At 46.7% G+C, this 140,611-nt stretch overlaps 1 protein-coding gene across 2 annotated transcripts; it reads left to right on the top strand.

The window, feature by feature from the left end:
• Positions 1–41,837: 41,837 nt before the first annotated feature.
• On the top strand, positions 41,838–112,427 carry LOC144767025 (uncharacterized). 2 transcript variants are annotated; one of them, XM_078650731.1, is made up of 3 exons: positions 41,838–43,177; positions 82,622–83,421; positions 108,324–112,427. In XM_078650731.1, the coding sequence occupies exons 1-3, from the start codon at positions 41,851–41,853 to the stop codon at positions 109,047–109,049; spliced, it is 2,853 nt and encodes a 950-aa protein (XP_078506857.1). In that variant the 5' UTR covers positions 41,838–41,850; the 3' UTR covers positions 109,050–112,427. The 2 variants fall into 2 exon arrangements, with proteins under 2 accessions (XP_078506857.1, XP_078506817.1); XM_078650691.1 differs by lacking the exon at positions 82,622–83,421 and having other exon boundaries at positions 108,028–112,427.
• The last annotated feature ends 28,184 nt before the right edge of the window (positions 112,428–140,611 follow it).

Below are 140,611 nucleotides of genomic sequence, written 5' to 3'. Positions count from 1 at the left end.
TTATCTTTGTCTAGGGAGGGTGGGTTTAGTAAAGCCGCTTTTAACGACTCCTCAATCTGAGGATGTTGAAGAGTCTTATTGTTTGTTGGTCCAAAGTGAGGGCTGTTGAATACTAGATTACTCTATATATGCGGCTGGCATGCACGCCATTTGCCTCTAAAAACGAGACAAACATGGGGGAGATACTAAAATCTGAGTAGCTGAAAGACTTTAGATCTTATGCAGAATATGAGAATTATTGAGTATACTACCTGACTTCTGGTCCCAGCGGTGGCGGCCAGGTGTGCCTGGGAGCAGACAGGCTTGTCTTTGGCAAAATGCTTGCAACACACACACCAAATGTTTGCAACAAACACGCACACAAAAAAAATTGCTCTTTAAAAAGTCCATTAAATTCTGTACTCACAGATGTGACACAAACTCCAGCTCTCACTTGTACAGTCACACACCTCATGTATAAATGGATTAATGTAACAAACCAGATATCTCATAACCACATCTTCAATGCTGCACAATTACACAGGCATTGTGCTCTCCTGCGCGCACACACACGTGAAACACAATTCATCCCCAGGCACAAAGACCTACACACTGGAAATAAGTAATCAGACGGATCAGTCACTTACACGCTCATATATAATGTATCCACCCAAGACGACCAATCACAAACAAGCACATACACAATGTCTCACACACACAAATCACTTCCATACATTTTGAAGTGAAAGGTTAGGCTTCGTCCAAGCCATTCACGGGCATCAACTACTCCAAGAGACCTACACACAGGGTGGGCACAGATCTGCACAATCACATGTAACACCTCAAATAATCATGGCTCACTCTTCACACAAAGTTCTTACAGTCTCTTCAACAGAGCTGTGACATCCCAGAGTCTCTGAGGCAACACTGCATGTGGAATGCTGTTGAGGGAGTTGGAAGGTGTCAGTATCTGAGGAGGAAGCAGATATGTGGGTGGAGCATTCTGTAAGAAATAAACTTCTCCTTTCTATCACCGTCATGGACACGCGATAATTCATATATTAGCGACACGCGGAAATATGGAAAAATGTACAAGGCTTCAATATCGCATTGTGAGAGTACTGAGGATCTGTGAATTTTAGGTTAAAAAACCCTTGAATCAGGTGATAACACAGAGAAACGTCACTTCTTCAAACACTCCACACATTGCATGTGTGCTGCACTTTACAGCACAAACACAACCTGCCCTGCACTTCAGAGCACAAACACAACCTGCCCCACACTCTACAGCACAAACACAACCTGCCCTGCACTTCACAGCACAAACACAACCTGCTCTGCACTTTACAGCACAAACACAACCTGCCCTGCACTTTACAGCACAAACACAACCTGCCCTGAACTTTACAACACAAACACAACCTGTGCAGCACTTTACAGCACAAACACAACCTGTGCAGCACTTTACAGCACAAACACAAACTCTGGAGTGTTTAAGAATTACTCTATGTATAGGATTTTATACTTGAATGGTGTGCTTCCAGTACGAATCCTATGCTAGACAGCACACGCACCTCTGGCCTATGGTGTAAAGGTTTTGTGTGGCACGAGGTAGACTGTGTACTAGTGCAGGGGTAGTGAGCAGCAGCGTGCTGTATTTCATAAATCTGGCTCAGCACGGCTCTCTCCCCCTCGCACATCACAGCGTTGCACCTAACTGCTGAACTATGTTGTACTAAAAAATAATAAATCTGCTCCGTAGTGTGCATGCATTGTCTGCACAACCTCAACCCTCACATTCTCTTTTCCACACGTAGTGTGCCCAGAGTTAACCCTCACATTCTCCTGTGCATGCTTGGTCTGCCCAGCCTCAACCCTCACATTCTCTTGCGCATGCTTGGTTTGCCAAGCCTTAACCCCCACATTCTCTTGTGCATGCTTGGTCTGCTCAGCCTCAACCCTCAAATTCTCTTGTGCATGCTTGGTCTGCCCAGTCTCAACCCTCACATTCTCTTGTGCATGCTTGGTCTGCCCAGTCTCAACCCTCACATTCTCTTGTGCATGCTTGGTCTGCCCAGTCTCAACCCTCACATTCTCTTGTGCACGCTTGGTCTGCCCAGATTTAACCCTCACATTCTCTTGCGCATGCTTGATCTGCCCATCCTCAACCCTCACATTCTCTTGTGCATGCTTGGTCTGCCCATCCTCAACCCTCACATTCTCTTGTGCATGCTTGGTCTGCCCATCCGCAACCCTCAAATTCTCTTGTGCATGCTTGGTCTGCCCAGCCTCAACCCTCACATTCTCTTGTGCTTGCTTGGTCTGCCCATCCTCAACCCTCACATTCTCTTGTGCATGCTTGGTCTGCCCATCCTCAACCCTCACATTCTCTAGTGCATGCTTGGTCTGCCCATCCGCAACCCTCAAATTCTCTTGTGCATTCTTGGTCTGCCCATCCTCAACCTTCACATTCTCTTGTACATGCTTGTTGTGCCCAGTCTCAACCCTCAAATTCTCTTGTGCATGCTTGGTGTGCCGAGTCTCAACCCTCACATTCAACTGTGTATGCTTGGCCTACCCAGCCTCTACTCAGAGTTGAGTTCTGTGTGATTACAAGATAAACCACGTGATCTGTAATTCTACATGCCTGGCCATGAGCACTAATGATTGAATGTGTTTAATACCAAGCGTGTAGAATTACAGATGACGTAGTTTATCTTATAATCACAGTGAGCTTTCGCCAGCACTTATTTGGTTGGAAATGACAAGGTGCCGCACATGATGATGCGGAATTAATGCTTTTCGCAACGGCACGTAAAAAACGGAAGATTTTTAATTGTTTAATTTACATACTGCATGATGATTTTAATGCAATGTCTCACGATGTATCTCCCAACATTGACTAAACAAGTCTGTTTTCCCAACTCCGAGGACGTTCAAACACCTTGAATCTGTTGTCACTGTCTATTACGTAGAGGTGTGTCACATGATATTGTATAAACACTGTGATTTGCACTCGTACTCGTGAACAAGGAGGTTGCCTCCGAAATGCGCCGAGTGAATTGGCTTAAAATAAAAACACGCTGAAAATGAATACTTGTGGCCCTGGCACCGTTTGTGGAAAACCGGTGAAATGATTGTTGTTGAGATTTGGGGTACCCGACCCCACCAAGGCCCGCCACTGAAAGCGGCTCGGGTTTCTGCGCGAACATTTAGCTGTAGGTTTACACATATATAGAAGTTGAGATGGACAAGGCAGGGGAAGAGAAATAAAGAGAAAGTTATTCGATTTTCACAAATGCGATAGCGAAAATCCTCAGAGCAGTGCTTTGATTTTTCGTTGCTGCAGCAGGAATGCCAATGGTGAAAGGGGATTTATTTGTAATTACAAATATTCAGCAACTAAAGCTACACTTTCAAGTGCTCTATGTATGTCTTTTTTTTGTAATATTATGCACTAGTCCACTAAACTTAGAACACATAACGCATAACAGGATTTCCTGCAATGGGAGTAACAAGCTGACTGGACAGCCACATAAAACCGTTTAGCATGAAGAAATCTAGACTCAAACGCAAAAAGAATATTTATCAATGTCTGTTCAAGCTTCTTTGATTGTACTGGGCTGGTGGACTATAGCCAGCTTGGGCTTTTAGATGCTTTTGCCGGCCCCAGTTTCTGAAGGTTTTACAAGATTAAATATTTTTGGGACATCACATGGACTTCAATGACCCTAAAAGCGGTAATAAATTCAAATGTGTTCCAAATAGGGAGCCCCAAATATGTGTTGCCCGGACCCCACAAATCATTAAGTATATCAATGAACTAGAAGTCAGCTTCATATGCTAGTTATGAATAAAACAACCACCTTACTTTAGGGGATCAAGTGCGGATATCAAAGGGTTCAATGTACAGAAATGTGGACAAAGGTGCTTAATAAAGACGTGTACTCTGAGAGAAGAAACTAATAATGTTCTGTAAAAATATGCTTTTGTTTCCTCCTAGCATACCTCTTAATCCATTGCAGAGACAACCTCCCACTGAATACAAACATCAAAAAACAAGGTCTGAGCAGGTATTCGTGAAAATGACTAACAACTCCAAACGGACCCAATCTGGACGAATGTATGATGTTACAACGCATATATTTACAACGCATGCACTTACAACGCAGTTTTTACATCACAACATCAACTACAACACATTCCATTACATCGCATGACACTACATCGCATTTAAAAAACTACCTTTACAGCGCATTACATTACATCGCATACTACCTTTACAACGCATACCATTACAATGCATACCATCACATTGCATTTAAGGTAAGTATTGGATAGTATGGGGATACAAATTACTAATCTAACTACAGGGGGTGCATCAGTGGGGTAAGTGTTGGATAGTGTAGGGGTAAAAAATACTATTCGAACTCCAGGGGGTGCAATAGTAGGGTAAGTGTTGGATAGTGTATGGGTAAAAATTACTATTCTAACTCCAATGGTATGCGTTGTATTGGTATGTGTTGTAATGCCTGCGTTGTAGTGTCACGCCTTGTAAAGGATGTTGCGATGTAATGCCTGCTTTGTAAGTGTATAAAGGAGTTAAGACCACACACTGAGGCCACACTAAATCTTTGATGTATTATAACAAGGTGACAAAGTGACCCCCTTGCACAGTACACCTCAAGTCCTGAATTTCAGCAAGGATACATAGCATTCTGGGACATGTAGCTTGAATCTAGACACTGTTAATATGGGTGTTTAAATTTCATAATGCAATGTTCTTTGAAGAGCCATGGCTAAATGAAGGGATTCATATATAACAGTGGGCCATGTAGTCTCACAAGTATTAAACATTAAACATACACCTGCCGGCTGCATCCCCTGAGGATAGTGTGAGAACTGTACATCTGCAGGCTGCATCCCCTGATGATGGTGTGAGGTCAGTACACCTGCCCCCTGCGCCCCCCCGATGATGGTGTGAGGTCAGTACACCTCAGGCTGCACCCCCTGATGATGGTGTGAGGCCAGTACACCTCAGGCTGCACCCCCTGATGATGGTGTGAGGCCAGTACACCTCAGGCTGCACCCCCTGATGATGGTGTGAGGCCAGTACACCTCAGGCTGCACCCCCTGATGATGGTGTGAGGTCAGTACACCTGCCCCCAGCACCCCTTGATGATGGTGTGAGGTCAGTACACCTGCCCCCCTCCCCTGATGATGGTGTGAGGCCAGTACACCTGCCCCCTGCACCCGCTGATGATGATGTGAGGCCAGTACACCTGCCCCCTGCACCCCTAGATGATGGTGTGAGGTCAGTACACCTGCCCCCTGCACCCGCTGATGATGATGTGAGGCCAGTACACCTGCCCCCTGCACCCGCTGATGATGATGTGAGGCCAGTACACCTGCCCCCCTCCCCTGATAATGGTGTGAGGTCAGTACACCTGCCCCCCTCCCCTGATAATGGTGTGAGGTCAGTACACCTGCCCCCCTCCCCTGATGATGGTGTGAGGCCAGTACACCTGCCCCCTGCACCCCTAGATGATGGTGTGAGGTCAGTACACCTGCCCCCTGCACCCGCTGATGATGATGTGAGGCCAGTACACCTGCCCCCTGCACCCCTAGATGATGGTGTGAGGTCAGTACACCTGCCCCCTACACTCTCTGATGGTGGTGTGAGGCCAGTACACCTGCCCCCTGCACCCCTAGATGATGGTGTGAGGTCAGTACACCTGCCCCCCAATGATGGTGTGAGGTCAGTACACCTTCCCCCTGCATCCCCTGATGATGGCGTGAGGTTAGTGCCCCCCAGGATGCACCCCCTCATGATGGTGTGAGGTCAGTACACCGGCCCCTTGCACCCCTGATGATGGTGTGAGGTCAGTGCACCTGCCACCTGCACCTCCTGATGATGGTGTGAGGTCAGTGCACCTCAGGCTGTATTCACACCTCTTGGTTGTGAGAGGTCTCACTTACCCCTGATGAAACTGATGGTAATTGCAGCCAGGGCTCCCCCTTCCACCGGACAGACAGACAGACAGACGGACCCTCAGGGCTCCTCTCCTCTGCAGGAGTCTGGGCTCACTGCTGCTGCTGACTCTGCCGCCACTGACCCGGAAGCAGACGGGTGTGAGAAGGCGGGGACGGGGGTAATGTTATCCTGTGAGGAGGCTTCACTCGGCCCCCACTGCTCGTGCTGACGCCGCCCTCAGTGACCCGGAAACTGTTCACCACACAGGCCTGAGGAGAGCTCCATCGGCTCCGTTGCTTCTGCCGACTCTGCCCCGGGTGACCCGGAAGAGAAACTGTTCATTAGTTTCCAACAGTGAAGATGAAGTGAAGAGACCCCTGAGAGAGGGTGAGACTGAGGAGGAGGAGGAGGAGGAGGAGGAGGAGGAGGAGGAGGAGGAGGAGGAGGAGGAGGAGGAGGAGGAGGAGGAGGAGGAGGAGGAGGAGGAGGAGGAGGAGGAGGAGGAGGAGGAGGAGGAGGAGGAGGAGGAGGAGGAGGAGGAGGAGGAGGAGGGGAGGAGGAGACTGAGAGGGGGCAGAGGAGTGAGGGTGAGTCTGAGGGGGGAGAGGGGAGGTGAGTCCAGGGGTGTAGAGGGGAGGTGAGTCCAGGGGTGTAGAGGGGAGGTGAGTCCAGAGGGGAGGTGAGTCCAGGGGGGAGAGGGAGGTGAGTCCAGGGGTGTAGAGGGGAGGTGAGTCCAAGGGTGTAGAGGGGAGGTGAGTCCAGGGGTGTAGAGGGGAGGTGAGTCCAAGGGTGTAGAGGGGAGGTGAGTCCAGGGGTGTAGAGGGGAGGTGAGTCCAGGGGTGTAGAGGGGAGGTGAGACCACGGGTGTAGAGGGGAGGTGAGTCCAGGGGGGAGAGGGGAGGGGAGTCCAGGGGGAGAGAAGGTGAGTCTAGGGGTGTAAAGGGGAGGTGATTCCAGGGGGAGAGGGGAGATGAGTCCAGGGGTGTAGAGGGGAGGTGAGTCCAGGGGGGAGAGGGAGGTGAGTCCAGGGGTGTAGAGGGGAGGTGAGTCCAAGGGTGTAGAGGGGAGGTGAGTCCAGGGGTGTAGAGGGGAGGTGAGTCCAAGGGTGTAGAGGGGAGGTGAGTCCAGGGGTGTAGAGGGGAGGTGAGTCCAGGGGTGTAGAGGGGAGGTGAGACCACGGGTGTAGAGGGGAGGTGAGTCCAGGGGGGAGAGGGGAGGGGAGTCCAGGGGGAGAGAAGGTGAGTCTAGGGGTGTAAAGGGGAGGTGATTCCAGGGGGAGAGGGGAGATGAGTCCAGGGGTGTAGAGGGGAGGTGAGTCCAGGGGGAGAGGGGAGGTGAGTCCAGGGGTGTAGAGGGGAGGTGAGTCCAGGGGTGTAGAGGGGAGGTGAGTCCAGGGGTGTAGAGGGGAGGTGAGTCCAGGGGGGAGAGGGGAGGTGAGTCCAGGTGGAGAGGAGGTGAGTCCAGGGGGGGAAGAGGGAAGGTGAGTCCATTGGTGTAGAGGGGAGGTGAGTCCAGGGGAGGTGAGTCCAGGGGTGTAGAGAGGAGGTGAGTCCAGGGGGAGAGAAGGTGAGTCTAGGGGTGTAGAGGGAAGGTGAGCCCAGGGGGGGGGGGGGGAAGAGGGGAAGTGAGTCCAGGGTGTAGAGAGGAGGTGAGTCCAGGGGGTGTAGAGGGGAGGTGAGACCAGGGTTGTAGAGGGGAGGTGAGTCCAGGGGTGTAAAGAGGAGGTGAGTCCTGGGGTGTAGAGGGGAGGTTAGTCCAGGGGGTGTAGAGGGGAGGAGAGTCATGGGGTGTTGAGGGGAGGTGAGTCCAGGGGTGTAGAGAGGAGGTGAGTCCAGGGGTGTAGAGGGGAGATGAGTCCAGGGGGAGAGAAGGTGAGTCTAGGGGTGTAGAGGGGAGGTCAGTCCAGGGGGGAAGAGGGGAGGTAAGTCCAGGGGTGTAGAGGGGAGGTGAGTCCAGAGGTGGAGAGGGGAGGTGAATCCAGGGGGTTTAGAGGGGAGCTGAGTCCAGGGGGTCTAGAGGCGAGCTGAGTCCAGGTGGTGTAGAGGGGAGGTGAGTCCAGGGGTGTAGAGGGGAGGTGAGTCCAGGGGTGTAGAGAGGAGGTGAATCCAGGGGGTGTAGAGGGGAGGTGAGACCAGGGGTGTAGAGGGGGGGTGAGACCAGGGGTGTAGAGGGGAGGTGAGTCCAGGGGTGTAGAGGGGAGGTTAGTCCAGGGGGGGAAGAGGGGAAGTGAGTCCAGGGGTGTAGAGAGGAGGTGAGTCCAGGGGGTGTAGAGGGGAGGTGAGACCAGGGTTGTAGAGGGGAGATGAGTCCAGGGGTGTAAAGAGGAGGTGAGTCCTGGGGTGTAGAGGGGAGGTTAGTCCAGGGGGTGTAGAGTGGAGGAGAGTCATGGGGTGTTGAGGGGAGGTGAGTCCAGGGGTGTAGAGAGGAGGTGAGTCCAGGGGTGTAGAGGGGAGGTGAGTCCAGGGGGAGAGAAGGTGAGTCTAGGGGTGTAGAGGGGAGGTCAGTCCAGGGGGTGTAGAGGGGAGGTGAGTCCAGGGGTGTAGAGGGGAGGTGAGTCCAGGGGTGTAGAGGGGGGGTGAATCCAGGGGGTGTAGAGGGGAGGTGAGACCAGGGGTGTAGAGGGGAGGTGAGGCCAGGGGTGTAGAGGGGAGTTGAGTCCAGGGGTGTAGAGGGGAGGTTAGTCCAAGGGGGGAAGAGGGGAAGTGAGTCCAGGGGTGTAGAGAGGAGGTGAGTCCAGGGGGTGTAGAGGGGAGGTGAGACCAGGGTTGTAGAGGGGAGGTGAGTCCAGGGGTGTAAAGAGGAGGTGAGTCCTGGGGTGTAGAGGGGAGGTTAGTCCAGGGGGTGTAGAGGGGAGGAGAGTCATGGGGTGTTGAGGGGAGGTGAGTCCAGGGGTGTTGAGGGGAGGAGAGTCATGGGGTGTAGAGGGGAGGTGAGACCAGGGGTGTAGAGGGGAGGTGAGACCAGGGGTGTAGAGGGGAGGTGAATCCAGGGGTGTAGAGAGGAGGTGAGTCCAGGGGTGTAGAGGGAAGGTGAGTCCAGGGGGTGTAGAAGGGAGGTGAGTCCTGGGGTGTAGAGAGGAGGTGAGTCCAGGGGTGTAGAGGGGAGGTGAGTCCAGGGGGAGAGAAGGTGCGTCTTGGGGTGTAGAGAGGAGGTGAGTACAGGGGTGTAAAGAGGAGGTGAGTCCAGGGGTGTAGAGGGAAGGTGAGTCTAGGGGTGTAGAGGGGAGGGGAGTCCAGGGGTGTAGAGGGGAGGTGTGTCCAGGAGGGAGAGGGGAGGTGAGTCCAGGGGGGGAGGGGAGGTGAGTCCAGGGGTGTAGATGGGAGGTTAGTCCAGGGGGGTGAAGGGAGGTGAGTCCAGGGGTGTAAAGAGGAGGTGAGTCCAGGGGTGTAGAGGGGAAGTGAGTCCAGGGATGTAGAGGGGAGGTGATTCCAGGGGTGTAGAGAGGAGGGGGGTGTAGAGAGGAGGTGAGTCCAGGGGTGTAGAGGAGAGGTGAGTCCAGGGGTGTAGAGAGGAGGTGAGTCCAGTGTGGGAGGGGAGGTGAGTCCACGGGTGTAGAGGGGAGGTGAGTCCAGGGGTGTAGAGGGGAGGTGAGTCCAGGGGTGTAGAGGGGAGGTGAGTCCAGGGGTGTAAAGAGGAGGTGAGTCCAGGGGGGGAGAGGGGAGGTGAGTCCACCGGTGTAGAGGGGAGGTGAGTCCAGGGGTGTAAAGAGGAGGTGAGTCCGGGGGGGGTAGAGGGGAGGTGAGTCCACGGGTGTAGAGGGGAGGTGAGTCCAGGGGTGTAGAGGGGAGGTGAGTCCAGGGGGGGGAAGGGAGGTGAGTCCAGGGGTGTAAAGAGGAGGTGAGTCCAGGGGTGTAGAGGGGAGGTGAGTCCGGGGTGTAGAAGGGAAGTGAGTCCAAGGGTGTAGAGGGGAGGTGAGTCCAGGGGTGTAGAGAGGAGGTGAAGCCAGTGGGGGAGGGGAGGTGAGTCCACAGGTGTAATGGGGAGGTGAGTCCAGGGGGGACGGGAGGTGAGTCCAGGGGTGTAGAGGGGAGGTGAGTCCAGGGGTGTAAAGAGGAGGTGAATCCAGGGGTGTAAAGAGGAGGTGAATCCAGGGGTGCAGAGGGGAGGTGAATCCAGGGGTGTAGAGGGGAGGTGAGTCCAGGGGTGTAGAGGGGAAGTGAGTCCAGGGGTGTAGAGGGGAAGTGAGTCCAGGGGTGTAGAGGGGAGGTGAGTCCAGGGGGAGAGGAGAGGTGAGTCCAAGGGTGTAGAGAGGAGGTAAGTCCAGAGGGGAGGGGAGGTGAGTCCAGGGGGGGAGAGGAGAAGTGAGTCCAGTGGTGTAGAGAGGAGGTGAGTCCAGGGGGGAGAGGGGAGGTGAGTCCAGGGGGGAGAGGGGAAGTGAGCCCAGGGGTGTAGAGAAGAGGTGAGCCCAGGGTTATAGAGGGGAAGTGAGCCCAGGGGTGTAGAGAAGAGGTGAGACCAGGGTTGTAGAGGGGAGGTGAGACCAGGGTTGTAGAGGGGAGGTGAGTCCAGGGGTGTATAGAGGAGGTGAGTCCAGGGGTGTAGAGGGGAGGTGTGACCAGGAGTGTAGAGGGGAGGTGAGTCCAGGGGTGTAGAGAGGAGGTCAATTCAGGGGTGTAGAGGGGAAGTGAGTCCAGGGGTGTAGAGGAGAGGTGAGTCTCGGAGTTTAGAGAGGAGGTAAGTCCAGTGGGGGAGGGGAGGTGAGTCCATGGTGTAGAGGGGAGGTGAGTCCAGGGGGGAGGGGCAGTGAGTCCAGGGGTGTAGAGGGGAGGTGAGTCCAGGGGTGTAGAGAGGCGGCGTGTCCATGGATGTAGAGGGGAGGTGAGTCCAGAGATGTAGAGAGGTGGTGAGTCCAGTAGCTTAGAGAGGAGGTGAGTCCAGGGGTGTAGAGAGGAGGTTAGTCTAGGGGTGTAGAGAGGAGGTGAGTCCAGGGGTGTAGAAAGGAGGTGAGTCCAGGGGTGTAGAGAGGAGGTGAGTCCAGGGGTCTAGAGAGGAGGTGAGTCCAGGGGTGTAGATGGGAGGTTAGTCCAGGGGGGTGAAGGGAGGTGAGTACAGGGGTGTAAAGAGGAGGTGAGTCCTAGGGTGTAGAGGGGAAGTGAATCCAGGGATGTAGAGGGGAGGTGATTCCAGGGGTGTAGAGAGGGGGGGGTGTAGAGGGGAGGTGAGTCCAGGGGTGTAGAGGAGAGGTGAGTCCAGGGGTGTAGAGAGGAGGTGAGTCCAGTGGGGGAGGGGAGGTGAGTCCACGGGTGTAGAGGGGAGGTGAGTCCAGGGGGGAGGGGAGGTGAGTCCAGGGGGGAGGGGAGGTCAGTCCAGGGGTGTAGAGGGGAGGTGAGTCCAGGGGTGTAGAGGGGAGGTGAGTACAGGGGTGTAAAGAGGAGGTGAGTCCAGGGGGGGAGAGGGGAGGTGAGTCCACTGGTGTAGAGGGGAGGTGAGTCCAGGGGTGTAAAGAGGAGGTGATTCCAGGGGGGTAGAGGGGAGGTGAGTCCACGGGTGTAGAGGGGAGGTGAGTCCAGGGGTGTAGAGGGGAGGTGAGTCCAGGGGGGGAAGGGAGGTGAGTCCAGGGGTGTAAAGAGGAGGTGAGTCCAGGGGTGTAGGGGGGAGGTGAGTCCAGGGGTGTAGAGGGGAAGTGAGTCCAAGGGTGTAGAGGGGAGGTGAGTCCAGGGGTGTAGAGAGGAGGTGAATCCAGTGGGGGAGGGGAGGGGAGGTGAGTCCATGGGTGTAATGGGGAGGTGAGTCCAGGGGGGACGGGAGGTGAGTCCAGTGGTGTAGAGGGGAGGTGAGTCCAGGGGTGTAAAGAGGAGGTGAATCCAGGGGTGCAGAGGGGATGTGAATCCAGGGGTGTAGAGGGGAGGTGAGTCCAGGGGTGTAGAGGGGAAGTGAGTCCAGGGGTGTAGAGGGGAAGTGAGTCCAGGGGTGTAGAGGGGAAGTGAGTCCAGGCGTGTAGAGGGGAGGTGAGTCCAGGGGGAGAGGAGAGGTGAGTCCAGGGGTGTAGAGAGGAGGGAAGTCCAGGGGGGAGGGGAGGTGAGTCCAGGGGGGGAGAGGAGAAGTGAGTCCAGTGGTGTAGAGAGGAGGTGAGTCCAGGGGGGAGAGCGGAGGTGAGTCCAGGGGGGAGAGGGGAAGTGAGTCCAGGGGGGAGAGGGGAAGTGAGCCCAGGGGTGTAGAGAAGAGGTGAGCCCAGGGTTATAGAGGGGAAGTGAGCCCAGGGGTGTAGAGAACAGGTGAGACCAGGGTTGTAGAGGGGAGGTGAGACCAGGGTTGTAGAGGGGAGGTGATTCCAGGGGTGTATAGAGGAGGTGAGTCCAGGGGTGTAGAGGGGAGGTGTGACCAGGAGTGTAGAGGGGAGGTGAGTCCAGGGGTGTAGAGAGGAGGTCAATTCAGGGGTGTAGAGGGGAAGTGAGTACAGGGGTGTAGAGGAGAGGTGAGACCCGGAGTGTAGAGAGGAGGTAAGTCCAGTGGGGGAGGGGAGGTGAGTCCATGGTGTAGAGGGGAGGTGAGTCCAGGGGGGAGGGGCAGTGAGTCCAGGGGTGTAGAGGGGAGGTGAGTCCAGGGGTGTAGAGAGGAGGTGAGTCCAGGGATGTAGAGGGGAGGTGAGTCCAGAGATGTAGAAAGGAGGTGAGTCCAGGGGTGTAGAGAGGAGGTGAGTCCAGGGGTCTAGAGAGGAGGTGAGTCCAGGGGTCTAGAGGGGAGGTGAGTCCAGGGGTCTAGAGAGGAGATGAGTCCAGGGTGTAGAGAGGTGGTGAGTCCAGGGGTCTAGAGGGGAGGTGAGTCCAGGGGTGTAGAGAGGAGGTGAGTCCATGGATGTAGAGGGGAGGTGAGTCCAGAGATGTAGAGAGGTGGTGAGTCCAGTAGCTTAGAGAGGAGGTGAGTCCAGGGGTGTAGAGAGGAGGTTAGTCTAGGGGTGTAGAGAGGAGGTGAGTCCAGGGGTGTAGAAAGGAGGTGAGTCCAGGGGTGTAGAGAGGAGGTGAGTCCAGGGGTCTAGAGAGGAGGTGAGTCCAGGGGTCTAGAGGGGAGGTGAGTCCAGGGGTCTAGAGGGGAGGTGAGTCCAGGGGTGTAGAGAGGAGGTGAGTCCAGGGTGTAGAGAGGTGGTGAGTCCAGGGGTCTAGAGGGGAGGTGAGTCCAAGGGTCTAGAGGGGAGGTGATGAACAATAAAAGCATTATAATGCTCCACTCACCATGGGAGAAGACTCTCCGGGCGAAAGGAGCATTATATTTTTTACAAAAAGAAAATCTAGTTTCTGGATTTTCTTTTTGCAAACAAAAAACAATTACTCCATGCTACAGGGCTGCGTCATACACATTGTCAGGAACCGCCGTCATATTTTGATAAATGCTTGGCAGTCATTTATAAATTAGGTGGACGGCTCTCCACCATGGGTATGAAGTAATATATTCTGTTCCATTGGCAAAACTGCAGGCCATCCTCCAAGTAATACATCAAGCCCATAATATTATATTCCATAATAGTGTATGGTTTGAATTTGTTCATTTGAAGTCCCTCTCTATTATTTGAATGTTGTGTTTTGGGTTGGACGTTACCTTGTTTGATGTACTGAGCAGAAGCGCAGGAAAGGCCTCGTTAGGAAGTGGCCAGGTCTTATAGGCATTGCGCCATTAACAGGTTGGATCTGTGATTCATCTGGAGTTGCTGTCTTTAGTGACAACAGTTTCACTTCCATGACCTCCTGGAGGGTTCTGCTCTATAGTGTAAATCCGGATCATTACAATTCTGTTTGATCACTGTGACGTTTTGTTCTTCTGGAAGTGAAGTTCCAAGTTGTTGATCTTTTGGTCGATTGAGCAAAGGGAGAGGAATAGTTTTGGTGCCTCTGATTGATAAAGGGACATGTATGCTTTGATTAGTCACTGAATTGATGGTAAATGTAGTTTTTTGTGTTTGACTTTTCTTAATGGCGGCTGCGAATATTGCAGCAAAGTTTGAGGAGCATAATCCTCACCTTAGTATAGTTAATAGAATTGATAGTTCTTGACACGAAACTTGCTAAACCTTTTATCCTTCTAAATCTTCTGTTACATTGTACACTCCAGTGCACAGGAACAGTATCCAGCTCACAGAAAACCCTTTAAATGTCCAATTATGGCATACACTCAAGTGCACAGGAACAGTTGCAACTCACAGAAAGTCCTTTAAATGTTCAATTGTGGCATACACTCCAGTGTGCGTGAACAGCTTCCTGTTTAAGATGCATGTATGATGCCCCTCCATCTCTAGGATTCTCTGAGGCCACATATCATGTGTTGCTATGTACTGCAGGACAGGAATTAGTTTATAACATTCTTCAGCCAGACAACCGTCATCGCAAATGTACTATCAAAAGATCCCATTCTTCTCTGTTTTAAAAAAACATATTTTATTGATTTTTATGCTGAACAATCCAGCGTGACAGCGAATCATATGTAACAAAATACATATAGGAGTTTCCTACTGTAATCAGAGGGCGATCATTTCAACGTACTAATATACTGTAAAGCGGTGTTACCTCCGTAGAAGATGCAGTGACTGTGTTGTAACTCATAGTAGCAGTGCTGGTTTCACTGGTATATTCATTCGTTCTACATCATCTTAACATACCCCAGCCTTCCTGTAAATTACAACATAAACATTCCCACCCCCTCCCTTCCCTAGACTCCCTCCTGTCCTCCCATGAGCCGATAAATAATTGGTTTAGTCCCTGTTTGTATGTATATTTCCAATTATTGGTTTACAGCTGTGCGTGTATCTGATTTGTTAATGTCTGGGGGGATCAGCTTTTGGTTTTCTAGCTTTTGTATTGGTGGGTGAGTATCTAAACTACAGCGTCTGAATGTAATGAAGCTTCAGAGGATATAAAGAGTTCAAGCACTGCGTCCCATTCTAGTGAAATAGGGGTCTTTCACAATCCCCTGGTTTCCTCCCTCCTTATTGCCATGCTTTCGGCCCTTCCCCATCTGACTCCTTCTCAATGCAAGGTCAGCATTGCATGGCGCAATGCGGATTTCCCCCTCATAGTAATTGAGGGTTTTTCCAATATTAGGCATAAGTTTTCAAATCGGGTTGCCCTGTTTGTTTCTTGCGTTTACGGCGCAGTCCTAGTATACAGTATTCTGCGGTGTGTGTCCCTATTATGTTCGTAACAGTTCCTTAGACCTTCATCACATTTGCCCAGAAGGGGACCAATTGAGGACAAGCCCATAACATATGTAGCAGATCAGCAGTCTGTGCAAAGCATTGTGACAGTGATCTCCCACCTCCGGGTACATCTTTTTTTAATCGGTGCAGTGTAAGGTAGGCCCTATGAAACACCATGTGTTGAATACGTTTTAATTTGGCATTGCAGGCTACTTTTTTGGAGTATTCGAATATGATGTCCCATTCTTTGTCAATTGTTTCTTTACCTATTTCAGTGCTCCACTTTTCTCTGAGTGCCTCCCGTGAAACTGCTGTGTGGGAGTGAATTCCCTTGTACAGCCATAGGGTTAAATGCCTTCCATTGCCCATAAGGTGTAATGTATGTATTAAATTGTGTGTGGGGGCTCTCTCCTACCTGGTGCCCAGTTCCGTCTAATGTACCTACTGATGCTCGCACGTAGAATGTAAACTGAATTTGGTACCACTTGCTTTCTAACAAAGTTCGCCTGGTATAATAAAACACTGTCAGCGAACAGCATCCCAACAGTGTTCACACCTTCTCATGTCCATCTGGAGATGCTTCTAGTTTTTATTACTCTTGTTTGTGTGGGGATCCCTAACCATGGAACATTAGGGGCGTAGGGGAGTAACCTCTTAGTGTCTCGGATTGGTTTTGTTTCAATACCTGAGGGCTGTTTTCAGCAAAGGGAGAGGCGCTATTGGGGTCCTTCTTCCAGGCAGTAACAGAGTATGGAGGGTCCTCTGGTCTGGTGTCTGTTGCGTCATCCCTGTCTCATGGAGGTTATGACCTGCAGTCCGGTATGATAGCCATTGAAGTTGACTCGCGTAGCAGTGTGCCTCAAAGTCCGGGACCCCCAAGCCTCCCTGGTCAGTACTTTTCAAGAGCCCCACTCTCCTGCAGCCCCCACCCCATATTAATTCTGAAAGCAGCGTGTTCAAAGTTTTGAAGATGGTTTTTGGTACTACTACCATGGGCAGATTTGTGAAATAACATAGCAGTCTACGTATCATAACCATTTTTGAAATGGCAGCTCTCCCCGCCACAGAAAGTGGTAATGAGGTCCAGAATGCGATCTGATTTTAAGTGCCTTGGTTGCACGTAATAGGTTACCGTCCAGTAGTTCCTGAGTTCCCCTATATATTTGTATGCCGAGGTATTTGAAAGTAGTAGGCTCAACTGGGAATGCCCAAGGGCAAAGCGGGTTGGCTCTACCCGTGCTGTGTCATTGAAATAGTAGGCATACGATTTGGACTCATTCATGGAAAGGCCTGAAAGACTTTGGAAGGGAACAAATATACTTGGGATTGGCTCGAGATCACCCTGTAGGTTGTGTAAATAAAGTATAATGTCATCTGCATATGATGAGAGAATATGGGTGGTGTTTCCGATCTTAATACCCTTTTCTGTTGAAACAGAACGTAGTTTGATGGCTAATAGTTCTAGTGCTATATACGAACAAAATCGGAGACAGTGGGCATCACTAATGCGTGCCATGGGCTACCGGGTAGGACTGTGAAATGTGGGCACCCATGCCGCCCCATGCAGTAGGTGCCGTTTATAATAAGTTAACCCATCTCACAAACTCCAGCGGGATAACACATTTTGAAAGCCTCCTGTACGGCCGGTTCCTTTGAGGTCTCAGTGATTGCTGTCTGCTCCAGTCTACTTTCTGTTTCTTTTAGCTCTCTATTAATCGTTTATCGGGCTCCCAATATTGTGCTGATAGCTACACCTCTAATAACTGTCTCAAATGCCTTCCCATTCTACTTGTCGTGATTCTGTAGTATCTGCTTTTTCGGATAAATAATTCGAAATATCTGTGGCTAGGGTGTTGCAATATACAGTGTTCTAGTGTTTGGGGCTGCAGTCTCCATGTTGGGATTGGAGTAGGAATTTCCCCCCAGGAAAATGTTATATCTAGGGGGTTGTGGTCCAATAGAGTTTTCCCGAAGTATGCTGTTTGGGCAATTTATGCAACCAGGGGCAAAGAGCAAAATATCCTATCTATTTGTGTATGTAACATATGTGGGGAGAGTAAAATGAATACTCCCAGCCGCTCTGATTTTTAGGGCGCCAAGCATCAGTTAGTGCCCATCCCTTTGCCGTTCTATGCAGAGAGGCTGCTTGTTTCTTGGCGCCTGTTCCCTGCAATGGAGGGTGAGAGCGATCGAGGTCTATATCATGGACTGCATTGTAATCCCCTCCCAGAAGCCAGGGGGATTCTACCCAATCAGCTAGGCTATTGTTACGTGTACCTAAGAATGTATCCTGCTCTGTATTTGGGGCGCATATGCTGCCAATCACTATATGCATATTGTCTAGTGTACCGTGGATCAATACATATCTACCGTTCACATCCACTCTTTGGTTTAATGCAACAAAGGGAGTGCCATTTCTGATCCATACAGCAGCTCCCCTTGCAAAGGCAGAGTATGTTGTATGGTATATTTGACCCCTCCATTTTCTCTGTAGCTTGGTGGCCTCTAAGTTAGTGAGGTGTGTCTCCTGCATTAAAACAATATGTGACTTCCACCTATTCAATTGGGCATATATTCTGTGACGCTTAATCAATCAATCAATCAATCATGGCATTTATAAAGCACACTACATACCTGTGGGGATCTCAAGGTGCGGGGGGAGGGGCACTGCTACTGTTCGAAGAGCCAGGTCTTGAGGAGTCTCCTGAAAGATAGGAGGTCTTTGGTCTGCCGCAGGCGGGTGGGGAGGGTGTTCCATGTCTTGGCAGCAAGGTGGGAGAATGATCTGCTGCCGGTGGTCACTCTTCAGATGCAGGGGATGGTGGCGAGGGCGCGGTCTGCGGAGTGGAGCTGGCGGGTTGGGGTGTAGAGGCTGAGTCAGCTGTTGAGGTACGCTGGTCCGGTGCTGTGGAGTGCCTTGTGTGCATGGGTGAGGAGTCTCAAGGTTATCCTTTTGCTGATGGGGAGCCAGTGCAGGTCTCTCAGGTGGGGTGTGATGTGGCTGGGATGTTGAGGATCAGGCGTGCGGAGTCATTCTGGATGCTTTGGAGCCGTTTCAGGAGTTTGGCCGGGGCTCCTGCGTAGTGTGTTGCCGTAGTACAGTCTACTGCTGACGAGGGCCTGGATGAACGTCCTTCTAGTTTCGGTGGGGATCCACTTGAAGATCCTGTGGAGCATGCGGAGGGTGTTGAAGCTGGAGGAGGAGACGGCGTTGACCTGTTTAGTCATGGAGAGGGTGGAGTCGAGGATGACCCCTAGGTTGCATGCGTGGTTGGTGGGTGTGGGGGTTGCTCCTAGTGCAGTCTGCCACCCGGAGTCGAGAGGGTGGATCCGAGGATGAGGACCTCCATCTTGTCTGAGTTCAGCTTCAGTCGGCTGTTTCTCATCCAGTCGGCGACGGCCTTCATTCCTTCATGGAGGTTGGTTTTGGCGGTCTGGGGGTCTTGGGTGAGGGAGAGGATCAGCTGGGAGTCGTCGGCATAGGAGATGATGTTGAGGTCGTGCCGTCGTGCGACGTGGGCGAGTGGTGCCATGTAGACGTTAAACAGTGTTGGGCTGAGGGATGAGCCTTGGGGTACGCCACAGATGATCTCGGTGGCTTCAGAGCGGAAGGGGGGGAGGCGGACGCTTTGTGTTCTGCCGGAGAGGAAGGAGGTGGTCCAGTCCAGGGCCTTCTCTTGGATTCCGGCATCGTGGAAGCGTGTTTGTAGTGTGTGGTGGCTTATGCACAGATCCCTTTCATCTAACATTCCAGGTTGTTATTGTGTACTTTCCTAACATAGCCATACGTTTGTGTATGTTTTTGTCTTATGACTTGTCATTCGTTGACAGCTTGTATACACGGTGGATTTACCTAGGAGTGAGTCAACTGTATGAGTACCCTTAACATTACCGATGAACTATGGTAGACCAAACTACAAAACAAGTGTGACTATAATTCAACTAGAACTTTGGTGCAGTCATAATGGGGGAGATGGGTTCCATAGTCTGCCATGTTTCTATGGGCGGAGTTCTCTCAGCTGCCATACAGCTGGCCGGGCGCAGGCCTTTTGTAATGTTGTGAATATATTGCAAGGCCAAGAGGGCATATAGCTCAGCGTCTTGTCTACCTTAGGGTATTTTTCTTAGGCCTGATTGACCTCAAGGCAAGGTATTCATCCAAGGTAATCGTTTACTAATTGTGGGGTGATGGATGGGAAAAGAGCCATACTGTTCTCAGAGTCTGAATGCAGGTTAGTATCTTCAGATGATTCGATTGACTCAGCCAGGGAGAGAGTATCTTGGACGTCAAGTGCTGCTATTAGTGCTGATTTTAGGCTTTCTATTACTTGTTCTGGAGATTGGCTTGGCTATTGTCTGTATGAAATGAAATGGTTTTCTGCGGCCTGATCTTTCTTAACGTGATTTATGTGACTTTTTTGATTTCTGTTTGGGGGACTGTGCCAACCTCTGCAATGTGTCGGGAGCCAATGTGACCTACGTCCATTCCACAGCCTCCTCTGGGTTTTCAAAGAAATAAGAATTCTGTTCGTATATCACTTTTAGTCAGGTCGGGAAAAGGAGGGCATATTTGAGATTGTGAGCTCTGAGCGTCTTTTTGACCTCCTTGAAGGAGGCTCTTTGGTGCTGAACTGCCAAAGTAAAGTCTGGATATAGCGAGATTTGTTTGTTCTCAAATTGAATTGAGGCCTTCTCCCTGGCAGCTCTAAGTAAAGTGTCCCGATTTTTATAATTAAGTATTCACACAATTATTGGCCTGGGTGGTGCCCCGGCTATCGGTGGTCTCTTGGTGATTCTGTGTGCCCTTTCCACGCTGAAGGATTCGTTTAGTCGCTCCAGGCAATTGTGTTTTGTAGCCACTGTTCCACGAATTGCATTGGGTTTATTCCTTTGCTTCGTTCTGGAAGCCCCACTATTCTCACATTATTCTCCCGTGAACGACCTTTGGCGTCGTTCACCCTATCTTGCAGGCTGGACACCTGGCACCGCAGTTGTTCTATCTGTTCTGCGCGGGCTTTGTGTTGTGGTACCATTTCAGTGAGGACTATGAATTGGAACTGAACCTTCTTGCACTCAGGATTATTTGTTCAAGTGAGACGGTACTGAAAGTGGTTAGGTGCTGCCTGAGTACCTCCTTCTGAGCCTTGGAGGGTGAAATGATACTTATGATAGCGTCATCCCAGTCATAGTTCTAATCACATCATTTAAATCTGTACACTAATAGTAGAGTGAAAGTGCCATAAAGGATATACGAGCATTTACCAGCATTTATATATAAAAAAATAAAGTTGGTAATATGAAACGACCTGTACACTTGTGGTCAATGTTGTGGTTTAACACATGCATGTCTAGTACACAGCATAAACAAAAATGAATGGACGAAAACAGGCACATACCTTCCAAACTGTCGGAAGTTTTTTTCAAAGAATATGTTTTAAGTAGATTCAATGCGTATGAGCGTTAACCTGAAATGAATGAGAACGTTTTCAATGTAGTGCATGTTGGTTGCGTGTAATCTGGAAAAGACATTGGTTATGGCGGGCGTTCGTACCTGAAAAATTTAAAGCGCCTCCATCAGGCTTGAAACGTGGACGGAGTCAATAGCGGTTCACAGACCGTTTTCTGAAAAAAGAAGAACCCGACAGGTTCAGTGTCTACTTTGAATGACGTTCGAATAAAAATTAGACGACTGCACCGGTGAAATGGTAGCATCTTGGAGATTAAGACACTCACCTAATTTCTGGAATTTCGGCGGGCGGTTAACTGGTCCTGCCATACGTTCGAAGTGACGTTTGGCAGTGTTTTCACTGGCGTCGGATGTATAACACTCCCGACCCGGAAGTAATGCGCCTGATGCCTAATGCCATAAAAAACGGACGGTGTGTAGTTTCTCTAGGGAGAATGGTGAGATTAGTCGCAAATTCAGTATGAAATGTGAAACGAGGTGTAAAAAAACGCACTGCTTTTTAAGTTGTTGTGATATATGTACCCAGACCTGGTAACATAATGAATCATGATTGACATTCCGTCATTTTTCTAGAGCAACACGTGTTGTGTGCGGATTGATTATTAGTACTTGACATGTAACGACCCAGACATAGATTTGCCTGCTAACACTTTCATGTACACGTTTTTTACACCGCGTTTCACATTTCATACTGAATTTGCGACTAATCGCACCATTCTCCCTAGAGAAACTACACACCGTCCGGTTTTTATGTCGTTAGGCATCACGCGCATTACTTCCGGGTCGGGAGTGTTATACATCAGACGCCAGTGAAAACACTGCCAAACATGCATGTGTTAAACCACAACATTGACCACAAGTGTACAGGTCGTTTCATATTACCAACTTTATTTTTTTATATATAAATGCTGGTAAATGCTCGTATATCCTTTATGGCACTTTCACTCTACTATTAGTGTACAGATTTAAATGATGTGATTAGAACTATGAAACCATCAGAATTAACATGTACAAGAGAACGAATAGATGACAGTTGTGTTTCATTTTTCCTTAACAGAGAAGCAATTCTCCTGATGAAGGGCATTACTGCCCGAAATGCATTGGGCCAAATATAATTTTGATTTATGAATTACGTGAAAAAATAAGGATCACAACTTGAGAAACTGAATGTTTCAATAAAACTTTATTCTGAAAGCATTAAGTGTACAAAGGAAATTTTTCTATACAGTGTGCATCTGGGGACGTCATCCCCGACTGGGATGACGCTATCATAAGTACCATTTCAGTGAGGAACATTTTATTGTTTTTCACAGTCGTAGCTGTTTTGTCATGATCGGCCATTGGGAGCGTGAAGCCTGTTAGTTGACTCATTTGTTGCTCAATCACCTTCCTTATTTTATTTGAAAGGTTTTATATAGCGCTGGCTTGACCCGGAGGTATCAGAGTGCTTTACATGAGTATCAGATCATAGTTGCAGGTTACATCATTGCAAAGGTTACACAGTTATTAGAGCATAGCTATATAGTTTCATGTTAGGTCGAGACAAACAATAAGGACATATGCGTAAGGGAAAAAGCAGGCAAGGGGAAAGATTCAGGGGAGAGGGGTTAGGAGCAGGGGAAGTAGACAGCAAATGTTGGAGGGAAAGAGGAGGTGGAGGGTGAGAGACACAGCATGAAAGTAGAGGGGAAGGGTGATGGGGCACAAACCGGTAGACGAGTAATAGTTACGTCCAAAGTCCAGTAAGCTGTGATCCCAGGGGAAGTGGTATCATTCCCCCAACTCCGTTGTGAGAGGCTCCCTTAACACAGTGGACTATCTCAGAGGGGTCTCTGAGACTCCAAGGCCTATCTACTGGATCTTTCCCCGAAAAGGGGAGAGGGAGTGCTTTGGCAAGGGGCGCCATACCATACCTCAACTGTGAGTGGCTCCCTTGGCTCTCTGGACTCTCTCAGAGGGGTCACTGAGACTCCAGAGTATAAGTAATCGGATCTTTCTCCAACAAGGGGAGAAGGAGTGCTTAGTTAAAGGGCACAAGGAACGGGGGCTAGGCGGCGTAGCAGGCATGGGGAGAGATTAAGTGGAAAGGGGATAAGAGATGGGGAAGTAGACAAAGAATGAAAGAGGGAAAGCGGTAGGATAATATCTAGTTTATCTTCAGGGTCTTCGGTGGCTGTTGGCGGAAGGCAGTCTGGAGCAGGTACTTGGACTGCGCCGTCTTGCTCGTTATGTTCTGCTCCCCCGATGAGAGTGGGTCTGGTTGTTTCCCCCTGTACGGCCCATCTTTGGTTATGCAAGGGCTTAATTGAAAAGTGATTATCTTTTAGGTCAGTGTCACCTTCTTTCACATGTAATTCTCAGCGTCTTTGCACCTTGCAAGCAGTGTGATGTAACTTGCCGGATAGTCCCCAGAAAAAAGCAACAAGGTCTCTATAGGGTGGTGGAGCCTTACTCACGAGTCACCACTACTTTTGGAGTGCGCTGGTGCCAATTCTGTGGTGTATGCCCAAGGGGTTCCTTTTATTTGTACCCGTATTTTATTGGGCAGATGCAATTCTAGGTATGGGCTCCCAGCGCAATACACAGCCTTACAGACGCACTGCACTCACTGCTTATCGGGGGTCTGATGAGGGGCAGGTGATGAGTGGCACTCCTTTCTTGTTCAGGGCCCACTGGTAGTCAGACTCCAGGGCTAGCCCAGGCCTCTAGGGATCGGGTCTGCATTCTTGTTCAAGTTCGGTCTGCCCACCTGGTACCTGAGCGGAGAGGGCCAGAGCCCGGGGTGCACTCCACTCTCACAGTTCTCTTATTTGCTTCTACTGTAAAGGGGCTCCAATAGATTTGGGCCAACGTTAGATCGCGGCACAGCCAGGACCCGGTGAGGCCGCTGCACCCGTTGTTGATCGAGGCCCCTTTTGTTTTTCGATCACTTGATAATGACCAGGTGGAGACCATGCCACATAGGCCTGTTTACATCGAGACTGGATCACCTGTTCCTTGGTTTTTAAGCTGCAGACCGGACCCTTTAGCAGAGGCAACTGATGTGTTCTGTCAAGACTGGAGGCAGGCGCTCAATTATGCAGACTTCTCAGAGAAATCAGACTTTCACTACCTCCCTTAACCTAGATATTCACAATTGTAGGACATGAATGTGGCTCTGCACTTCTTGTAATCTTGGCAGGACAAACAATTTCTTTCCAGAAAGGAATTGGTGAGTAAAATAGCTAGTTTGTCATGTCTTACATTAGGTACATGGGTCTCTGATGTCAGAGCCCTGGATATTTCTTTCAGAGTGTGCACACTGGAAGTGCTTACCTTCACAGTGTCAATAAATTCCAAATTGCACACTAGGATAGTTTAATATCTGGCATTGCCAGGCAATCCTAAATTGTGTGTAACTTGTGCATAGTAAGTTGTTTACGAGGTTATGAGACCATAACACTGGAGGTGAGACTCCCTGGGACAAAACAGCTGCTCACTGCAATCAAGAAACCATTTAAGCCAGTCCCCCAGCAACAAATGCACAATGGTTTTGGTGGATTATGGCCAAGGATGGAATCGGTGTCTCCATATTTTGGTTGCACTCGGTGAGGGGTTCGATGTCATCAAAGGCCTATACCTTGGGTAACCCTCTTGAGGATAGTTTGAGGGCGGCAGCCTGTTCCTTGGACTCCACCTTAAAGGAATTCTGCTTCAAACCAGTGATGGTGGTGGCACCACTGGTGGTTAATAAGTGTTAAACTTGCATAATCAGAGTCTACGGTACTAACAAGGAATGTAATTATTGCTCGCAGCATGTAACTGACGTGCAGGACTGCCCGGTTGCAGGAAGCTGTGCTGTTTTAACTTGTGTGTGTGTGTGTGTGTGTGTGTGTGCGTGACCTTGAGCGCTTATTAAATCTTTGGCATCAGAGTCTGTGCTTGACCTTTTTTTTTCTCGCTGCCATAATCTGTCTTTTAAAAACGTACGCAAATTGCACAAATTACTCGCTGGTTACTCTTTATCTGCACTCACCGTATCTGGGACTTAAAATCCACCAATACCCCCCGGTCCACCACCAGCCATTAGCGGGCTGTGTGTGTGGAGTGAGTTGAGTGTGGCGGATACCCACTTCTGGTGTGCAGCACTCCTCCACCATTTTGGGTAAGGAGACAGTCTAGTTGCTCAAAACTCGGCACCAGCCCAGTAAAAAGGGGCCGATGGCGCAGAAGCACACAGCAGGTGCCCCAAAGGCATGCCAAAGGCAAGGCTGTCTGCGCACGTCCGTGCCAGCTCGATGCCAGACATGCTGCCTCCCCCACTAGAGATAGGCTCTTCTACGCTCAGAATGACCTCCTAAAAATCAGGAACTCGTGAGCAATTGTAGACAGTCCTATGGGGATGCCATTGAGGGCCCGTTCTGCTGTATACAGTGCGGCTTCAGTACTGTACTAGCCCCGTTCTGGCGCTGCTACCTTCCCTATCCCAGTAAGCATCCTAGCATTCTCAATCGGAACTGTCGCTCCTTAGCCAAACACTTCACTGATGTCCATGACCTATTAGAGGACCCCTCCCCTGACGTGCCCTTCCTTACCGAGAAGTGGCTCTCTGATGCCATGATAGCCGAGCCAGGCCTTGCGCTCCCTTCTGGCTACTTCATCCTTACTTTAAATAGGGAGTCCAGAGGTGGAGGCATCGCGATAATTTTTAAATCTTGCTACACGTGTACTTTTGTAAAAAAGGTCGTCGCCGGATGCGAATGTGCACACTTTAAGATCTCACTGAGCCCCAACTACACGATGTCAGGGCTCCTGGAATACCGGCCCCCTGGGCCATCCACTGACTTTAGGACTACCCTCATGGAGACGGTTAGTGTATTAGCAGTTAACGCCGCTAACTTTACCGTCACTGGGCATTTGAACCTCCATCTGGATAATTATGATGACATAGACATAGCTAACTTTGTAGCTGATCTGGCATCTTGTTAGCTTGTGCAATTGGTATCGGGTCCAACGCACATTGCCCGCCACCTGTTAGACCCAGTCTTCACGAACATACCCTCACTTACAGTGCACACCCCATCCCCATGGGATGGTCAGACCACTACCTAGTCCATATGTCACTCCAGGGTATAACCCCGGTACGGAGTACGGATCGTTCGGTCTCCCTCAAATGTCCATGGCACAAATTGAACTGGGAACAATTCGACGCATATCTCTAGGTTACCTGCCCAAGGCTGCCGGTTGACGCCAACAAGGCATACAGGGTATTCTCCGTTAGACAGCCTAATCCCTGAGAAATGGTATATTAACCGCAAATCTAAAACTAGACCATGGTACAAAGGCGACTTGGCCAATATGCGCAAGAGCTGCAAGCGGCTGGAGCGTATATGGAGAAGGGATTTCAATCCCGCCGCGAAGGGCATTTACCGAACGGCGATTAAGAGGTACCACAAGGCCTCAATTGGCCCGAGCGACATTTTAAAAAATAAAATCCGCAAAAGTGATAACCCTGCAAAGAGCGTGTTCTCAATACTCTCTGGCCTTCAATCCCAACAGACTGCCGCTGGGCCAATCATCAAGTCCAATGAGCAGTGTGAGGACCTTCTCTCCTTCTTCGTTAGGAATGTGGATAACATCTGTAGGTCCTTCCCAACAACACATAGTAGCGAGCAAGCGGCACGGGGCCCTAAAAAGGCAAATACCTTAGACATCTTTCTGCCTATCCCTGCCGACCAGCTGCGAACACTGTGTAATAAAGTCAAGTCCGGATCTCCAGAAAATCAGCTCAAACCAGACCAATTCAGGAAAGTGCTTACTACTATCTTATCCTCCGTGGGTCAGGTGATAAACGGGTCACTTGCCACGACCACTGTTCCCAGGGCATGGAAACAGGCCAAAGTGCTACCCCTGTTTTAAAAACCTTTCCTCGACCCTGCCAATATAGTATTAGGAGAAGGCAAAGGACAGGATTGATTACCTAAATGTAGATGAGCTCAATCACTCATTACAAGTGCCCGCCATGCGTGAATAACGGATATAAAAACACTTCGCCTTCTCCTAATACTATATTCAATACAACTAGTGTCCATAAACCTCACTCTATGTTCTCCATTTCACAGATGTCCCACATTCCCCCAGTCCTGACGAGGCCCCACATCCTTCCCAGGGTCAAAACGCTGTCAACGCCCCCCTGAAAACGTACCTTACAAACAGTGCCTATGATTTTAGATAGTCACTGTGACATTTATTGCTGTCATTATTACCGTCTCAATGGTCGTTTTCTTTCCCTTGTACAATATTCCTTGAAGAAACCGTGTATATTGCACTTGTTGTCACGTTGCTATATTCTTATGTACTTCTTTGTTCTTACTTTACACTTGGGACACTATTTGCACTTTTCCTTGGAACACTACATGTATGAAATGTTTATCAACTGCTGATGAAATACAATACAAATGATGGTTGAAATATAAGCGTGAAGAGTATTGTTTTTCCCTCTGACATCCCCATAAATCCCTATAAGTGTTATTGACTAACATTGTTGTAGTGATTATCAATCATACATTAAATGCTCCACTGGAACCATTGTTTCTGATATATAGTATGCACCCTGGTTCCGCAGTGAGTAGGGTTCCCTTGTTTTACTTGTGTGTCCGACCAGGTCAGAGCATGGAGTCTGCTCTGCTGGCTGTGACAGAACATCTCTGGTCTGCACTAGACGCTGGTCAAACGTCGGCGCTGTTCCTGCTGGATCTGAGCGCCGCGTTTGACATGGTGTCCCATGCCATACTGCTGCACCGCCTGGAGGAGGCAGGAATCACTGGTCCGGCACTGGAGTGGCTTGCCTCTTTTCCTCATGAGAGGTCGTTTGTGGTAACAGTCCCTCCATATGCCTCAGGTGAACACCCCATCAAACAAGGGGTGCCACAGGGTTCCTCCCTCAGCCTCCTGCTATTCAATCTTTACTTCCAACCCCTGGCCACAGTAGCTAAGAGCAGAGGACTGACCATGGTCTCCTATAACGACGATACACAGTTGGTGGTGGCGCTCTCGGATAACACCGAGCGGGATGCCCTCAAGTTTCAGGACGACCTAGCAGCAGTTGCTGAATGGATGACCACCAACTGGCTCCAGCCGAATGCCAGCAAGTCGGAAGTACTGCTGGTGGGCAAGGACCATGGTCAGTCGAGTGAACGCTGGTAGCCCACAAGCCTTCATAGTGTACCCCCCACCACCAAGCAGGTTGTGAAAAATCTAGGGGTGTGGATAGACTCATCTCTCAACTTCCGAGCCCAAACCAAAAAAGTGGCAGGTGCCTGCTTTGGACTACTTCTGGGGCTTTGACCCTATTGGGTTTCTTCGATGCACCCACACGACAGATCATCATTCAGGCGTCTGTAATGTCAAGACTGGCCTATGCCTGCTCTCTGCATCTAGGGTTCAATAAGGCTGAAATTCTGAGGCTACATAGGGCACAGAACACGGCAGCAGGGACCCTGCTAGGTCTGCGCAGGTCCTGCCCGGTTTCCAACGCCAACTGGCGCCTTCACTGGTTGCCTGTAGCCAGGCGAATTAAATTCAAGGCTTTATGCATTTCCTTCAAAGCCTTGAAACTGTCTTCCCCTAATATCTTGTCCAGCCTCCTCTTGCCTTATGTTCCCTCACGCCATCGTTGCTCACAGAGTCAACACCTTGTAGTGATCCCCCGAACAGAGAAAGTCTGCGCTGGAGGCCGCTCTTTTCGCAGCAGAGCGGCCCTCTGGAATGCACTTCCAGCTCACATCCGTGGCCTTACCAACTATCTAGAATTCAGGAAGGCCATTAAAACTCACCTTTTCCCGGCACCATAGTCCTTACCTCAGTTCCACCCATACATGTCAGTTGCTCTGCTGTCAACGGCGGGATGCCCCTTCGCTGGGGCAGCTGTTGCACTTTACAGGTTGTGGTAACTTTCCGAGCTGTCATGAAAGAAAATTAAACTCTATTAATGTCACTGAGGTGAGGATTTTTCCACCCTAGGTACAACTAATACTGCACCCACTCAAGAAGGAGAATGGAAGCTCGTTGAGGATAGGCCTTTTTTAGTATTGAAAGATCTTGACAAATCTGCTCCCATTCGATTTGATGATTGTAAAAAATACTTTGAGCAATGTAGATGATTCTACGGTGGCACAGGTTCAACGAATGGCGTGACTCACAAGGGCTTTTCCTTTCAAGCTCTGACCAGAAACATTATTACCAGTGGAGGAATGACAAAGGCGAGGGCATTTTGCACAAATAAAGAGGAAGTGCTTCGCCTTGTGCCTGTTTTACGTGGAAAGCAAGAGCTGTTTTTTTCCGAGCTTGGGCTTCATTGGATAATACGAAGAGAGAAATGCGTACTCCTTACATCTGTGTCCTTAATAGGATAGAAACCTTTATGCACAATAGCTAAGAAATCTCAGCTCTTTCTATTAGGGTTCCATTAAAAGGGTCTTTCCCCATGATGATAAGCAGTTGTCTCCAGCCGTTCATAATGTCATAGCTTGGTCATTCCCAGTACTTTTCAGCTCTAGTCGAGGATTGTATGCAACATTTCTCTAACATGTTTTCATGTGTCTTCTCCTTCTTCACGCATATTTACTCCTCGATCCTGGTGTTATTCCTTCAGGACGTCTTCTCCAAGTCCTCATCCTTTACTGAAATATTATATTTTTTTTCCCCAACTAAGTTATGTGGCAGGGTTATTGCTCTAGCTCAGAGAATCTGTTTCTTTTTCGCCTCAAACAATGACTTCATCTTGTCATCCAACTCATCCGTGTCCCTTTGTATGTCAGCTTCACAGAAACTTTCAATTTATAATTCACTCTCACACTGTTGCACCAACTGTGTGACATAACAAAATGAAAACCTTAATGGAGGTGATTGATATACGTACCTTCCCCCTGGTAGAGACCACTTCAGCACCTAGTATTATTTGACACAGGGAGTTCTCCACTTTCTTCCCTGAGACTTCTGCAACCTCCTTTTGGGATGACTAGATCTGGTTAGCTGAACAACGTCAATCCTGTAATAAATTTCAAACAACTGAATCTCTAAGTTGGACCAGTACCTCTGCCATTACTCCCCACTTAGTTGTTAATGGTATGGTTCCTGCCGCTCTTAAAGACACCACAGCAAATCCCTGGAGCAGATTCCTTGGTTTTAAAAAAGTTATTACCGATATCGTTCATTTCTTTTGCTTTTAGCTGGTCCTTTCTCAAGGACACTAGGGCATGATTTTGGCCATCACACAATACAGAGACAGTGCTTCTCCATATAATGGATGAGCTGAAATGGGAGCAGAATCCAACGATTTGTTCTCATTAGATCTCTATGCTGTCTTCGCACAGTTGAGATCTCCAACTTGGTGAACCTTGTTGAGGCTTTGGGCATCGGGTGCTAGGCCTTAAAGAGCTTCATATCATTCTTTACAGGCTGAACACGTATCGCCAGATTGGGAAACTTTCCATCCAACACATTGCATGCAATTCCAGAGTGACTCGTGGGTCCTCAATCTCGCCCCATTTGTTCACCAGCAATCTTTACTTCCAACCCCTGGCCACAGTAGCTAAGAGCAGAGGACTGACCATGGTCTCCTATGCTGACGATACACAGTTGGTGGTGGCGCTCTCGGATAACACCGAGCGGGATGCCCTCAAGTTTCAGGACGACCTAGCAGCAGTTGCTGAATGGATTACCACCAACTGGCTCCAGCCGAATGCCAGCAAGTCGGAAGTACTGCTGGTGGGCAAGGACCATGGTCAGTCGAGTGAACGCTGGTAGCCCACAAGCCTTCATAGTGCCCCCCCCCACCACAAAGCAGGTTGTGAAAAATCTAGGGGTGTGGATAGACTCATCTCTCAACTTCCGAGCCCAAACCAAAAAAGTGGCAGGTGCCTGCTTTGGACTACTTCTGGGGCTTTGACATCTATTGGGTTTCTTCGATGCACCCACACGACAGATCATCATTCAGGCGTCTGTAATGTCAAGACTGGCCTATGCCTGCTCTCTGCATCTAGGGTCCAATAAGGCTGAAATTCTGAGGCTACATAGGGCACAGAACACGGCAGCAGGGACCCTGCTAGGTCTGCGCAGGTCCTGCCCGGTTTCCAACGCCAACTGGCGCCTTCACTGGTTGCCTGTAGCCAGGCGAATTAAATTCAAGGCTTTATGCATTGCCTTCAAAGCCTTGAAACTGTTGTAGTGTAGTTCCTATCATCCCAATAGGCTCTGCGCATTGGAATAATACCTACAGCAGTAAAGGCCTAGACCAGACGTTAACTAGGTCTACTACTGTCGATACTAGACTTAAAGTTTTGGGTTTGCCAGCTTAGCTCAGAGTTCACTAGAAACTTTCTCGAATGTTCAGGAAAGAATTAACTCCCCTGATTAGACAAGAAGGGATTTAGTTTCTGACAACCATAGAACATGACAACTTTGCTCTCCCCTAATCAAGAGTATATCTCGAGAGTCGTGTGAACAAAAGGCAATTTATTTTACTCAGTCAGTACGTGCATTCTTAGTCTCATCAGATTGTAGAGAAAAGGAAGAGACGGGCGTGTTCAATAAAAAGGTGTTATTTATTGATCAGTCTCTTTTCTCGTACAAGAGAAATGGATCGATATTATTGCAATACTTATAGTTAAGTAAAGTGCATACATTAAAAGCAATATTTTAAAATAATACTGTAAAAACATTGATATGGTTTCTAAGCCATAAGATGTTTAAAATGAATAAAATATATTACATACACATATACATTTGACTAAACGTACTCAACTGGTGTTTCTAGATACGCCTACCCCGTGTACCTGACCTAAGCCTAATACGAGGGCGGGAATAGAAAGTTACAGTTTAAGTTAAGTTTGTTTTTGCCAAGTGAATAACTTAAGAATTCTCTGTGAGGGGTTATTCAGTTCTGTACCTGGAAGTTAGGGTGAATGAGGAATGGTATCTCTCTCTCTGGTCTCGATATTCCAGGCTGCCTGCGAGGGCTACCCAGAAACGCCGGGGCTGGATTTCTCGGCAGGAGAAGTCAGCACGTCTCTCAGCGCGTCAGGAAGGCGGGGCTGCTGCCAGCGGGGTCTGCTCTGCTCTTGGCTTCGGCAAGTATGGCTGCTCCGTCTCGTCACCACGCGTGTGTTTGCATAGGGCAAGATCGGTAATATTTATACCTTTAAGGTGCCGAGATTGACGTAAGGATGGACATAGATACGTCAATAAGGATGTCATACGACTTGCTCGTTAGCACATTCTTTTACTGAAGTTCTCGGTGAAATCAAAACAATGGCCGCAGGGTTTTGCCCAGGTTGTCATAGGTTTGATTTGTTATGAGAACTCCGTATGCCTTATCAGGGGCTGGAGGAATATCGCTTGTCTAATTAGATCGCAAGCGTTATGACCTAATCAGATAACACGTTCCTGTGCCGTAGTGTGACTGCGTCAGATAACGGTATCTGCATCATGGGGATTTTCTGCCTCATGGGCTGATTACTAGTTAACTTGTTAGTTTACTTAACCAGAATAGGGTCAGGAATAGGGGGATCGATTCAGGACCTATAGGAATACATCACACCCACTCCACGCTAACTATGTACATATTTACTAATCTATGCATAGTATAACATAGTACAACATACTATAGAGTATAGTGTATACCTTACCACCCCAAAATACATAAATGCATTTTGAAATTTTTCAAATATACGGAAAAATTGCAGACATATGTATTGTATGCACTCAAGCTGTAGAATAATGCCAAAGTAATCGCATTTGTATACATTATTGCTTATTAGGTATATGAGAATTACACATGAAATGGCTTCTTAATACAGAAAAAAAGTTCGAGACCATTCCATCACAGAATAAAATATTTTTGAACGTATCAGCGGGCAGCTAATGTCTATAAGCTATCTAAAATTTAGAAACCTTAGTTCTTTAAGAATAGTTCTTACTTTAAGCAGAAGATAGTGTCCCGAAAAATATGCAAAAAATATTTGGGGCTGCTGAAAAATTGCTGTCCGTGAACTGGAGGGAAAATCTGTTCATGTGACCTTTATTTTTAAAGTTGAAGGCCGAATTCAGGGAACGCCGTGTGCGAGCTTGCTCAAAAGTCTCTATTTCTGTTCTGGAGAGAACATCATATCATTTAGGCTTTCGAAAAAACTGTCAACAGCTTCCTGGGAAAGTTCCACTAACTCGGAAATAGGTGTAATCATGCATTCTTGCGCATGATTGTCTCCATTGACATTCTGATTTGCATTACTGACAGAAGGTCGTACCTGTTCGATGCTGCTTTCATCTTGAACTTCACTACCCATCAATCGTAGTGGTGAAGCTTCCACGAATGCCGTCATCAGGATTGGTAGCCTTTGAGGGCAGCACAAAGCATGAACCTTGATCGGGCTCAACAATGTTTCTGCATCCATTGGCGCATCCGATTGTAGCGTCAGACAGGTGTCTAACACGCATTCTTCTCCGCATAGCAGACACCTTAATACAGGTAAAACACATCTTTGCCACATTGGTCGAAATGATAGAAACCAAGTCATGTTCAGGTCTCTAAGCCGGGAGAGTCCCAGGATTTTTGATATCCGGTCCCGGTATCCAATGGCTAGGATTGTTTCTTCCCTTGTCGCAAGAGTTTTGTCTGTGACATGGGTTGCCATAACGAAAAATAAGGACTAAGAATAGGATTCCTGCAATTAGTCCCAGGATCAGGGGAAGTCCGCCAAAAATCGAATGGGCGAAATCTGGAAAAATACCCAGTATGGCTTTGAATGGTGTTAATGCCATCGAAAATACTGTCTTAAATACCTTTGAGACCCCATTGGTATCAGAAATATTTAAGATTTCATTCAGGATTTCCGCGAAATGTACGGGGGAATTAGTTGATAATAATGTATGTATCTCTGCAGTCGTCCTTGCGACTTGTAGATCATACGTTTCTTTTGATGACGAGAGCCTGGTAGGCGTCTGAAGAAGCACTGTTTTCATTCTGCTTAAAGTATCTATTCGAATAGAAGTAATTTTCAAATCGGGCCATGCCCTTGCCTCCCTGTCTGGGAAGGAGCTGGGGAACAATGAGCGTCCACAGCACTTGACCTTCGCAGTCGTAGTTACTAGATAAGGAGTCCCGGGCATAAGACTACAACATTTGCGGTCTACAATAAGAATGTAACTCCCATTATAGAGTCTTTGAAAGAATGGTTCTATTTCTGTTGCAGGTGCGCCTTGCTGGTGACATGAAAGGTTGTATGAATTCCCTTCACAGGCTCCATGCAAACTAATTCCGTTACACAGAAGCGTGCCGCTTAGTGACATCGCACAATTATTGCCACTAAGAAACACTTTCTGTCCTTTATTACTGACACATGCATGTGAATAGGGCAGGTTCCATGTTGTTTTAAGGTATCCTTTTCCCAATTTCTCGTACATGCCAGCCTGTATATATTTTTGGCAGTATTGAAACCTGAAGGTTGAGATTGGAATATTTATTATCCCATGTATTATCCATTCACTGACAGGTCGTTCTGACATTGTCACTGGTAATCTTTCGAGTTTTTCAATGCTCAAGATTGTATAATCAGCACCCTTTTGTGCCATACTGACTTGTCTATCAGTAAGGTTAAAGATTTGGAATAGTGACGTTGTGTTGATTAAACGCCAAGGCATGTTCCCAGAGCATTTTATGCTTGATTGTGCCACCTTTCGCATCCTTGAAACCATTCTGAAGCCAGATCTGCAAGTATTCATTGTAAGACTGAACGCAATAATACGAATCGCACACTATGAGTGTGGGGAATTCTCGATCGGTATTTTCAAGCGCCATCTTGAACGCCAGTAGTTCAGCTCGCTGAGCTGTAAAATCTCCTAAAGATTGTGTTTTAGTGATTGCTGGTTTAAATTTTCCTTCGTGCCAGCGACCTTTAACGATCGCGCACGCAGCACTGTAAGCTTGCTTACCCCCCACTGCGGGTTGTGCTGATCCGTCTGTATATATTATACAGCCGTAGTGGTCTAGAGGCAGAATTTCGGTCGGCGGAGGACATTCAAATTCATATTGGAGAAATTCTTGTGTTTTTAAGTAAGGATCAAATTCGTACGCCACGTCTGTTGCAGCAAGAGAATTAGCCCATTGTATCCATCTCGGATGGAGTGCTTTAGCATTTGGAATGCTTGCCTTTGTTACCGTCTCTAGGGCTGGTATTGGTGTCACGATTATTATTCGTTTACCTTGTGCCAGGGCTCGTTCTTTTGCTATAGCTGTCTGTGTTGCCGTAAGAATTTTTTCCGTTGGGCTAAATTTCATTTCAGCCTTAGTGTACAAGTGTGATTTGAATGCAATTGGTACCTTTTCTCCCTCATTAGAGGTCAGGTATGTGAATCCGCATCTTCCTGGGATGACTCGAATCACAAGATTGCGTGTGTTATCACGTGTTTCTAATTTTGTTTTAATTAGCATGTCTGTTTGTAGGGATCTCAAAATTTCTGTGTGTATTTGAGTCCAATTGGATCTTTTAAAATCTGGTTTCATCAGATCATAAAGGGGTTTCACCCTTTCTGCGTAATTTGCAATGTATGTTCTTCCGAAGTTTAGGAAGCCTAGAATCGACTGTAAGTTTTTTAGTGTTCTAGGTGCTTGGAGTACGGCACATTTTTCTAGGAAATTGTCAGCCAGGCTTTTGCCTTCACTTGATAACTCATATCCTAAGAATAGGACTGTCAGATGGGCAATTCTGGATTTTTTAAAGTTGAATTTGTAACCCTCTGCAGCGAACCCAAGTATTATGGTGTTCACTCTTTTCAAGTGAGTCTCCAAGTCATCATCTGTTAAGTAAATGTCATCGACATAAGATAATGCTTCATCATCATATAGTTGTAGTAATTCTGTTACTCTCGCTGAGAATACCCCCGGGCTGTTCTTGTACCCCTGGGCTAACCGACAGAATTGTTTTTGAGTGCCATTTATTGAGAACGCAGTTAAATATCTGCTCTCTGGTGCTATGTTTTGACAGAAGAATCCATTAGAAATGTCTAATGTTGTTTTGTATTTTTTGCGCACTATGTTATTCATTAGTGCAGCACTATGTGAGTTTTGCACTGCAAAGGTTTTGCAACATGTGTTAAGGTGTCGGTAATCCAAAACTAGACGGTATGAATTGTCTGGTTTGGAGACCGGAAACAAAGGGTTGTTCATTTGTGAGGTGCAAGTTTCAATCACCCCCTGGTATTCTAGCTGATCTAGTATTTCATTTACCTGTTTTTTAGCTTCTTGCTTAATTGGGTACTGCCTTTGTGCAGTAGGTTGTGATTTTAACTGGATTTTGTGAGGAGGAGAATCCTCATCCCATCCCACGTGATTTTTATATAAAGCAGGAGCTAGAGCCACTGCCCACTTTCTAGCAAGTGTGTATTTTTTATGAATTGGAATTTGATTTGAGAAGGCAGGCATAATTATTTCTTCGCCATGAGGGCACTCCCTGACGAACTCTGGTGGCCAGTCTTTTTCAGCTAGAAGGATGTCATAGCCCTTGGAGAGATTATCCCAAAATAGTCCCCTTATTTTCCTAGTCTTATCTCCCTCTATATGCAATGTTATTTCGTATATTTTGTGAGGTTTGCTAACTCTGGTGTCCGCAGTTTCCACTTGAAGATATTCATTCGTGTCCACTGTCTCCAGATGATTCATAAGGACTTTGCGAGCTATGCTCACTTCTGCTGCGCTGTCTAGCATTGTCTGAGCCCACTCTCCGTTTTTCAGTTGTGTCCTCAGTATTCTCGGCATTGTTAACTACCTTGATACTGGCTACCTTCTTTTTTGGAAATTGTAATTTCTTTTTTAGTTGAGCAGGTTCCTTGTCTTTGGACTTGGCGTGCTCTTCTCTTTGTTCTGATCGTCCTCTTCTTTCCGATTTCTGCGAGGAAGTCTGAAAAGATTGAGAGGGACGTGTATCAATGTCTTGATATCTATCAGGCTTCTTTATATTATCCCTATTTCTAAGGTTATATCTATTCCCAGAGGGGTCACTCTGGGGTGACCTGTGTCTTTGGTTCGGAGATTTTTCTCTTCGCCTAGGAGACCTTCCTCGGGACTGGAATTTCTTTTCTTTAGGATTGGATTGTTTGTTTCCATCCCAGTTCTTTTTTGGTGATGTAGATTTATTATTAAAAAATATTTTTTCTGGACTTTCAATCAGTTGCGGTTTTACTGGTATTCCACCTAAACTATCTCTACCTAGTTCCTCATAGGATTTTTCTATGATTCTGGCAATTTCCGCTGGTTGGTCTGCTATATCTGTCTCTTTTAACCTCTGGCGGATCGCCACGTTTGCTGCTTCACCTTTTATGTTGGCTAATAATATAGCCGAGACCTGCTTGAAGTCTTTCAGTAATTTCATACCAAGAGTTAAAGCGGGTTCAGGACCGTATTCGTCTTGAATTTGTTTTAGCACATCTGGTATTACCGAAATGGATGGAACACCGTGCACTTTTGTGTAGATGGAAGCAAAGACTGTACCCCAAGTGTCACAGTCCTCAATGTGTGGTGCGATTCCCATTGGAAGACAGATAGTCAGAATCCTGTGTTTTTCTAATGGGGTGGTGTCAGGAAACACCGCCTCTATTTGGGTGATTTTCTGTGCCAACCAGAATGGTATTTGTTCCCGTTTAGCCGGTACTTTACCTAGGCAGTACTGGATGTTCTGTGGTGTAATTTTATTTGTGTTCCCCTGGTGAGGGGTCAGCTGTGGGAGTTTAATCGCTGGCTGAATTGTTGAAGTCCGCATCACATACTGGACTAATTGTCTATGTATTTTTATTAATTGTTTTAGCTGTGTTAACAGCTCTGCTGCTGGCATCTCATTGATGTCTGGATGTGGTGTGTATCCGGCTAGGACCGGCCACGTTGCTCCTGGTCTACCTAAAGGACCGAGCCTGGTGATGTGATTATTATGTTTTAGGGCGCCATCAAATAAGAGCAAATGCTCTTGAAATTTGAGTGGTACTTCCACCTCCTCGAAAGGAGTGTACTCATTAGGAGGTTCCTCTATTTTGTAATAGTGGAAGTACTTTGTTACAGCATTTGCTGCTGGAAAATGTATCCATGAATAGTATACCTCTGTCTGCCGATATTCGTGTGCCTCAATTACGAATATGACTGTGCCACCTCTAGGTGTCAGTCCATTTTCTATAAGTTTTAGAGTTATAGATCTCCTTTTGATGACCGGGATGAGTATTATATCCTCGTCTGCTGCCTGCATGGTAGCGTCAGCTGCTGCGAGTTCAGTTGCTAATCTAACTGCCTCTCTTTCATCCTCATTTTCTGACATTTTACTGTCCAAAAGGTTAATTTGTTTGTTTGCAGATCAGGTTTCTTGTGGAAACAAAGGTTAGATGCACAATATTTTGGAACTGTTTATCCTTCAACGTTGACTATACCAAGAACCATACATAGGAGTTCCCTCCTGCGAGGTCTGGCGGATATAACCTTTCACCCACTCCAGACGTCTTTGGAGTATTGTGGGAAAAGGGGTCTGAGTGAGAAAGCACGACTGAGTTACTCTAAATGTCTTACGTTAGTTTTATCGCCCTTTCCAAACGCGTTGGGCGCCATGTAGTGTAGTTCCTATCATCCCATCTCGCTTGTCTAATTAGATCGCAAGCGTTATGACCTAATCAGATAACACGTTCCTGTGCCGTAGTGTGACTGCGTCAGATAACGGTATCTGCATCATGGGGATTTTCTGCCTCATGGGCTGATTACTAGTTAACTTGTTAGTTTACTTAACCAGAATAGGGTCAGGAATAGGGGGATCGATTCAGGACCTATAGGAATACATCACACTGTCTTCCCCTAATATCTTGGCCAGCCTCCTCTTGCCTTATGTTCCCTTACGCCATCGTTGCTCACAGAGTCAAGACCTTGTAGTGATCCCCCGAACAGAGAAAGTCTGCGCTGGAGGCCGCTCTTTTCGCAGCAGAGCGGCCCTCCTCTGCAATGCACTTCCAGCTCACATCCGTGGCCTTACCAACTATCTAGAATTCAGGAAGGCCATTAAAACTCACCTCTTCCCGGCACCATAGTCCTTACCTCAGTTCCACCCATACATGTCAGTTGCTCTGCTGTCAACGGCGGGATGCCCCTTCGCTGGGGCAGCTGTTGCACTTTACAAGTTGTGGTAACTTAACGGGTTGTCATGAAAGAAAATTAAACTCTATTAATGTCACTGAGGTGAGGATTTTTCCACCCTAGGTACAACTAATACTGCACCCACTCAAGAAGGAGAATGGAAGCTCGTTGAGGATAGGCCTTTTTTAGTATTGAAAGATCTTGACCAATCTGCTCCCATTCGATTTGATGATTGTAAGAAATACTTTGAGCAATGTAGATGATTCTAAGGTGGCACAGGGTCAACGAATGGCGTGACTCACAAGGGCTTTTCCTTTCAAGCTCTGACCAGAAACATTATTACCAGTGGAGGAATGACAAAGGCGAGGGCATTTTGCACAAATAAAGAGGAAGTGCTTCGCCTTGTGCCTGTTTTACGTGGAAAGCAAGGGCTGTTTTTTCTGAGCTTGGGACTCATTGGATAATACGAAGAGAGAAATGCGTACTCCTTACATCTGTGTCCTTAATAGGATAGAAACCTTTATGCACAATAGCTAAGAAATCTCAGCTCTTTCTATTAGGGTTCCGTTAAAAGGGCCTTTCCCCATGATGATAAGCAGTTGTCTCCAGCCGTTCATAATGTCATAGCTTGGTCATTCCCAGGACTTTTCATCTCTAGTCGAGGATTGTATGCAACATTTCTCTAACATGTTTTCATGTGTCTTCTCCTTCTTCACGCATATTTACTCCTCGATCCTGATGTTATTCCTTCAGGACCTCTTCTCCAAGTCCTCATCCTTTACTGAAATATTATATTTTTTTCCCCCAACTAAGTTATGTGGCAGGGTTATTGCTCTAGCTCAGAGAATCTGTTTCTTTGTCGCCTCCTACAATGACTTCATCTTGTCATCCAACTCATCCGTGTCCCTTTGTATGTCAGCTTCACAGAAACTTTCAATTTATAATTCACTCTCACACTGTTGCACCAACTGTGTGACATAACAAAATTAAAACCTTAATGGAGGTGATTGATATACGTACCTTCCCCCTGGTAGAGACCACTTCAGCACCTAGTATTATTTGACACAGGGAGTTCTCCACTTTCTTCCCTGAGACTTCTGCAACCTCCTTTTGGGATGACTAGATCTGGTTAGCTGAACAACGTCAATCCTGTAATAAATTTCAAACAACTGAATCTCTAAGTTGGACCAGTACCTCTGCCATTACTCCCCACTTAGTTGTTAATGGTATGGTTCCTGCCCCTCTTAAAGACACCACAGCAAATCCCTGGAGCAGATTCCTTGGTTTTAAAAAAGTTATTACCGATATCGTTCATTTCTTTTGCTTTTAGCTGGTAGAAAGGTTTGTAGCAAAACCACTTTCTCAAGGGCACTAGGGCATGATTTTGGCCATCACACAATACAGAGACAGTGCTTCTCCATATAATGGATGAGCTGAAATGGGAGCAGAAGCCAACGATTTGTTCTCATTAGATCTCTATGCTGTCTTCGCACAGTTGAGATCTCCAACTTGGTGAATCTTGTTGAGGCTTTGGGCATCGGGTGCTAGGCGCTAAAGAGGTTCATATCATTCTTTACAGGCTGAACACGTATCACCAGATTGGGAAACTTTCCATCCAACACATTGCATGCAATTCCAGAGTGACTCGTGGGTCCTCAATCTCGCCCCATTTGTTCACCAGCTATGTAATGCCACTTGCTGAAGCTTTACTTGAGAAAGGTTTTAGAGCATTTATGTGTTCTGACGACACCCAGATCTTGCTGTGTTTAGACAGTTAACCCTCCGCTCTCCTCACATTCCAAGAAACAATGCCTGTCCTATGGCAGTGGCGGGGTTGCAATAAACTGAAGTGAAATGCTGAGAAGACCGAAGTTCTGCTTATTAATTGTCATAATGACTTATGGCTTGTTGCCTAATAGCCTTCGGAGATGGGCACTCTTCCACTCTTTGCTCAAAATGTGTAGAGCTTGAAAGTAAAGATCAACTGTTCTTTTTCGGTCTGGCAAGATCTGTGAGTCGGGTCATTGTGCATGTATCATATTAAACGCCAGAAAGAGATTGCCCCTTATTTGACACTAGAAAGCAGGAACCTTGTAGCAGCAGCATAGGTTGGGTCCAGTTTGGACTAGTCGAACAATCTCTACTTACAGTTTCCTACACTCCACAAGAATGTTTATTTTGAGAGCCCAAAACATGGACAATGCCTCCTTCTCAGTAGTGGAATGTCTACATACAGGCTCCGGCAAAGCCCTAGATGCAAAGGCAATAATGACTTGCTTTCCGATCAAGCCGCTGTTTCAGTTCCACTCCTGGGCCCTTGTCTCTGGCATCCGTAACAAAGCAATGGGGCAAAAAAATTGTAGACTGTGAGCATTCACAAGACTCTCCTTAACATCTGCAAATTCTTCTCATATTCCCTACTCCACACGTAGTCTGCACCCTTCCTCAGCAGGTTGACAAGGCACAAGTAAATTAGGTACAAACTGAGAATAGAATGTTTCTCACCAAAAACGTGTGTGTCTCTTCTTTCTTTATGGGTCTAGGTATTTCCTGTGTGGCTTTAATTGATTCATCTTTGGGGCAGACCCCATCAGCAGAGATTACGTGACCTATGTACCTCAATTCCTTACCAGCAAATTTTATTTTTTTCCGTTTATTAAAATCTATTATTCCCCAATACTCAACTTCTTAGGAAATAACAATTATGGTAATGCTTACCGAATTTTCATTTTAAAAAAATTTAAGAATTACAAAAACATAATAAGTCCGTTAAATTATAGGGTTAGGTTTGATGAGGTCATTCTGATACATTTTGAAGCTTAACAGATCAGCTCTGGATAGGGAGTCCTCTCTGGGCGGGCAGAGTGGACCTGCATGAAATCTCACCATATCACGTAAGGGCAGCACTGAGCGGGTTTAAATGTGTAGCGGGGTAACTCCTGATGTCCTCGGGGACAGCCTGAACTTGAGCAGGGTATATTCTCGTCAGCTCTTGAGACAATTTAGTTCTTTCGAGCCATTAGCTGGACTGAATAATTTTTACTTAAAGCTTAAACAAAGTGTGGTGAGACAGGAAGGAGTATTTTGACCTAATTGTCCTGTGATAATGTGTTGTCTTTTCTATTTTATTCCCCTTCACAGACACCTGAGGACTTGAACATCAGAATTTCAGAATGGAGAAAAGGCAGGTGCCAAGACAAAAAGGAGAAGTGCAGTGTTCATCTGAACCCGTAAGATTCACACTCCCATCTTCTCCTATCCATAATGGGCCTTCTTCAAGATCCCAAACTGATGCTCAGAGGGACTGTGAGATGGAAGCGCAATCAGGGAACCTGCCTAACATGATCCTTGTATCTATGTTGGAGCAGTTGGAAGCCAAACTGGATGACTTGCAGAATGCCCTAGAGGACGTGCCGTCAAGAGTCGCTGGGCTCATGGAGAAAATTTGGATAGCAAAGGGTCTAGATCACCTTGAAAATGGGGCAGTGTCTTTGGAGAGGGTCAGTCCGGTGGTGGTTAAAGAGTGTCCTCTCAGCAGGTCCCCTCCAATCAATCTTTCAGTCAGGGCCGAGGAGGTGAACCAATGCCTTCAATCTACATCTCCACCTGGTCATGATCCACAGCCGAATCAGTGTCTTCATCCTACGTCTCCTCATGGGCATGAACCAAAGCAGAGCCAGTACCCCCAACCTCTGTCTCCGCATGGGCATGAACCAAAGCAGAGCCAGTGCCCCCAACCTCTGTCGCCGGCTGGCCCTGGACCACGGCAGGACGGTACTGTCTCCAGCTGCCCTCCTCCGGATGTTCAAGTCATCCCAGGTGAGCCAAGCCTTCGTCTTCCACCAGTGTTTGATGATGGACAGGAACCACAGCAGGACCAGTGCATACAACTAGTTTTCCCAGTTGAACAGGAACAAGAGGAGCACGTGAAGAAAGAACCACTGTATGCAGATAGTTGGGGCCCACAACAGAACGTCTACCTGCAGCCACTGTTTCACGAGGGACATGAGCAACAGCAAATCCACTGCACACAACCAATTCTCCCAGATGGGGAGGGAACAAGTGAACTCCTAAAGCAAGAGTTGTTGTGGTTTGATGGTGAGGGTCAACGGCAAAACGTCTACAGACAACCAGCATTTCAAGAAGACCAGAGTCTGCAGCTCAACACATGCCTGCAGGTTCTTTCTGATGCACATGAATTGCATCAGAACTGCAAGACCGAACCAATGCACCTTGAGACACTCAGTCCAGATCGCGGCTATAAGCTAGAACCACCGAGTCCTGAGGACTGCGATCAGGACTACAAGCAAGATCCACTGGGCCCTGAGAACCGAGATGAGAACTCTGACCTACAACCAACATGTGCTGATGCGCAGGACCCATCTGGATCCTCATCCTTCCTGCCACAGAATGCTGCTGATACTGATGGAGCTATCGCTAGAGACCCACTGGAGAGAGGAAATACAGACGCAGATGGATTGCTGCTCAAAGCCATCCCAGGTATTTGTTTCGTACTGAATTAACATGCAGAATGGCGAGTAACCTGTACAGTTCTGAGGGAATGTAACTTAAAATATCTCCAAAGTGGATCTTTTCAGATTTTTAGTGAGGCCAGCAGGGGACCAAATCTGAGTTGTGTGGACTGGTATCTTTGGGGGCGGGGCCTTGAGTACACCAGAAGCTGTCATGTACCTGGTATCGCCTTTATTTTTGCAAAGGAGTTTCTCCTTCCCGTTCAGTGATAGGCTAAGAATTGGGACTCTGCACATGAAAAATGACCTGAATTCTAGTCCGCGCATGAGATGCCCCATTCCGGGCTAAGTACCTCTGAGGAATTATGTGGCAGAATCTGTGATTTCAATCCAAGCACCGCGATACTCACCATCCCCTAAGTGTGAGATGTAAGTGAGGTGTTATTCACCAAGAGTAACATTGCCCTTTTTTGTTGCTAGTGCACACAAAAGCACATTAGAGATGGAACTGGGTCTTTGATGTTTGAGTGCACAGAATATAAGAGGATTTCTGGGTCAGTCAGGGTCTGCCACTTAGGAGGCGAGGAAGGCAGTGTGAAGAAGACAAATGATCTGTAAGTCAGGTCTGTAGTGGTGGGACGGGTGGGGTAAGGTGCGCGGCACCCAGAGCCTTTAATAAGAAGTGGTCCTTTTTCTGACGTGTGTAGGTACATGTACATCGAACTGGGGGGCCTGCAGGTCAGAGAGGGCTGGCTGTATTGTAACATACTACATCATGTGCAACATTGTACAAGGTCAAGGGAGTTTCAAGATTAAGTGTTGTCTGTAGGGTTAGGTGCACAGTACAAGGTGGTCTGAATATCAAGCTGAGTTAGTTGTATTACAGTATACAGGATTGGGTGATATATTTTCTTATGTTTATTTTATCTAATATGGCCCCCATTATAAGGCCTCAGCTGTGTCTCCATAATGTCTCCTATTACATTTCCCTCACTTTTTCCTCCCTCTAAGTCAGCAATATCAGCATTTAAAGAAACTCTGCTGGAGGGTGGGTGAAGTAAATTGTGATTGCTCTGAGATATGTGGAATTACTGTGGAGATTTGGCATCTGATTTCCTCAGTAATTCCAGAGTACTATGATTGCATAAGATTATTGGCTCTGTTATCATGTCTGTGCAAACAATAGCTTTACAATATCATATGTATCTTTTGAAGCCCAATTCATCTTTCTTCCTTCTTTATATAGCTATGTGTCTCAGCCCCTCTTTAGACATTTCAGTGCACATTACTAGGACCAAATCATGCAAATTTCTGCCTCTCTGCACAAAATGGTGCCATGCAGTGTGTTGCGATAAGTTGAAATCATAGCCCTTGAAGCATCTTCCACTTTGATACCGGCCATGAAAAAACCCTGATTGACCAATCTGTTCATCCTCTCTGCTTGGCCATTACTCTGTGGCTGATAACGACTAGCACATTTATCTTGAATCCAGTTCCGTCCAAATACTGCTTCATCTCCCTCAAGACAAATTGTACACCATTATCCGATACCAATTCACACAGAAAACCCTCACTTCCATGTACATTTCATACTTTCAACCAATTTGACATGTAGTCCACAAGCACAATGGCAAATTTCTGATGCACAGGAAGCATCTGAAACAGACCTAAAAAATCATTACATTCATTGCCCCACAGGAAAACCCACTTCTGTCATTTTTTTAAAAACACATTTTATTGATTCAAAGTTCGGCGTAGGGTTGTTGTTCAGAAATAGCACGGCGCTCAACAGCTAGTAGGTTCGGGGTAGTTGTTATGATTGTTAATTGTTGGTGCAGCTTGATCAGAGATAACCCTATTCTCTGCGAGAGAAGGGAGAGAGGAGCTCTGCCTTCTATAAGTCTATGTACAGTGTCAGACGCACACAACCTAAGTTTATTCGATAGTTAGTGATGTGTTCTTTGATGGAAGGACAAGACCAGACTTTTCTTTTTTTGTATTTGTTCCTTTCCTTATTTATTGATTCACATAATGGTACTTGTATATATGAAAACCAGCCGACACGTGTTTCGTCAAAAACAGGGTTGACCCGTGACTCTTCAGGGCTGTTACGGTTGAGCTGAGGTCAGTATCGTCGGACCGGTGATAATTCCAACCCGGTCCTAATCGGGTGTGGTTAAGTAATGTTCACGTGTACGAGAAGGAGGTGCTCCTTCAAACAGTGCCGCCGTTCAGTATACGGTCGGTCACAGACGGGCAAGCAAATCCGCTTGACCCATCATTGAGGCTTGTAAGTAAGCCGGTTACGATGAGATGCTTCTGAACTGACAGAAGCATCACTAACTCCTCTCGGAGTGCGTCTCAACACGTAATCCCGGACTAGCACAAGGTCGGGGGCTGGGAGCTACGGCTCACACCAACCTCCGTTTTCCTGGCCTTTCCTAAGACCCTTGGACCGGGCTGGGAGCAGCCGCTCCTACCAGCCGCAACTCAGGACCCTGAGCCGAGCCTCGCTGACTCGTCCGAGTCAGAGGACGCCTTGCGCGCTGCAGACCACCGTCAAGAATTAAACAGAGACACGGGGCTAAGAGCGGAGGCTCCTTCCTACCTCCGTTCTCTTGAAGATCCACGATAGCCTCAACAGTCTTAGTTCAGAGGAGGAGCTTAGCGGGCATCCGTGATGGCCGCGTGAGCACAGAGCTCTCCGGACCCCCGCCACTCCCGGCATATTATCCTGAACATATCCTGGATTCTCAAAAGGATTATTAAAGAGGAACCTGGGCAGACCTCACTTCTGTTTTCGGATTTCGATTTGGACCAGGGGCACCAAAGATACGTCGAATCGAACTTTCGGGCCCGCCTTGGTGGCATGCCCGGGACTTGGTGAGGCTCTGTTGCCGGGTCTGAGTTGAACAACAACGGCAGAGGGATTCGACTCGTGGGTCCCCCTCTTATCTTTCGGTTTCGATTCCTACGGATGTGTCTGGCCGGTGGTTGACCCTGCAAAGAAGGATCATAAGAGAGCCTTTCGCTCGATTTGGACCTGTCCGGACCGTCTCCCACCTCGACTTGCCCTGTAGTGTAGCTCCTATTTTCCCAATAGGCTCTGCGCATTGGAATAGTACCTACAGCAGTAAAGGCCTAGACCAGACGTTAACTAGGTCTACTACTGTCGATACTAGACTTAATTTTTGGGTTTGCCAGCTAAGCTCAGAGTTCGCTAGAAACTTTCTCGAATGTTCAAGGAAGGATTAACTCCCCTGATTAGACAAGAAGGGATTTTGTTTCTGACAACCATAGAACATGACAACTTTGCTCTCCCCTAATCAAGAGTCAATCTCAAGAGTCGTGTGAGCACAAGGCAATTATTTTACTCAGTCAGTACGTGCATTCTTAGTCTCATCAGAATGTAGAGAAAAGGAGGAGACGGGCGTGTTCAATAAAAAGGTGTTATTTATTGATCAGTCTCTTTTCTCGTACAAGAGAAATGGATCGATATTATTGCAATACTTATAGTTAAGTAAAGTGCATACATTAAAAGCAATAGTATAAAATAATACTGTAAAAACATTGATATGGTTTCTGAGCCATATGATGTTTTAAAATGATTAAAATATATTTACATACACATATACATTTGACTAAACGTACTCAACTGGTGTTTCTAAATACGCCTACCCCGTGTACCTGACCTAAGTCTAATGCGTGGGCGGGAATAGAAAGTTACAGTTTAAGTTAAGTTTGTTTTTGCCAAGTGAATAACTAAAGAATTCTCTGTGAGGGGTTATTCAGTTCTGTACCTGGAATTTAGGATGGATGAGGAATGGTATCTCTTTCTCTGCTCTCGATATTCCAGGCTGCCTGCGAGGGCTGCCCAGAAGCGCCGGTGCTGGGTCTCTCGGCTTGAGATAGCAGCGCGTCTCTCAGCGCGTCAGGAAGGCGGGGCTGCTGCCAGCGGGGTCTGCTTCTGCTCTCGGCTTCGGCAAGTATGGCTGCTCCGTCTTGTCACCACGCGTGTGTTTGCATAGGGCAAGGTCGGCAATATTTATACCTTAAAGGTGCCGGGATTGACGTAAGGATGGACATAGGTACGTCAATAAAGATGTCATACGACTTGCTCGTTAGCACATTCTTTACTAAAGTTCTCTGTGAAATCAAAACAATGGCCGCACGGATTTTCCAGGTTGTCATAGGTTTGATTTGTTATGAGAACGTCGTATGCCTTATCAGGGGCTGGAGGAATGTCGCTTGTCTAATTAGATCTCAAGCGTTATGACCTAATCAGATAACACGTTCCTGTGCCGTAGTGTGACTGCGTCAGATAACGGTATCTGCATCATGGGGGATTTCTTGCCTCATGGGCTGACTGTTAGTTAACTTGATAGTTAGTTTAACCAGAATAGGGTCAGGAATAGGGGGACTGATTCAGAACCTATAGAAATACACGACACCCACTCCACGCTAACTATGGTCATATCTACTAATCTATGCATAGTATAACATAGTACAACATACTATAGCGTATAGTGTATACCTTACCACCCCAAAATACATAAATGCATTTCGAAATTTTCAAATATACTGAAAAATTGCAGTCATATATATTGTATGCACTTAAGCTATGAATTAAATGCAAAAGTAAACACGCATTTTTATGTATTATTGCTCTTTGGTATATGAGTAGTACACATGAAATGGCTCTTAATATAGCTATACAGAAAGGAAAGTCGAGACCATTTCATCACATAATAAAATTCTTGTGAACATACCAGCGGGCAGCTAAAGTCTATATAAAGTATCTAAGAATAGAAATCTTAGTTCTCTAGGAATAGTTTCTTACTTTAAGCAGAAGATCAGTGTCCCGGGAAAAAAATATATAGAAAAATATTTTAAGGGGCTTGCTGAAAAAAGTTGCTGTCCGTGAACTGGATTGTTATTGTTCATGTGACTTTATTTTTTAAAAGTTGAAGGCCGAATTCAGGGAACGCCGTGCGCGAGTTTACTCAAAAGTCTCTATTTCTGTTCCGGAGAGAACATCATATCATTCAGGCTTTCGAAAAAACTGTCAACAGCTTCATGGGAAAGTTCCACTAAGTCGGAAATAGGTGTAACCATGCATTCATGCGCATGATTGTCTGCATTGACATTCTGATTTGCATTGCTGACAGAAGGTCGTACCTGTTCGATGCTGCTTTCATCTTGAACTTCACTACCCTTCAATCGCAGTGGTGAAGATTCCAGGAATGCCGTCATCAGGATTGGCAGCCTTTGAGGGCAGCACAAAGCGTGAACCTTGGTAGGAACCAACAGTGTATCTGCATCCACCGGCGCATCCGATTGTAGCGTCAGACAGGTGTCTAACACGCATTCTTCTCCGCATAGCAGACACCTTAGTACAGGTAAAACACATCTTTGCCACATTGGTCGAAATGATAGAAACCAAGTCATGTTAAGGTCTCTAAGCCGGGAGAGTCCCAGGATTTTTGATATCCGGTCCCGGTATCCAATGGCTAGGATCGTATCTTCCATTGTCGCGAGAGTTTGATCTGTGACATGGGTTGCCATAACGAAAAATAAGGACTAGGAATAGGATTCCTGCAATTAGTCCCAGGATCAGGGGAAGTCCGCCAAAAATCGAATGGACGAAATCTGGAAAAATACCCAGTATGGCTTTGAATGGTGTTAATGCCATCGAAAATACTGTCTTAAATACCTTTGAGACCCCAGTGGTATCAGAAATATTTAAGATTTCGCTCAGGATTTCCGCGAAATGGATGGGGGAATTGGTTGATAATAATGTATGTATCTCTGCAGTCGTCCTTGCGACTTGTAGATCATACGTTTCTTTTGATGACGTGAGCCTTGTAGGCGTCTGAAGAAGCACTGTTTTCATTCTGCTTAAAGTATCTATTCGAATAGAAGTAATTTTCAAACTGGGCCATGCCCTCGCCTCCCTGTCTGGAAAGGAGCTGGGGAACAAAGCACGTCCACAGCACTTGACCTTCGCCGTTGTAGTGACGAGATAAGGAGTCCCGGGCATAAGACTACAACATCTGCGGTCTACAATAAGAATGTAACTCCCATTATAGAGTCTTTGAAAGAATGGTTCTATTTCAGTTGCAGGTGCGCCTTGCTGGTGACATGAAAGGTTGTATGAATTCCCTTCACAGGCTCCGTGCAAACTAATACCGTTACACAGAAGTGTGCCGCTTAGTGACATAGCACAATTGTTGCCACTAAGAAACACTTTCTGTCCTTTATTACTGACACATGCATGTGAATAGGGCAGGTTCCAAGTTGTTTTAACCACTTGGCTGCTATGCGTTTTCCCCCCCGGTGCTGGGATCCTCCATTTTCCATTATTCATGACGAGCTGGGCTCGTCATGAGCGTGCGAGGAGGCTACACCATGACGAGCCCAGCTCGTCATGAGCGTGGAAGGGGTTAAGGTACCCCTTTCCCAATTTCTCGTACATGCCAGCCTGTATATATTTTTGGCAGTATTGAAACCTGAAGGTTGAGATTGGAATATTTATGATTCCGTGGATTATCCATTCACTGACAGGTCGTTCTGACATTGTCAACGGTAATCTTTCTAGTTTTTCAATGCTCAAGATTGTATAATCAGCACCCTTCTGCGCCATACCGATTTGTCTATCAGTAAGGTTAAAGATTTGGAATAGTGACGTTGTGTTGATTAAACGCCAAGGCACATAGCCTGAACGCAGATTTTGTAACGTCCAGCCTAGCTGTACAATAGAACGCAATTGTGACTGACCGTGTTGTAATAACAGTAAGTCTTGCGATAATATATCGATTGCTGAAGACACAATGCTGTCCAATGAAAATATTCTGGAGGACAGAGTCATTAACCCATTGTCCACCACAGAAAGTGATTTTTCCAAATTAATACGGTCAATTTCCCGTATTCTTTCTGCTGTTTCAATTTGAGTAACCTTCCAGGCCTCATTGTATGCTGCATATACAGAGGCTGCTATGAAACGCTTTTGACGCTGTTTGCGTGGTCCCAGTATGAAATCACGCAAGTCAGCACCATCAGTAAGTAAAGTTAGGTGTTGCTTAATTTCAGGCAGTGTGGAAGTTTGTAGCCATTGAAGGCATAATTTGCCCACACTGTAGGTTGTTATTATCCCTGGGTGATGTCTTTGGGGATATCTAGGGTCTGGCCTGGTCATTTTGAAACCCTGTGTTTTATTCAGGAATCTATCTTGACAGTGATTTGTATCTGTGGGCCAGATCAACCATTGTTTCCAATCAGGATGTGTTCTGTTTTGGTTAAGTATATGGTTTATGTCTATTTCTTCATCTGTTTCAGAGCTATTGCTAAACATTGTTGGCTTTGGAATAGACGGGTTATTTAAATCTTTGATTTTGGCTAAGCCAAGACAGGTGGTTTGTTGAACAGTGTCATTTAAAAATATCATTTGTTCTGGGATCATGCAGGCTCTAAACAAAGCTTCTAAACCCTGTACTTGCCATTCTTTTGTACCCCAAACACTTTTCAAATCAACATTTTTATCCCAATAATCAAATCCAAAAGTATTCATTTTTTCAAAGAATATATCTGAATATATCAATTTTGTGTTGGTTATCATGGTTTTCATCCCTGTCTTGTTTGACAATTTATAATAAAATGTTTCAGCATTACTAGTGTTAAAACCTTGAAAGTATGAATATTTGTCATAAACGGTTCTAGAGCTCCCTTTTGGAGGTGTAGCACAATGTTCCCATTGATTATAATTTAAAACATTTCTTGGTTGTGCAGATTTATGCAAAAAACTGTTACCATAATGGTTGTAGCAATACATACTATCATAATTTGTAGAACCTTGCAAATAATCATGTTTTGTGAATTTAGCAGACATTACTAAGTCAGACATCATATTGTTTATACTTTCAAAGTCCCAATCATCAGCAAATGAGTTTGGTTTTGCAAAGTCACTCAAGGAGATCTTGATTTGGTGTGGATATTTCAGGATCTCGACCGGACCATAAATTTCATAGTCAGTGTTGTCCCAGGCTACCCCACCAGGTATTGGAATTGCTGTGAAGTTGGCTGAAGAAAGTTCTGAAGAAAGTTCTCTTTTCTCGACGTGTGAAGATGTGTGTGGTTTGAGGACCAAGTTGATGTTCTGACTTGCTGTGTCCATTTTAGCATATTTTCCCTCAATGAAGCGTCCCAAAGTAAATACCATGATGAGCCAAAGTATGAGGATAAATGCACCAAAACCCACCCAAAATTCAATCCATGGGGAAACCAGATATGTTTCTTTCAGTTGTTTCAAAAGTTCCTTAGCTTTGTCTTTAAAGGATTTTGATGATGGCTGTGTTTTTTGTTCGCTGAAACCTTCAGAGGAATCATCGAAGTTGATGAAGTAACCAGATGCAGTTCTGTCAATTGTTCCAATTGGTTCAGGATTTTTGTTTCTTGCATTTTCACTTGGAACTTCATTGTAGATTGGTGTGTCTCTGCTAAATGTTTTTATTTGGGTTTTCAGAGGTCTTAGTTCTATTGCATTGTTGCATAGTCCTTGTTGTTCTTCTGTAGGCGTTTCGAATGTGATGAGCCTCTTTGATAGGACCTCTGTACTGGTAGCAAACCTTGGTGTTCTGCTACTTATTGGGAGTCCACTTGGCCTACCGTTTGTTATCGGCCACATGTTGTGGTTTTACCAGGTCGATGGATACAACTCGGTTCTCCTTTTTTCCAGCAAGTGGCGGTAGTACAACTGATCTTGTCCCGTTGACAGACAAGACAGGAACTGCTTTTCTGTAAGAAGGCCCAAATTCCTTCTTTACCGCGATCTTCTCCCTGACTAGATCCCCGACTTTTGGAATCCAGACAGGTCTTGCTGGGACAGGTGGTGATTCTTCAGTGGTTGTTGGCTGTTGTTTCAACTGTATGTTGCTCAGGTCTTTTCTTGTTTTGTTTAAGTCCTGCAAAATAGCCAAACGGTCTTTGACATCAAAGGTTTTTTCTATTACCACTGAAGTCTGACTATCAAGGTCAGAGATCAACATCCTAGTTCCGAATAATAATTCGTACGGACTGAATCCCTTCAGAGAATTTCTTGGCAAGTTATTTAGACTACGTTGGACACTTATTAGATGTTTGACCCACCCAGCTCCCGAACCTAATATCCTTTCTATTATAGATTGCTTTCTGCCTTGGTTTTTTCTTTACACCATCCCATACCCTCAGGAAGGAAGTGAGAAGATTCCCGCTGGGCTGTGCTCATTTGGCCATGTTTCCCCCCCAGGCTGGTTTGCCTGAGTGAAAGAAATGGTCGAACGTAGCATGCTCTTAGCGTATATGCCATTTAGACTCGCAAATCTTGTATAACAGTCCGGACGTCAGCCGAGTGCTGTGGATCTACATTATAAGTGGAAACTAGCCTGTATATGTTAATCGCAAGCCCTTCTTTTTGCTGGTAATATTATCTGCCTTGATACGACGAGGTATTAAACTGCTTCTCTCCCCACTGCGATCTCTGTTGCAGTTTGGGCAGTTTTTTACAAACATGGTGTAGTGCAGGCTCATGCCTGGCCACCAGTACCGTGATTGTAATTCTTCCAGAGAATCTTTTAATTTAAGGTGTCTGTGACCCTCGCCCATGTGTGCGTCTGCGATTAACAAGTTTCTCCTGTCCATGTTTGGAATCACTCTATCCCCCACTCCAGGGATTCGAGCAAAAGGGACGGAGTTTGCATCGATTATGTATGTATAATTGAGTGGATAGTTGATCGGTAACGCTGAGCAGTCGCCTTTTGATGATGTTTTCACCGCCAGCATTGTTTCACCGTCAATGTATTTTAATGTACGCTTTTTTCGATCTACGGGAGCCAATTTAGTGGCTGCCGCTGCGGCTGTTTCAGCCAATGAATTCCCTACAACGTGAACGCCATCACGTTGATGACTCAGTGAGTGAGTCACGTGAGTCTTTGGTAGTTCTTTTTTCAAAAGAGCTACTTGTTCCCAGAGCAGTCTCTGCTTTATTGGTGCATCTGTGTCATCTTTGTAACCGTTCTGAATCCATGTCTGCAAATCCTTGTTATATGCTTTGACGCAGTAATATGAATCTGACACTATAAGTGTCGGGAATTCACGATCCGCATTATCTAGCGCCATTTTCAAAGCTATTATTTCAGTTTGTAGTTCTGAATTAGTTTCTACTGAGTGTGATTTTGTTAATAGAGGTTTTAATATACCTCCGCGCCACACTTCTTTTGTAATCTCACATGTGGGGTTGTATGCATGTTCTCCCCAAACGGAGGGTTGAGCATGTCCGTCTGTATAGATTACACAGGCGTAATGTCGTAGAGGCAGAATGTCGATTGGCAGAGGATACGTCTTTTCATATTTTAGATTTTTTAATTCTTCTAGTTCTGGATCAAAGAAGTAGTATACTTTGTCCATTGTGATTGAATTCACCCATTGTATCCATTCCGGATTCAATGTTGTTGTTGGTAAATTACACGGTGCTGTTAGTGCCTCAAAGGCTGATTCTGCTGTTCTGACTGTGATATGTCTACCGTCAGCTATGTCTTTTTCTCTAGCTATTGCGGTTTGAACTGCACGAATGATTTTTTCTGTATTACTGAATTTCTGTTGAGCTTCTGTGTACAAGTGTGATTTAAATGCAATTGGTACCTTTTCTCCCTCATTAGAGGTCAGGTATGTGAATCCGCATCTCCCTGGGATGACTCGGATCACAAGGTTGCGTGTGTTATCACGTGTTTCTAATTTTGTTTTAATTAGCATGTCTGTTTGTAAGGATCTCAAAATTTCTGTGTGTGTTTGAGTCCAACTGGATCTTTTAAAGTCTGGTTTAATTAGATCATAAAGGGGTTTGACCCTTTCTGCGTAATTTGCAATGTATGTTCTTCCGAAATTTAGGAAGCCTAGAATTGACTGTAGGTTTTTTAGTGTTTTAGGAGCTTGGATTACGGCACATTTCTCTAGGAAATTGTCTGCCAGGCTTTTACCTTCACTTGATAGCTCATATCCTAAGAATAGGACCGTCAGATGGGCAATTCTGGACTTTTTGAAGTTGAATTTGTAACCCTCTGCAGCGAACCCAAGTATTATGGTGTTCACTCTTTTCAAGTGAGTCTCCAAGTCATCATCTGTTAAGTAAATGTCATCGACATAAGATAATGCTTCATCATCATATAGTTGTAGTAATTCTGTTACTCTCGCTGAGAATACCCCTGGGCTGTTCTTGTACCCCTGGGCTAACCGACAGAATTGTTTTTGAGTGCCATTTACTGAGAATGCAGTTAAAGATCTGCTCTCTGGTGCTATGTTTTGACAAAAGAATCCATTGGATATGTCCAAGGTTGTTTTGTATTTTTTGCGCACTATGTTATTCATTAGTGCAGCACTGTGTGAGTTTTGCACTGCAAAGGTTTTGCAACATGTGTTAAGGTGTCGGTAATCCAAAACTAGACGGTATGAATTGTCTGGTTTGGAGACCGGAAACAAAGGATTGTTCATTTGTGAGGTGGAAGTTTCAATCACCCCCTGGTATTCTAGCTGGTCTAGTATTTCATTTACCTGTTTTTTAGCTTCTTGCTTAATTGGGTACTGCCTTTGTGCAGTTGGTTGTGATTTTAACTGGATTTTGTGAGGAGGAGAATCCTTATCCCATCCTACATGATTTTTATATAAAGCAGGTGCTAAGGCCACTGCCCACTTTCTAGCAAGTGTGTATTTTTTATGAATAGGTATTTGATTCGAGAAGGCAGGCATAATTACTTCTTCGCCATGAGGGCACTCCCTGACAAACTCTGGTGGCCAGTCTTTTTCAGCTAGAAGGATGTCATAGCCCTTGGATAGGTTATCCCAAAATAGTCCCCTTATTTTCCTAGTCTTATCTCCCTCTATACGTAATATTATCTCGTATATCTTGTGGGGCTTGCTAACTCTGGTATCTGCAGTTTCCACTTGAAGGTATTCATTCGTGTCCACTGTCTCCAGATGATTCATAAGGACTTTGCGAGCTATGCTCACCTCTGCTGCGCTGTCTAGCATTGTCTGAGCCCACTCTCCGTTTTTCAGTTGTGTCCTCAGTATTCTCGGCATTGTTAACTACCTTGATACTGGCTACCTTCTTTTTTGGAAATTGTAATTTCTTTTTCAGTTGAGCAGGTTCCTTGTCTTTGGACTTGGCGTGCTCTTCTGATCGTCCTCTTCTTTCCGATTTCTGCGAGGAATTCTGAAAAGATTGAGAGGGACGTGTATCAATGTCTTGATATCTATCAGGTTTTTTAATATTATCCCTATTTCTAAGGTTATATCTATTCCCAGAGGGGTCACTCTGGGGTGACCTTTGTCTCGGGTTTGGAGATTTCTCTCTTCGCCTAGGCGACCTTCCTCTGGACTGGAATTTCTTTTCTTTAGGATTGGATTGTTTGTTTCCATCCCAGTTCTTTTTTGGTGAATTATTATTATTGTTAAAAAACGTTTTTTCTGGACTTGTAGTCAGTTGTGGTTTTACTGGTATTCCACCTAGACTATCTCTGCCTAGTTCTTCATAGGATTTTTCTATGATTCTGGCAATTTCAGCTGGTTGGTCTGCTATATCCGTCTCTTTTAACCTCTGGCGGATCGCCACGTTCGCTGCTTCACCTTTTATGTTGGCTAGTAATCTAGCCGAGACCTGCTTGAAGTCTTTCAGTAATTTCATACCAAGAGTTAAAGCAGGTTCTGGACCGTATTCATCTTGAATTTGTTTTAGCACATCTGGTATTACCGAAATGGATGGAACACCGTGCCTTTTTGTGTAGATGGAAGCAAAGACTGTACCCCAAGTGTCACAGTCCTCAATGTGTGGTGCGATTCCCATTGGGAGACATATAGTCAGAATCCTGTGTTTTTCCAGCGGGGTGGTGTCAGGAAACACCGCCTCTATTTGGGTAATTTTCTGTGCCAACCAGAATGGTATTTGTTCCCGTTTAGCTGGAACCTTACCTACGCAGGATTGGATGTTCTGTGGTGTAATTTTATTTGTGTTCCCCTGGTGTGGGGTCAGCTGTGGTAGTTTAATCGCTGGTTGAATTGTTGAAGTCCGTATTACATACTGAACTAATTGTCTATGAATTTTTAGTAATTGTTTCAGCTGTGTTAATAATTCAGCTGCAGGCATCCTATCGATGTCTGGATGTGGTGTGTATCCGGCTAGGACCGGCCACGTTGCTCCTGGTCTTCCTAAAGGACCGAGCCTTGTAATGTGATTATTATGTTTTAGGGCGCCATCAAATAAGAGCAAATGCTCTTGGAATTTGAGTGGTACTTCCACCTCCTCGAAAGGAGTGTAAATGTCAGGAGGTTCCTCTACTTTGTAATAGTGGAAGTACTTTGTTACAGCATTTGCTGCTGGAAAATGTATCCATGTATAGTATACCTCTGTCTGCCGATATTCGTGTGCCTCAATTACGAATATGACTGTGCCACCTCTAGGTGTCAGTCCATTTTCTATAAGTTTTAAGGTTATAGATCTCCTTTTGGCGACCTGGATGAGTATTATATCCGGGTCTGCTGTTTGCATGGTAGCATCAGCATCTGCTATTTCAGTAGCTAATCTAATTGCCTCTCTTTCATCATCACTCTCTGCCATTTTACAGACTGGATGGTATTATGTTTGTTTGCAGATCAGGTTTCTTATGGAAACAGAGATTAGATGCACAATATTCTGGAACTGTTTTATCCTTCAACGTTGACTTGACCAAAAACCATACATAGGAGTTCCCTCCTGCGAGGTTTTGGAGGATATAACCTTTCACCCACCCCAGACGTCTTTGGAGTATTTGGGAAAAGGGGTCTGAGTGAGAAAGCACGACTGAGTTACTCTAAATGTCTTACGTTAGTTTTATCGCCCTTTCCAAACGCGTTGGGCGCCATGTAGTGTAGCTCCTATTTTCCCAATAGGCTCTGCGCATTGGAATAGTACCTACAGCAGTAAAGGCCTAGACCAGACGTTAACTAGGTCTACTACTGTCGATACTAGACTTAATTTTTGGGTTTGCCAGCTAAGCTCAGAGTTCGCTAGAAACTTTCTCGAATGTTCAAGGAAGGATTAACTCCCCTGATTAGACAAGAAGGGATTTAGTTTCTGACAACCATAGAACATGACAACTTTGCTCTCCCCTAATCAAGAGTCAATCTCAAGAGTCGTGTGAGCACAAGGCAATTATTTTACTCAGTCAGTACGTGCATTCTTAGTCTCATCAGAATGTAGAGAAAAGGAGGAGACGGGCGTGTTCAATAAAAAGGTGTTATTTATTGATCAGTCTCTTTTCTCGTACAAGAGAAATGGATCGATATTATTGCAATACTTATAGTTAAGTAAAGTGCATACATTAAAAGCAATAGTATAAAATAATACTGTAAAAACATTGATATGGTTTCTGAGCCATATGATGTTTTAAAATGATTAAAATATATTTACATACACATATACATTTGACTAAACGTACTCAACTGGTGTTTCTAAATACGCCTACCCCGTATACCTGACCTAAGTCTAATGCGTGGGCGGGAATAGAAAGTTACAGTTTAAGTTAAGTTTGTTTTTGCCAAGTGAATAACTAAAGAATTCTCTGTGAGGGGTTATTCAGTTCTGTACCTGGATTTTACAATGGATGAGGAATGGTGTCTCTTTCTCTGCTCTCGATATTCCAGGCTGCCTGCGAGGGCTGCCCAGAAGCGCCGGTGCTGGGTCTCTCGGCTTGAGATAGCAGCGCGTCTCTCAGCGCGTCAGGAAGGCGGGGCTGCTGCCAGCGGGGTCTGCTTCTGCTCTCGGCTTCGGCAAGTATGGCTGCTCCGTCTTGTCACCACGCGTGTGTTTGCATAGGGCAAGGTCGGCAATATTTATACCTTAAAGGTGCCGGGATTGACGTAAGGATGGACATAGGTACGTCAATAAAGATGTCATACGACTTGCTCGTTAGCACATTCTTTACTAAAGTTCTCTGTGAAATCAAAACAATGGCCACACGGATTTTCCAGGTTGTCATAGGTTTGATTTGTTATGAGAACGTCGTATGCCTTATCAGGGGCTGGAGGAATGTCGCTTGTCTAATTAGATCTCAAGCGTTATGACCTAATCAGATAACACGTTCCTGTGCCGTAGTGTGACTGCGTCAGATAACGGTATCTGCATCATGGGGGATTTCTTGCCTCATGGGCTGACTGTTAGTTAACTTGATAGTTAGTTTAACCAGAATAGGGTCAGGAATAGGGGGACTGATTCAGAACCTATAGAAATACACGACAGCCCTCGCTGGGGACTTTTGTCGGTGGCGCCCTGTTTTCCAGTGGCCATTTTCACCAGGTCGAGAGGGTCCCTCGGGGGCTCATTCTCCATTATGTCTGGCAGAGGGGACCAAGAGAGACGGAAGACTAAGACGCCCCTTCGCGGGGGCCCGGTCCAGTCTAACATCATGGACCGGTATGCGCAGTCTAAGGTGTCCCCGGGTGCCGCTTTACCTAGCCCGAGTGCAATGGGAGACCCGTTGGCGGCTTCGGCGGAGCTATCCCTACAGGACATCATGGGCGCCATCTCTAACATGAAGGAAACTATCGGCCAACAGTACGAAGCTCTGGCCCACAAAATTGACACCGTGGCCATTGATGTGAACTTGATTCGGGCCGATCTGTCTAAAACCAATGAGAAAGTGAAGTCATTGGATCTCAAGACGGCTAGTCTCACGACCGACGTCTCAGAGCTTCAAACGGAGATTGGCAATCTCAGATCTGTGAACGATTCCATGTCCCATCGTCTGGATGATTTTGAAAATCGGGCACGACGCTGTAACGTGCGTGTGATTGACGTTCCGGAAAATCCTGATCCTCACTCCGTTGATCTCCTGGTCGAGGACCTGGTTCAGAACTACCTTTCTCCGTCTGGGTTGAGCAAATTTTTTGCGGTGGAGCGTTCCCATCGTGTTCCGGGTGGAAAGTGCAAGCCGGGCGCCCAGCCGAGGCCCATCGTGGCCAAGCTCTTCCATTATAGGGATCGAGACGCTATCCTGCAGGCCTCGAGAGTTAAGGGCCCGGTGGCCTTTGAGAATGCCACTGTGAATTTCTACCCGGACTTTTCTCAGCTTGTGCAGAGACAGCGAATGGGCTTCCGTGGAGTCAAGAAGCGTCTTCGAGACTTGGGTCTGAAATACGCCATGCTTTTTCCTACTAAGCTGCGAATTGAGTACAATGAGCGAACATTTTTCTTTGATCGACCTGAGGCCGTAAGTGATTGGCTGGACTCTTTACCGGACCGGACTAACCTGACTGATCCCACCGAGCACCCGGGTGGTGCCGAGGGTAGCGTGGAGAGCTGAAAGCGATATCTCTGTCCCTGCCTCCGTAATAAGACATTTTCTGCCGGGGTTCCGTAATTATGTCGCTTATGGTTTTTATGTGTATTTTTCCCCCCCTTTTCCCTTTTCCCTCTGTCGGGGTGGCGGGTGGGACAGGGCCCTTTCCTCCTCCGGGGTCTTTCTGTAGAATGGGGTTGTTTGGGCGACAAGCACACTGCATATTGGGGTGGCTTCTTAGTCTACTGCAGGGGTGCAGGGTGGGGGGTGTTACCTTGGGTGTTGGGGGGTGGGTAGTTGGGGTATTTGTGGTTGTGTTTTGTTCTTTCCAAGGCGATGCAATATCTGCAATTTTGTTTTCAGTGTCTAGCTCATTGTGGGGTGGCTCCTGCGTCACATCTTGGGATGGGGGGTAATGGGTTGAGGTTTGTTTCGTGGATTGTCAATGGTTTGGGGGATCGTATAAAGCGGGGGGTGGTGTTGCGATACCTGCGACGACTGTCTCCTGATATTGTGTTTTTGCAGGAGACGCACCTAGTGGGTAATACTTGTCATGCGATGAATAGGTGGGGCTATCGTCTTGTTGCACACTCGGGGTTTACTACGGGTTCCAGGGGGGTGGGCATCCTTGTACGGTCTTCCCTTCCCCTTGAGATAGATGAGGTACTCCTGGATGATAGGGGGCGCTATGCCGTCCTCGTGGGACGATACGAGGGCAAGACCCTTTCCCTGTTTACCGTTTATGTGCCCCCCGGCCTGCAGACCTCTACCTTTTCTGATGTGGGCCGAGTGCTGTTGGGACTCCCTGATGGTGCTCTTTTCATGGCTGGTGACTTCAATTCTGTTCTCTCGGGTTTGCTTGATCGTTACCCCCCCAGGGATACTCCTTCGGCCCAAGCGTGGCTGGGTGGTTTTCTGGATACCTTTGGTTTGGTGGACTGCTGGAGACTTATGCATCCCTCCCAGCTCCAATATACTTTCCATTCCGGGGCTCACGGGAGTTTGTCCAGACTGGACTACTTCCTCATGCCGGCCGCGCAGTTATCCGCTGTCAGGGAGATCAGACACCTTGCCCGGGGCATTTCTGACCACTCTCCGCTCTGGCTCTGTTTTGAAATGGGTGTGGAGGCGGTGGGACGGGTGGCTCCTATCAATCCTTGGTACTTGAGCTCCCCTGGGACCCGTGGTCAATTAATCAAGTCCCTGGACCACTACTTTCTGGACAACGAAGGGTCTGTCTCCTCTGCAGTGTCCCTATGGGAGGCCTTTTAAGACCGTGATTCGTGGGCAGGCCCTATCTCTTATCGCTGACACTAAGAATGTAAGGAACCGGGAAGTGGTGGATCTGGAGACGGAAATACTTGGGTTGGAGGCTGACCTGGAGTCGGGGGTCACTCGTGACAAACTCCATGCCCTTGGTCTGAAGCAATTTGACTACAAGTCCCTGGTTACAGACGCTGCCAAGATGATGTACAGGGAGCAACAGGGCCGGCTTTATGATGTTGGGGATAAGGCGGGTAAATTGCTTGCCTGGTTGGACAAGAAGGAAAGAGCGAATCGTGTTGTACCTGTACTTCAGACTTTGAATGGTGTGAGAGTGACTGACCCGGTTGAGATAGTGGAATGTTTTGCGGACTATTTCCGTATGGTTTACTCCCCGGTGTCGGAAAGGGATGAAGCGGACTCCCACCTTTTGCTACGTGACTTGGACCTTCCTTGCCTCTCCGAGGTGGAGCGGGTTTCTATGGAGGACCCGTTCTCTACGGACGAAATAGCGGCCGCAATTCGATCTCTCCGTTCGGGCAAGGCTATGGGCCCGAACGGTTTGCCGATTGAGCTATACAAACTGCGGCCTGATAAGATTGCGCCCTATCTTCGAGCAATGTTCCAGGAATCCCGTGATCTAGGTACTCTCCCTTACGACCAGCGCCTGGCCACGATAGTGGTTATTCCTAAAGAAGGTAAGCCCCGAGACCTTTGTGCGTCATATAGACCCATCTCCCTGTTAAACGCTGAGCCTAAGGTTCTAGCCAAGGTCCTGGCTACTTGTCTCCTAACAGTCATCAGTGACTTGATTCATCCGGACCAGTCCGGATTTATCCCGCACCGGAACACAGCCCTTAATCTGCGGCGCCTTCATGGAGTCCTCGCGAGGGCGGGGTCTCTGACGGAGCCGGCCATTTTGGCTTCATTGGACGCCTCGATGGCCTTCGACACGATCGAGTGGCCCTACCTTTGGGCCGCCCTCGTGAAGTTTGGTTTCGGCCCGGAATTCATCGGATGGGTGAAACTGTTATATACCGACCCCCTGGCGCAGGTCGTTGTTAACGGTCGAGTGTCGGTACCCTTCTCCCTTGGTAGGGGGACCAGACAGGGATGTCCCTTGTCTCCGCTACTTTTTGCTCTCGCATTGGAGCCGCTAGCCGCGTGGCTCCGATGGGAGCCGTCTATCAAAGGTATACGGTGGTCCCCCGACTTTGAGGACCGTGTTTCGCTTTACGCTGATGACCTTCTTCTTTATCTTACTCCCCCGCACAAATCCCTAAACGTCCCTTTTGACGTCCTTACCTCGTTCGGCAAGAATTCTGGCTTGACTATAAAGTGGGCTAAATCCTGTGTGTACGTTATTTCCGGCGGTTTGCCTCCGCTGCCGAATAGATTTCCCATTCAGGTTACTCAATTGGGCTTCAAATATTTGGGGATTTTTGTTACACTAGACCCTTCGCTTCGCTTCGAACGCAATCTTCTTCCCCCACTTCATAGATGAAGGCTGGACGTGGCCCGATGGCGTAAATTACCTTTATCGCCGCTGGGCAGGGCCGCCCTTTTCAAGATGATGTCCCTACCGCGATTTCTTTACGCTCTCCAGAACTCTTATGATGACATCCCTGCTACTTACTTCCGGGAGGTAGAAGGTTTGCAGAGGCAGCTGATTTGGGACGGGCGTCCACGTATTGCCCTTGCGAAGCTCACCATCCCTTGGTATGATGGGGGCATGGCACTTCCTGACATCAGAAGATATTATTGGGCCTCCCAGTTGTCCGCCATTAACCATTCGATATACTCACCCGGCCCGAATCCAGCTTTTGAAATGGACAAATTCCAGCTGCCGGGTGGAGACTTTAATAGAGTGCTTTATTCCAGGACTGCTGGGCAACAACTTACGGGACCGACTAGGATTGCTGTTAGTGTGTGGCGCGCTGCGAATGTGAGCATGGGCTGGGATGATCGAGTTACGCTGGCGACTCCACTTGATGCGTCTGAGCGTCTGGGATGTCTCTGGACTACGAAGGGGTTTGAATGCTGGGACATGATTGGAATCTGTAGAGTGGGTGACCTTTGGGTGAAAGGAGCGGTGAAGTCCTTCGAGACCCTTCGGAATGAATATGAATTGAGCGATAGAGAGTTTTTTAGATATTTGCAGGTCCGTCATGCCCTGACCTCGGTTCTGGTCTCTGGTGCCGCCATCCCTGAATCCTCCCCCCTTGAGGACCGTATCCTGGACGGTCATCTCCCTGACAGCACTATCTCTTTGATCTATAAGAAGTTGATCAACAATCGGGCGGACCTGCTCGGCCGACTTAGAGAGGTGTGGGCCGGGGACGGGCTGGAATTGGACGACGAAGACTGGCAATCGGCTCTATCTTCCCCGACAGAGGTCGCCATTCCCGCCCGTCTCCGTCTCGTCCAGCTTAAGATCTTACACCGGGTGTATGTCACTGGTCCTCGTTTGGTTTCCCCGGATGGGCTGTGCAAGCGTGGGTGCGGGATGAGTGCTACGTTTCTTCATATTGTTTGGGAGTGCCCGAGGGTGGCTGATTATTGGACTACGGTACTTGCGGTGATGACTGATGTGACTGGAATTGCCCTGGTGCCCGAGGCCCGGAGGTGCTTGCTGAACGTGTGGGAACCAACCGATTACACAGTGGCCCAGACGAGATGGGTGACCTTGGGGTATATGGTTGCGAAGCGAGACATAGCGCAGCTTTGGGGCTCGCAAAGACCCCCCACCGTGTCTGTGTGGGAAGAAAATATGGACTGGTCCATGTTCCGCGAAAAGACGGTTTAGACAGCTAGGGGCAGACCAAGGGCGTGGACAAAGATCTGGTGTCAGTGGAACGCCCATCGCGGAAACATTTGTACTCCTCCCCTGGTGGAGACCCCTGATGTTCCCTTGTCCCCTTAATTTGGCATTCCCGTAAGTTCGTACATTAAACATATAGCTCACTTGACCTCCCCTCTGTCCCCCCACCCTGACTCGTCCTGTTGATTGCAACTTTGTATTCCTGATTAGTGAGCTTCTCCCCCCTCTAGGGCTGACTCTGTTCGTAACGCTATTCGCCTTTGTGTCCGTGTTTGTTTCTTTTTGATTTGTTCTAAAATCAGAAAAATGTTCTATCCTGTTCTACACTGTGTGCGGCATTTTGTATCCTGTTTCTGCCGGACCGCTGGGGTTTTGACCACTGATTTTGTACCATGTCATGCCTTGATTGTTTGCGGCCAGCCCATGCGCTTGTAGGCCTGTGTTTGTGAGCATAATTTCTGCTGCTTAATAAAAGTTTTTAACCAAAAAAAAAAAAAACAGTCTTAGTTCACGAAGCGCTCTGCTTCAGGGTACGTCGGCGTTGGTGTCTGAATATCCGACACGGTGTCCATTCCCTTTCCGCCTATATAGGCGGTCCTTTCATGTTATGCAACCCGTATCACAGGTGTTGCGTAATTCCTCCGCGCTAGGCTTTCTGGGATTTGTAGTCCGCTCTGATAGCGGCGCGCTAGAACGGCAAAGGCATGACGAGGGGAGGAATTCATGACAGTACATCCCCCTTCCATCTCACCACCCAACAGGGCCAGCACATAAAGGGTATCGGCGATGAAAAGCAGACACCAAGCGGGGTGCGTGAACCCCCGCAGCCGGCTCCCACGACTGCTCTTCCGGGCCATACCCTTTCCAATCCACTAGGTACCACAATTTGCCCCGACGCCATTTGGAATCCAGGATGCCCGCTACCTCGTACTCAACCTCCGAAGCCACCATCACAGGCGCCGGCGACACCCGTTTGGGCGAGGACGAGGGCTTCAACAATGAAACGTGGAACACCGGATGGATCCGCAAGATCTGGGGTAAGCACACCCTCATGTTCACAGGGCCGAGGCACTTGCTGATTCGATAGGGGCCCATGAATTTGGGATGGAACATGCTATGCTTCCGGAATCGGATGTTCCTTGTAGAGAACCAGACGTAGTCTCCCACCCTGTGTACCGGCCCAGGTCGTCTCCTTCGATCCGCCGAAGCTTTGTACCTCACCTTTGCCTCTTCCAGGAACGCACGAGATCGCATCAACGTGTTCTTGATGTGTGCCACCCTTTCGGCCGTTGCTGGTGGGTTGCTCTCCCTGATCTGATGGACAAAGGGCAAGAACCGTGGGTGATGCCCGTAGTTGCCGTAGAAGGGAGAGGTTTTGGTGGAACAATGCATGGCGTTGTTGTAGGCGATCTCCGCAATCCATAGCATGTCCACCCATTCCTCCTTCCCCTGGTCGACAAAACAGCGCAAGTATTGCTTGAGGGACTGGTTCAGGCGTTCCGTTTTGGCCGTCCTTCTGGGTGTGATAGCTCGTAGATAGGGCTGACCGGACGTGCAACGCTGAACACCAGGTCTTCCAGAACTGGGCGGTGAACTGCGAACCACTGTCGGACACGATCACCCTGGGCAGGCCATGTAGCCTGACAATGTTCTTTAGCAACAACGATGCCAGTTCGCCAGCCGAAGGGACTTGTTTGCATGCAATGAAGTGCCCCATTTTGGTGAGGTAGTCCACCACCACCAATATCGCCGTATTCCCTCGATCCGAAGGTAGTCCTACTATGAAATCGAGAGAGATGTTATCCCACGGTCTGGTGGGCGTGGGTAGGGGTTGGAGAAGCCCTTGTGTTCGTCTGTGGTCGGCTTTCATGGCAGCACAAACGGAACATGCCGCACCCCACTTCCGCACATCTGCTCTCATGGCTGGCCACCAGAATTGCCTTCCCACATTCGCCTCAGTTTTCTCGAATCCCAGATGACCCGCACACGGGGATACATGGCACCACTCGTAGGCCTGTCTTTGGAGCCGAGGAGTGGGTAACAGCAGTCTCTCACGGGTATGCCATCAGACACCCTCCATTCTCGGTGACTGAGGAGCCACCTCCTCCACGCGAAGGTGCGAATCCCCCTCCGGATGCCTCTGAGGAACGTATCAGGCTGGATAACCCCTAAGACCACATGTGGGGGTATGATAGAGTGTTCTGTGACAGGTTTTGGTTCCTTGGTGTCCGATTGCCTTGACAGCGCGTCCGCTTTCCTGTTTTCGGTTCCAGGCCTGTAGGTGATGTGGAAGTGGAATCCGGAGAAAAAGATCATCCATCGCAGCTGACGGGGAGAAAGATGTTGGGTTGCTGTCATAAACTGCAAGTTCCTGTGCTCCGTATACACAGTGACGACGTGTCTAGCCCCCATCAACAGATGCCTCCACTCCGCTAACGCATCCTTGATCGCCAGGAGTTCTTTCTCCGCAATATGATAGTTGCGCTCTGTGTCGTTTAGTTTTCGTGACATGTACGCCACGGGGTTGAGCAACCCCGTTCCTGGATTACGTTGTGACAGTATGGCACCCAGTGCCACGTCTGATGCGTCCGCCTCCACCACGTAGGGAAGTTCCGGATCATGGTGAGCCAACACCGGGGCTGTACCGAAGGCCTTCTTCAGTGCCTCAAAGGTGTTCTGCGCGTCCCTGTTCCACTCGAACTCCTGGGATTTCCTTAGTAGCTGAGTGATTGGGGCTACCAATCCGGAAAACCCCTCGATGAACCGCCTGTAGAAGTTGGCGAAGCCTATGAAGCTCTGGATGTCCTTAACCCCCCGTGGTACCGGCCATTCCTCCACTGCTCTGATCTTTCGCTCTGCCATTTCCTGTCCTCCTGGACTCAGCATCACCCCAAGGAATTCAACGGAAGTGACATGAAAGTCACATTTACTGAGTTTACAGTATAGCATGTTCTCCCTTAGCTTCTGTAGAATGGATGAGACGTGTGGCACGTGATCCTCTTTCGTGTCCGAGTATATGAGGATATCATCGATGTATACGACGACGTATACATCCAACACATCCCGGAACACCTCATTCAGGAAGAACTGGAAGGCCGCAGGGGCGTTGCAGAGCCCGAACGGCATGACGAGGTACTCAAAAAGGCCGAACCGGGTCTTGAAGGCCGTTTTCCACTCGTCGCCGTCCCTCATGTGCACTAGATGGTAAGCCCCCTTGAGATCCAGCTTGGTGTACACCCTAGCCCTTTGTACCTGTTCCAGGAGAACGCTGATGAGGGGAAGGGGATATCTGTTCTTAATGGTAATCGCGTTCAAGGCCCTGAAGTCCACGCACGCCCTCAATTCACCGTTGGCCTTCGGAATAAAAAAGAGGGGCGATGCGGCCGGTGACTTGGATGGTCTGATGAATCCTAACTCCAGGAGCTTGGCTAGATAAGAACGCAGATGCAGGTTTTCGGGCTCAGTGAGGGCATACAGTCTACCGCTGGGAACGCTTGCTCCTGGTACCAAGTCGATCTGACAATCGTAAATCCTGTGGGGCGGGAGCACCTCCGCCTTCACTTCATCAAAGACGTCTTCGTATCCGTGATATACGCTAGGAAGCGTAACGACTTTCTCGGCTGCGGTGGCCACTGTATGTCTTTCGGTCTGTGGGGTGTCTTGCGGTTCCTGATGCATACCGCATCTTTGTTTGCAATACGGTGAAGACATTTCGATGTGATGCGTGGTCCAATCCACCGACGGGTTGTGCTTTTGTAGCCATGGCAGTCCCAATATGACTCCGTACTGCGGTGCTCTGATGATACTGAAATCGATTGTTTCAGCATGCCTTCTGCCGAACCTCACCGGCATCCCTCCCGTATGATGTCCGATGGGTCCGGTCACCAGACGTCTCCCGTCCACTGCATAGACGTCTTCGGGTCTTCCTTTGGGAAGGAGAGTGATCCCCAGTCTCTGTGCCTCGTTGTAATCCATGAAGAGGCCTGTGGCCCCCGAATCCACCATGGCCACCACAAGGAGCCATTGATCCTGGACCCCGACGAGTACCGGGATGAACAAATGCTGTCTTCCTCGTTGGTTGGAACTAGACATGGAAGGGATGTAGGTGTGACTCCAAGAGGCCCCTTCCGTTTTCCTGGAGTCCATCAGTTTTCCGCCTGTACGTCTACTACAGCCGTCACTGGCCTGGTTGTCCGGTATCGACTGCTCTTAGGCTTGGCAGGACACTCACGGACGTAGTGTCCTTTCTTGCCGCAATACAGGCAAAGACCCTGTTTCCGACGTGACTCCTTCTCTGCTGTAGTAAGGCTGGCTCTTATGGCTCCGATGTCCACGGGCTCGGTCTTGGCGGCGGAGCTGGTTTCGGGGCTCCCCACCGCGAGGTGAGAAGGCAAAGCCTTTCCTTTCTTCTTATGGTCACCTCTTCTCTCGCCCAGCCGGTGGTTCAAACGCAGAACCAGACTGATGAGACCTTCATAAGTCCTGGGTTGGGGATCTATTTGAGCCACGACGTCCTTGAGCTCGTCGCACAGTCCCTGGTGAAACAACGCTGTTTGTTTGGCAACAGGCCACTTTGTTTCAGCCACCAGCCGGCGAAACGCATTGAGGTATTGCAACAAGTCGTTATTGCCCTGTCTTAGTTCTAGCATTTCGCGGTCTGCGGTGTACGAGTCTGCCCTACGGTCGAAGACTCAAAGGAATTCCTCGCGGAACGCTCCCCAGTCACACAATAGAGGGTCGTCCCTGCTCACCAATGGGACCGCCCATTGCGCCGCATCACCAGCCAAATAAGACAAGAGAAAAGCCACCCTGGCTTGGCTTGTAGGGAAGGCCTTTGGTTTGCAGGATAGATGCAGCGCTACTTGCGTGAGGAACACCTGTACCGTTTTGGGGTCTCCGCTGTACCTCTCTGGTGTAGCCAGCGGCACTGAGATAGGCATCTCAACTACAACCGCAGGGGCTACGGTTGCGGAGGCAGGACCAGGCATCAAGGGGTCTCTCTGCATAGTGTCCAGCCGTGCCATTACGTCTGCAGATTCCTGCCGAGACGCTGTTAGTTCGATCTGTATGGTAGCCAACGCTGCCAATACCTCCTCCAATGTGGCCATGTCTGTCACCCGACCGGGGGATAGTTATGAGAAGCGGGTCGGATATTCTGTAACGACCTGGCGTTCCCGGGATCGGGGACAGACACCCACAGAACACATTACCAAATTATATGTGCTAAGGATTTATTGTTAATGTACAGGGTAAAGGGAAGTAAACATATAGAATGTTTTTCTGAAGTCACCAGGTCTTAATACGTTACCCCATTCACAGCGCTGGTGTATTGCACCGTCCTCCGCAAGTAGTACAAAAACAAAGGGAATAACTTCTTATTGTGACCTAAATATCATTCAACATTTTTGGCAGTTACGTCAGTTATTTATACATGGGATGCATCTCATGACACAATAGACTTACCACATATTTGTTATTTATTATCAATTTATTCATCATTATACAAAAATATATACTTTTTTGAATTTTCTGCAGTTATCTTTTACATAAAAAACATAATAAATACAGCTAAATACCAATTAACGTGCGTTTTGTTGAGGTGCAACATATTAACTGAAGTTGTTGTTCTGGATAGAACCCCTCATTTTTCTTTTATGTGTAGATATGAGCATTCATCCCAGCATACATACTCACACTTACTCACATACAAACAACAGTGACAAAATACATAAATGATTGCAAACTTTGTGGTGATATATTATCAATGTCCAATGCAAGACTCCTCGTAGTGTAGTTTCAGTCTGTCTTAAATCGTGAAACAATCTATATATTCTTGTTGTAATCTTGATTTGGATTTCTTTTCCAATTTAGTTCTTATGATCTTTCAATTTGTCATATTCGAGGGTCTTTGTACGCATACAAAGACCCTCGAATATGACAAACTGAAACTACACTACGAGGAGTCTATATATTTATATATATAATCTAGTATATATTTTTGTATAATGATGAATAAATTGATAAAAAATAACAAATATGTGGTAAGTCTATTGTGTCATGAGATGCATCCCATGTATAAATAACTGACGTAACTGCCAAAAATGTTGAATGATATTTAGGTCACAATAAGAGGTTATTCCCTGTGTTTTTGTACTATTTGTTACTCCCACCTCTTGACCACAAACAAAATACGGAGTACCCTTGTTCCTATTACCGTCCTCCGCAAGTACAACGGTCCCGTTGCACGCCAACGGAGGGCACTGTGCTAAAAGCGGCCGACAATGCCGTTCGATAGCTGTGAGGGGTCTTTACTCTCTGGCGTAGGGCAGCAGGCGTGAGGAAGGTGGGAGTCGCCCAGCCAGGTTCTCTACCACTCCTTCCTTAGGGGATACGGGGAGCAGCCGCTCTACTGGTATCCCTTAAGCTGTTCTCGCTGCTATTCCCCAGGGGACTGTGACGCGGCAACACCTCCCGGTGTGCGTCTACAGTGCCCAACAAGAACTCGAAAAAGAGATGTGGTCGAGAGCAGCCGCTCGATCTGACCTACCCCTTTGCTAGGACCGCGGAGACGCCGCAAACTCCTCCCGGAGTGCGTCTCAACACGTAATCCCGGACTAGCACAAGGACGGGGGCTGGGAGCTACGGCTCACACCAACCTCCATTTTCCTGGCCTTTGCTAAGACCCTTGGACCGGGCTGGGAGCAGCCGCTCCTACCAGCCGCAACTCAGGACCCTGAGCCGAGCCTCGCTGACTCGTCCGAGTCAGAGGACGCCTTGCGCGCTGCAGACCACCGTCAAGAATTAAACAGAGACACGGGGCTAAGAGCGGAAGCTCCTTCCTACATCCGTTCTCTTTAAGATCCACGATAGCCTCAACAGTCTTAGTTCACGGAGCGCTCTGCTTCAGGGTACGTCGGCGTTGGTGTCTGAATATCCGACACGGCGTCCATTCCCTTTCTGCCTATATAGTCGGTCCTTTCATGTTATGCAACCCGTATCACAGGTGTTGCGTAATTCCTCCGCGCTAGGCTTTCTGGGATTTGTAGTCCGCTCTGATAGCGGCGCGCTAGAACGGCGAAGGCATGACGAGGGGAGGAATTCATGACAACGTTCATGTGGTCGCAGTGTGTGTGATGCCATTGCACATTCCTCATTTCCTTTACCTTGAGTCACTACAGCGCCATTGCCAATGCTATCAGTATCATCAGTGGTAGAGCACTTATTGCCTGGTAGATATGGACTCAGAAGTGCTGCATTGAGCAGTTTTCACTTCAATCTAAACACAAATCAAACATTCTTATTGAAAAGGTTGTGAAGTGGTTCAGCAATCACCGCAACATTTTCAGTACATTTTGAATAAAATTCATACATTCCTATGAGGAGGACCCCGAGAGTAGGGCCCTGAACCCCCCCTACCTGTCCTGGACACTAGAGACACCACGGAAAACCAGGAGGCGGCAAGGGTTAACCTGTTGCTCCCGACCTCCTCCTTGTAGGAAGAAGGAGGTGGCTTTACGGTAAAGGACCAATCAGGAAGGCCGACAAGAAAAGAAAAGGCTAAGACTGAAGACGCGGGGAGACCCGATGAGGAGAAGTGTGCATCAAGTTGTAGCAGCTGGATGCCAGAGGAGAGAAGAGGGAAGAGACGTTGAGAAAACGGGATGACGACGGCAATGATAACCAGGACGAAGGAGAGGAGCGGAGCGAGGATTGGTGGATCCCCACCTCCCCCAGGAGGTGCGAAAACGCCGCCGCAGCTCAGGAGAGCTGCGGCTAGGACGGTGAGTGAACCGCGCCAAGTGAGGGCACCAAGCTAGAAGGGGAGAGCATATTGAGGTACAGGGAGGCAGTCATGGGGGTGTTGTACTGCACCAAAGTAAGCCAAATATTGTCTTTTCTTTCATGAGGATATTTCCTTGGTTACTGTCTTTATTTTTCTTTCACCGTTTACCGATGTCTTGGGCTAATACTCGTCTCTGATGATTCTCTTCCGTTGACTCCTGACTGACTCAGCTTGAATTACCTACACTGAAAGGGGGTAAAGGGACAGTTAAGCCCTGGGACACATTAAATAGGCTTTAACCCCCTCTTCATGCAGAACGTGGTGTGGTGACAGATACAATCCCATCTCCTGAACTAGAACTTTTCCGAGAACCCGAGTCTCACCGTCCTGTTTTGTTCTTTTCCTTTCAAGCCATCTGGGAGACGGACAGTCGAAGTGGATATCAGGAATCACCAGGAAACAGGAACACACCAGAAGAGACTCTCCGACCACCCACCAGGACAGCAGCTCAAGAAGAACTCTTGATTTCCTCTACAAACTACAAATAAACCGGAACAATTGATAAACACCTAAAGCCTCCTAGCTTCTATTTCTGCCCATCCCTCCCACAATTCCCTTAAACTCAAGTTGTTGGTCACAGTGTTTTGGAGCAGGTGTTTCAATGACTGTCAACAGGCCTGGCCATAGTAAAATCCCTTTAGTTGAAACCTCATGCCCAATATTTTCAACCAACCATACATTTATCACTTTTTTAAATCTCAATCCTCTTTTCCGGAAGGCTCTCAAGACATCCTAAGTGTACGCATATGCTTATCTAAATCTTTGCCGAAAATCAAAGCATTGTTTTGGAAAACCAAAACTTCAGCGAGACCGTTCACCTCCTCTGCCCTCCTCCTTTGGAATATGGCTGCTGCAAAGGCGAGACCAGATGGCATCGTGTGAAACTGATCCACTCCATCAGGAGCCACAAATGTCCTCATATGTCTTGACTCCTTCCTCAATAGCACTTGATGATATCCTGAGGCCATATCCAATTTTGAGAAGATTTTTGCTCCAGCAAGTATTGTCATTTCACCTATTATGGGTAAAGGGTGATGTGGGAAAGCTCTGTTTTTGTATGGTCACCCACACATTTTTTTTCCCAGTGCTGATGGATTTGACTCTGAAAGTGCACTGAAACCTGCTAACCAGACACCAGTGCCAGTGCTCACACCCAAACACTGTTACATGTGAATTGGTAACCCCAGTTGGCAAAGACTTTAACCCGCGTACAAGTCACTGGTATGTGGTACCTGTGGAACCCAGGGCAGGGCCATTAAAGGGATCATTATGGCCTGAAGCTCTGTTTGTGCCACCCTGAGTGACCCAACTAATCAGATGTTAGCAGGTCTGCCATTACAGACTGCAGAAACAGTGCAAACTTCTCAAACTCAACTTTGTTTTCCATGGCATCTTTCTTTCTCTGTCTCTGTTGGACTTTTCTGCTGTCTGCCTCTATCTTTTCCACTAATTTTGCATCTCTAACTTCCCATAACTTGCCTCTGCCTCTCTCTGTGCCCCAGAATCTCTGTCTTTTTCACTGCGCCTGTGTCTGCCTCTTTTCTGCTTTTCCACTCTCTGTCTTCCACTGATGGTGCCTGCCTCTTTCAATGCCCCAGTCTTTGCCTCTCTCTTTAGCTTTCATTTATGGCTGTGGCGTAGCCTGCCAGAACCAAAAACAAACCTTAGAATTATTTCCTTGCATTTAAACGGCACTCCCATGCAACAACTTCACGTCGCACAAACGAAAACACGCTGGGGTTAGTTCCACCAAACGAGAAGAATATCCTGTTGTCAAAATCCGGGCCTATTTATAATTCTTGGTCTGTGGATTTGGCACTTTATTTTGAAAAAAATTAGGACAGTAGCAATTTAGTGCAAAAGTCTGATCTGGGTGCCTGAAAAAGAATTCTTTTTAATACCCCAAACAGCTGTGTCAAAGCTTTTCCTGTTGAGCGAGCAGAAAATAAAATGTTAAGATCAATTTTTTAAGTAGCTTTTTTAGTCTATGCTGACCAGCATTAGTAAAGCCTATTGGTCCAAACAGCAAGGCCTATTGTCTGTGCCAACGCTTGTTTTATTTGGGCTCTGGACCTGCTGATCTCCACCGATTCAGGCGGGGAGTGCGCGCTGAGCGGCGTGGTGGATCCTCCTGCGGCTAAAGTACTATGTTATTGGACAATTTCTTTCCCAAGAGGGGTGCCCCACAGACCCCTACATTAGTCCCAAGGGGTCAGGATACCTCTATCCTGACCCCTCATATCCTATTTACACTTCATTGCCCCACCCCGAAAACCATGTCCCAATTCACAAAATGGCAGCTGCAACTTTTCTCTTAGATTCCAGCCAGACAATCACAGCTTTGCTGTTGGCGCGTGGATCCGCTCCCAAGATATACATAAATCTTTTTTTTTCTTAAAGAACTCCAAAACTACTGAACAGATTTTCACCAAATTACAAAGAGCTCTTTCTGGGACAAGATCTAGATTTTTGCCAAATGTGGTGTAATTCCATTCAGCGTTTTGTGCTGTAGGCCTGTCAAAAATCCTATGGGAATTTGCATGGGGAAAATGTGTTTTGGGACCCCCCCCCATCTCACCTTTTTCTTGGTCCCTGCTTGACGATTCACCCCAAAACTATCTCTCTCTTTCTCTCTGTCTTAGTTAGGTGTCGAAATAAGGTAAAAAGGAACGAAAAACAAACCTGAAGTTCACCAGGTATAATGTACTGAGCTAACCATTACATGTGCCCCCATAATGCACTGCTTATGCCCTCACATATTACATCAATCATGATATGTTAAATTACATCATTGATGAGATCACTTTTGACCTCTCAAACAGCATTACTGATGACATCACTGATGACATCATAGTCATATGCAGCATAAAGTTACTGAATGTACATGTGGAAGTCAATAGCATGAAAATAGTGAAACACAACCTGGATTGTGCTGAGCTAATGCAGAATGAAGACATTAAAATTGCTTTTGTCACTGAATCCTGGACTGATGCGGCCTCTGGTCCGGATTTAGTTAAAGCCACCCCGCCAGGTTATCTCACTTTCACATTAGATAGGCCACAGAAGATTGGCAGTAATATACCACAACTCCCTAAATGTCAATTTTCAACCATTAGTTATGGAGACGTGTGAAGCGCTGGCTTTTAATTTCACTCTTTTTAATTGTCATTCCTTCAGAGGATGCTTAGTATATAGACCTCCGGGTCCTAAAAATACTTTTCTGAGCTCAGTGGGAAGCATATTGGAGGAGAGCTTGTGTGCCAAGGCCTTCACGGTGTTAGGGGATTTTAATTTACATTTGGAAAACCTTATGGACACGGACACTAGAGTGCTAATCAATCTGATGGATGGCGCTGACTTAAAGCAATTGGTGAAGGGACCTTCGCACAAGGCGGGCCACACCTTAGATGGGATCTTCTCTTACCATCCAGCCTTAGAATTTACAAACCTAATACCGGTTCCTTGGTCAGACCATGCCGCCGTTCTGTTTACCATCTCGGTGGCGATGCCGCAGAGGCCTGATCGAATGCCTAAATCTGCAAAGACCCTTAGGGCCTGGAATAAAATAGATGGGACAGTTTTGGATGACCTTCTGACTTCATCTATAGAGGTACTCCCACTGGAGGTGGAGGTGGCGGCCCTGGCCTATACAAAATGGATTGAAAAGGCCTGTGCCAATCTTACCCCTCCCAAACTTTGCCTTTCCACCAGGTGGCAGCCCTCAGTCCATGGTTTTTGGATGAACTCAGAAAGCAGAAACTAGGCTGTAAAAGACTGGAAAGGGTATGGCGCAAAGAATACAAGGAAACTGACAAAAGGCTATTTAGAGAAAGCCTGCTAGTTTATAAAAATAATGGTGATAGTGGCAAAACAAGGTTTCTTCACAAATCGCATCAACTTAGCTAAAAATTCAGCAAAAGAATTGTTTAAAACGGTTTCCTGTCTGGCTTCCCCCAAACCCGCAACTACGCCCCCTAGCCTTGAGCTGTGTGAGGAGTTAGCAATTTTTTTTTCGGATAACGTAGAGATCATCTTAAACGCCTTCTCTGGTCTAGATATGTTGAACCGCCCGCGGACCAGAGTGGAAGACACCGCCGAATATCCCCTAGGGGCAAAATTGGAGTGTTTCGCTCCAGTGAATGTTGAGGAGATAAAGGGACTGCTTCAAGCGACAAAAGCAGGCTCCCCTTTTGATCCATGCCCGGCAGCTGTGATTAAGTTGACCCCTACTCTGTTCAATATCATGTTTACGACCGAAGACTTTCTGAAAACGAGCATCAATCTTGCCTCTATTAAAAAAACAAATCTGGATATCATGGACCCCAACAACTACCGCCCCATAGCGAGACTTCCCCTCCCAGCTAAAATCATAGAAAAGGGGATGAATGTCCAACTTAGTGCATTCTTAACGGCCACCCAGGCGCTAGATCCATCGCAAAACGGCTTCAGAGCCAGCCATAGCACTGAATCAGCGCTAATTAAAGCCACTGAGGAAATCAGAGCAGTAACCGATGCTGGTGGCAGAGCAGCGCTGGTCCTTTTGGACCTCCCTGCGGCCTTCAATATGGTCCACCATGTGTGTTATTGTCCTCCCTTTGTCCATTACTCAAGTTGGATATGATTCTTCCCTTCTTGCCTTGACTGGTGAACAATTTATTTGAACAAGTCTTTGGCGACCAAGTCACTAATGACATCCAGATTATCATGAGGCAAGGATGAGTTATATGTAGCTTGCTTTTTGTAGCGAGTTAGGCTTCCCTGATCTATCTGTGCCCCCTTTCCAAGTAACGCGTCCCTCTATGTCGTTGCTGTTAGACCTGGCATCATTGGCGTGAGTCTCCCTTCCATTTTTGACGGATTGCCTCCTCTGTTTTGATATGCTTTTGCTGGATTTATGCTTTGGGCACCGTGCCACTGCTAATCAGTGCCACAGTGCAAGTTCTCCCTATGTTAAAATTGATATACTGATTGGATTCCATGATTGGGTTATTTGATTTATCTGTCAGCCCCTAGTACAGTGCACCATGTGTGCCCAGGGCTTGTAAATCAAATGCTGCTGGTGGACTTGCAGCACTGGTTATGCCACCCACAGAAGCAGCTTGTAAAGTGTGTCTCAGGCCTGCCATTGCAAGGCCTGTGTGCAGTCTAGCACTGCGATGTCGACTTGGCCAAGTGCACCCACTTGCCAGTGCCTAAACCTTCCCTTTGCTTCATATTAGACACCCCTATGGTAGGCCCAAGGGCAGGGTGCATTGTAAGTATAAGGTAGGACATGCTCTGATGTGTGTAGCATGTTCTAATAGTGAATTACAGCCATTTCGTGTTTCACTATTGAAGGCTACCTGTTCTCATAGGCCAGAATGGGCAGGGAAGATTGTTACAGCCTTACAATCCTAACTGACTCAGGGAACACAGTAGAAATTCGAGTTTAGAATTCCTGAAATCAGAATAATAAACTACATCTTTTAGTACAGTTTATTTTAATATTCTGTGCTTGCAAATACCACGTTTAGAAAGCAGGTATTTGCTTGCCTAACCATTTGAGCCTGCCTCTGCTGAGTTGTGTATTCCTTGTCTGGGTTTGTGAGTGACAAGCCTGGGGAATTCCAGGAGACAGGCTGGGACAGCCCAGTGGTGAATAGAGAGATTTATCCCCAGATGGGAGGGAGGTGTGCACCTGCGACCTGAATAGGGCTGGGCCTTCCCTCTACAATGCTGGCCCCACCTCCTGTGGCTTGTCTGATGTCTCTGCCCTGCACTATGAAAGAGGAAGGGGAATCATGTCAACAGAGTGCTCCAGAGCTGTATCTTCCCTCCCCTGTGCCAGCTCCACCTCCTGTGGGGCGTCTGATGTCTCTGCCCTGCACAGTGAAAGGAAGAAGAGAGTCATGTAAACAAAGTGCTCAGGAACTGGTTTGAACTAGGCAGAGGCATCTCTGCCTTCAGAGAACAAAGGATTTTGGGGTATAAATATTGGGACCCTGGTCCCAAGAGATTATATCACTTCTGGAACAAGAAACGTTTCTGACAAGGAGAAGAACCAAGGAAGCTGCAGGAGTTTGGACTGCCCCTCTGCCAGTTTGCTGGGTTGGCCAGCAGTGGTTGCTTCATTGCCAAGGGAAAGGAGAAGGAACTTTGTAAGGACTTTCATCTACAGAGTATTCTCCAAGGGCTTGAACTGTGCTTGCCTCCTGCTGAGGAGTCTCAGGGATAAAAGACTTCACCTCCAGCTACCTCCTGAATTTCCTTGCTGGGAATTCTGACTCCAGTCACTTGGGTGCCGCTGGCAGCTGGAAGCACGACGCATCGAGAAGAAATCGCCTCAATGCCGGAGAAGCAGGTCTTCGTTGCATCTCCCCGGAAGCGTGGGTTCATCAAAGCTGCCTGCTGTCGCATCAGAAGCGTGACAACATCGAGAGAGTCGCCATCGCATCACCGGAGAAGCGTGTCGCAGGGCCTGTCGTGGCTCCAAAGTACAATGTTGTCGCGAGGCTGCCAGGGCGTCATCGCATCGCCGCATCAAGGGCGCCATCTTCTCGCATCGCAACTGGGTCAGCGCATCGCATCAAGGCGCCATCTTGCGCACCGCAACTGACCCGCAATCCGAGAATCTACGCATCACCTTCGCTCCGGTAAGGCTCACGACGAGTCCCCTACTCTGCGCAAGCATTGAGAAAGGACGCGACCATTCCCCCGGATCACGGAACCGACGCATCTCCCCTTTTGCGAGTCCTTTATTTACTTTGCGTATCGCATCCAGGTACTTTGTTGAGAACTTTGTTGCATTTACCAACAACTTGAATTAAGAGACTTTAATCATCTTTTAATCCCTTCCATGCTCATGACGAGCTCAGCTCGTCATGCAGTACACTGCTCGTGTGCTTATGACGAGCTGAGCTCGTCATGCTCAATGGGGATCTGCACAGTTCAGCACCAGGGGGGAATTCCTATAGCATTGAAGGTGTTAAGCAACCTTAAGTGTAGTATTGTGGATTTTTGTCGTTTATGGTCTTGTGTTTAAGTCTATATAAAGAATACTTATTTTTATAAAACCTGTGGTGTGTCCATCTGTAGTGTTTTCACTGTATTACTGTGTATATTCACAAATGCTTAACACACTGCCTCTGAGATAAGGCTGTCTGCTCGTGCAAAGTTACCAAGGGGGTGAGCAGGGGTTATTAAGGAGTGTAATCCCCTTATCCTGACTTAGAAGTAAGGGTCCCTATTTTGACAAAGGTGATAACCATTGCCAACTAGAGACCCCAAATCTAACAGTTGCATATATATTTCTATTATCCAGACCAGCTAATGTCATGAATTATCAGCGTCTCTTGAACACAAGTCATGTTTTCTGTAGTGGGCTCCCCTATTCTCATGTTCATTGGCTTGGGTCTGATTTTATGTTGATATCTTAAAAATGGGATGTGAACAAGCGTCGGCCCCTACCCCGTTGAAACGGCATCGTAACTTAGGAAGCCCGGCATCAGAACTCGACCCTACAGCGTCCCTGGCAACCAGAACTCCACCCCCCTGTCCTCCCTTACAGGAACTAATGGGAACAAGCGAATGACCTGAACAAGCGAATTACCCCGGAAGTCCCTCCCTCTACCCGATGCCGGAACCAGGAAAATCCGATCCCAAAGAGAGAAGGGCATTCGATGCGGCGGACTCGTGGCAGGAGACAGCGAGCGGAGAACCCGAGAAGGCGAACAGAGGAGACGAGGAAGACGGAGCATTCGAGCGGAAGACCGGAGGCGAAGAAGAAGACGTCTGGACCGAGGACTGGTGGAGTCCCCAGGAGGTGGCTGGAGAGCAGCCGCAACTCGCGGAAGAGTTGCGGTGGGGCATGTGAGTACCCTGTCTCCTTAATACATTGAAAGGCGTGTGTATAGTTGTAAATAAGAAACACCCCACTTTGGAGTCGCACTGTCACTGTATATAGATATTGTATAGCAGAACTATTTCACACGGGCACTGTTGTATAAAGATTCCCCCCACATACCCTTTACCCCTACACCCTCTGTCTCCCCCCCTCTTCGTATCCCAGCTCCCCCCCCATACCTCCCCTCACACTCGCTTTAACCTCCCGCACCCCCTGGTGTTGGTAGAAAGACTGGGTCAGTCCAATTCTCGAGGACTAACTGCCCCTTATCTTCTCTCATTTATATATACCTCCAAGGACACCCTCCAGACCGGCCAAGACCAAGATCCGTCATCGAGACGACTAACGCGGCAAAGCCCATCCAGAGCAGCCCTCCAACAGCCAGCCCGACAAGATAACTCCCAGGGAGCCTTCCTCATCTGCACTATCCTTTGGTTTCAGCGCTATTTTTGGAACTAACTGTGTCAATCAATAAACAAAGCTAAACCATAGCACACTATATCCGGCCTCCACGCCTGGTTTTCCGGTCCGCCCTAAGCCCACGATCACCTGGAAATGTGTCAATTCTATATCAACTGTAATCTAAGTCCCTACTGGGGCAGAAATATCAGCCAAGGTTATGAATATTTAGTTCATCCATTGTCAGTTAATGTTGTGATGAGTTAATAATGGAGAATTAATTCATATCTCACCTTGCTCTATCACCTTTCTCTTCCTATGGGGTGAGTTATCTTTTTGTCTTAAAGTTGCTCTTTCCTGTCTTACTCTTCCTCTCTTTGTGCCTCTTGCTTTTGTTTTTCCTTTTTTATGATATTCCTTTGTCCGTCCTTGTCTCAGTAACCCGTACTCAGCGTAAAAAGTGTCACATAGGTTTTTTTTCTAGGTAGTTGCTAGCAGAGTTGTCTGAGTCACCTTCTGAGCTTGATTCCTCTGTCAGAAGTTCATGTCGTCTGCGTGTCAATGTAATTTTGACTGCTCTCCTTACTTATTCGTATCATCTTAAAAAGTTTAAGGCTCTTCCAGTACAGTAGTCTTGCTTTTCCCTTTAGAATTTCCCCTTTTGTACCCTTTACCTCTTCCCTATCACTTGTTCGTCATTCTCGTTGTCCTTAAGTTCAGCTCTTAGTTTCAAGTGCAACAAATGCGAGGTTGGAAAACTCCATCAGACTGCAGACTTAGAACTGTAACAAAGAAAAGAAACAAGTTAGCAGGCCTTTTCCATCTGTGAACTCATGATCTGGAACAACATCCCTGTATCCATCAGGACCGCCCGACATTGCTCCCGTTTAGGAAAGAGTTGAGGACTCCCTTCTTTAAAAATAACTTATGCTCATCTTTGGCTCTAGCTTTACGCTAGGTTTGCAGTATAGAAATAACATATAGATACATACATAAAGAAGCTGGCCTAGCATACACTAACGTTTGAGTACTTTTGAAAAAACTCTTGCAAAAATGTTCATGGGAGTGTTGAGAATGGTTATCCCACCAGAGCACCCCTGGCATCCATTTAAGATTTGAATGTTGTCTTATCAAGAGTAACAAGTCCACCTTTTAAGCCAATACATCACTGCAAGCCTTAATATAGATTGTTGTCTACCTCGTAGCAGTCACTTCCTCAAACAGTTAGCAAACTACACGACCCATCAGTAGATGAACAGTCCCTGCAAGTTTACAAAGACAAAGTTAAATATGCATCCAGTGTTAAACATGCACTCATGCTCGACATTATCAGAATTGAAAAGGTATGAAAAATGAGACCTTTTTTTGCACCGGCACAATTTGGCATATGGTTTTGTTCTCGTGCAGAGACTAGGGGTGGGCGGAATTTGCGTATTCGTGTTACGCAAAGCTCAGCGAAATGGTAAAAAATCTTTGCGAGCACGCAGAAATCTGCGAACATGCAGAATTGCTTATTCCGCCCGTTCACAATGCTTTTTTCCTGTTCGCGAACGCTGTTTGCGTGCTCGGAGGGAAATATCTCGCCAACACGCATTTTGAAAGCGTGAACAAGCAAAAAATTCCACGAACCCACGGATTGTGGAAGTTTGGGTATTTCTGCGTTCTCCGCGGAACATGAAATTACCCAAATTCCGCCAGCGGAACTGAATTTACCGCCCAGGATGAGTGGAGACACCACATAGAAATACCACATGCTGAGTCCACGTGTGATAAAGATGCAACACTGGCTTTTCTACCCAACATACCTCTGATATTTGTAAAGCAGAAACATGTGGTTCTGTGCATCCTTTCATAAAATATTTCTCTGGTGACATCAATGCAAGGAAGAAGCCCAGATGTGCTTAATTGTAATATTAGTAACTCAATTAGCCATTCTTTCCTTCTAATCAATCAATCAGCAGTTTATAGAGTGTGCTACTCACCCACGTGAGATCTCAAGGCACTGGGGGGGGGAGCAGGTCCGGGTCAGTCGAAAAGCCAGGTTTTGAGGTCCTTCCTGAAAGTGTGGAGTGTTGGGGAGCGCCTGATGTTGACCGGGAGCTCGTTCCAGGATTTGGCTGCGATGTAGGAGAAGGCTCTGCCACCGGTTCTGTTTCTGCGGATGCGGGGAACCTCTGCCACGGCAAAGTCAGTGGAGCAGAGGTTCCTCTTGGGTACGTGGACAACATACTCGGTTGTTGAGGTATGTGGGTCCGATGCGGCTGAGGGATTTATAGGCGTGGGTGAGGAGTTTTAAGGTGATCCTCTTCTCGACGGGGAGCCAGTAGAGGCTTCGTAGGTGTTGGGTCATATATTCGTGACGTGGTGTCCCTAGAATGAGCCTGGCTTCGGCGTTCTGGACCTTACAGATTCTTTTAAGTTATTGCACAACCTGTGATGTGCCACAGCATACTGCAAATGGAAAATGTTACTCACTTGCAAGTACTATCAGCTTGTCATGTTGCAGGCTCACATGCATCACCCACGTGCTGTATGGTTGGAAAGTATATAGGTTGCTCAGATTAAGCAGTTTATTTTTTTGATTTTACACATATAAGCAGTCGTACTCCGATGGAGAAAACAACACAATAATTTAAGTTGAGGTCTGCGCGCTGATGCATTATGCCTTTCTGGTATGGGATTACAAGTCGTTCTCCAGATCAAAACTCAATCTTTAAATTTTTATTTTTTTTAGTAGTCAGAACCCACGCCATGAGAGATCACCACATGTGAACTGTAGTACTACAAGCAACAAATGATTGTTTACAGGTAGTAACATTGTCCTTCCTTCCTAGATATTACTGTCCACCTATCTCATATTATAACCATGCATTTCTTTCAAGAAATTTTTCCCATGTATAATTTTCAGTGTTCATTTCATTCTGCAGCACAGCAGTCGCAGACAGAAAGTATGAATGGGAAAGAGAAACATAAAGCTTCTGGAGGAAGGAATAATTTTGCTTATAAAATGAATGAAAGAAAACACCAAGGAATACAGAGGAGGGAGAATTTTAACAATAAAACCCTATTTGCAAGGCAGAAAGGAATACGCACCGGCCTAAGAACTTATGCCTGTGCTGAGTGTAAGAAGACATTTACTGGAAAGACGCATCTTTTACTTCACAAACAAACACACACAGATCGGTATCCCTACACTGAGCATGAAATGAGGTTTGCTGATAAGGCAACACATGAAAAAACTCACAAAGGAGAGCGGCCCTTTCACTACAATATCTGTGAGAAAAGTTTTACTCAGAAGGGAAATCTTCTACAACATCAAAGCGTACACACAGGAGAGAGACCTTATCACTGCACTGTGTGTTCCAAACTCTTTTCTCGGAAGGCAACCCTTGTACGGCATCAAAGTGTACACACAGGAGAGAGGCCTTATCACTGCATTGTGTGTTCCAAACCCTTTTCTCTGAAGGCGACCCTTGTACAGCATCAAAGAACTCACACAGGAGAGAGGCCTTATCACTGCACAGTGTGTTCCAAACCCTTTTCTCAGAAGGCACACCTTGTACTGCATCAAGGAACCCACACAGGAGAGCGGCCTTATCACTGCACTGTGTGTTCCAAGAGGTTTTCTCGGAAGGCGACCCTTGTACGCCATCAAAGCGTACACACAGGAGAGAGGCCTTATCACTGCACTGTGTGTTCCAAACCCTTTTCTCTGAAGGCAAGCCTTGTACGCCATCAAAGAACACACATCGACAGCCATGACAGCGCACGGGATATGGAAACTGTTGTATACAAAAGGTGCTCCTGAGCAGCATCAAATAACACATACAAGATAGAAGCCTTCTCAAAGCTCTGCCAAAAAACCTTCATTTAAAAAAAGAAATCTGATCTTTTACATCATCTAAGAATCTACAGCTAAAGTTAGACCTCCTATGACATCTAACAATCCTTCTGAATGTCAGAAGAGCTTTGAGTTAAAGGACAAACTCTAACGTTCGCAGCGTCTCCAAACAGAATGTAGGTTCTTCAACGTCACTAACGTCCCTTCACCAAGCAACACACTTCACAGAGGCTGTTTCACTGCGAATTAAACCTGTCAGACTCTCATGAAATGTGTGCAATGTTGAGGACATGTTACCAAGGGTGGATTATAAACTAAATGTGAAGTCAAGTGTGTGGAGCTGATCTTTGTGGATGACAAACACAAGCACTATGTGTTTTTAAAATACCCCTCACACACTATGATTCCCGTAGTGTCATGCTTCATCATCAGGGTCTTCCCGTCCCTCTACGGGGCGGGGCGTGCTGCGACCTACGGACTATGCAGCAGCACTTTTTATTCTTGAAGATAGGCTATGTGTGATGTGACAGTTGTATAAGTGATATGGGGTGAGTAGGGACTTAAGTGTATAACAAAGTTTAAAATTTTCCTGGCTAGTAGAAAAAATGATTTATTTGCTGGAAATGTTAAAAAGGGGCTGTGGTAGGGCTAATTGATGCGCCCTACTCGGTCGACATGTTTCGTAAGCAGTCTCCTACTGCTTTACTCATCAGGACCTCTATTAATCCCTACTAAAACTCAGGTAACTCACTTAATGTAGTATGCCTATTTTGATCTAATAGAATAGCAAAAATCGGCTATTCTATTTAGCACCAGGGCTTGAGTTTGCCCTTAAAAAAAAAAAAGATTACCCAATCTGGTCTCTAGAAGAAAAGGAAGAGAACAAAACAGGAAAAACACATGGAGTCAAAAACAGTTTGTACAATCTTTCTAAAAGACATAACACAGTCATGTGATTTTCATTTTTGACCTGTGGAAAAAAAAATTATATATTTTTCTCATAGTCTTTCTTTATCTTTTCACACTGTGGATTTGCCATTTGGTACAAACCACATTTTGGTTATTCACGAAAATCATCGTTGTTGGTGATATATTTATCATGTTTATCATTGTAATTTGCATCCAAGCATTTCACACACACAAAAAACACTATCACCTACTTAGGAACAAAGGTTTAAATAAATGAGGTAGATCGTGGTAGCCAAATAGTGGTGCTGCCACTAGTAATCATTGAGGGATTTTTGGGTTTGTAGCACCTGTTCTCCGTGTGGGGTTTGCGATCCCACTGATTGTCAGAGTTGGTGATTTGAAAAAGGAACAATTATTGTCATGTTAGCTATTCGTGCAACCTAGAAAAAAATGGTTCAAATATACATACATTTGTCAAAACTAATCGTGCCCCGTGAGCCAGCTTCAGAGGATTGTCCTTACGATCACTGTGGGAACAAACGAGCGTTCTAAAGTCAGTCATATGGACGTCTCTCTATGGCCATTTATTAAAGACTTCTGGCCGTAGTCTTACTCACATAACCGCAAAAGGTAATCTCCTCATTCTGCCCCTGTGTTGCTCCGTGGGATATTTAGGGTGTCTGGGGCCTCGCTATTTATGTTTGATTTGCCGCGTGAAAAAGCTGGCATCTGTTGAGTCATTGCTCCCGGTCTACCCGGAAGTAGAATGATTTCCTCCCAGCGCTGGTGCGCTAACAAAGATGGCCACCGAAAGCGGCAAAGGCTAGGGTTGTGCTACAGCGATAGTGTTTTTTCTCTTTCTTTTATTTATGCACGTGTTCTAATGTTAAAATTGAAGTCGCCCTGCTATTGTATTGTTAATAATCGCGATTGAAAATAATAAAAGAAAAAAATAAAAGTAAGTTACACTGAGGTGGCAGATGGTTATTTAGAGTTTATAAGCCACAGATAGTTGCAGATAGTTATTTCGCGTTTGTTAGCGATATTAGCCACAAAAAAGTACCAATAATGGTGAATAATGGAAGATGTGATCTTTATTGAATGTCCCTCCCTATCGGTGGTGAATCAGGAAGACCAAATGGAAAAAAAGGCTTATTGTACATGATTAATGGTACATCCGGATATTAACGGAGGAGGCTGTGGAGGAATGGGGGCTAATGAAAAGATTGCTCTGATCGGCCGTTCTGATTAGCGATGTTTGTAAGTTCTGGGCTAACGGGGCTACCTTTTTAGATAAAGGGCACCCATGAAGACATATGCATGGTGTCAATATGGGTTTATAACATGTTATTTTGCATGATGCTTTTGCGGCATAGGATGTTGACATCATTACAGTTGTCCCCATGGAATTTCATCGTTTAGGCCAACAAGGTTGGTTTTGAGACTAAACACCCATCTCTGTTCCTTCTCGAAAAGGTATTTGTCATTGGTCACTTGCTCAATTACAGTCCATGAGATGTCTTCAGGTTAATACATTGTCCGTTTTGCATGTAACTAATTGTCCTAACTGCTAACCTGTGTAGTAATACTTACCGTACCGAATGTCATGTTCTAGCCTATGTATTAATACTTATCGTACCTAGTGGGTTTATCCTGTATCTTTAAGGACATCCTTGTTGAGGATTCTGACATTTCTACAGCCGTATATAGTACTTGACAGATCTCCACCCACCCCCCACCCCTTGACGCTGACGTCACTGAGTCCACACCCCTTGCTTTCCCATCACTTGACGTGACCCAGCCCCCTTGCGGAAGTAACCTTCACTACTCTGTGAGTGTATGCGGACACTACACCATCGGATTCACTCCCTCGTCGGCACGCCGATCTAGTAAGGCATGTCTATCCTGATTACCTACCTGGACATACTTGAATGTTTTGGTTGACTGTCTATCCATCTAGGCCATCTCTGATCGCCCCCTGCCTGTCTTCCCTTTCTGCAGGACCCGTGCCTGGCCTACGGCTGATCGGAGACAGCCTTTCAACGCTCAATTCCTGTTAGTATTTCCCGCCATTATGCTTTTTCTCCTTTTCTAGTGTCTCAACTATCACTAGTCGTTTCTGATTGTTCCCCCTTCTCGATTCCAGTGCCCCCGTGCAGACCTGACGTCCACTCTCAGAAGACTCCTGCTGTGGGTAGTCCCCATTTCATGTAATTGCCCACCACTCCAGCCAGTGCTTCCTTCAGCCTGCTTCCCTGCCCCCCCAAATTGTTTCCCTTTCCCTTGCAGCACCCCCTTATTCAGACAACCTAGTCCTGAAGACGATCCCAACTCACTGAGGATCGAAACGCCGTCGACTTAACAGCGTATTAACAGGCGTACTGAAATGTGGCTCAATACCAATTGAAAAAATCCAGTATATTGTGATATCACTTTGTCACAATACTTGAGCTACTCACTGTACAATATTTGCACCTTGTTCTTTGTGCGCCGCCCATGCTGTTCACTCCTTCACTTGCGTCACCACGTTCACCACAGACACGTTTTTGAGAAACCAAGTGCGTTATGGTTGTCACAAATTTATTTTATGCAGTGCTGCCTTTAACTGTATATGTCCGACCATGAATTAATGTTTTACAAACTTAAGATGATTAACAATCTTAAATCAATTCAACGAGTGTTCTCCTTATTTCCGTGCCAGTAATGCTGTATGCATACATAATTAACTGACTAAATACTATTACCTGTTGGGACATTGTTCTTTTGTTGCACCTTCCTTACCCAGTCCCGATTTGGTATATGGGTCACAATCCTGTAACTTTTTACTCAACGGTTTGGTAAGGCACTAATTTAACGCTAGATAATGAAGCAACTCAGTTGTGCTTTTCTAAGAGACCCCTACTCATAACACTCCAATAGTTGTCTGGAGTGGGTAAGAGATAATGTCCGCCATAGCTGAGTAGAACGGAAAATTCTATGTATTAGCTTTTTGGTTTGTTCAACGTTGAAGGATACAGTGTTCCAAAATATTGTGCACCTTATCTTTGTTCCCTTGAAACTTGCTCTGCAACTTTCATTAAACAATGTCCAAGGACAATAACACTGAAACCGGTGGAGCTACAGGTGAGCACGCCGAAGCAGATTATGACTTAACAGGTTTCCAGGAAACCGATGAGAATGCTGTAATAATTCCTTCAAATTTAAGGGAAGCCCTCACTATAAAACTTATAAAACAAGGCCTATCATCAAGAGGTGGTAGAGCAGTTTTTGTGTTAGAGGCATATGAATATCATCAGACAGAGGTATTATATTCATGGATAGTGTTCCCTGAAGCAAATCCAGTATCACGTATGTTTCACTTCTACAAAGAAGATGATCCACCAGAGGATCTTCCTTTCGAGGATATTAAAATTCCACTCATATACCAGGAGCATGAGTTCTGGTTTAAAGGCGCCCTAAAACATCTAAATCACATTACCAGGCTCAGTCCATTAGGTAGACCAGGAGCAAATCCTGAAATCAAAGACATGACAGACGTAGAATTACTTGCTCAACTCAGAGTTAATCAAAATCTACAGGCAATTGGTCCAATATGTCATGCAGACTTTCACAGTCCAACCTCCAATAGTTATTCCAAAACAAACCTCTCACCAGGAGTATGCACTAAAAATCACTCCACAGACTTTACACTCAGTCATGGGTAAATTGTCTGCAAAACGTGAACAAATTCCATTCTGGATAGGTCAAAAATTACTCAAATCAAAGCAGTATTTCCTGATACTAGCCCTTATGAGAAACACAAAATCCTAACGATCTCTTTACCAATGGGGATCACACCACATCTGGAAGATTGTACCACTTAGGGCACAGTCTTTGCTGCAATCTACACTAAAACAAATGGTGTTCCGTCTATGGCGGTAATACCTGATGTCCTGAAACAGATCTAAAATGAATACTTGGCAGAGCCTGCTCTCAATTTAGGTATGAAACTACTGAAAAATGTCAACCAGGTCTCAACAATATAATTATCTAATATTAAAGGAGAAGCAGCATCAGTTGGGATCCTACAGAAATTAAGGGAATTTGATGTAACAGAGCAACCACAAGAACTAGCCAGAATAATTGAAAAATCCTATGCCGAATTAGGCAGAGACACATTGGGTGGGAAACCAGTTAAACCACAACTGTCCGAAAGTCCTGAAAAGGCCTTTACAAAAACAATCCTACCTCTTCTAAAAAGAAGTGGGAAAATAGCATACAACATTCAAAAGAGAAACATTCTCAATCCCGGGGTAGGTTTCCTCAAAAGAAGCCCTCTGAAAAGAGGTATAACCTCAGGAATAGGGATAATTTGAGAAAACCTGACAGGTATCAAGATACTGATACACGATCCTCTCGTAACTTTCAGATATCGTCACAGACATCCAAAAGAAGTGGATGGTCAGACCACAAAGAAGAATGCGCAAAGTGCAAAGACGATCAACACGTTCAGAAAAACAAAAACCTCAATTCTCCAAAAAGAAGATAGCAGGTCTGAAGAACAGACATGCCGAGAATTCTGAGGACACAACTCAAGAAATGAGAATGGGCTCAGACAATGCTGGACAGTGCAGCAGAAGTAACAATAGCTCGCCAGAACCTGAAGGGACTTCTGGAGACAGTGGACCTGAATGAAGACATTCAAGTTGAAACTGCGGACACCAGGGTTAATTCTCCACGTAGGTTATATGAAATAACACTCGGGATGGAGGGAGTCATACCAAGAAAAGTGAAAGCACTCTTTTGGGAGCGACTTTCAAAGGGTTATGATATACTTCTGTCAGAACATGACTGGCCACCAGAATTTGTCAGGGAGTGCCCACATGGCGAAGACATCTTGATGCCAGCCTTCTCCAACTATGTTCCAGTACATTTGAAATATACTTATGCCAGGAAATGGGCAGTTGCCCAAGCCCCAGCATTATATAAAAATCATGTAGGATGGGATGAGGATTCACCTCATCATAAGATCCAGGTAAAAAAACAACCAACTGCACAATGGCACTATCCAATTAAACAAGAAGCTAAACAAGCATTGACATGGCCAATAGGTCTCGCATTTGGGACCTTATAAGTATTTAGGTATGCAGTACAATATCCTTGGTGCAACACCATAAATTGTTGCGTGGCTAAACACTTTTAAGGTCCCAAAGGCGAGACCTATTGGCTATGCCAATGCTTGTTTTTTTTTTGTTCTTGGGGGAAACCGGACTAGTGCCAGGAGGGACAAGGGTGAGTGGTAGTGAGGTGAGGAGTGAATGCCAGGAGGGACAAGGGTGACTGTCAGGCCATGGGGGTGAAGGGTGAGTGCCAGAGAGGTGAGGAGTGAGTGCCAGGGAGATGTGATGTAAGAGTCAGGAGGGTCAAGGGTGAGTGCCATGGAGGGGAAGGGTGAGTGCCGAGAAGGGGAAGTATGAGTGCCAGGGGTGAGGGGTAGCTGCCAGGCCAGGGGGGTGAAGGGCTAGTGCCACGGAGGTGAAGGTTGAGTGCCAGGTCAGGGGGATGAAGGGTGAGTACCAGGGACATGAAGGTTGAGTGCCATGGAGATGAGATGTAAGTCAGGAGGGACAAAGGTGAGTGCCAGGGAGGGTAAGGGTGAGTGCAAGGGGTGAAGGGTAGCTGCCAGGCCAGGTGGATGAAGGGCTAGTGCCATGGATGTAAAGGGTGAGTGCCAAGGGTGCGAATAGTGAATGCCAGGAGGGACACGGGTGAGTGTCAGTGAGGTGAAGGATATGTGCCAGGGAGGGGAAGTATGAGTACCAGGAGGGTCGAGGGTCGATTTCTAATACGCAAAACAGCTGTGTCAAAACTTCTCCTGTTGAGTGAAGAGAAAATGAAATGTGAAGATCCATTTTTATTAAATAGCTTTTTTAGTCTATGCTGCCCAGCATTAGTAAAGCCTATTGTCCAAACAGCAAGGACTATTGTCTGTGCGAACGCTTGTTTTAATTGGGCTCTGGATACGCGGATCGCCACCGATTCATGCGGGGGTGCGCGCTGACCGGCATGGTGGATCCTCCCACGGCAAAAATACAATGTTTTTGGACAATTTCCTTCCCAAGAGGGGTCCCCCACAGGCCCCTACATCAGTCCCATGGGGTCAGGATACCTCTATCCTGATCCCACATATCTTATATACACTTTATTGCCCCACCCCTAAAACCATGTCCAAATTCACAAAATGGCAGCTGCAACTTTTCTCCCGGATTCCAGACAATCACAGCATTGCTGTTGGCACGTGGATCAGCTCCTAAGATATACATAAATCTTTTTTCTTAAATAACTCCAAAGCAACTCAACAGATTTACACTAAATTACAAAGAACTCTTTCTGGACCAAGATCTAGATGTCTGCCAAATGTGGTGTAATTCCGTTCAGCGGTTTGGGCTGTAGTCCTGTCGAACATCCTATGGGAATTTGCATGGGGAAGACATGTTTCAGGGGCTCCCACTCATCTTTTTCTTGGTCCCTGCTTGACTAATCACCCCGAACCTATCTGTCTCTCTGTCTTAGTTAAGTGTCAAAATAAGGTAAAAAGGAATGAAAAACAAACCTGAAGTTCACCAGGTATAATTTACTGAGCTAACCATTACATGTGCCCCCACCATGCACTGCTTCTACCGTCACATATTACATCAATCATGATATGTTAAATTACATCATTGTGAGATCACTTTTGACCTTTCAAACAGCATTACTGATGACATCACTGATGACATCATTGTCATATGCAGCATAAGGTGACTGAATGTACATGTAGAAGTCAATAGCATGAAAATAGTGTAAGCCCAAGAGACAAGTGTAAATGTGCATTTCAAAAACTATACTGTGCATGCTTTGCAAATCACTAAAGTTCAGATGGATGAATTACTCCATGTTGAAAAAGGTAATATCTGAGTGCACCTGAAGTGGGTTTCAGAGGTATATTTGAAAGTAGGTTGTGGCTTTAAGCCTATTCAAAAGAAAATCTGTGAAAAAGGCCAAAGTAGCTGTTGACAATTCATTAACAACCTGGATTTCTGGCCAAAGTTAAGCAGTTGTGATACAGTGTTCCAGAGACATTTTATAAGCTGTGCATATTTATTTCCAGAACTTAACTAAAGATTTTCAGGCATTACAGATTATTGAATAATATAAAATTAAGGGGTGTCCCACTTAGAGGTGGTTTATCTCATTCTAGTGCTGTAGGCATGACTCTAAGGTTGCAGTTTTGATGCCCATCTCCAGGATGTGTTCAGTGTATTTTACTAATCTTCCTAGCGTTGGGCCTATGGAGCCCTACAGAAGCAAACATATACTTGTCAACCTCTGGACTTAAAATTTGGATCCATCCGAAGTCTTTAAGTTGATAATAGAAAATTGTCAAGCATGTTGAATTACTTTAAGTCAACACACTCAATAGTACGGTATCACAATGTCTGTATGGTATCATCAGTGATGTCATCACTATTGTGATGTAATATATGAGGTTATAAGCAGTGCATGGCGGGGGCTCAAGTTCTAGTTTGGGTTATAGTAGGTAAATATGAGTGTTTGTTTTGGTTATTTAACATTAGTTTTTGTAATATTTCAACACCTAACTATAATGTTACTTTTAACCTTAAGTCAAACAGGACTGGAGTTTTTAGTGATACAAAAACACTCTTGCTATGGAAACTCAGACCTAACTATAACTGCTGCCACTGCGCTGTGTGTGTACAGACTCGTAACTCGTATTTCCTCAACTCCCCACAAAAGAGGTCCAAGCCAGTACACCTGGATGCCTAATTTTTGTTAAGCACGTGTTTTAGTGAAGCGTTGTGGCTTAACAACAAGCCTTTGTCTACCCCAAGTGAACTGCCCCCCTAATCTCCATAGATCTGCATCTATTGGTCCGCGATAGACAATCAGTACTCATTGCCTACTCTTTTTCACATCATCAATCACAATCATTTTTAGGATGCATTTGTTTTGTGCACCAATGCACCATACTGAAAATGGGTTCATTATAATCATCTTTGTTCATTCATACAGTGTTTAGAGCTTTACATTCATTTTCATGGTATTCAGTATCCGCTTTGGTTCTGACATTAGTTAGCATAGAAATGGGACTTAAACTCGACCTGTCACAAATGTATAATTAAATTATTGTTTCTATAGCATCCAGCAATTTGTTACTACTATGTAAATGCATGTGGGTTCATCAGATTATGTCATTCTTTTGTGGTGGATCATAATGAGTCCAAGGAATAGAGCCTGGCCCTTAGCAGCTTAGCAAACTAGAGGGAAGGGGGTGAAATTAGAACTATGGCGGGCAAGTATCACAATGTATTATTCGATGCTCTGTTCCATTGCAGAAGAGTAGAACCCTATCTACGAATATATCGCTTGGGACTTGCCAGTGAGGGTATAATTATACAATGCAAGTCATTGCGGTAATACCAGAGGGAGAACCCTAGTGGGCACATGATTTCCTACAATCACATATTCGCCCACATGTACACAGTATTCATACTGGATCAGATCTTCTGATGTATTTAGTTTCACAGACCCAGTGGGCTCTATTCCCAAAAGCAGGCATTGCTCAATTAATCCAGAGTTTGTATAGTGCAGCTACTCACCCCAGAGGGTTTTAAGGTGCTGAGCGGGGGGGCTACTGATCCCTCTGGGCGTGGAGGTTCCGTTGAGAAGCCGGGTCCTGAAGTCCTTCCTGAATTGGATCAGCGACAAGGATTGCCTGAGGTAGGATAAGGCTCTTCCTCTGACTTTGGTCTTGTGGATCCGTGGGACGGTGGCCAGGGCATGTTGGGCGGAGTGAAGTCATCTGGCGGGTATGTGTAATGTTAGACGGTGGTTCAGGTATGCTGGTCCTATGTCCTGGAGAGCTTTGTAGGCATGTGTGAGGAGCTTGAAGGTGATTGTCTTGATGATTGGGAGCCAGTGGTGCTGTGTTATGTGGCTGCAGCAGGGGATGTCTAGGACCAGTCTGGCTGTGGCGTTTTGGACGTTCTGTAGTTTCGTGAGCTGTTTCTAGGTGACGCCTACGTAGAGTTTATTACCGTAGTCAAGTCTGCTGGTGATGAGTGCATGGGTGAAGGTGTTTCTAGGTTCTGTGGGGATCCAGCTGAATGCCTTTTGAAGCAGGATGATGATACAGCATTGATTTGGTAGTTCTTTGTGAGTGAGGAATCAAGTATGATGCCGAGGTTGTGTACACAGTCTGTAGGGGTGGGTTTGGTTCCTAGTGCGACGGACCACCAGGAGTCGTCCCAGGCTGAGGGGCAGGGTCACAGGATGAGTACTTTGGTCACCAGATCTTACATAGGTGAGGAACAATTACCCTTAAGGCTAAAGGAGAAACTGAACAAGCCCTGAAGAAGTCCGATCAAGGACGAAACGTGTTGGCTATTGAATTTGTTATGATTGATGAATAAAGGAACTCTTTTCTGGAAGAAACTGATTCCGCAAGATTCTTGGGAGAACAATTTGATGTTTACATGTATTTTATGATTGATAAGTGATATTGATGCTTGAATACTACAAATGATATTTGAAGGGTGCGGGATCTATTCTTTGTGCAGTATATTGGAGAGACAAGGTTTTGTCCTTCCATCATTGGGATTCAGGGGATTGTGTCCCAGATCACCAGCACCTTCTTTCTTATAAAAATAATTGGAACTTTTTGTTTATAGTGCGGGCAGAGCAGTCTCAATCCCCTTTCTTTTTTCTATATATGAGTACTTTGGTCTTGTCTGAGTTGAGCTTGAGGCAGCTGTCTCTCATCAAGGTAGCAACGACCTTCGTTCCGCTATGAAAGTTGAATCAGGCGGCTGTAGGTTCGTTGGTGAGGGAGAGGATCAGCTGGATTGGTTGTTGGCTTAGGAGACGATGTTGAGTCTGTGGTTTCTGAAGATGGCCGTGAGGGGGGCCTTGTAGACGTTGAAGAGGGTGGGGCTCAGGGAGGAGCCCTGAGGGGCATTCCACGGCTGATCTTTGTAGGTTCTGAGAGGAACAGGATAGTCTGACACTCTGTGTTCGGCCGGTCAGGAAGGAGTGGATCCAGTCCAGTGCCTTGTTGTTGATACCGGACTGTTCCCATTGGGCGCAGGGTCAAGACTAATTTGCATATGGCTGGGTCCATACTGAAATGGCATGGTGAGCAAAAAACTATGGATTTAGGCCCAGATCTCTGAACTGGGGTGAATGTATGACATTGTTCTGCATTCTGTCCATCAATTGTTCTTTCTGCATTTGTCGTGGATACCAGCGTCCTGGAATCTTGTGATTAGGTGCTGTGGGAGAGTTTGTCGAAGATGGCTGAGAGGTCCAGTAGGATGAGGGTGGCGGTTTCGCCCCTGTCGAGGAGGGAGCGGATGTCGTCGATGGCGGCGAGGAGTCCGGTCTCGGTGCTATAATTGCTTTGGAAGCCGGATTGGGAGTTGTTCAGGACATAGTTTGCTTCAATGAACTTGGAGAGTTGGGCATTGATGGCCTTTTCGATGACCTTGGCAAGGGGGGGGACTAGGGAGATAGGTCTGAGGTACTTGAGGTCTGTCGGGTCGGCAGACGGCTTCTTCAGCAGGGGTTGATCTTGGCGAGTTTTCAGGCGGCAGGGAAGGTGGCAGTTCTGATGGAGCAGCTGATGATGCGGCGGCTGCTCAATGTAAGATGTGGTATGGGAAAGGATCCGGTGAGGCTCTGGAGTGGACGCTCTTTATGGTCTTGAGTGTGTCATTTGTGGTGAGTGGAGTCCAGTTGAGCATGATATTTTGGGGTAAGGCCTTGTTGTGTGCGGTGGTGGCAGGCATTGTAGCAGGGTCTTGGGTGTCAAAGCTGTCGTAGTTATGCCTGAACTTGTGGTGAAGAATGTGCTGAGTTTGTTGCAGAGGTCTTAGGGAGGGTGAGACGTCTGTGGTCTAGCTGTTGGGCCTAGCGAACTCCTTGACGATGGCAAAGACTTCTGTGCTGTTGTGTGCGTAGGCGTTGATTCTGTCTTTGATGGCCGTGGTTTTAAGGAGAAGGTGGTGTGCGTTGAAAGCGGTTTTGAAGGTTGCTTGGGTTTCTAGGATTTTGTTGTTCCTCTATCTCTTCTTGAGTTGTCTGCTGGTACGTTTGGACTTTTGGAGGTCTGAAGTGAACCAGATGGCTTTCTTGAAGTTTTGCCTGCCTGGTGTCTTCTTGAGGGTTGCTGGTGTGTCGGCTCCGTTGGAGATCCATTGGTGACGGTTGTGTGCTGCAGTGTTGGCGTCTGCTGGTGGTGTGGTCATGCTGAGAAAGTTGACGAGACGTTCTTCGGTGACCTTGTTCCAGCTACAACAGATGGGGCAGAGTGGGGGTTGGGTGGTGGTGAACGGTGGGAATGGCTACGTGCACACAGTGCAGGTTGGTCCAGAAGAGTTCGGGGGTGTGGCTGTAGGTGATGTTCCCGCTGACGGAGAAGACGAGGACTAACGTGTGTCTGGTTGTCTGGGTCGATGTGGTGACTAGCTGCTTGAGTCCGATATTTGCGAGGTTCTCCAGTCAGGAGTCGGTGTTTTGGTCACTGGGGTTGTCCAAGTGGAAGTTGAGGTCTCCAAGTAGGATGTAATTGGTGGATGCTAGAGCCTGGGGTGGGATGAGGTCTTCGATGGCATCACTGAAGGGTGGGGGCTGGGGGTCTTGTAGACTAGGACGCCACAGAGTGTGGTGTTGGGGTTGCTCTGGATTTGGAAGGGGAGGTGTTCCATGGTAGTCGTTGAGTCATTTGAGTAAGTGGTCAGTTCGTGGGTGTCCTTGTGGATGATGGCTTTGCCTTCTCCTGGTCGGTCAACGCTGTATTTGCGGGTGATTTTGTAGCCGCAGGGGATCGCGGTAGTATCACTGATTTTAAGTCCAACTTCTTGCGCCTTCTTGGTGGGCATTATCAATCTAGTATGATTGTGAGGTATACCCCCCTTACCCTAAATAGAGCACTGAGAAATGTAAAGAAATTCTTTATTTTTAATCTTGCAAGGAAATCGTGGCTTTTTTTAACATGTGTTCCACAGAGTGTCAGTAGTGGGAAAGGTTGCAGATTCGACATCAGTAAGCATCCTATGTGCCCGTGTAATTCCTGATCTTTATTCAGGCTCTTGACTTCCTCGATACCCAGCTCTGTATTATATCTTAATTCGATTCTTTTCAATTACTTCTCTTGATCACCTCCTCTGATATAAGGCCAAAGAAACCGAGCGCGACTACAATGCTATCATGGCATTTTACAAAATCTCCAGACACTGGTGAATTTAAGTCTCCCTGTTTGATGCCTCTCATGTGCTCCATCACTTGCTAATGGGGAACATCAAGTTGGCCACATATTGTTTTCTGTGGGTACATTCTTTCACGTATATATACACAGAAATCTGTGCTACAGGTTATAAATTGATTGCTTTTCCTTCCTTTTATGTAGAATAACCTCCTTTATTTTGACACCAGATTTGCAAGCCATACGTTTCCCTCATTTTCTGAAACCTTTTTGGTTAGATGGCCCCTTTCTCTCATTGGACTATCCATATAGCTATGGGCTTGTTTGTCCTGGATCGGGCTTTACGATACGTGATGGAGGGATGTGAGGTAATATCGTGTCCAATCACCTGATCAGCTTTTAATATTTTCCAATGTTTCGTTTTTGTCTTGCTGCGGTGTACCTTGGATTGTATGTAGTGATGAACCTTACGGTAATATCAGGTCTCTCCTTTGGTGTCTCTGATTTGAAAGTAGTTTATTCATGTTCTGGGTTCCCGCTTGGCTGCTGGCCGCTTACTTTTTTCTTCCTTCACATACACTTATTGGCTAGCACAGTTTCTACGGGTCAGTAGCATTTCACCATAGGGGATACTTTCTATCAGTTTCTGTGGACTTTTCAGTTGAGATCAGTTAGTCTCTGGATTAATCTTTTAGACATTTCCCTACTTCCGTCCCACAGCAGGGAAAGGTCATCTGTATCCCCGATCCAAATCAGCGCATGGTTTGTCATGTTTTCATTTTGTGATGTCCAGACCACCTGTTATGTGCTATGTGTGTTATTTTTTAAAGTAACATTTCTGCTGTGACCTTTTGCACATATTTGCATGCACGACAATGTTGGATTAGTTTCTTTGAGACTACTTTGTTTACACATCTAGGTTCGCACAACATTATCACGATGCCTCTAACACCATGTACAAGGCCTCTTGACGCACTATGTTCAAATGTCGTATCTTCATCCACAGGGTGACAGGGCTATCTACATATGTAGAACATAGACTAATCTATACGTACATCACAAAGATGGTTTCTATTATAAATAATGAGCATCCCAATAGATTAGTAGAGGAGGCGCTACAGCTGACACCCAGGGTCCGTGCAGGCTGAGACTTGACTATGCAGCGGGCTGGCATCTCCGTGAGGGGGAGTTCAGTTTGTAACCAATACGGGGCCTGCATTCTTTCCTGTCAGGTAATGGGGTGGGATCATCCCTTAGTGGGGATTCTTGGCTTCACACCCACACACACTCTAGGTACACGCAGAGTAGGGAGTGCATAGTAGGAGTACGCCTGATTACTGCCTTGTTTATATGCCTGCATATATACACTGTTTTAGCACCATGGTAGAACTATATCCACTATTTACGTGCTTTTGATCACTGTCAGCTGCTTCGGTCTACTGATTATTTCAGCTTATGTATTCTATACAAGAATAACGTTGGTTCAATAAATATACTGAAAACGTCCCACTGTGTATTCTCTGTATATTTCTCTGAGAGTAAGTAACCTTGAGTGACTGAGCAAAAGGTTCTGTTCTGTGTCCAAGATCCCTGAGGGGTCAGGGTTGACACGTTCAGTGGTTGCCAGAAACCATTTGCTTCCTGGTAAGGTTAGGGAGTCTTACGGTGGCACTGTGAGCTAGCTGGTCTCTGGGCCAACTCATCCTGCGGATGTGCCCGGAGCCAGTCCAGGCACCTCATCCAAAGTTGATGTTGTCTAACAAACGCGCAGGTCCTACGGAATAGTGGGAACCACACGACACACCTGTTCCTTCCACCAGCCCACAAATACATTTGCATAGTTGGGAGAGCAGGTGCCCATTGCTGTTCCTGAGATTTATCTGTAATATCTATCTTTAAATATGAAAATATTGTTATTTAGGTAAAAGTCATGGTCCTAAGCATCCATGTATAGTCATATGGAGAAATTGGTTTATTGCAAAAAGCGTGTTCGTAGGCTCTTAGACCTTGCGTGTGTTGTATGCATATTTAGCAAGATCACGATCACATCCTAGGGAATTGTCAAATATATATTTTTTTTATTTCTTTTTATTAAAACTTTTAACAACATAAACAAGAATAAATAATCAAGGCAGTACAATCAATCGAATGGCGAAGCGTCCTGCGGGGAGGAAAGCATAAGAACGTAATACAATCATTGACATTACAGGATGGGAGGATTGAGGGATGCAGCAAGTCCGGAGACAGTTCGAGCAACATAATAGCAGGAATGTCGGGTCAAGGGCAGGGAGGATCCGCCACCAAGTGTGTGAAGGGAGGTGCACATATTTCTCCCCGGTAGGAGTTCCATTGACCCCAAATCTTACACCACTTGCGAGGCCTGCCACGTGCCACATACACCGTCTTCTCTCTGAACATGCACCAGTCCATATTCTCCTTCCATGCCAGAACTGTGGGTGGCCTCTGAGAACCCCACAACTGGGCGATATCCCTCATAGCGATCATATTGCCAAGGGTCACCCACTGAGTCTTTGCCAAATCATAATCATTGGGTTCCCAAACATTCAACAAGCATCTTCTAGCTTCAGGCAGCAACGCAACACCCGTGACCTCTTTCATAACTGCATGCACTCGATTCCAGAAATGGACCACCACGGGCACTCCCAGAGTATGTGAAGAAAGGTGCCCGGGAGGCCACAACCACGCCTGCAAAGCCCATCCGAAGCATAACCCATACTGACCAAGCGTGGACCGGTAACATAGATCTTGTGGAGAATCTTAAGCTGTACAAACCGGAGGCGGGCAGGAATTGCAACCTCTTTCGGTGAAGATATGGCCGACTGCCAGTCTTCGTCATCTAACTCCAGACCATCGCCAGTCCAAGCTTCCCTAAGTCGCCGTAGGAGATCGGTCCTATCGTTTATCAACTTTTTATAAATGAGCAAAATCGTACTGTCTTGAACATGCCCATCCAGCACCCGATCTTCAAGTGGCGACGCCTCCGGAACAGTAGTACGCGGATGGAAAGCCGCCATCAGCGCGTGTCGGACCTGGGCATATCTAAAAAAACTCCTGGTCACTTAGGTCATATTCCAATCTCAACTCCTCAAAGGTTTTGACCCTACCCTAAGTCCATATATCATTCACCCTGCATATACCAATCACGTCCCACCTATCGAAGCCTTTCGTCTTCCATAGGGAGCCCAGCCTCTCGGAAGCATAGAGAGGAGTAGCGCGCGTAAGTCTATTCTTCCATTCCAAGGCATCATGCGCACAATGCCATACTTGCACCGCTATCTTAGTAGGGCCAGTGAGCATCCTCCCTGCGGATTTCGTATAAAGCGCCCTGTTGTAGTCCCCACCAGGCAGCAACCATCTGTCCATTGCGAACGCAGGGTTCGACGCGGGATCGTACGTGCCGTGGTTAATCGCCCCCAGTTGGGAGGCCCAGTAGTAGCGCTTAATATCCGGGAGAGCGATTCCACCGTCATACCAAGGAAGTGTTAAATTGGCAAGGGCTATGCGGGACCACCCATCCCATCTCAGTTGTCTCTGCAAGCTTTCAATCTCCCGAAAGTAGCTGGCCGGGATGGTATCGCAAGTATTCTGTAGGGCATATAAAAATCGGGGCAATGACATCATCTTGAAGAGAGCCGCTCATCCGAGCGGGGACAACAGAAGTCTACGCCATGCCTCGACATCGGACCGCAAGCGCTGAAGCGGGGGCAGCAGGTTACGTTCATAACGAACCACAGGATCTAAGGTGATAAACACCCCCAAGTATTTGAAACCCACGTGTACGACCTGTATTGGGCACCCACGCGGCAAGAGAGGAGAGTCTCCCGAGCGAACGTACACGCAGGACTTGGACCAGTTGATCACAAGGCTAGAATTTTTACCGAAGGAAGTCAATACATCGAATAGCACTACGAGCGACTTCCGAGGTGACGCGAGTTATAACAGGATGTCGTCAGCGTAAAGCGATACTCGGTCCTCAAAATCAGGGGTCCAGCGTATACCCTTCATTGACGGCTCCCACCTCAGCCAAGCCGCCAAGGGTTCCAAAGCGAGGGCAAAAAGAAGCGGAGACAACGGGCACCCCTGGCGAGTACCCATTCCGAGAGAAAATAACCCAGAAACACGACCATTAACTACCACCGGAGCCAAGGGGTCCTGATATAGTAGTTTCACCCAACTGATGAAAACAGGGCCAAAACCAAACTTGGCGAGGGCAGCCCAGAGGTATGGCCATTCCAGCGTATCAAACGCCATAGTGGCATCTAAAGAAGCCAAAATGGCCGATTCACGCAACGAGGACGCTCTCGCAAGGGCGCCATGTAGACGCCGAAGGTTCAGTGCCGTGTTTCGTTGCGGAATAAATCCGGACTGATCCGGATGGATCAGGTCGCAGACAACAGTGATTAAACGATTCGCGAGCACTTTAGCGAGGATCTTAGGCTCGGCGTTTAAGAGCGAGATGGGCCTGTACGATGCGCAGCAATCCCGCAGCTTCCCTTCCTTGTGAATCACGACGATAGACGCAAGTCTTTGATCGAATGGGAGGGTACCCGCATCTAGCGATTCTAAAAACATCGAGCGAAGATGTGGTGCAATTTTATCTGGGCGTAGCTTATAAAGTTCGATGGGAAGTCCATTCGGACCCGTGGCCTTACCCGACCTCACAGAGCGGACCGCGGTCGCGACCTCCTCTACAGAGAGTGTCGCGTCCATCAGTTCCCTATCCAGATCCGACAAGCTGGGCAAAGCAATGTCTCTCAGAAGCAGATGCGAATCCTGTTCCGGTCTGTCCGATACTGGAGAGTACACGGTTTGGAAATACTCAGAAAAACACTCCACAATCTCAACCGGGTCAGTCACTCTCACTCCATCCGCTCTCTCAATTGAAGGAACCACACGACTGGCCCTCTCCTTCTTGTCCAACCAGGCTATCAACTTTCCGGCCTTATCACCCACGTCATACAAACAACCCTGCTGCTCTCTATTCATCACCTTGGCGGCATCAGTGACCAACGCTCTATAGTCAGTTTGTTTGAGGCTGAGAAGGTGCAGCCTGTCCTGGGTAACATCAGATTCCAGCTCTCTTTCTAAGTCTGATATCTCAGTTTCAAGTCGGACCGCTGCCTCGCACTTACGTTTCTTAGCGTTATTAATTAACGATAAGGCCTGGCCGCGGATGACCGTCTTAAAGGCTTCCCATAGCGAGACAGAAGATGACACAGACCCCACATTCTCCACAAAATAATGGTCGAGTGATTTAATCAATTCCATGCGGATCTTAGGGTCACGGAGATACCAAGGGTTGATCGGGGCTACACGGCCCTCAGTTCCCGGTCCCGTTTCCATTACGAGCCATAAGGGGGAGTGATCTGAAATACCCCTAGCCAAATGTCTGACTTCCTTAACAAGTGGGGCCTGTGTTGCGGGCATCAGAATATAGTCAAGTCTTGAGAGACTACCGTGTGCACCAGAATGAAAAGTGTATTGTAGTTGTCCAGGGTGTAGCAGCCTCCAGCAATCTATCAATCCCAGAGTGTCAAGGAAGCCACCCAGCCAGGACTGGGACCTCCCAAGATCCCTAGGTGGGTAGCGATCGATATTTCCGGAGACCACAGAGTTAAAATCGCCGCCCACCACAAGGATGCCTTCTGGGAGCCCTAGTACCACCCTCCCCAAGTCAGCAAAGGTCGTGGTCTGAAGGCCAGGCGGAACATAAACGGAGAGTAAAGTGATGACCTTCCCCTCCCATCGTCCAGTAATGGCGGCATACCGCCCCCTGTCGTCAAGAATGATAGTATCGATCTCAAAGGGGAGGGAGACTCTGACCAAGATACCCACCCCCCTAGAGCCAGTGGTGAAGCCGGAATGTGCCAGGAGATGGTAGCCCCTCCGATTCATGGCCTGGCATGTATTGCCTATCAGATGTGTTTCTTGCAACAGCACAACATCAGGGGAGAGACGTCTCAAGAGTTGTAACACCACACCACGTTTTATCCTGTCCCCCAACCCGTTAGCATTCCAACACAGCAATTTTGAGCCCCCTATCCCACATCCCGAACGTAGTCGCAGCATCCACCCCACATTATTCGCGACAGCCAAGTCCAAAAGTCCATCAATATAGTGCCTTGAAGTGAACCAAACAAAAACAACTTCCCCCCCTCTTCCTCCCAACCTACCCTCAAAACGAGACCCCCCACCCTGCACCCCTGCGTTAGACTCAAAGACACCCCCCCCAACTTGCAGTGTGCCTGTCGCCCTAGCAAATAACTAATCTACGAAAAAAAAAACCCAGAGGAGAAAGAGACTCACTCCCTCCGCCACCCCTGGAGAAACACCTCAATTAAAGCAAGTTAAAGGATCTGCAAACCATACCGAAAAATCTATATGTAGTCCAGCAAACCAAGTTACATTAGGGTGTTCCTGCTACCTGGGTAGTGTGTCGAGCCAGTCACTTGCAGCCTCAGGGTGATCAAAAAGGAATGTCCGATCTCCATGTTCCACACGTAGCCCAGCTGGAAATAGCATTGCATATTTCATGCCCCTGTCTCTAAATCGTCTCTTCACTCCCTGAAACCCCATCCTTTGCTTCTGCACCAACTGAGAGAAGTCTGGGTAGAAACTCACCGTCGTATTCTCAAATTTCGTGGGGCCACCCATCCCGATCACGGAAATGAAATATCCTGGCGATGATGGGCCGCGGGGTGGCACCGAGCTTAGGTTTACCACCTGGCACTCTGTGAGCCCGCTCCACCGCAAAGAATTTACTCAGGCCTTTGGGTGCGAGATGATTGACAATGAGGTCCTCCACGATGAGGTCAACATTTAAGTTGTTAGAATTCTCAGAGACACCCACAATACGGACGTTGTTCCGCCTAGTACTACTTTCAAAATCTTCCAAACGACGAGAGAAGGAGTCATTAGAGGACCGTAGATCGCGGACCTCCGTTTGTAGATCGGAGACATCCGTCGTGAGGCTAGAAGTCTTCAAGTCCAGGGATTTAACTTTTTCGTTCGTTTTAGCTAAATCCGCCCTGATCAAGTTGACATCGATCGCCACTGTATCCAGTTTTTGCGTCAGGGTTTCATACTGCACCCCAATTGAGGTCTGCATACTCGCAATGGCGCCCATGATATCGTGCCAGTATTCACTCGCCTGTCAAGCGCTTAGAGACCCCGGGGTGATAAGGCGCTCTACAAGTCTAAGGTCATCTCCCTTGTCCGCCGGAGGCCTGCCTGTTCCACCGGGAGATCCCTTAGGATGGGTGTATCGGTCCATGACATTAGATTGTATGGAGCCCCCATGGTGAACAGTCTTGGTCTTTCGCTTTTCAACCTAGGGCTTGCCGGCCATTTTGGAAGCAGCGGCCCCGAGGGGACCCCGAGATCTGGTGAAAATGGCTAACACGAAATCACCCACAGATGCTCAGCCAAAGGACAGTGTGTTCCACGTCACACACCGTGCGGTGATATACAGGCCCAGCCCTGGAGTGGGACCACGAAGTGAAGCAGTCTGTGGGCGGCGGGGCAAATCCGCTGCGTAGAAGAGTCCGGGCCAAAGGCGAAACCGAAAGCCAAGTCCAGGGTCGAAAGTAGGTTCAGGGAAGCCGCTGTTTTTCAATTACCGTCCAGGCAGATCATCAACTCGAGCCTGGGGCAGTTCCGTGGAGCAGGCCAGGAAAGTTCAGAACGTCGTAAAATCGGTTCCCTTGGACCAAATCAATTTTTTAAAGCAACTATCATATCAGTTGGGTTTCATCTTTAATGATCCGTCGTCATAACCAGGATTATAGTCAGGATAAATGCCGGAGGTGGCGAAGGTCCGGGAGCCCTGTGCTCACGCGACCATCCCGGTTGGGAATTGTCAAATATGATTGTCTCCTGTGTATATCTTTTGTAGAAAATTCTCTCTTTCTATATAATATGATGGGAGGCTCTCCACAAGAATCAGCATTAAATGGTTTTAGTTTATGGCTGTGCTTTCCAGTGAGCTATTGTTGGAGGGCACTATACGCCCCCCTTGTTCTTGCATACATTTGTTACAAGGTAAAAGCATGGTACAGTAGAGGGTAGTGTTTTACACAAATGAAAATGTTGCCATTCCCATTTCACAACAATCCGTATTTAATAATTATTGAAAAGCCTTTAGTTCATAATTGCAAACAATCACTAAAACCACATTCTTGGCCCTTATCGGATGACATTGGTACTTGTGTTGTCATTACGTAATGTGTTAAGGGCCTCCCTTTGGGCATTACTCAGGTTGGATCTGATTCTTCCCTTCTTGCGTTGACTGGTAAACAATTTATTTGAACAAGTCTTTGGCGACCAAGTCACTAAAGACATCCAGATTATCATGAGGCAAGGAGGAGTTAAATGTAGCTTGCTTTTTGAAGTGAGTTAGGCTTCCCTGATCTATCTGTGCCCCCTTTCCAAGAAATGCTTCCCGCTATTTCGTTGCACATATATTTCCATTATCCAGACCAGCCAATGTCATGCAGTATCAGCGTCTCTTGAACACAATTCATGTTTTCTGTATTGGGCTTCCCTATTCTCATGTTCATTGGCTTGGGTCTGACTTTATGTTGATATCTTAGAAACGTAAATATGTCAATTCTACATGAACTGTAATCTAAGTCCGTCCTGGGGCAGAAATATAAGCCCAGGTTCTGAATATTTAGTTCATCTATTGTCAGTTAATGTTGTGATGAGTTAATAATCATATCTCGCCTTGCTCTATCACCTTTCTCTTCCTATGCAGTGAGTTATCTTTTTGTCTTCCATTTGCTCTTTCCTGCCTTTCTCTTCCTCTGTTTGTGCCTCTTGCTTTTGTTTTTCCTTTTTTATAATATTCTACTGTCCGTCCTTCTCTCAGTAACTTGTACTCAGCGAAAAAAGTGGCAAGTAGTTTTTTTTCTAGGTAGTTGCTAGCAGAGTCATCTGAGTCACCTTCTGAGCTTGATTCCTCTGTCAGAAGTTCATGTCCTCTTTGTGTCAATGGAATTTTGACTGCTCTCCTTACTTAGTCGTATCATCTTACAAAGGTTAAGACTCTTCCAGTACAGTAGTCTTGCTTTTCCCTTTAAAATTTCCTCTTTTGTACATTTTACCTCTTTCTTATCACTTGTTCAACATTCTCGTTGTTCAGCTCTTAGTTTCAAGTGCAAGAAAGGTGAGGTTGGAGAACTCCATCGGACTGCAGACTTAGAACTGTAACAAAAAAAACAAGTTAGCAGGCCTTTTCCATCTGTGAACTCATGATCTGGAACAACATCCCTGTATCCATCAGGACCGCCCGACATTGCTCCCGTTTAGGAAAGAGTTGAGGACTCCCCTCTTTGAAAATAATTTATGCTCATCTTTGGCTCTCGCTTCAGGCTAGGTTTGCAGTATAGAAATAACATATAGATACATACATAAAGAAGCTGGCCTAGCCTACACTAACGTTTGAATACTTTTGAGAAAACTCTTGTGAAAATGTTCATGGGAGAGTTGAGAATGGTTATCCCACCAGAGCACCCCTGGCATCCAGTTAAGATTTTAATGTTGTCTTATCAAGGGTAGCAAGTCCACCTTTTAAGCCACTACATCACTGCAAGCCTTAATGTAGATAGTTGTCTACCTAGTAGCAGTCACTTCCTCAAACAGTTAGCAAACGACACGCCCCATCAGTAGATGAACAGTTCCTGCAAGTTTACAAAGGCAAAGTTAAATATGCATCCAGTGTTAAACATGCACTCATGCTCTACATTATCAGAATTGAAAATGTATGAAAAATAAGACCGTTTTTTGCATCGGTACAATTTGGCATATGGTTTTCTACTCGTGCGGAGACTAGGGGTGGGCGGAATTTGCGTAGTCGTGTTACACAAAGCTCAGCGAAAAAAATGTCCGTGAGTACACAGAATTCTGCGAACACGCTGAATTGCTTCTTCCGCCCGTTCACAATGCTTTTTTCCCGTTCGCGAATGCTGTTTGCGTGCTCGGGGGAAATATCTCGCGAACACACATTTTGAAAGCGTGAACAAGCAAAAAATTCTGGAAGCCGCGGATCTCGGACGTTTTGGCAATTCCACTTTCTCAGAGGAATGCGAAATTACCCAAATTCCACAAATGCCGCTAGTGGAACTGAATTTACTGCCCGGGCCTAGCGGAGACACCACATAGAAATACTACAGGCTGAATCCACGTGTGATAAAGATGCACCCATGGCTTTCTACCCAACATACCTCTAGTAGATAATTGTAAAGCAGAAACATGTGGTTCTGTGCATCCTTTCATAAAGTATTTCTCTGGTGACATCAATGCAAGGAAGATACCCAGAAGTGTATAATTGTTCTAAGCATATTAGTAACTCAATTAGCAATTCTTTCCTTTCAATCAATCAATCAATCAGCGGTTTATAGAGCGCGCTACTCACCCGCGAGGGTCTCAAGGCGCTGGGGGGCTGGGGGGGAGGTAGCAGCTCCGGGTCAGTCGAAAAGCCAGGTCTTGAGGTCCTTTCTGAACATGTGGAGGCTTGGGGAGCGTCTGATGTTGACGAGAGCTCGTTTCTGTTTCTTCGGATATGGGGGACCTCTGCCAGGGCGAGGTTAGTGGAGCAGAGGTTCCTCTTGGGTACGTGGAGACATACTCGGTCGTTGAGGTATGTGGGTCCGATGTTGTTGAGGGATTTGTAGGCATGGGTGAGGAGTATGAAGGTGATCCTCTTCTCGACGGTGAGCCAGTGGAGGCTTCGTAGGTTTTGGGTCATATGTTCGTGGTGAGGTGTCCCTAGCATGAGCCTGGCTGCGGCGTTCTGGACCTTACCGATTCTTTTAAGTTATGGCACAACCTGTGATGTGCCACAGCTTGCTGTAAATGGAAAATTTTACTCACTTGCAAATACTATCAGTTTGTCATGTTGCAGGCTCACATGCATCACCCACTTCCTGTATGGTTGGAAAGTATATAGGTTGCTCAGATTAAGCAGTTTATTTTTTTTTATTTTACACATATAAGCAGTCGTACTCCGATGGAGAAAACAACACAATGATTTTAATTGGAGTCTGCACGCTGATGCATTATGCCTTTCTGGTATGGGATTACGAGTCGTTCTCAGATCAAAACTCAATCTTAAATTAATTATTATTAGTAGTCAGAACCCAACCCATGAGAGATCACCACATGTGAACGCTAGAACTACAAGCAGCAACTTATTGTTTACAGGTAGTAACATTTTCCTTCCTTCCTAGATATTACTGTCCACCTTTCTCATATTATAACCGTGCATTTCTTTTAAGAAATATTTCCCATGTATAATTTTCAGTGTTGATTTCATTCTGCAGTACATCAGTCGCAGACAGAAAGTATGAATGGGAAAGAGAAACATAAAGCTTCTGGAGGAAGGAAGAATTTGGCTTACAAAATGAATGAAAGAAAACACCAAGGAATACCGAGGAGGGAGAATTTTAACAATAAAACAATACTTGCAAGGCAGAAAAGAATACGCACCGGCCTAAGAGCTTATGCCTGTGCTGAGTGTAAGAAGACATTTACTGGAAAGACGCATCTTTTACTGCACAAACAAACACACAAAGATCGGTATCCCTACACTGAGCATGAAATGAGGTTTGCTGATAAGGCAACACATGAAAAAACTCACAAAGGAGAGCGGCCCTTTCACTGCAATGTCTGTGAGAAAAGTTTTACTCAGAAGGGAAATCTTCTACAACATCAAAGCGTACACACAGGAGAGAAGCCTTATCACTGCACTGTGTGTGCCAAACCCTTTTCTCAGAAGGCAAACCTTGTACGGCATCAAAGAACACACACCGAAGAGCAGCCTTATCACTGCATTGAGTGTTCCAAACACTTTTCTCAGAAGGCAAGCCTTGTACTGCATCAAAGAACACACACCAGAGAGAGGCCTTTTCACTGCACTATGTGTTCCAAGAGGTTTTCTAGGAAGGCGACCCTTGTACAGCATCAAAGCGTACACACAGGAGAGAGACCGTATCACTGCACTGTGTGTTACAAGGGCTTTACTCTTAAGGCAGACCTTGTACGCCATCAAAGCATACACACAGGAGAGAGGCCTTATAACTGCACTGTGTGTGAGAAGAGGTTTTCTCAGAAGGCGACCCTTGTACGGCATCAAAGCATACACACAGGAGAGAGGCCTTATCACTGCACTGTGTGTTCCAAGAGGTTTGCTCATCAGACAAACCTTGTGCTGCATCAAAGAACTCACACAGGAGAGCGGCCTTATCACTGCACTGTGTGTGAGAAGAGGTTTTCTCGGAAGGGGACCCTTGTACGGCATCAAAGCGTACACACAGGCCAGAGGCTTTATCACTGCACTGTGTAGCAAGAGATTTGATCTTAAGGCAAGCCTTGTACGCCATCAAAGAACACACAGGCGACGGCCATGACGCCGTACAGGATATGGAAACTGCTGTAAACAAAAGGTGGTGCTCAGCAGCCTCAAATAACACATACAAGATGGAAGCCTTCTCAAAGCACTGCACAAAAACCTTCATTTAAAAAAAGAAATCTGATCTTTTACATCATCTAAGAATCTACAGCTGAAGTTAGACCTCCCATGACATCTAACGATCCTTCCGGGCTGAGATCCTTCCTTTCCTCTGAACGTCTGAAGAGCTTTGAGTTAAAGGACAAACTGTAACGTTCGCAGCGTCTCCAAACAGAATGTAGCTTCTTCAACGTCACTAACGTCACTTCACCATGCAACGAACTTCACCAAGGCTGCTTCACTGCGAATTAAACCTGTCAGACTCTCATGAAATGTGTGCAGTGTTGAGGACATGTTACCAAGTGTGGATCATAAACTATCCTGATAGACATAACTTCTAGGATTCAACAAAAAATTATTGAAAGCCCTGAGCACTTGGGAAAAAGAAACTAGGAGAAGAAATAGGAATCAATAACCACTTGAGAACAAAAAATATAAACTCCTTTCATCACTAGTAGCAGAAAAGCTTTATTCGATTTTTGTAAATTAAAAAATCATAAAAGCTACATCAGAAGAAAAGTCGATACATAATGTATAAAGAAATAACGTTGCATTTAGAACAGGCTACGAAAATAAAGATAAAAATATTATAAACATATTAAACTTTTCCTTTTTCTAAAAACGCTTTTTAAAAAGCCAACCACAGTGGCCACACACAGTTCATCATTAAGTAATTGGAGATACAATAAGGCTGGTCGGCACTGGTACCAAGTTCCATGGCTTTTCAAGAGTGGTTTGATCCATCGAACTCTCTCATTATGATAGAATTTACAAAAGAAAATCACATGGAGGGTTGATTGTTCTGCCCTCCCATCACATGGACATTTGGTGAGCATTTTAGACCAATCGTTAGTTTGTGGGAATGACACTAGGCGAAGAAAGATGTTAAATCTGTGCCTTGTGAGTAAAAATCTGTCAAAACCCTTGGTGCACCAGTTCAGATAGGGTTCCATGTTAGCCGAGGTGAGCAACAATTGGTGCCGCGCTACAGTTTCCTTATTCAGCTCAGAACCTAGGTGCAAGGATTCTAAATGAAGCCAACAACTATTCTTTAGATCTCTCCTCGAGATCCTGGATAGCTCCTCCGGTGAAGTATAAAACTCAGTCTTCCCCAGGTCCCGGCAAAACTTTTGAATGTATGACAGCCACACTATGTTATTGGATTTATCAAGAGCCATGACATCACGAAGAATCTCTCTATTCAGTTCCAAGTCTGCTCCAGTCCAAACCCTGTGCCAAAGTAACAAAGGTTGCATCGCAATCAGGTCACTGATGTATCTAACCCCCAGCTCAGCATCACAATTAAACACAGATAAACTGGGTGAGACGGCTAAAATATACCTTAAAAAAGCATTTTCTACAACTTGTAATTCCCTAGTATCTTGGATGCCCCAAACGCCAGCCCCATAAGTGGCTGTACTAACACATTTGGCCTTGTAAATTTTGAGTAAAATTTCAGGGGGTCTTTTACCCATTTTTCGTGAAAAGACCATGAGTGCTGCGGTTGCTTTTTTGAACGACAGGGTCCTACTCCTTATGGCTGAGCCCCAGAGTCCCCCACCCTCAAGGACTACTCCTAGACAAGAGAAAGATTTAGTAGTCTGCACTCTTTCCTTACGTGCAAACAGTTTGCAGGTTTTGAACTTGCCCCTGGCGCACGTCATTGCAAAGGTTTTTTTCACATTTAATGACAATCCCCTGGAATCCATAAAGGTCATATAAGCGTCCAGGGCTATCTGCAGACCTCTCTCTGTCCTCGCCATAATGACGGCGTCGTCAGCATATAATAATGACACCACTTGCTTGGAATTAATTCTAGGCGAATCAATAACTTTGGACACCAGAACATCCTCTAAATCATTTGTATATAAATTAAAAAGGAGGGGCGCAAGTACGCACCCTTGTCTTACTCCGCGCTTTACATGAAACGGCTTGGTGCATTCTCCAATGGTTCCATATCTCACCCTTGCCCTTGCCCCAGCATAAAGTTGTCTTAAAAAAGAAATAATGGCCTCTTCTACTTTAAGGTCCTCCAACACCTTCCACAGTCGATCATGCTTCACGCAGTCGAATGCGGCACTCAAGTCGACAAATGCCGCATAGAGTTTGCCTGCCTTGGCCTGGACGTATCCTGATAGATATAACTGCTACGATTCAACAAAAAATTATTGAAAGCCCTGAGCACTTGGGAAAAAGAAACTAGGAGAAGAAATAGGAATCAATAACCACTTGAGAATAAAAAATATAAACTCCTTTCATCACTAAAGCAGTAACATCTACTCCCTATAGGTATCTTCAGACCGGCTGTGTAAATATTCTGTACAACCCATCCATGCTGAGAGATCAAAAGAGGATTCATGGCTGTCCAGATTCTAACAACTTGAAAAGGAGGCACCAACCATATCATTCTGCAGTTTCAACTGCCAAAACCGTAACACAATTCACAATGTTTTGAGATGGTTTATTCTGGTGTGAATTTTCTTTTTTTTATTATCATTTTGAGACACAAAAAAAACCGCATACATCTTACACAGTAAAGCCAATTCCATCTCCAACAGACAGTAAAAAACCCCACTGTGTGGGTAGGAGTATTTATGCAAGCCACTCAAGCTGGAAAGCAGCACCCCGTTAGAAGGGAAAGACAAAGCTGGCAATTTAAAACAGTAGGTTTAGCCATTTGGCACCTCGTGGGACAACCATGTTCCTCCTGGGCCACGCACCAATCCACTCCCTGGTGCCACTTTCGCAGGGTAGGGGGGTTGGGCTGGGGCCAGGCCACTGCAATATCTCATTTAGCCACAGCGACCGCTGTTCCCAGAAAATGTTTGTCCGCTCTAGAGCCGTCCAAACCTTCAAATACACCCAGGAGAAGACGTAAGGGATCGTGTGGAACCTGGCGACCCAAGGTCTGTGTGAGCTCAGATTCCACCTCGGACCAAAAGGGGTAAAGGCCTGGGCAAAGCCAGACCATATGGTAGAAGTCGGCCGGAGTTTGGTTGCTATTTTGGTGAGAATTAAATACCCAAAAACTAATGTTCACATACAATACAAAACAAAAGAAATGGTCAGATAAAGACACTGTAAGGAGTATTTCATTGCATGCTGTGAAGTTTTTTGTGAGTTCAGTTGTGTCCTGTTCTAGTGTGAGGGGGAGATTAACAACTAGACAAAGGACACTGCCGCAGTGAGCTGTTTGCCAAGAATGTCTTATTTTACGCAATAAAACTTTGCTAATAAACCAATCTGCCTGCCTGTTTCATGTGGTGGTGAGACGGGAGATACTTCAAACTCATCAGTACGTTCAGACTGTCTGTGTTCTATCTTGGTGATTAGTCTGTCACGAAGAGGGTGGGGAGGAACTTACGCCCCCTGCAGCCCTCCAACCACCAGCCCCTCTGATCTGAGGCATTCCAGGGTGTAGTTCGCTCCATCACTGTGTTCATTAGAGTAGTGCAAGCGTTACAAGTACAGTTTGCACTGTTGATGTTTCAGAAGACAACCTTTGAAGTTTAATAGTGTAATTGCTTTGGGAACACCTTTGTCCCTTGGACCTTTTCCTTCACTGAGCGTATTGGTTGGCTTAAAATAGTCCGATTACTCAGGACACTGTGCCATCTGTGAGCACACAAGGCGTGCCTCCAAACCATTATATCGAAGCAACAGCACGAGTGTATGAAGTCTTGAATCATCCTGGTGAATGTTGTGTGTCCCCCACAAGATCTACCCGTAGTCGTCAGTGACCATGAAGCAAGGGACAGACAGATGCCTGGTGCGAGGCTGCTCTGGGGTCACTCAGACACCAGTGCCCATGTTGCCACCCCTATCCCCGACAGTGTTTAACATCTACGTCTCTCCTTGGGCCAGACTTATCAGGAGGCATGGATTTGCCCTGGTCTCATATGCTGATGATTCTCAGCTTGTTATCTCTATCTCCAATCAGCCTGAGGCCACAGCCGCCATGCTTGACTCACTGAGATCATGACCTGGATGAACCATAGCTTCCTCAAAATGAACACTGACAAAACAGAGGTGATAGAGTTTGGCCCTGGCTGGTGCCTGTGGAATGACTCCTAGTGGCCGGTTGAGGCCGGGTAATGCCCATGTCCTGTCCCCAAGATCAGGAACCTCGGAGCCATCTTTGATGACCAGTTTAATTTTTCTGCCCAGGTAAACAGTCTCACTTCCTCCTGCTTCTTTTTACTAAAAACCTTGAGAAAAATCTTCCCTTTTCTCTCACAAGAATTGCAAAAGACGGTGGCGCTCTTCCTGTCTAAACTGGACTATTGCAATGCCCTATTTTGGGCATTGATAACACCCAGCTGAGAAAACTGCAGTCTCTACAGAACACTGCAGCAAGATTACTTCTAAACATTCCTAAAGGACAATCAACCTCGGCAGGAATTAAGTCACTGCACTTGCTTCCCATCCAACAGCGAGTGGAATTTAAGGCCTTATGCCTGGTGCACAAAGCACTTTATGGTGGAGGGGCTGAGGATCTCCAAAAAATGTTCCTACCTTATACCCCCCAAGTGCCCTTAGATCTGCTAATTTGGGCCTTATCCAGATTGCTAAAATTAGACGGGCAAGATGGGATGGCAGGACTGTATCTAGTTGTGCATCAAAGTTATGGATCAAAATGCCTATGGCCATAACATTTCAATCTAATCAGCAGGTCTTTAGGAAGGACTTGAAAACATGGCTGTTCACGTCCACATAGTCCCCCAGTAACACAGGCCATACTTCCATTCTACATACACTAGCGCCAAGACGCCACGGCAATCGAGCGCTCTATAAACATATATCCTATCCTATCCTATTTGGGCAAGTGCTGGAGCTTGCTGTGGCTGGTAGCAAGCCCTGGATCTGCAGTGACGTGTGGATAGCTAGGAATGAACTAAGTAGCAATGGTGGCATGTATGTGTGTGCAATGAAGAGACGCCCTGGGTGCTAAGTGAATGATGAGACTAGGAATTGGGGGCCTCACCTGAAGCTGTGCTACTGGATGATTGTCACGAGCAAGGCAGCGGGTCACAAGATTGTTACAGCTGCATCGGCACATTTACTGCATATCAGCCAGACATAAAACTTTATTTGGCTTACATAGGCTCTGAAAGTACAAGTTACTAGCATATTAGACTCAAAATTCATTTACTAAAACACAGTGATTTTTTGGCGCCAGATGTTTGTCCCGCGCAGTAAAATCAGTGCGAACAGCACCACGTACAGTGCAAGAGGGCGCTGCATCTTTCCGCCGCTTGAGTAGAAGTTCTACTAGAGCGGCAGCTTCCTCAACGTGAATGGAAGGTTTCTCGACATGAGTGCGAGTGCCCATCCCCGGGCAGCCACGTTGGCTGGGAGATGGTCTAGCGCTGGATTTTCCTTGCTCACGCTCTTCAATTTAAAGTTGGTGAGCACAAGCAAGGACATTTTTTTCTGAACTCCGAGTGCTCTGCGGAGTGCGAAAAACTCCACAAAGTCTACGAAAGGAGCGGAGTTCACCGCCCAGACCTAATGTTTATGTATCTCTATGTACGTGTTGAGAGAAATTTTATTTGAGCTATCACGTCAAGAATTAAAAATTGTATTAAGCACATATTGGTGAGAATAATGCTTCTTTTTCTATTACTGAATTTGCACAGCAACCAATCAACAGTACACTTAAAAACGACATTTACCATGATGTCAGTAACCACAGTCCACAAATCACTGCCCATTATGCTCAGGTATGGCCAGCACCATCTTACTGCCTCGTATTTGAGTATGCACAGTTTCAAACAGTTCAACCACAATATCCCGGTCCTAGAAGGGATTACCTTCTTTGTCTAACCTGGAACACTGCAATAGTTGTATAAACGTCACTCAGCTGAAGAGCTGTAAAGCTCCAATTTGAAGCCTGTTACCTTGTCTAGTATCCAGGTGTCTTGAGACAACATGTCCCAGTTGTTAAAGAAAAATCTCACTTTTCCCCCCACCCAAATGTTATTTGACATGGAATGATCTATACCCTGAAAAATACGCTTGGAGGGAGGTCTCGCTCTGGGCGGTCCCCCCTTAATTGAATTATTGTAGTCCTTCTCAGTGGTAAGGGCATCAGGGGCTGAGTACCCTAGTACATGACAGCTACTCTCTGTAGAGAAATAGTTTTGATCTTGCTGGTGCAAACTCTGGCCTCATTTACAAGAGGCCTGCCCAGCTGGAGCGTCACTTTTTTTTAAAGCTCGTGTGGTGCAAGCCTCTGAATCATATCTACAAGGCGACGCAAAAGGCTTCATAGATATGGAGTAAAGCTAGGTAGCGCAAAGCACTGCGTTGGCTTACTCTGCATCAAGGAGGCATTCCATGGGTGTTGCTGTGGGTTTTCCCACGAAACACGCATTTATTGTGACATTGCCCAAGATTTAGACACTCACGTAAACCTGGGGCAATGCCAAAATCTTACACCTCCCCAAAGCGGCATAATGAGGAGAAATGTTTTCATTTCTCTTCTTTTATTCCTCTTTCCATGTGTGCCACGTTCTTCAGCAGACGTAGACCCCAGTGCACCATGGTGCAAGGGTGTCTGTGTTGGAGCTCGGCTGCAAAATGTGCACCTCAAAGGCCTGTAATGCACTGTGTCCTGGACGGTGCATTCCTGCTCTTTCGTTTGGCGCAGAGCAGAGCACCAAAAAAGACTTGCAATGCTGCTGTATGCCAATTCTTGGTAAATGAGGCCCCCAGTGTTCCCCGATCAGTGTATGAGGTGGTATTGAACGTGTCTTGTTAGTCTAATTATCACAGCTCGGCCATGGGCTTATCGCTCGTACAAAGCGGAGTGGGCACACTAGGGCGCGTGCATCAAAGCAGGCAGTAGAAGACTGCGCTCCTCTGATCAGAGAGGGTGCAGTCTGACCCAAATCTACGGCTCCACATATGGAAACGCTGTGGCAATTACCCACTGATTGCATCACTCGGCAGACAAGTGTAGCAGCTTCTCTTTCAATTACATTAACAATCAAATAAAAGAATCAATCAAGAAGCAAATACACCGTACATAAGCGTATATAAGAAGATCTGACCACAACCAGATATATGAATGATAACTGTTGGAAACTGGCTCTTTATAAAGTATACCAAAAAGAGGTATACTGTGCACAGACCCCAGGGGTTCCCTTATGAGTGGACGGGGTTTGCTTTAGCAATCTTCAAGGTGCTCTTCTAGGGAGTAGTGAGGTCGAGCAGCCTTAGGCTTATCAGAGAGGAGTGTCGGACATCTGCGATACACTTACAGAGTCAATAAATGGTACACACGACTCAATAAGGAGAGTCACACCAATTTATAAAAATAACACATATCCTGATACATATTTAGGCACCAGAATCAATACGATCAAGTAACAGTGCAATTTTCATAAGCGTCAATGCTATCCTATGGAGGAAAAACAAATGCTGCATACAAGTTCTTTACAGCGACTCACCTGATCACTCTCTTGGTCTTTAGGTGAGTATGGGGCAAGGTGCAAGGCAGCATCAACAGGTCACCCCCAGGGGCACTAGGGCGGCCGGGTGCAGTGGTGCAATACAGCATCTGGTGCCCAATGTTAATCTTTGGGGATCGGTCTGGTTGAACAAAGGCTGCGGGTTTGGACTGGGAGGCCAGTCAGGATGAATCAGCAGGTGGACTCGGCTCTTATGATGCTCAGGGACACCTTTGGTCCTCTTCGCCAATTGTACAATACAGTATTGGGTTTTTGGTGTCCGGAGTCCTCTCAGTCCTGTTTGGGTGCCTGCAGCATGCAAGGAAGCAGCTCTGCTGCTCCATGGCCGATCCTGGTTGGTGGGTGAAGTGCTGGCACTTCTTTCAGGCTTCTGGAGACACGGCAGCTGCAGGAAAAGTGGTCTTTGTCGCAGTTGTCAAGGACAGCAATCCGGTTGGCACCAAGTCAGTTAGTGTCTTCTGTTCCTTCTCGCGAATCTTCACAAGCGTCTTCTTGTTTCAGGTCATCAGGATCTCATTTCATGGTGCCAGGAGCTCCCCTAAATACTATATTTAGGGGAGTGAAGGGTAGTAGCCAAAGAGTCCAGAGGGAAGTGGGCATTACTCTGTACCAGAGTTCCGAATTCTGCCATCACAAAGATGACTCTGAGATTTCAATTTCACTCAGGTAGCCCATCTTATGGACGGAACTATCCTGAAGGTGAACACACCTGTCTGACTACTAATTTTCCCACCTTGTCCAGGCGCTGAGCAGACCCTGGCCAAGAGGGATCAGCATCCTCTCCTGTGAGCGAAGCCAGGTTCCCAAAGGCGGTGGGCTCTTTGAAGCTCCCTGCCTTGGAATGCTAATTCACAGGTCATCCTCTGGGAGGGGTTGTAAACACCCTCTGCCTGAACGGGCTTTGTTTTGGACCTTCTGAGAGAAAGTCCCTCACCCTTGGGTGCCAGAACCAGGTCTGTGGTGACAGGCTGGCTAGGACCAGTCAGCATAGCACAGTAGTAGTTGGTAAGTTTGCTAAGGTGCCCTCTGGGTGCATGTATTTATAAATCACCACTGGAATCAGCGTGGGCTTATTAATACGAGATGTTTGATACCATCATGTAGTTAGGAACTCGTTTTCACCAGTGTGATGCACATGCACTTAAAACGGCTTCCCTGTTCACTTTTACTGGCAGTAATGGAACTGATCAACACAGCGCCGTATCTGCTCATGCAGATATGTCCACACATGTAGCATAGTGCTCCCTGCCTTAGGGCTGTAAGTCCTTCTGTAGGGGTGACTTACCTACAATGCATGCATTATATTCTGGCATGGCACACAGGGAGGTGAGCGATGTGGTGTTGTCACTTTTGTCTGCACCAAGACATCCAGCCTGCAGTGGCAGTGTGTATATTTTTGCTGAGGGCTCCCTTAGGGTGGCACAATATATGCTGCAGATCTTAGGTACCCTCTTTATCCTCCTTGCCCTAGGTACCAGGGGTACCATTTAGTAAGGACTTACAGAGGGTGCTAAAGGTATTGCCATTTGTGGAAACAATTGAACAGTTTTGGGAAAGACATCTGGCAATGGAAACCTGGTTAGCAGGAACCCAATGCACTTCCAGTCAAAATCGCATCAAATACTAGATAAAGTAGGGGTGACCATGTCAAAAAGGGGCACATTCCTACATTAACGTCTGCACTCAAATACTTCAGCATTCATTTTGGCTGCTGAGCAGCAAAAAAGAGGCAGTCAAGATGGTGCCGGACATATTTGAGGAGAATAAAGGGCAGTGAATGGTAGGTTGTGGTTACTAATATATAGTATATAAATCTAGCTTTTGAGATTCCTGCATTATAATTAGGGCTCCCGGTTTTATGGTATTTATTTTTTTGCCATTTCCATCTGTATTTATCCATATTTATTTTTTGGGTTTTTTTATCTGTATTTATCCACATTTATTTTTGCCACAAGCAAAAGATGACGCTACAGCTAGTATTTTTCCACATTTATTTAAATTGACAATGCACACATGCGCTCGGTTGTTATTGGTCAACACTATACATTCATCTAAAGACTTTGCCATTTGCAGAATGTCCCAAATATGGTTGAAAGTGCTATGATAAGCCATTTGTCTCAGAGCCTTGCAGTTTCTGTCATCCGCAGGGTGCCACATCCTCTTCCCCACTGAACACCAGACTGCCCCACTGAGAGAAACTTACACTGCCTTCAGCTACAGCCCAATTGTGCACAACTATAAACACCTGGAAGCAATTCAATTCAAATTATGCTATAGACTACAGTAATATGCTGCCTGAAAAAAAAGTAACAACATACTGGGAAAAAGCAAACACTCATAGGGAGGACAACTTAATGCTTTTACACTAATTATTCAGAAATCAATGAGTGTTTTTGCTTGAAAAGCAAACGACATGAAAAGAAAAGTAGCGCTTCACTGGCAAACTCAGTAAGGTGGTGCTAATGTGTTGAGTGTAAATAAAACCAATCTGGCCACTTTGCGACCACTCTGTCTTGCTTTATTAAGTTATGTATTTATTGGTTGTATTTTCAGGGTGGGGGGGCTAATAAAACATTTTGGGGGGGCTAATTCTTCAGTAAACTGGCATGTTTTCCCCTGTCAGCTCGGGACACTTTTCTCTAAGTTCCGCTCAGCATACCAGGCTCGTTATTGCACACAGGAGAGTTTTGGGAGGACATGAATTTTAAAGTTCTTGAAAGTTTGTTGTCCTTATGGAATCTCTCACTGGAACTGAATTGTTAATCCTGTTCCCAATCTCTTTGCTTCGACTTCTTGTCACCAGTGTCTGGCGGAGATGGTTCATGTGCTTTGCAATGATGCTCTGCTAAGACATACATAATGACTGTCTCAGTCTCTTTTTTGCATTAGGTTGTGTACCTGCCCTGGATGAATAACTAATACCAGAAAAGCGTGGAACCAATTAGCTGCATCGCCGAAGCAATCCAAACATTCGAGGTTGTCCCATATATTCAGGTGTGCCACTAATTGGAAAGCTAACTACGAGTTTAAAAATGCAAAATAAAAAGAGCTTCTCAAGCCTGCCATGGCACAGCTCGACTTGTTAAACTGTTTTTTAATAGATTGGAAAAGAAAGGCATTTATTGGATAGCAGAAAAAGACAGTTCATCTGGTGACCTCTGAACCCGTCTCTCGTCTGCTATAAATCAAATTGTACAGGTACGTCATCGAAGTGTTGTCACCTCATCTCATGCATCTAAACACTTTTTTTGGTTTAATATTTATCCATTTTTATTCTCGTAATCAAATGAAAATTGAAGTGGCTGGACAAGAAAAATCAATTACTCGAAATATATGAGAGCAACTTTAATTACATGATGGAAAAGCTTGGCTGGCCGTAGTAATGAAAGCAGAACTCCGTCTCCTGCTTATTGTCTGTCTTGCTCTTTTACTGGTAATCTTTTGGTGTCTTTCTGTCTCTCAATTTCCTTTCGATCATTGTGCTCCCAGGCAATCAGTAGAGTGAAGAGGTAGGGGCTCTAAGAAGGGGCGTAAGAACAACAAAGCCTTATTAACAAGTAATTGGTCCTTCAAAGACCTGTGAAGTGCTTGGGTGCTGCTGTGTGTGCCCAGGAAGCTGTCTCAGCCCAGGCTGACACCTCTTAACCCTCTAAGGAGGGGGAGACACCAGATGGTTGGGGGTGTGATTTTACTGACGTCAATGAAGATCTAACTCGAGGGGCGAAGTGGAGCATCAACAAAATCATTGTTACTGTAGGCTGGTCTGCTGGAGCACGGCAGCGCCGCAAAACGTACTAGTATTTTCCCGTATGTATATATAAATACAGATAAAGGAAAACTTGTTTTCTGTCTGTATTTATATGTAAAAATCAGTTTAAACGGAAAATCGGGAGCCCTAATTATAATTGGCAGCTGTGAAAATGTAGTTAAAAAAAAGAAGCATAATCTGAGCCCCGGGCCTCACATTATTGCTCACAGGTTCTAAATGATCATTTTGGAACATTTCAAACACTAACTCTTACACAAACTATATAACCCTAACGCTTACCCTATTTAACACTAACTTACACTAACTATCTAACCCTATCTCTTGCACTAACTGCGCTCCATACACAGACACGCCATAGAGATCTGGGACCTGCTCAACACCCTCTCGCCAGACGTCGCCTTCTTCATGGAAACATTGACCAATGCCTCCTCTGCCCCTACTACGAGACCACTGCTGCGAGAGAGGGTGCAGGTGGGGCTATTGAGCTGTCGAGTTGCTGAGCAGTTGCTGCCGAGGCGTGTAAACTGCACGCCGCGCGCCGCAGTTCAAGCGGGTCAAACGCCGAGAGGAAGGGGGTGAGCTGAGCCGAGTCCGATGGAGCCCACGCCCTCACGGGCCATCGGTTGCTGAGAGCCGGGGCCCGGGAGAGGCGAGAGGCGTTTTAACGGTTTCCAACGGCCAGCTGCCCCGGCTGTAAACCCTTGCCTCCTTGCTCCCTCACTCTCTCTCCACTCACGCTGCCAGCTGCTAGCAAGGGAGCGGCGGCGGCAACGGCGGAGGTGGTGGAGCAGCAGCTGCATCAAGCAGCAGAGGTGAGAGCAGCATGCGCCCCTAAAGGCTGCGAGCCGCAAGCCAAGTCAAAGCCACGCTAAGGAACGACAAAGTCCCCACACAACTACACAGCTACACAGATAACTCTCAGCAAATCTAGTTTCTCCCAGCAACCTTACTTTGAAGTATCAAAGCACCCAGAGGCACAGAAAGGCAGCAAGCCATTCAGCAAGCCATTCTGCATCACACACAAGACGCACAAAAAGATCGGATTATCACTGGACGCTCACATCTTATATCTCACATCTAACATCCTAATGAAAGTGTCCGAAGAGGCCGACTTGTGCCTGGAGGACTAGCAACGCGGTCTCCGCGGTCTCCCGTCAGAAGTCTGCAGCGCAGCGCAGAGTATCATCAGAAGACCAGACTTCCTATGCCACGACATCCGAGACCCCCCCCTGCTGCGATTCATCAGACAAACAAACTGCCTCCAAAAGATAAGCATTTATCCAGGCCACCCTGCCTCACCCTTTCTACAACGACACGCATAAGTTGGAAGGGAGACAGAAGAGAGTGAGAGAAGAGATAGAAGAGGCAGACTAACAACAAACGCGGGGGAGGCCTGACAGGGACATACGAGGACTACTATGAGGTCAGGGAAAGAAAGAAGACCTCTATCTAGGCAACCGGCAAAACGGAAAAGGAACAATACATCAATGGGCTTAGAGACAGTGGAAGAAAGCAAGCGACCAGCCAGCAATAAGGACTCTAGCTACTCCCCGAGCACCTCCAATTCACTGGGCATCAACAAAAAAGAAAGCAATTGTGGTACAAAAGTGGGGCTACAAGCGAACACAGCCCATACTCCCACTCTCACTCCCATTCCATCCTCAACTTCAATATCAACTTCACCTTTAGATCAATCCATAAGTAACAAAAATAATAAAAAGAAATACTCTAAAGACCTAATCATCCTAGCGGATCAGCCAGCGAAAACGCAACACAATTATCAGCCGAAAATGTACACAAAATTTGCTTTTCTTAAAAACCCAGGAAACGTGATTTACTCGTCAAATGACTCGGTCACAGGCCTTCAAACTCCCTTGCCACCAGTTGATACAAACAACCCCTCGCCTCAAACTTCAAATCTCACAGTAACTGTAATACACACGCCATCAAACCCAAAAGAGACCATGGCAAACATCAAAAGCAAAGTAGGGGAAGGAGAACAATGGGAACAATGGAGACAAGATTATAGCCACCTTACGATACAAGAAAGCGTAGCCAGTCATACCTCAATAATAGAGGAAGAAAATCAGGTAATAAGGCAATCTAGTCTTCCGTTGGAGTAAAAACCGAAAGTCCTAGAGCCCATAGAGCCACAGGGTCACCCAAGTAACAACGAAGAAATTGGTAAGTCACTTCCAATACTCTCCCCTTCACTTATCCAGCCGATAGGAGAAGAAGTTAAACACGATCCAGAAACAGCACCGGCTCGAGGTAACGAAGCCACCCAACTAGCCGAACTAAAACCTTTAGACAAAGCCAAGGTCCATGTAACCCAGGGTGTGAAAATAGAACCCGCAAACTCCTCTCCAATAAGGGCAGACGAGATCTCACCCTCCCTAGATAGGGACATGACCTTCTTGGAACATCAAGAATGGATCAAATTGGAGGCAGCATACAACACAAAGGACCCGACAAACAACACCAGCAAAGAGAGTATAACTATTCCCAAAGCGGGGGCAAGTGATACTACTGATACCTTCTGGGTAACCTTACTGAACACAATCCAACTGTCCTGTTATGTTATGTTATGTTATACTTGGTTTTGTACAGCGCACGGCTACTCAAAAAGAGTGTCCCGGCGCTTTGATTTGCACACCTATCTCACAACATAACATTTAAGAACACACAACTAAAAAGAGCGAAGATCCCGAAAAAAAACCCAGGGGTAAACCAAGAAGTAAAAAGCCAGGTCTTGAGACCCTTCCTAAATGCCAATAAGTTAGATGTACTACGCAATGCCACTGGGAGCGTATTCCACAGCTGGGGGGCCAACAGTCTAAAAGAATGGCCTCCAATACGAGCCCTCTTTACGCGAGGAACCGTGGCGAGGAACAGGGATCCTGACCTCAAGGGCCTGGCTGGATGGTAAAAGACGAGCCTTTTTTGGAAGGTATTTCGCCCCTGAGGCATGAAGAGCTTTATGCGCTAGAGTCAAGGCCTTAAAAATAATCCGCTTCCGGACAGGAAGCCAGTGCAGTGACTGCAGGAGGCCCGAGACTCTGGCACGGCGAGATAGCCCAAAGATTGCCCGTGCTGCCGAGTTCTGGACCACCTGAAGCCGTTGAAGCAGATCCTCAACAGCACTCCAGTATCAATCTGACAAATTAGATCTACAATTAATTGTGCTGCAAAGGCTGGCAGAGGCCACAATGGGGATCGATAGAAAACTTGCAGATCTTAATGGCCTTATAAAAAGACGACAAGAGTCAGTAAAACTATCCCAGATTGTAAGAACGGATTGTGTTTGCTCACCTATTGTTGACAAATTATCATCATTACCCACAATGTTGGGCAATCTTCTGGAGGACATAAAATCAAACACCTCAAAATTCCTTACAACAAAGGATAGGCCCGTCACACCACTCCACAACAAAAGCCCACAAGGGACTGACAACAACCCAAATAAAGTCAAAATGCAACGGAGCCAACAACCCAATTCCAACACTTCAACGGAAGAGTCTCTCCATAACATCTCGACAAGAAAACACGTCAAGCAATCGGGCAGCCCAATGAACGCGCGTACCCGACGCAAACAAAAAAGGAAGGGCAGGAATAGGAAGCAAGTTGACGCAGTTTGTACAGAAGAGAACCGTCAGCTAATTACATTGGGGAGCCCTGACCCGCCAACATCAAATAAGCACCAAAGTACAGAAGAGAACCAACAGCCAAACACGCTGGGAGGGTGTGTACCACCAGAAGCAAACAAGCACCACACCAGCGCTTCATTTCAACCTAAAAAATCCACAGATGCACAGACGCAAGCCGGAGAGGGCATGCGAACCCCGTCATTCACAAAAGAGAAAACCCTTAAACAGACAGAGGAATTCCCCTTCAGCCAAACAAAAAACTCAATAATTAATAACTCGTCAGAACCAATACACATAGGCCAAGGTGATAGCCAAGCAGCAAAAAAGCAATGGACCTGGGCGGTCGGAAAACAGGCCCATGACGAGCCCGTTAAAGTTAAAACTAAAGTTACAACCACCGACCTCCCAACTACCACAACTTACAAAAACATCAAGACCATCAGCAGTGAGACAAAGGGGGACCCCACGATATCCTATATCACCAAAACATAAAGCGACCAGCCTAAAGACCAACCCCGGTGGGCAAAGTTCAATCACAACTTTACAATACCCACCAGTCAATATTCAAAAGGGCCAAGCGAACTGGCGAGACAGCAACAGCAGACACTACAGCCCACAGAGGAACCTGACACAATTCTTTTTATTCCTGAATTCAAATCCAGAGGAAGAGTGGATACATTAAACAGGGGCAACATACTAAGGCTGGTCAACTCAATTGACAACTTAAAAAATATACAGACCACAGACCTGCTAGAACTTTAATTTCTTCCAGCTTCTCACACAAGTGGAAACGAAACAACAAAGACCAGATGGGCAACACAAGATGTTGCAAAATTAATCATGGAGGAAACACTTACATTCTCCCAGTGGGGAATAAAGTTAGAAGTGGTAATCAGGCCCGCTTACCCGACTCTGCTTCTTGAAGAAAAAAAACAAGAATACCCTAAAACGGCTAAATCAATCTTGAAAGGTGCACGGAGCCACTCACCGGGACCGGCAAAATATCCGCCACCACATCGACATCTAAGCTTCTCCCAGCCAGAATCAACTACTAACACGCACCATACCCGGTGGAGACACAAACTGACAAAGAACACTAGCCTCAACCGTCAATCCTACAGCCACCCCCAAAATAAAAATATGTAATTGGAACATCAACGGCCTCCTAGATAAATTGGAGGACCCTGAGATCTTAAATTATTTAAGCTCCCTCGATCTGATCCTCCTTCAGGAAACATGGGAAATAAATGACATCGCACTACAAGGTTTCACAACTCAAACGTACCCGGCAATCAGAAGCTCTCAACATGGCCACAGCTCAGGAGGTTTGGCAATCTTTGCCTCGACATCAACAATCGGGACGGAAATGATAAAAGTAAGCCTTACTCCTCCAAACATGATACAGGCGCTACCAGTAACAATCACAAACAACCAGGCAACCGAACAACTGAACATCATCGACGTATATATACACCCAAAGCACAGACGTCTGGGCTCCAGAGAACTTACCAAAGAACTGACAAGACTCATGGTGGACAGGGAAATGGAGAACACATTAGTGGCAGGAGATTTTAATCTTCACCTGTTTGAAATCAAACCAGCAGCTGAAATGACCAAGGAAATGAATATCGTTTGGGCTATCCCAAGCCAAACAACCCCGTTTCCCAACAAACACACAAAAACCTCAATCGAGCTACTGAAAGACCTTGAACAGCTAAACCTTAGATTCCTTAATGGACGATTTAAAGACGATACTCCACCAGCACCTACACACTTCTCCACGAGTACGACTTCACACCTTGACTACACGCTGTTGACACTCCCGCTGTATGGAAAAGTCAGCTCGTTCAAGATTGGGGAAAGTGCTTCAAGTGACCACCAGCCTTTAGAAGCCACACTAGGCGTATCTGGTGAGAACAAAATCATGGTCAAACGTGATATTGGTACAGAATACACTGCCAATTACAAACAAATAAGGTGCAAGACCACAGGGATTGAGGAACTATCAACTAGCGCAAAAACAATCATGCACCTGGCATCCTGCTCAAACACAAATCCGCTAGACGCCTGGGAAGGGTTTACAGCAGAACTGGGAGCCAAACATGCTACCGAGCTGAAAACCCACAAAGGGATCACCACTCAGTCTTCACATGGAAAAAGCACAACACCAGAGATAAATATCATAAAACGCGAAATAAAAAAGACCTTGAGACAGCTCCGAAACGAACCGAACAATGAAGGCACTCAAAAGGAGCTTCGGACTCAAAAAAGACAACTAAAAAAGATGACCTGGGAATTAAAAAGACATCAATGTGAAGATCAATGGATAAAAATCATCCATAGCTCAAAACAGAAGAATAGCTCCAGTTTCTGGAAAATAATCCATTCCCTTCACCAGCCAGGTCGCCAGGGCATTGACTCTAATATATCTGAATCTAACTGGGCCAATTACCTATCGGCACACTTTAATATAGTTGATTCAAAAACGACCAGCCCCAGAGGGGGAGACTGGTCAGACCATGCTGACCAGAACCTTGAACACCTCGGCACACCCATAAACGCTGAGACCTCAGTCTACAAAAGGAAATTTTCTTCGCCCCATAACCCAAACGCGTGCACAGTCCTAAAATCAATCACCAACTCAATAGCAGACACAGAGAATAACCCACACCTAGAAATAGCAGATAGGATTAAGAAAAAAATCCTAAAAGGCAAACTTGAGGGGGCCCCAGGCCCAAATGGGATCCCACCAATACTATATAAAAATGATGCTGGTTACTGGAGCAGCACCTCGGTACCGGTCTTTCTCAAAATAAGAGAAACAACAACAATACCAACATCAACATCCTGGAGAGGCTCGATAATAAGTCCGATTTACAAAAAGGGCCCCAGGAATGACCCAAGCAGCTATCGCCTTATAGCCCTGATGGATACAGAGGCAAAGTACTACGCGGGCCTCATCCTAGAAGACCCGACAGCCTGGGCAACCGCTAAGAACATCATCCCAGCAACCCAAACTGGATTTCGCAGTGGTCAGGGTACTACGACGAACATCATGGTGCTAACCCTCCTGGCAGACGCGGCAAAAGCCACCAAGACTTGTCTGTGCTTCATCGATTACAGCGCTGCATTCGATCACGTAAACCGTCACAAACTCTGGCAGAAACTGAGCGACTGGGGAATCCCAGGCCCACTCCTTCAGCAGTTAATACTGCTATACAGCAACACCTGGGTCAGGATAAAACTGGGGCCGGGTACGCACCTTTCCAGAGAAATAGGGACCAGCAAAGGACTGAAACAAGGTTGCGTCCTAGCCCCAATGTTGTTCAACCTCTTCCTTGCAGATCTCCCTGGAGAGCTAGAAACAGTCAAATCTCATGGTCCACGGCTGGGCAACACCACACTGTCAAATCTTCTTTATGCAGACAATTTAGTTCTCATTAGCCGGTCCCCTATAGGCCTTCAACATCTGCTGGACAAACCTAACACGTTTTCCAAAAATAATTCATTGACAATTAACTTAAATAAAACAAAAATCATGACAATTAATCATCACAGAAAACGGAATTTTACATGGCTATTGAATGGACAGTAGTTAGAACAGGTAACCTCCTACAAATACTTAGGCGTCATACTAGACAGCAAAGGTTCATTTAAACAACAATTAGAGGCTATCCGGCGGAAGGGCACAACATTCCACCTGTCGATAAAGCCGTTGCAGAAAGCTCTTCCTGACCGGACATTGGGCCCCCTCCTACAGGTAATAAGAGCTCGCCTACAGCCTATGCTCACCTACGGCAGCGAATCTATGCGTGGCAAAGACGCAAAGACGCTAGACAACACCATCAGTCGAGCCTACAGGGCAATATTCCATCTGCCAACTTACACCTCGCCTGCCCAAATCCGCCTTGAATTTGGGCTGCAGAAACAATCGGTGGAGAGAAGAGGCGTATACATCAAAAGCTGGCGGAAAATCAGAGATGCAGAGAACGGATCCCTAAACTTCCATCTGTGGACGGAACTATCCATTAGAGAAAACTCACCAGCAAGAAAATATCTAATGGAATCATTGGAGACCCTAGGTCTAACAAGCTTATGGGAGTCAGGAACTGACCCAAAGACTTTTAAAAAAAATGGTATTGAAGGTCACCAAGATGGTCTCATCCATCGAGGACAAAGCAACTCTTGCTAGGAGAGCACATGGATGGGTGGTATTGGAAGGCTACATAGCTCTTAAGCCACAACAGTATTTAACAACAGGCCTTACACAGACAACATAAAATAAGTTCCTCAACATGCGCCTTGGCAATATACCCATAATGCCTCATCTAGCACCCTGGAAAAGAGAAAACGTAGCAAACTGCTGCCGACTTTGCTCTACTGGAAAAGAGGACCTGACGCACATAATCTGCATTTGCACAAAACTTCTGGATATAAGACGCTACCTGCTTCGGCCCTTATGGATTCAGAAGGGAATAACAAGTTGCAGGCAGGCTGTGATGCTCTGCTTTGACCCAGGAGAAACCCAGTTAAACTGTAGAACAACAAAATTCTTTGACATTGTGGCCAACAGGTTAAAAGAAACAGCGGCGGGGCCAACTGGAAGCACTGCTTAAACAAAAACCAAAAAAAACAACAAAAAAACTGTTAGCATCCAGGTGCCCTAATGGACAGCAACAAACCAAAATGCGTTTTATTAATTCACCTGTTATTTTAAAATTTTTTTTTTTTTTTTAGTGATTGTCTTATATGTTTGTTTAATAATTGTGAGTTTTTATTAACTGTGCAATAAATCTAAATCTTACAAATCTTACAAATCTCCTCTGCCCCTGACATCGCCACTGCCATCCCCAACGGATACAAAATCCAGAGTTAGGACCTCCCCCACCGCCCAGGAGGAGGACTCGCTATCGCGCACAAGAGCTCCCTCTGACTCTCCATCTCCAGCACGAGCGCCCCCCCCCTCCAACACAGAGCACCTCCACTTCCAGACCAGCGCCAGAACTGCGCTCACGCTGCGCGGGACCCTCTTCTACATACCGCCCGGGCCTCGTGCCTCTTCCGCCACCAACATTGCCGAACTCGTTGCACCCCACGCCATTGCCTACAAGGACTACATGCTCATCGGAAACCTGAACTTCCACCTCGACAACCGCAGCGACCTTGATTCCACCACTCTCCTTGACAACCTTGACAACCTTAGACTGAAACAGCTCGTCACCACCCCCACCCACAGAGCCAGACACATCCTCGACCCCATCTTCGCAGAAGGGACAAACATTCACTTCAGCCACGCAACACAGCCCCTCCGGGCCGACCACCACTGTGTGCACTTAAACTTCAACACCACCACTGCACCCAAACCCGGCCCGTGCCTTCCATGAATGAACTGGAGTAAGATCACAGAGGAACACCTCAGCACCACCCTCCTCCATGACCCCTCTATATGCTCTTCAACATCTAAATGGCCCCTCTCACCGCCATTGACTCCCAGCTCATCCTCTCCCTCATGAAGAACCCCTAAGAAACCAGACTCTGCTTCTAGGAAGGAATGAAGGAAGTCACAGCCTGGATGAACAACAACTGCCTGAAGCTCAGCTCAGAGAAGACAGAGAGCCTCGTCCTTGAACCCTCCTCCACCGCCTGGGACAACACCTGGTGGCCTCCCGCCCTCTGAAACCTACCCACTCAATCAGACAATGCCCGTAACCTCTGCATCATCTTAGACTCCTCCCTCTCCACGACCTGCCAGATCAATGCCGTCACCTCCACCTGCTTCAACTCCCTCCACATACTCCACAAGACCTTCAAGTGGATTCCCCCGAAAGTAGAAAGACCGTCACCCATGCACTGGTAACCAGCAGACTGAACTACGGCAATGCCCACTACGCTGCAATAAACAGAACCCTACTACACAAGCTCCAAACCATCCAAAACACCGCAGCCAGACTCATCCTCTGAACCCCTCGACACAAGTACATGACCCAGCACCCAGTAGACCTTCACTGGCTCCCCGTTGAGAAGAGAGTAACCTTCAAACTACTCACCCACGCTTACAAATCCCTCCACAACATTACTGATTTCACAGGTTCTGCTATCCCGGCAGTGACTCCAGTTCGTGATTTCGGTGCATCCACTGCCCAACGTCCAGCACCCAGCAGGAGCAGGAGCTGAGCTGAGCCCAGGAAAGAACGTCGTAGGTCCACGCCCAGGACCTCGCTCGGTGCCGGCAGCCTGAGGTATCGTCAGCGCTTGGCCCACAAGAAGGAAGACGCTTTCCTGCCGCAGCCCCAGCTCCCGCCTACATTGTCCCGCGCCCGACTCGAAGTCCCGCTCGAGCAGAGTAGGAGCCGGAGGGCCGAGAGCAGAGAGCGGGAAGCAAGTTCAGAGCAGAGCAGAGGAGAGGTTGAGCACGGAAAACGCCGCAGAGAATGCCGTCGTGGCTGTCATCAGTTGCCCAGATCATCCAAGTTCAGGGGCTGGGGGGCCGGGGGACACAGAAAAGCGGCTGGCCCCTCAACCTCATCCTATACTCAGTCCTCCTTCACCTGACCACCTGAGGACTACCTACATACGGCTCAGTCCGCGACAGGAGCCTGCTGGTCCGCTGCCTGCCTACCTGCCCGCCCACCTGCCTGCAAGTATCGCAAGCATTGCAGAGAATAAAAAAACATTACCAGGAAAAACGCGGCAGAGGCAGAGGGCAGAGTGCGGATCCACACTAAAGACAGAAAGACAAAAGACAAGGACGCAAGTGAGCAAGAGCTACCCCCGCTCACACCAAAAGATACATTGTAGCAGGTAGCTGAGGAACAGAGATAGCGCAGAGGTGGCGCTTGTTGCCCTCGACCCGCAGAGAGCATTGGAGCCAGCTTTGGAGCCAGCACTGGAGTCAGCATTGGAGAGAGGCACACGTCAAGGCGGTAAATTGGAGGCAAGAGGTAAAAAGGGCAGGGGAGTGCGAGAGCTTAAAGCCAACCGAGCACGCTGTAACAGCTGCTCTGTTGGCAGCACGCCCTACCTCCCGCCCCTGCTCTCTCAAACCATCCTTGCTACCACACCGCTCACCGTGCCTGCCTTCCAGCACCCCCCACTGCCTTCCAGTGCCTCCCAGAGCCTTTTGTGCATCCCAGCACCTCCCAGTACCCCCGGACTGAGATTAAGGCTGAGACTGTGTTTCTGCCACGCCAAACTTGGGTGGCCAGTCATAATTCCTATATCCTCAGTCTGTCAACTTTTCCAAACTTTGTTTCATCTTAGTGGCTGTAGGAGAGTAGGGTCTGCTTCCTATGGTCACCCCCACTTTTTGCTGTGATTTACTGGTTTTTCGACTTTAATGTGGCTGTGGGCCTGCTAATCAGACCCACAGCCCAGCTGTACTCTCTCTAAATTGATACCATCTACTTTATGTACATACCTGATTGGGTATTGGGTCACCCTTGTGAGCCCCTGTATAGTGTACCATGGGTACCCAGGGCATAGGTGCATCCAAGGCCTACAAGGGGCTGCAGCATGTATTATGCCACCCCTGGCTGGCCATCCAAACTGACACCACAGGCTGATCACTCAGCTTGGGTAAGGTGGTGTAATCACCCCTTACTTAGATATAGTATTCCTATATCTAACCTTATATATAGACACATATGCACCTATAAGTCACTCCTATGGCAGGCCTCGACAGTCCTGGAGGCTGAGTGCTTGGTTTTATGTGAGAGGGTGCTCTGGCATGAGCTGAGCCCCTCTGCAGCTTTCGGAACCATGTCCTTATAGCTGTTCTATGATATAGCCATACCATATACTCTTAAGTGCATTATAATCCTCGCGGTTAAATGCTAACTTTGGTTTGGCTTTATCAAAACATGTCGTGTAAGGTGTCAAACGCTTTGGAAAACTCCCCCCCCCCCGCCAATTCTGGCGGCGGGGGTAGCATTCCACCCTTCTAGAGGGAAAAGACATGTATGTTACTGCTTTACTCGGTTAAAGTTAAACAGAGCCTTAGCATCAAAAAATGGGTGCTGCTGCCACAGACACGAGTCTGACCTCCTGCAGCTGGACGAAACTCCAGCAAGGGAGGCTTGGACAATAGGTTTCCTGTCAAGGGAGGTGCTACAGACAGCCTGTAGTGTATTGGGGCAGGGTGGCTTGAATGGAAAGATGCTTTTCCAGAAACTGCCTGGGGCACACAAGCTGCTCCATGCATAGCCTGGTTCAAACCAGTTGCTGGGGCACTCCACCCCCAGCTCTGGTACGAAACTGGACAAAGAGAAAAGGGTGTAACCACCCCCTTCTCAGGTCCATCCATAGGAGGGGCCTAGCAGGTAGTCCAGCTCCTTAGATTAGTATAAAGATAGGAGCTGTGTCTAGAGACATTAGATTATCCTAGAACGAAACTTTGAAATTAAACTCTTGGACCTTCAACTTTCTATATCGACTAGAAGACGGAAGACATATCCCTTGTGGTCAAGGAGTGACCACCCTGTTCAAACAGGCACCACCAGTAACTTGCCGGTTTGCTTTGTCGACGCTCCCGACGGAACCCGAAGACTCAGCTACTCAGGACTGAACTTCCAGACTTCTTCGACTCCGACCCACATCCACAGCAAAGCTGAGACCCGTGGCGGACCTGAGAGACATGGGACCAGACTCCCTGGACATCATGGACTTTGCTAATAGTGCAAGGACCGAGGCACCTTTGCAGTTGGGCATTGGGGTAAAAGAAGCCCCAGACCCGGGCATCATTTTCACTAGAGCTCAGCCCCCTCACTCCACGAGTGCCGCGTGGGGCCCGGTCCTGCATTTCAGCTCGACGCATCTTCCCAGTCGCTAGTCCGCTGCCTAGTGAGCCCCCTGAAGGCGAACCTTTGGAAACTTCTTGCTTTCCTGGTTGCTCCAGGCTTGCTCCAGCTTCCCTCCAAAAGAGAAGCCCCTCAGACCTTGCTGGTCTGACCCCCAGCCAATCTTCACTTCCTGCATGGGTTGCGGTTACCAAGGCTTGTTGGGTCCTATCTGGATACCGACACCGCAGTCAACTATATCCTTTGTGGGACAGCTCGAATCCAGCTCTTGGTTGTCGTCGACGCCTCCTGGTCCTCGTGGCTGCAGAGACAAGCTTGACCTCTTGACCTGTTTTCATCGGAACATCACCTGGTTCCATCCTGGTTCCTTCCTGGTCACTGGCTAGTGACCCAGACTCTGTCCCCTCTGCTTTCAGGTTCTTCAGTTCTTCGATCCACCCTTGGATCCACCCGGATACTCTTCCTTCGGCCGCCTGCAGCACTTCTTTTGCAGGTCTCCATTGAAAGCATCAACGAAACCCGACACGAAAAGACACCTATGCACCCGGCTTCCCTGGGTGAGGTAACTCGAGTACTCCGTTGCTCCCGTGGGTATTGACTATCCAAGTGTCCTAGTTTAAAGGGGTTTTGTCGTAGTCCACCCGGAAGTGCCCTTAATCAGTAACTTTGTGACTTCTTCATTCTCCATTGTAAGTCAATGGTAACTCGCAACTGTGCTCCCACACTGCACACATCTCCCGTGGGCCTCCTACTTCCTAACCTTTGGTTCTGTAGTGTAGCCCCAGCGATTCCCTAGGCCCTAGGTCTATTCACTATTCTTGAAATGGCTGTTATACCACCTACTTAGTATATGGTTCGTGAGGCCTTTAGCGCAGAATTGTATTTGTGCAACTCAAAGTATGCTAAATGAGTAACTTGTAATGTATTTCGATCTCTGACCTCATAAAGAGTTCAGAGGGGTTGTGTTAGAAATAAATACATATATATTTGATATATACCTTGTGTGGTGTCCTTTCATTTGGTATTCAAGGGATTATATATGGTAAAACAGCTTGCTTCACATGCTCTCTGAAGTTTAAGCCTAAGACTGCTGGTCCATGTTACCACTAGGATAGCTTGTCTATAAGGTTGACTTTACAACCACCATCAATAAGGGTAGTTTAGACTGGTGCAAGGTGCCCACTAGAATAGTGGACATCATATGCCAGGCTAACTTCTCATAGTGGCCTCCCAAAGAGGGCAGATCAGGACGAGATCAAGACCTTAACAAACTCCAAATGATGCACTGAGGTTCCAACAGCAACCACATTGCCAATATCAACACCAATTACATTATTAATACTCAAGGTCCAATATCAAAGGACCAAAGATTTGGGTTCTAGTCGGGCTAAGCAAGAAGCCCCAAGCTAGACTCTGTCAAGGGAGAAGCCCCGAGCTAGACCCTGTCAAGGGGGGTCTTGCGGAGGCGAGGTTCCTCAAGCCTCAAACACCAAATCAAACACACTTAACTTAATTATAATTTTTTTTTTAAAACGTCCATAAAAACAATACACAGGAGCTCTGAGATCCGGCAGAGTTAGGCAACCGCTACTTAAACCAAAATCCAACTTTAAGTCCAACTCGAGGAAAAGGAAACTTGAGCCAGCAATGTCATCACATTTAGCCAATCCTCAGGAAGTAAATCCTAATATTCATAACATACACAAAGAAGAACCCATAACGGCAACCTCAACTGCAACTACAACTTCAATTTCAATTCCAACTGTAACATCAGTTGAAAACGAAAATAAAAAGGACAACATACCACCGATGACAAATGCCTCCACCTCAAGTCCAACAATGGCTCATCAGTAGTCCTCGAGACCGCTGACTTCATCTAAGACATCACGGCCAATTCCACATCCATTATCACTTTCTACACCAAAACCATCACCAAAGGACCCAAACGACCTTATAACCATTGCAGGAATGCCAGTGAGGAAAAAGATATGCACCCACCAACCAAAGATATGTACAAAGTTTTCCTTCCTAAAAGACCCTGTAACAGCCATTTATTCCAAGACTGGGAACATAAAAGGACTGCAAACACCACTTCTATCAAGCAAAACCGATTGCAGCCCTACCCACAGCAATCCATCCGATTCATCATGGCCCGCCGGGGTTCACAACTACTCCGTCGCTGAGGCAACATCTGTAACACTAACATCATCTAGAACCAGAGAAGTGGCTGAAACCACCTACTCAACAGGTAAAGGAGCTAACAGCCAGAAAAGCCAAAGCAGGGACACCTTGGACCTGCCACATTCCAGAAAAAGGATCGCCAACGTCAACTTACGGAGTCCACCGAAGGCGGTTGAGTCCGCCGAGATAGCGATCCACTCGAATTCAGCCAGTCGAGTTGACACATCTAAGCAAAGTTAGCATACCGCACCTAGAAAACCTAGATTCACCAGCCAAAACCAAGATTCAGATTCACAATGGCGGAAAAGGATAAGATTCACTTCTTCCCCAACTGTATAGCAGTTCCCCAATTCCAACTAAGACAATCCGAGTAATACAGACAGAACAACCAACAACGACTAAAGAACAGAAATACAGGGAAGAAAAAATGCAAAATGAAATCTCCCATCCAACCACCAGCTTTCCTACTCAAATTAATACACCCCAAACAACCCCAGTAGACACCTGGGAACAAATAACAACACATAGCAGACCAGCAGCACATACGTCCTCTGCGCGTCGCACTTTACTACCATACAATGATTCCCATTCCATGAAGAACTACATGACTTTTATAGCTACGCAGGAATGGGAAGATCTAGTTGCTTCCTAAAACTTTAAACCAGCTCATGTAAATTCACCCAACGAAGCAAACAATCTCCCAAGATTGGAGAATAGTAACAATACCGGAAATTCGTTCCCGGAATCTGTAAGGCCAACAATCCTAAATACCGTGCAAGACTCAGCCACAGCCCTCGAATTTCAATCACACAAAATGGACTTGCAGCTCTCAGTCCTACAGACAATGGCCAGCTCTATTTCAGGATTGACTGGAAGATATCAGAACTAAACGATCTCATAGAGAGGGGCCAAGAAGCAGCATACGTGGTCCAAACGATACCACCACCATGCCCAGTGAATCGATCATAGATAAATTAACAACCCTACCATCCATGTTAGGGGACCTGATATGCGACCTAAAATCAGCAGTTCCACAAACTTCAGATTTCAGCACAGAACTGCCTGCAATACCAGCAACGCTAGAGACTCAGCCAACAGCCGAACAGACTGCAACCAGCAATCCATCCCAAGGGGGTAGAGAAGTTCTACCATCACCGTCGGAGTACAAGGAAGCTGAACTTATGAACCCCAATGCAATTGCAGTTGATTCAGCATTAGCGCCCAGGCCTCCTGCAAGACTTGCGGAAATAAAAAAAAGGAAAGGAAGAAACAGGTTTCTAACTGACACAAGATCTTGTATTGAAATGCAACTAACTCCATCTTTAGCAGCAAATACCCGTTGCCGACAAGTCACAGATGTGGATCAACTTCGACTCCTATCCTTGCAAGAGGGTCTAGAAAGTCCTCCAGCATCGCCCACTGTGGGAACCCCCCCCCTCCCCCCAGCAGGTCTGATAAAACCACCTGGCGTTGTAACCCAGAAACCTCGACCTAGCTAAAGTAAGCGGAGGCTTTCCCAAGCAAAATCTACCCAACCTGCACATAGCACTGACCCAACAAAGTCTGAACACATTCTACCAATAGAAACCCAGGACAATGCCCAGACTAGTAACCCGGAGCCACCCCAGCAACTAACCCGAGGTTCAACTAACAACACAAGAGAACCAGGGAGAGATAGCGATCAAAGTGCGCAACCAACCTGCCCAGTCATAGGCAGCCCAAGCCGTCCCCCTCAGTCCGGTGATCTTGGCCATGAGGGACCACCAGCAAAACCAACAACAGTGCACCACCAGAACAGTCCGACCATCGTCCTCTTCACTCCAGATTACACGTCCCGAGGTAGGGACAACATACTGAACAGGGGAAACATACTAAGACTTTTACACTTGATTACAAGCCTAGGAAACATAAGCGCCTCCGATCTCCTTCAAATAGAGTTTCTGTGAAGCAATGATCCACAACACTCAGAAACAACTAAAGCAACCTGGAACTCCACCGAGACAGGCAAGAACATTTTGAAGGAAGAAGCAACGTTCAAACAATGGGGGATTAATCTGAGATTCGAAAAGCAACCTCCCTATCCGACACCTTTCTTACCCCCTATCAGGTCACCAGCACGTAAAAATACCAACTTAGTATTAAAAGGAGCAAGGAGCACCTCTCCAAGAGCGCAACCCCATGACACAAAAACATTCTTCTCTGGACAAGAACCAAGGCACGGTGGTTACACTTCGCCGGTCACCCTTCCGAACTGGAAGTCGATCCAACGCACCACCAACACAGTCAACCACACAAATTGACAAAGGGGTAAGAACTCTTTTCATCCCTTAGAAAAGACCAGGCAAATTAGCTTATGCACTTGGAATATCAATGGCCTAGCTAGCAATAGCAACGACCCTGAGTTTTTACAATATTTAAACTCATTCGACCTGCTCCTGCTCCAAGAAACTTGGGAGGAAAAGGCATTTGAGCTGCAAGTGTTCACATCTTTTTGTCTTCCAGCAAACAAAAGCTCCACCTCCGGTCGCAGATCAGGGGGTCTGACGATTTTTGCCTTTATAGCAACAATAGGTGAGACCATGACAATAGAATCTCAAATACCCCCTCCAAGCGCAATACAGGTGGCAAAGATCCTACTCCGGTTACATAACCAGCCTCAAGATGTAATAATAATCAATACTTACATCCACCCTAAACAGAAACTACTAGCTGCCAACGAACTGATAAAAGCTTTGGAAAAAATAATGGATGAAGAGGACTCCGATTTATTCATCCTGGTAGGGGACTTTAACATGTTTCTCATCAGTTCGGATTCAGACGACGAGCTTAACCAAGAACTTAGCGCTGCATGGGGAGTCCCAAGACAGGGCTCTGCAAAAATCAACAAATCTACTAATTGCTCAAAAAATCTACTTCAAGAACTAGAACATCTTAATTTAAGAGCCTTGAATGGGCGCTACGCGGAAGAAGATCAACTGGTCGCAACTTTTAATTCCGACAAGCAATCCTAACACCTGGACTACACATTTACATCTCTAAATATGCTTGGCAGGGTAACTGCATTCAAATTATGGACGAGCGACCTTAGTGACCACCTGCCCCAAGAACCCACAATAAAAGTCAATTCACTTCTGGATACTGAACTACACACAGGCATTGATATTGAAGTGACTTCAAATCTAAGGCGGCTTCGGTGTAATCCCTCTAGCATTGACTCCATAATCCTTGCAGCGAAAACTCTTTTCACTCAAACGGCAACTCCACAAAGTTGACAGAAGTATGGCAAAAATGTATTCTAGACATCAGGGTGAAATTGTTAAAAGGGCCGCCAAACAAGTTACGCCAAGGACAGGGAGCATCAACCAAATTAGAATTCACCCCAGAAATGAAAACGCAAAAACGGTTAATAAACTGAACATTGAGACAGATGCGAAAGGATTCAAAGAACCAGGACTTGCAAACAATTTTACGGAACGCAAAAAAATGTTACAACAGAAGAAATGGGAAAAACAGAAACAAAGAAATGACGAGCTATGGGCAAAACTTCTCTATGAAGTAAAACGGAAAAACAGCTCAAGGTTCTGGCAAATGATTAAAAGAATAAAGAATCCACGCCATCTCTGCCTAAACTCAAACATAACAGAGGAAGTATGGACAAAATACCTACTTAAGCAAAGCACTTCAACAATGAGGACAGCCTTGAAGAAGCGGTGCCAAAAAAGCTCTGCAAAGAAACTCAGAGGGAAAAAACAGACAATCACTATATAACGGCCACAACCCAAGGAATACACACAAATGGAGTCATGCTACCACCTCGAACTGAAAAATCAATGCCTGATCCTAGTTCTTCTTGCCACATTGAGTCTGGACATTCGGCCACCACGCCAGCCGACTTCAAAAGGCAAATAGCCTGGGGCAGACCGTCAGGAGCCCCTGGGCCAAACGGCATTCCACTGATGCTGTATAAATCAGACGCGGAATTCTAGAGCATAGCGCTAACACCGATATTCAACAACATAAAGAACACCCAGACTCTTCCTGAATCCTGGCATGGGTCAATGATCAGCCCAATCTTCAAACATGGCAATAAGAAACATCCAAATATTTATTAGCTTATTGCCCTCATAGATGTGGAGGCTAAGTATTTTGCAGGAACCATACTGGAGGAGCTGACGTTATGGGCATCTGAAAACTCAGTAATTCCGATCAACCAAACAGGGTTCTGCAGGGGTCGAGGGACCACAACCAACATCATGGCACTGACCCTGCTGATGGAAGCAGCGAAAGAGACCAACAATTCCCTATTCCTCTCCTTTATTGATTACACTGCTGCATTCGACCATGTGGATCGCAACAAACTCTGGCAGAAATTGGACAACTGGGGAATACCTACACATCTCCTAGACGTGCTGATAGTACTCCACTCAAACACCTGGATTAAAGTTAAACTAGGAGCAGGCACACACCTCTCTAAACCCATTCCAACAACAAAAGGGTTAAAATGGTTGGTGCTAGCACCAAGTTTATTCAACCTTTTTCTTGCTGACCTGCCAGGGGAACTCGATAAATGCCTCTGCCACGCACCGAAACTAGGGAAAATTCCACTGTCCAATCTGCTGTACGCGGGCAATTTGGTGCTGATAAGCCGGACACCAATAGGCCTCCAGCACCTTCTAAATGTAGCTCACTCCTTTTCAGAAAGGAATGCCCTGCAAATAAATTTCAACAAATCTAAGGTCATGGCAGTGAATTACAAAAAAAAGGAAAATCAATTGGCACATAAATGGAGAAGGGTTGGACCTAGTAACCACCTACAAATATTTGGGAGTAATTCTGGACTCCAAGAACTCGTTTAAACCTCAATTGGACTCCTTACGAGGAAAGGGAACCATGACTTACCAGGCCATAAAATCTCTGAAGGCCAAACTCCGAAACCTAATGCTCAACCCTCTTCTTCAGGTTCTGCGCGCAAAGCTACAGCCGACTCTCACATATGGGAGTGAATCCCTTCAAGGGAAGGACGCTGCAGTATTGGACATAGTAATAGCTAACTCATACAGGGCTATCTTTAACCTGCCAAGATACGTCTCGCCTGCACAAATCCGGTTAGAATTCGGTATTATTACTATTCTTCTTTCTAAACACTAGAAAGGCGGAGTGCGTATGTTACCAGCTGGCACAAGATTTGCAGTGCTGAGGTTAGTTCTCTAAACTCCAACGTATGGGAAGAGCTGCTTCGACATAGTAAATCCTCAGCTAGAGATTATCTATTTGATTCACTCCAAGTCCTGGGTCTCTCCGACCTTTGGGGCACCCCAACTGACCTCTTGTCTTTCAAAAAAGTTGCGAAAAAATCAGCACGAATCATCTCTTGTATTGAGGATAAGGAGGCATTAACAAAAAGAGGGCATGGTTGGATCACGCTCAGTGACTATGGAAGAATGCAGCCGCAAGCATATCTCAACATTGGAATGAATCTAAAAACGAAAGAAAAGTTTTTTAAATTATGCCTTGGCGTAATTCCGGTACA

Source organism: Lissotriton helveticus, chromosome 1_1 (assembly GCF_964261635.1).
Source record: "Lissotriton helveticus chromosome 1_1, aLisHel1.1, whole genome shotgun sequence".
Classification (NCBI taxonomy): domain Eukaryota; kingdom Metazoa; phylum Chordata; class Amphibia; order Caudata; family Salamandridae; genus Lissotriton; species Lissotriton helveticus.
This window is presented reverse-complemented; position numbering and strand designations above follow the sequence as displayed.

What these genes read in the sequence shown, in the direction of transcription:
- LOC144767025 (XM_078650731.1), top strand. Translation starts at nt 41,851, where the DNA reads ATGGAGAAAAGGCAGGTGCCAAGACAAAAAGGAGAAGTGCAGTGTTCA. An exon ending in GCTGCTCAAAGCCATCCCAG is followed by an intron (nt 43,178 to 82,621) that starts GTATTTGTTTCG and finishes TTCATTCTGCAG; the next exon opens with CACAGCAGTCGCAGACAGAA. An exon ending in TTTCTCTGAAGGCAAGCCTT is followed by an intron (nt 83,422 to 108,323) that starts GTACGCCATCAA and finishes TTTGCTGATAAG; the next exon opens with GCAACACATGAAAAAACTCA.